The sequence below is a fragment of the Lycium barbarum genome, chromosome 5 (genome assembly GCF_019175385.1).
Source record: "Lycium barbarum isolate Lr01 chromosome 5, ASM1917538v2, whole genome shotgun sequence".
Taxonomy (NCBI): Eukaryota; Viridiplantae; Streptophyta; class Magnoliopsida; order Solanales; family Solanaceae; genus Lycium; species Lycium barbarum.
The window spans coordinates 135,032,047-135,176,225 of record NC_083341.1 but is presented as its reverse complement, the minus strand read 5'-3'; the positions used below and the strand labels follow the sequence as shown (position 1 = coordinate 135,176,225).

Genomic DNA, 144,179 nt, shown 5'->3' with positions numbered 1-144,179 from the left:
TGCTCCCAAACCCGTGTCGGATCCTCCAAAAAATCACTAGTTTTCGAGGATCGGACACGCACTCATCGTCATTTTTGGAAACTCCGAGCAATATAGGGTTACACATAAAAGTTATTGATTAGACAAGTACCTGTGCCTAGAATCAGTCCTAAATTTCTTTTTGCTGCTGCAAGAACACACAAATGATAGTTTAATTAGTCATAATAAGACTGATACGAAAGTACATTCATCCAAATTACCATAAGGTACCAAATAACAGACATTCAAATCATTCCAAGATTGAAATAAGGTCTAAACAGATAACAAACAAGTATCTTATATGCCAATACCTTTGGAGCAAAAGAAGTCATTTTTGCTGTCACTTTGGCATTGCCCTTCTCTATAGATACACTTGGAACAATCTTTAGACACTTCCCAATCTAATGTGAAATTAGAAGTTAACAGGTCGAACAAATCATTAGGAATCGGTTCTGACGATGAAAGATACTTCAAAGGCAATCGAATAATCAAGCAATTTGCAGGAAGATCAGCTGGAATATTATGTCTTCCATCTGTTCTTGGTTTATGATAGTATATGCTAAAGCCATCACAATTTGAGTAGTTCTCATAATGTCGAAAATAATCAGTTATCTCCTCACTAACATTCATGCACTTAAACAAGGTGATATTGTTGTAAACTCCAAATGAAACAGGAGTATTGGGAAAAGATAAGTTCCTTTCAAAGGATTTGCAACTTCTGTTAGCCAAATAACCTTCAAGAATAGAGTCCGAAAGATCGATACCATTAACCCATAGCCACTTTTTGTAAGCATTATAAGACAATCCCTCAAGCTCAACTTTTGGATGTTGAAGAGTGTTGTTACAATCAATCTTGGATAATCCACAATGAGGTTTCTTGAATTCTGAAAAAGGATAACTCATGTTACCAAGTCTTCCACAATTGAACTCTTTTGGACAAGATTTACTGTCAGCTTTAACTAAGTTGAAGATAAGCATATGAAACATAAAGAACATAACAGAAAAACAGGCTGCAGCCATTAGTCTAACTCTAAAAACTTCAACAAGTACACATACATAATTAGAAAAGTTATTATAGACAAAATATGAGTATTGCCCAAAATGTTCTCTTGCTCAGTCAGAATCTCTCTTATACTCTCGTTTGGACTTTCTTTGAGAAATGACAAAAATGGTCCCTTAAGGTTGAAGGTAGGTTCAAAAGTAGTCCATTAAAGATATCTTCTGAGCAGTTTTTGTCCTTTAAGTTTACCACTTTCCTAATATTCGACAAATTCTGCCTATTAGATGTAACGGGAACTGCAAAAAAAAAAGATTTAACGAGAAACAACAGGAAAATTCCGTCAAATCCCAAAAATTGTAAGACTCTAAACTGCATCAAGCACCAAAAATTGCATTTAAATAACTATACCAGACACCAAAGATACAAGAAAATAAACAACAAAATGGCACTCCCAATGTGAGTTCCCATTAAGTATTTGTTTTTTCCCACAATTCTTGTAAAACCTAACAGGCAGAATTTGTTAAACATTTGAAGGAGACCAAAAGTGCTTGCTTTTGACAAACTTAAAGGGCTAGAACTGCTTGGAAGAAATTCAAGGGACTACTTTGAACCTGCCCCCAAATGTAAGGGACCATTTTTGTCTTTTTCTTGACTTTTTTATGTTGTACCAATAATACAAGAATCAAGCATTAAAGATTATAAAACAATATAACAACTAATATAAAAGACAAACAAGTGGGGACCTTTAATGCTGCAAGTGCAAATATAAAAATGAAGAGTATTTTGCTTGCCAACTTCATTGACTGTAGATTAGCCGAGTTAAAAGACTCCAATAATGATTTGACTTTTAAAAATTAATCATATATTTAATCAATCTAGAAAGTATTTTGAATGAGTCTGTCTATGCTGGGTTTCTACTCCATTGTATTTTTTTGACAACAAGTGGTGACAGCTAATTTTATTTTAATGTATTTTCCTTGAGAATATTAAGTTGTACTGTACTTTGAGATCAAACTTCTTTGAATGTCATCTCCTTAGACTAAACCATTAATTAAAGAGGCAAAGATTTAAAAAAAAAAAAAAATCTCTGTTCAATAAAAATTTGAATACAGAGATGGAATATTCTTTTTGTTTTTTATATTCTTTTTGGCAGGTCAACGATTGGTTAGAGCCAGAAAATGGAATAAGTTACCTGTCAATTAGGAGAATATCTGACAAGAAGGGTTGTCAGATGATAAGCGTCCTCTACTTTTAACCCGAAGGTTGCGAGTTCGAGTTACCAAGGGAGCAAAGAAGGGAGCTCCTGGGGAGGGGGCAAAAAAAAATTTAGGAGAATATTTCATTTTGACCTTGATCCTTAATGAATCTCCAACTTGAAGGTAATTTTAAATCATAATAAAAAATCGAGGGGCAAATTTGTGATGCCGGTGCTGGTGCCTCTGCAGGTATCTTTTTTTTTTTTTTTTTTGAAATTAATTTGTTTATTATAAGAGATAAGAAATTTATTTAGTTGTGTTGTTTTTTGAGCTAATAGGGTGTGATGTTGAGTTAACAGGGGGTGTAAAAATGTTTGCTTTTGTATGTTTGGGTTGTTTTCCTATGGCCCAATTTATGGTACACTTGTTGTTTTTCGAGATTCGAGCTATGTACAGTTTGACCAACATTTTAAAATGTATGTTTTTTTATTAGATTTCCATGAGAAAAATTACAACTTTTGTGCTGTATGTATAGTTTTTAATTTTTAAATTTTGAGTTGATTAAATTCAATTTAGCTTCAATCAGTGGCGGAACTAGGATTTTTACTAAGGGGTGTCAAAATATAAAATAGTAAATATACGACGAAATTAAGGTGGTTCAACACATAGTATGTATACATAAAAAAGTTCTTTTTACGTATTTACACAGTGTACTTTTTCGGCTTGGATGCATGTGGCTCCGCCACTGGCTTCAATGATTAGTCAAATTGAATGCACATAAATTGGGATGGAAGGAGTAAGAGATTTATTTTGTTATGTTGCTTTTTTGATCTTTGAGTTTTTTGAGTTATGTGAATGTGATTTTGAGTTAATTGGGTGTTGTAAAAATGTTTGCTTTTGTATGTTTGGGTTGTTTTTTTTTAGGTGCTATTGCTGCTACATTTATGTGTCCATTGGATGTTATTAAGACAAGACTGCAAGTATATGGTCTGCCTCAGGTTTCTCAATCTGGTCGTCAAGGTTTGTGCTCATCGTCGTCTCCTTCATTAGAAATGATGAGAATTGATACCCTGCGCTGAAGTGCTTCCAAGTGAACAATGCAAAATCCATTACGACAAATCCATGATTGCTGCTGCAGGAGCGGGGGCCGCAACATCCATTACGACAAATCCATTGTGGGTTGTTAAGACCCGGCTCCAAGTAGGTTTCATGTTCTCATATAGTTACCGTTGATTTATTCTTGAAACAAGTTCGAATTTCCTTTCTATAGTTTGATGGTCCTTGTTCCAAGTATTGCTTCGGCCAGGATCCATAAGCGAAAAGAATGGAGTCTAGAACACTCTGTGCACACTTATTGTGCCTTAAAGTGTGTAAGTGCACAGAAATATTGTAAACTACCAGTTTGAATATTTGATTAAGTTGGATTCCCTTCAATTTGGGAAATCGGTGCTGTTTGTAGGGAGCCATGATCCATGCCCTTTCATTTTCATATATTTCTTTGTTATAATAATTTTTTTTTATATGTTCCTTTGTCCTGCTCTAGTTTCTGTAGTCTTCGTCACTGTACTAATATCATCCAAGTATGCTTTCCTTCATCAACTATCATCATAGAGAAGGATGGGAATAGGTGAAATGCAATTTTATTCCCTGTGGGGGCTCAAATGTGGAGTATCAATTTTTTATTTTTTTTTGTGATTTCCGGGTCAGCTTATGCGCACCTCGACTATTTCACCGGTTACTTGCTACCTCCACCTGCACAGGTACCGGGTAACTCTGCCAACCAAGACTTAGGTGGATGAAAAGAAATCATCTAGTGTTTTTTGCCTTCGCTAGGATTGGAGTATCAGAGTATTTTCAGTCTTTATGTAAGCCTGTTAATATAATTATTACTATGCTGCCCTATCCATATAAATGGGGGAGAGAATTCTTATAGCGAGTGAAAGAAAAATTCCTCTGGTTTCTCCCTCTTTCCGCATACTAAAAAGAAGTTTCTCATATGGACATGTAGCATGTGCACTTTTCTATCATGTGGGTGATACCTGAACAGATAACAAGCTTTAGTGGAAGATACTTTTAGACTTCAAAATTCTCAATAGAGAGCAGATTTCACATAATTTAGAAACCTGATAGATGCCTCAAGCTCCCTCCAACCGATGCATGGTAGTAGAAAGGTTGACGTGAGTAGAGCTGTAGAGCAAATTCTTTTTGTGTATATAATTTTTTTTTTTTTTTTTTGAATCCGCTTGAAATAAAAAACAATAATTTTTAGTGTAGAGGCAAAAATGGTTCAAAATACTGGATGTGACATTTTACGTTCTTTTGAATCTCTTTTTTAAATTCCTAATTGATGAAAATCTAGTTAAAAATAGAACATATGGAAGAAAATGTTAAATCACCAAATCTATCACGAAACGAAACAATAAGAAATTAGGGTTGAGGGTCGGTGAGAGAGAAGAGAAAGAGAGAGCCTTTCATTCATCTTGAAGAAGAAAAAGAAAAATGAATAATCTGTTTTTTTCTAAATAACTTGGGCTCACATGTAAGTAGTGACCAGTAGTGACCCGTAAATTAATTACAATTGGGCCGAGCCCGATACAAATTAAACAAATACAAATCAGTTGGATCAGCCCATCTCACGTATTCTAACATCCCCCCGCAAGTTGGAGGGTGATAAGACACCCAACTTGAGAAGGTGGGAATGGTGAGTAGACCCAGTCAAAATCTTGGTAAACATATCAGCCAACTGAGTGGCACTTGAAGTGTAAGATAGAGCGATCAACCCATCAGCCAGTTTGCTCCGGACAAAATGGCAGTCAAGCTCGATGTGCTTAGTCCTCTCATGGAACACCGGATTCCTGGCAATGTGAAGAGCTGATTGATTGTCACATAACAGAGGGACTGAGGAAGGAGCAGACAGTCCAAGATCAACAAGCAGCCGAGATAACCAGGTGAGCTCAGCAACTGCCTTGCTCATGGACCTGTATTCAGCTTCAGCCGAGGAAAGGGAGACCACTGGTTGTTTCTTGGACTTCCAACCAACCAGGCTGCCACCCAGCAATATGCAGAAACCAGAAACTGATCGCCTGCTATCAGGGCATGAGCCCCAATCACTGTCACAGAAAATACTAAGAGAAAAATCAGGTGTATTGTTGAAGAAAATACCCACATCAGAGGTCCTCTTAAGATATCGAAGGAGATGTAGGGCAGCTTTCATATGGGGGACACAAGGCCTCTGCATGAACTGACTCAAGTGTTGCACAACAAAACAAATGTCAGGCCTAGTGGTGGTTAAAAAACTCAACTTCCCTACCAAGCATCTGTATTCCTCTGGTTTGGGTAACACATCTCCAACACCAGCCCAGAGTTGTACATGCATTTCAAGAGGACATACTACCGGAGAGGAGTCAATGGCATGAAAATCAACAAGTAAATCATGGATAAATTTCTTTTGGTGTAAAAGAACCCCATCAGGAGAGTGCACCACTTCAATGCCCAAGAAGTAGTTCAGAGAACCCAAATCTTTAATTTTGAACTGCTCATGTAGAAAAGCTTTTAAGGAAGCAATTTCATGTAGATCAGTTCCAGTTATAATGATGTCATCCACATACACTATGAGCAACACCACAAAATCAGGAGTTATTTTGGTGAAGAGGGAGTAATCATTCAGGGAATGAGAGTAACTGTTACGTCCCGTATTTTTATACATTGGGACAACCCGAATTAACTATGATAATTTAAGGCCAAGATTTTTCCGGGATTTGAAGTCGAGACTTTTGACCATTTGATTTTATTTTGAGACATAAGTTATATATGAAATTGTTGGTATTGAACACTTAGGGAAAATTGGGACCACAATTCATAAAATTGGAATTAAAAATGTTGTACAAAACTCCCTTGTGGCCGTGTAAATGAGAAGGGTCCCACACATTGTGTGGCCAATTTTAATTGGTCCAACACATTGTGTGGGCCAAAGACTTTCTTAGATATTTGAGGGAATTAATAAGATGACCAAGTAGTCTTCTTTACTCATTCTACACACTTCAACACTTAGAAAAATATCAACTTGAGAGCTCCATTCTTTCCCCACTGTTTTCGGTTGAACCAAGGGAAAAATCAATCCCACTTCTAGCTTCTCAAAAATTAATTCCTTGGTATAAACCCACTATATTGAAGTCCCCAAGTAGCGTGGAAGTATCGTTTGGGTCATCCAACCATCCATTGTTTCAATTTGCAAACCCTAGCTATTGGTGGAAGTGAAGAACAAAGGTAAGGTTTGATCTTGTTTATGTATTGTGAATCTCGTATGCATATTGTAGTATGCTAAAATGGATAGAAATCATGAAATATAGAATGTTGAAGTTGGGTCTTGTGTTTGGTATGTGGGCCGTGTGGGGTGTATGTGTGTGTTGTGTGATTGAGTTGATAAATTGGTTCTTTGTAGCTTGTTAATTGTTGTAGAGTGGAGAAGAGAATACAAATCGTCAATATATGTATACATGGATGTAATGTAGCCGTGTGTAGCCCCAAATGTTTGGCAAAGAATGAATTTATATCGCTTAGCGTCGTAATGGTTATTGTGATGACTTGTAGGTTGGAAATGAGGATTTAATGTCCCAAATTGACATAGTAGGCGTTGCGGACTGATTTGGAGAACTTTGTGCATTTAGTGCAATCCTTATATATGAGAACCATTAATATATATGTATGTGTAGTGTGGACGAATGTGGGTCGTATAATATGTCGAAGATCGCATTAGTATCGCTTAACGTTTTAGTTGTCGTTGTTATGAATTTTAGTTGGAAATGAGCAATTAATAACTCAAGATTTATGTTGAGAATTTGTGGGCTGTTTTGAGGCTAGTTGTGCGTTTGACGTAAGTTGTATATTTTATGAAAATCATATCGTTCTATTGTGGATTGTGATACAAAACATGACTTGAAAATGAGGAAAGTGAATAAAAGGGGCTACTCGGCTAAGGGGACTGTTTTCGGCCATCATAGAGAAAAATTCTTGGCTTGTTGGAAAAATTATGTGAATTGTTTAGAATGTTCTTGAATGTTGTTAGTATGGATTTGGGTTGATAATCGAATGTATGAACGATATTGTGACTTGAATGTAAGCCATAGAATTGAATAATTGGAAAGTTGTCGAATGGCGTAAAAGAGAGCTACTATTATTATTTTGCCTTTCGAATTGATTATCGATGCTGCTAGGTTGGTTATTGTGGTTGTTGTTGTTGATTTTGAGCGAGTTGAATTCTCGGGATGGCCTATTTACAGGGGAAGTGCTGCCGAATTTTCTGTAGAATTTAATGATTAGTTGGAATGAATGGCTTAGGTGCCCTTAGCTAATGTTCGATATTCGTTGACGTATTTGTAGACCTTGGGGAGCCCGAGGCGTAGATTGGAAACTTACTTTAGATTGACCATCTTGGAGTGCGTACGAGGTATGTAAAGCACCCTTCTTTCGTTTGGCATGCTTTAGTTATAAATAGGCTAGACTACTAGCCTTAAGGAAATCCTAAATTCGAAATCCGAGTTCGCTATGATCTTTACATATATTCTTTGGCACTCCTATGTATGATATGATGAAATATGAACTATTATGCCTTTGAAGAAATTGATTTCCAAACTTTGCACAATGAGTTGATTTAAAGAATTCCGAAGTATAAACGCCATATCTTCCCCCGGAAGGTCCGGATTGCTTTAATATTTTTGTAAGGATTTATATGGCATATGATGAATATATTTTCTATAGGCGGGCCTGGCTAGGGTCAATACCCGTCCGTGGGTCCCGCGACTTTCCTTTATGTAATCCGGAAATGTTTTGAAAGAATTTGTTATGATTATTATTTCGAAATTCAAGTATGATCATTTTGCTTATGTTTGAATTTATGATAATGATTTTATGCATATGACTACTCACGACTCTACTCGTGCATTCTGTTATTCCTTCGCCGAGTCCCGGGCCGGTTCTGTTATCGTGTGCGCTTTGATATACTCCGGAGTTATGCTGTGTTATGGTTCTCCGAGCTACTCGCTAATGAGGGTCGGGTTCCACTTATGTTTGGTGATGTGTTGTATATGGCGTTATGTTGGGTTATGATATGTGACGGGGATTCGGAGAATTGAAACTTACATCTGGTGTTATGCTGTGTATTGGCGCCATTGACAGGCGGGCGACCATATCCTTCTGTACTGTTACGTCCCATATTTTTATACATTGGGACAACCCGGATTAACTATGATAATTTGAGGCCAAGACTATTCCGGGATTTGAAGTCGGGACTTTTGACCATTCGATTTTATTTTGAGACATAAGTTGAAAATGAAATTGATGGCATTGAACACTTAGGAAAAATTGGGACCACAATTCATAAAATTGGAATTAAAAATCTTGCCCAAAAATGGCCTTGTAGCCGTGTGGTCCACAAAAAGGTCCCACACATTGCGTGGCCAATTTTAATTGGTCCAACACATGTGTGGGCCATAAACTAGTAGAGATATTTTGTGGACTTAAAAAGATGACTTCAAGTCATCTTTCTATCATTTTACACTTAGACAAAAATAACAAAAGTTGAAGAGCTCCAACAAGGAGGCTCACGGCTAGAGCCATGGAAAATCAAGTCCCATTTTTGCCTCTCTAAAAATTATTTCTTTTGTATAAACCCACTATTTGGAGGTCCCTAAGTGGCGTGGAAGTATCGTTTGGGTCATCCAACCATCCTTTGTGTCAAATAGCAAACCCTAGCCATTTGTGGAATTGAAGAAGGAAAGGTAAGTTTTGCTCTTGTTTATGTGTTATGGACGTTTAATTCATGTTATGGTATGTTAATATGGATGAAAATCATGAAATATAGTATGTTGGAAGTGGGGTGTGTGATGGGTGTGTTAGCCGTGTGTATGGGTGTGGTTATGTAAATGGGTGTTGTGACAAAATTGATGAATTAAATTCCTTGTAGCATGTTTGATTGTCGTAGAGCGAAGAAATAAATTAGAACCATCTATATGTATATATGTGGGTGTGGCCGTGCATGGTCCCAAATGTTTGGCAAAAATCGCATTAATATCGCTTAGTGTTTTAGTTGTCGTCGTTATGAATTCTAGTTGGAATTGAGCATTTAATGACTCAAGAATGATGTTGAGATTTTGTGGGCTGATTTGGGTCCTATTATGCGTTTGATGTAAGTCGTATATTTGTGAAAATGACATCGATATATTGTGGATTGTGACACAAAACATGACTTGAAAATGAGGAAAGAAAATAGGGGACTGTTTTCGGCCACTTGGAGAAAAATTATTGGCTTGTTGGAAAAATTATGTGAATTGTATAGAGTGTTCTTGAATGTTGTTAGTATGGATTTGGGTTAATAATCGAATGTACGAACGATATTGTAGCTTGAAAGTAAGCCATTGAATTCAATAATTGGAAAGTTGTCGAATGATGAAAAAGAGAGCTATTAATGTTATTTTGCCTTCCGAATTTATTATTGATGTTGCTAGGTTGGTTATTGTGGTTGTTGTTGTTGTTGATTTTGAGCGAGTTAAATTCTCGGGATGGCCTATTTACAGGGGAAATGCTGCCGAATTTTCTGTAGAATTTAATGATTAGTCGGAACGAATGGCTTAAGTGCCCTTAGCTAATGTTTGGTATTCGTTGGCCTATTTGTAGACCTTGGGGAGCCCGAGGCGTAGATTGGAATTTACTTTAGATCGGCTAGCTTGGAGTGCGTACGAGGTATGTAAAGCTTAGCCCTTCTTTCGTTTGGCATGCTTTAGTTGTAAATAGGCTAGACTACTAGCCTTAAGGAAATCCTAAATTCGAAATCCGAGTTCGCTATGATCTTTACATATATTCTTTGGCATTCCTATGTATGATATGATGAAATATGAACTATTATGCCTTTGAAGAAATCGATTTCCAAACTTTGCACAATAAGTTGTGTTAAAGAATTCCGTGCTATAAACGCCATGTCTTCCTCCGAAAGGTTCGGATTACTTTAATATTTTGGTAAGAGTTTATATAGCATATGATGAATATATTTTCTATAGGCGGGCCCGACTCGGGTCAATACCCGTCTGTGGGTCCCGCGACTTTCCTTTATGTAATTCGGAAAATTTTTGAAAGAATTTGTTATGATTATTATTTCGAATTTCAAGTATGATCATTTTGCTTATGTTTGAATTTATGATTTTATGCATATGACTACTCACGACTCTACTCGTGCATTTTGTTATTCCTTCGCCGAGTCCCGGGTCGGTTCTGTTATCGTGCGCACTTTGATATACTCCGGAGTTATGCTGTGTTTATGGTTCACCGAGCTACTCGCAAAAGAGGGTCAGGTTCCACTTATATTTGGTGTTATGTTGGGTATGGCGTTATGCTGTGATGTGATATGTGACGGAGATACGGAGATTTGAGACTTTCCGGTGTTATGCTGTGTTATGGCGCCATCGACGGGCGGGCGACCATATTCTTCTGTACCCTATGCATGACTTGTATTTTTTCTAAACTAAACATTTGGATATGATTGGGTTTGTACTTATGTTCAGCACTTCTGTTTCGTCTATGCCTCAGGTTTGTTTTCTGTATATTCTGCTTTGCATACTCAGTACATATTTCGTACTGACCCCCCTTTCTTCGGGGGGCTGCGTTTCATGCCCGCAGGTACAGACGCACAGTTTGGTGATCTACCCATTTAGGACACCCTATTCTGCTGTTTGGAGTGCTCTTCTCATTTCAAAGCGCACATTTTGGTATATATATTTGTTCGCTATGTATATATGTATTTGTTCAGGGGTACGGCGGGGCCCTGTCCCGCCATATGATTCGGTTTGTCTGTTTAGAGGTCTGTAGACGTATTGTGGGTGTGTGTGTGCCTACTTCTGTACAAGTGTGTTTGTATGATCTCATTTGTTATGGCAGCCTCGTCGGCGTGCATTTTGTGTATGTTTATGGCAGCCTTGTCGGCGTGCATCCTGTATGTATTTTGGGCCATTGTGCCATTTGACAGCCTTGTCGGCTTTTGATACATTTGACAGCCTTGCCGGCTTTTTGATATATGTGCATATGTTCGGCGATGTATATTCCGCCGCCTCTTCTGATTCTGATATGATGTTTTGTACGCGCAAGATAATATTCGTTCTCAACTCTGTTTTAAAAATGATGAATATGAAATCCGTGTTAAGCTTTGCTATGATGATTTAGTTTGTATGTCCGTTTGGGTGCCCAAGTAGGGCACCAGTCGCGGCCCACGGGGCTGGGTCGTGACATGTACCCTATGCATGACTTACATATTTTTGAAAGTAAATAAATTTTGATATGTTGGATTTGCGCTTATGTTTGATACTCCCCTTTTGGTTATGTCTCATATTTTCTTTCGGTATATTCTGCTTTGCATCGGGGGGCTGCGTTTCATGCCCGCAGGTACCGACGCACAGTTTGGTGATCCACCGCTTTAGGACACCCCTTTTGTTGTTGGAGTGCTCTTCTCCTTTCAGAGCATATCTTTTGGTATATCTTTTGTTCGCTATGTTTGTATATATTCGTTCAGGGGTACGGCGGGGCCCTGTCCCGCCATATGATTCGTTTGGTCTGTATAGAGGTCTGTAGACGTATTTGTGGGTATGTGTGCCTACTTTTGTACAGTTGGGTTTGTATGATCTCATTTGTTATGGCAGCCTTGTCGGCGTGCATTTTGTATACGTGTTTTGGGCCATTGTGCCATTTGATAGCCTTGTCGGCTTTTTGACATCTTTGATAGCCTTGTTGGCTCTTGATACATTTGACAGCCTTGCCGGCTTTTTGATATATATATATATATATATATATATATATATATATATATATATATATATATATATATATATATATATATATGTGTGTGTGTGTGTGTGTGTGTCCGTACATGGTTGCGTTGAAATGCGTCTGATGCAGTTTGATATAGTTTGAGACGGCATATAGCATTTTAGCCGCATATACTAATTGGATGTGATTCGATATGTACAGGTATGTCAGGGTGCCCAAGTAGGGCACTAGTCACGGCCTACGGGGTTGGGTCGTGACAGTAACCTCTTGAACAAAGGGACTGAGATAATTTGCCATACCACTGCCTGGAAGCCTGTCTGAGGCCATAGAGAGACTTTTTCAACTTACAGACCAATTGAGTAGAAGAAGAGGGAACAGATAGGCCAGGAGGAACTTTCATAAACACTTTCTCATCTAAATCTCCATGGAGGAAGGCATTATTGACATCTAGTTGGTATAAAGGCCATTGTTTCTTGACAGCAACAACAATTAAAGTCTTAACAGTAGACATCTTAACAACAGGTGAAAAAGTCTCATGGAAGTCTATGCCCTCAACTTGTGTGTCACCTCTAACTACAAGCCTAGCTTTATACCTCTCTATGGAGCCATCAGCTTTGTATTTAACTTGTAGACCCACTTACATCCAATAGGTTTCTTGCCAGGTGGAAGTTCAACAATGTCCCATGTGTGATTCAATTCTAAAGCATCAAATTCCTTCTGCATAGCAGTTTGCCAGGCAGGGACTGAGACTGCCTGAGAGGAAGTGTGAGGCTCAAACACATGAAGTTGACTAGAAGTAGAAGGGACAGACCCAAAACTATGGGAATATGGAGCAAACTCAGAAAATTGTGAAGTGGACTGGCAAACATAGCTATCAAGGTAAGAAGGTCTGGTGCGAGGTCTGGAAGAAACTCGAGAAGGATGAGGTAAAGTGGGTGGGGGAGTAGGTGGAGCAGCAGGAGGAAAGGTGGGAGCAGGGGAAGGAGGAGGAGAAAGATCATGAGAATTAGTGGCACATGGTGGAGGAGGTTGTTGTTGGGCAGAAACAGAAGTAAGGGGAAAAGGATCATCAAAACAACTAAATAGGGAAGGGGACAGTGTGAATGAAGGTGGTTTGGAAGTAAGAGTGAAAGGAAAAATGTGTTCATGAAACACAACATCCCTGGTCACAAAGGTCAGTTTGGAAGTGAGACTATATACCTTATAGCCTTTCTTGGCAAAAGGGTAACCCAAAAATACACATGGCATGGCTTTGGGCTGAAATTTGTCCCTTTGAGGTTTGGGAATGGTGGAGTAGCATAGACAACCAAAGGATTTAAGATGAGAATAATTTGGCTGTTTATCATATAGAATTTCATAAGGACTTTTGCCATTTAACAAGCTGGAGGGGAACCTATTTATTAGATATGTGGCAGTAAGGACACAATCTCCCCAAAATCTGATGGGGAGGGCAGACTGGAAAAGAAGGGCCCTAGCAGTTTCTAACAGGTGCCTATGCTTCCTCTCTACCACCCCATTATGTTGTGGAGTGTGAGGGCAGGTGGTCTGATGGAGGATGCCTTTGTCAGAGAAGAAGGTGGAACCAGCAATGCTGGAGCCTAATTCCAGTGCATTGTCACTCCTAACAATCTTAACTTGCAATTGAAATTGATTTTCTGTCATGAAAATAAAATATTTTAGTAGATCAAAGGCATTGCTTTGAGCTCCCATTAGATAAGTCCAAGTATCCCTAGAGAAGTCATCTACAATGGTTAAGAAATACTTGGATCCATTTGTGGTTGGAGTGTGATATGGACCCCAAGTGTCAATGTGAATCAGTTGGAAGGGCTTAGTGGTTTGAATACTACTATCAGGGAAGGGCAGCCTGGTTTGTCTTGCCAAGGGACAAACGGGACAAGGGAAAGACTGCTTTTGTGACAGATTTCTAAGCCCAGGTCTCATTTTTGAAAAAGGAATGTGACCCAACCTGTAATGCCATATCATATCTAATTTGTTAAAATGTGATGCATTAGCATGAGTAACAACACTGCCATTAGGCACATGAACAGGTAAAACAGGACAGGTATTAGGAATGGGTGATGTTGTATTATTAGGAACAACAGTGGTATCAAAAGTTACATCATGAGCAGAATCAGTATGTATACCAGAAGAAAAATCAGAAGCATCGGGAAAGACATTCTTATCAGATAATGCAGAATTACTAACAATTGAAACAGTAGGAGTGGGAGAGATATATGTAACAGAGGTTGAAGAGCTGGGCAGAACCAACTTGTAGAGGCCTTTATCCACTTTACCAAGAACTAGAGGCTTCTTCAAGGAAGGGCCCTGTATAACACATAGATACTTGGTAAATAGAACAAAGCCATCAAGTTGTGACAGTAATTTGTGAATAGATATTAGATTGTATTGGAAACTAGGAACATAGAGGACATGGTCAAGTACTAGGTTGGGAAATAGGGTCATAGACCCAACATGATTCACCTTAACCTTATATCCATTAGGTAAAGCTACAAGATAAGGTATAGAAAGGGTCTGAATATTTGTAAGGAGGTGTTTATGTGATGTCATATGATCAGTGGCTCCCGAGTCTATGATCCAGATAAAGGAACCTACTTCAGACATCATACATGATTTGAGCACAACACTATGATCAAGCAGCTTACCAGCAAAATTTGCAGAAGCAGAGATGTGTGGATTGCCATATGGATCAAAAGTGAGCAATCCCTGCTGGACCAGTGTCATAAGTTGGTTTGATTGTTCCTTGGACAAACCAGGCATTGGATATGCATCAACACTAGGATTATCAGACACAGTACCAGTAGCATCAAAGCCAGAGGAATGAACATGAGCAGCTACTGACGAATTATTAGGAAGACCAGTTTTCCTGTTGGAATTGTTTGGTGTGTTAGCTTGCTTATTTTTTGTAAATTTGAAATTTGGGGGAAAACCATGAAGTCTGTGACACTTCTCCATGGTATGACCAGTTCTCTTGCAGAAAAGTCCTGATGTGGCATGATCAAAAGTAACCTTTGAGGGATAGGACTGCTTGGACACACCAACATGGAAGGATGCAGAATTGGTAGAAAGCTGTGATGAGGAGGAGACTTGTCTTTGTGTCTCATCAGATAAGAGCATACCATACACAACACTCATGGATGGAAAAGGTTTGAGCAGCAAGATATTGCTCCTGGTCTGAGTGTATGTATCATTCAAACCCATGAGGAATTGGTACACTCTTTGAACATCCTCATCTTTTGCATACTCAGACTTAGCACTACAAGTACAACTACGAGCCTTAGCAACAGACAAGGAAGCAATCTCGTCCCAGAGCTGCTTGATCTTGTTAAAGTAAGAGGCTATGTTAAGTGATCCCTGAGATATATGAGCTAGTTATTTCTTTAATTCGAACACTCTTGCAGCATCTGCCTGACCATACCTCTCTTCTAATTCAGCCCAAATGTCCTTAGCATACACTGAATATTCAACACTACGAGCTATTTCTTAGGTCATTGAGTTTGTCAACCAAGAGACTACTAGATCATTACACCTTTGCCACTGGCGAACTAGAGGGGAGTCCTCTGAGGGACTCTCAGAATTAGAATCTATCAGACCCAATTTGTTTCTAATAGAAAGAGCGACCAAAATATGCCTTCTCCAACTACCATAGCAAGTTCCATCAAATGGCACCTGAGCCAAAGATTTTCCTAGCACATCTGATGGATGCACGTATAGTGGATGGCATGGATGAGTGTAGTCATCCTCATGAAACACAGCACGAGACTGAGGTGAGCTACTAGTAGGGTGAGAACCAGTGGGAGTGGGACTATCGTCCGACATTTTACCAGTTTGAACAACGATAAAGTCACAATTGAAATCTAAGTTTAAACAACAACGAAATCACAATTCAAGTTAAAGACATGCAGTTTACACAACAAGGTTGATTGATAGAACGAAATTACCCGATTTCCATCCTCTTTCGGAAATTAGAGAGAAACGAAGACCAAATAGACAAATTTAGGTCAGATTGAACTCGAACCAGTAGCGACTGTTCACTCGAGCACAAACAAGCAATCAACAAACTCACACCAACAAGATTAGGGAAAAATCAACTGATACGAACACATATTAGGGCAAAATCGACTGATGCGAACACAGATTAGGGCAAAATTAGGTCGGAAACGACGATTCCTCACATGAGCAACCACAACAAGCAACAATCTCATGCGAATGAAACCAGAAACACGATTCGTGGTAACTAGAGATGATTTCTGACGAAGAACTTCGATATTTTCACAAAATATAAACTGAGTAGCGGAAGCACAAGAAATCGTGGTCAGATTTCACGAAGATAGCATCGATCTATAGGTGATGAGCAGATCGTATGGGATCTATGCTCTGATACCATGTTAAATCACCAAATCTATCACGAAACGAAACAATAAGAAATTAGGGTTGAGGGTCGGTGAGAGAGAAGAGAAAGAGAGAGCCTTTCATTCATCTTGAAGAAGAAAAAGAAAAATGAATAATCTGTTTTTTTCCAAATAACTTGGGCTCACATGTAAGTAATGACCAGTAGTGACCCGTAAATTAATTACAATTGGGCCGAGCCCGATACAAATTAAACAAATACAAATCAGTTGGATCAGCCCATCTCACGTATTCTAACAGAAAAAGATCTATATGCTACCAATTAGTTGAGATTAACTTAGCTTCTTTTAGTCTTGAGAGAGATTTATATAACAGTAAAAAATGTTGACAATTTCTACTGCTAGAGACTATTTTTTTTTAATATATAAAATTACGTACTTAAATGGAGCCACATGAAGCATAATTGTCATAGCAGCTACTTTAAGGATCTGCACAAGGTGCCGATACAGTTGTCATCCTAGTTCAATACAAACGTGCTAAGAGTTCCTATAACATAGGCTAAAGCACAAGTTTCTAATACCATTGAGTTTATTGTTAGGGTTTCCTTTAATTAGTATTGGAATAACAACCTGCATTAAATAACAACTTGCATTTGCTTCTGTATCTTGTTCCTGATATTTTCTTGTTCCTCATTCTTTAGACACAGGGAATGAGGGTGGGTGTAGTTCCATATAAAGGTATATTCTGTGCTTTAATACGAATAGCACATGAAGAAGGGATCCGCGGATGGTACAGGTTAGTTATATAATGAAGAATAGTCATATACAAACTATTTACTTATGTGTTTTCGACTTTTCGTCCTTGGTAGAGAGGCTTCAGTTCCATATCCTCTTTCAGCCAGCTACACTAAGCTGGAAAACATCTCCATACGATAATAAGCAATTACCTTTATCCAAAAAAAAAAAAAAAAAAAAAAAAACGCAGTAATCATTTTCATCACCTTGAGGTTGACAATGACAAAAATGGTCCCTTATATTTGAAGGTAGGTTCAAAATAGTCCCTTAAGTATTCACTTCACAGTTTTGGTTCCTTAAGTTTGTCAAAAGTTCAACACTTTTAGTCTCGTCAAATATTTACCGAACTCTATATGTTAGTTTTACGGTAACTATGAAATTTTTTTAAGCGAAAACTCACATTTAGAGGTACAGTTCTTGTAGTTTCTGTTTTTTTTTTTTTATTCTAGAGTCTGGTGCATGAAGTGTGATTTATGTTTTTTTTTTTTTTTTAAAGATCTTTTTAGTCATTGGGTATGTTGTTGTTTATATCTTTTTTGTGTCTAGTGTAGTTTTTTGTTGCATATTTTAAGATCTGCTTCTTTTCATAGTTCCCGTCAGATATAACAGACAGAGTTCGGTAAATATTTGACGGAGACTAAAAGTGTTTAACTTTTGGAAACTTGAAGGACCACAACTGTCAAGCGTATACTTAAGGGACTATTTTGAACCTACCTCCAAATATAAGGGACCATTTTCGTCATTTTCTCTAATGTTTCATATATCTGGCTTGTTATTTTGTGTTTGATATTTCTGTTTCCTTGGGGTTGCAGTGGCCTCTTGCCGTCTTTGGCTGGGATTAGTCATGTTGCTATCCAATTTCCAGCATATGAAAAGCTGAAATCGTACTTAGCAAAAAGGGGTGAGAAGCTGTTTTCTTTAATCAATTGCGGAAGTCTTTTACCCATTTGTCTCTTATCTGATTGATCACGTGATGACTTTGTTGAACCGCCAGCCAATAAGCATACTAATGAATTGAACCCTGGTGAAGTAGCGATTGCCTCTTCGACGGCGAAAGTAGTTGCCTCTGTAATGACTTATCCACATGAGGTAAGAAGAAAATGAACCCAAGATTTTTATTGGTTGGCTTGTGCATTGGTGGCCTCTTAAACTGGTCTGTAAATTTAATTTAGACACTTCATTTAGTCACTCGAACTGTTGTTTCTTCCAATTGAGCACCTGAACACGTAAATAAGTTAACCACTTAAAATATGTCACCTTATTTAATCATAAGCATTAGCCTCAGTAAGCCGTAAAACCTTAGGTCTGTTCCGTGTATAGTTAAAGGAGATGCGTATTTTATGTGGTTAACTTAACTATCTAATAGACGCATGAGAACATGTGCAAAAGTTTTTCCAAAATTTGAATCGAAGGTGTTATCATGGGTTCAAGTGCTGGATTAGAACAAGCCATAGTTAGAGTGTCTTAACTCAAATCTAATGACAAGTTTAAGGGGCCATCGATATATTCAGCTTTTGGTTTCTTTCATGGCACTGTATGCCCTACCCATTAATCTATTGTTCTTGACCAGGTTGTGCGTTCTAAATTACAAGAACAAGGGCAAGTAAGAAACTCCGAGAAAGCATATAATGGGGTTGTTGATTGTGTAAAAAAGATGTTCAAACAGGAACGTCTGACCGGATTCTACCGGGGTTGTGGAACCAATCTTCTACGGACGACTCCCTCTGCTGTTATTACATTTACAAGTTATGAAATGATCCACAGAATATTTGAGCGAGTTATACTTCCAGAGGAGCATTCAAAACCAAATCCTAGATGTGAATCCCATAAGGTAGCCGGAGAACATGGAGACAATGACGAAAATTTACAACAATCAGAAAGCACATCGAATAAGAGAACTCCTTTAATTCCATTGAGTAATTCTGATAATCTAACTGCTAGACATTGATTAGAGATTTTTTTTTTTTTTTTTTTGTGGCGGAGGCAATTTGCAACAAGTGTTTGCTGTTGCACAAATTTTCCTTTTGTAACTTACTATTTTGGATCTAATAAATAAGGGCACGAATAGTTTTCCGATAAGTCTGGATTCTTCAACATCTTTGATTATTTGTTCTACTGCATCTTTCTCTTTGTAGAAAAATAGTGGCGACTGGTGAAGGCTACAAAATTGTGGTCCTTTTTTTTTGGCCTTCTAAAGTCATTGGCTAAATCTTGATTATTGACCCATTCTTGGATGCAATTTCTAATAAAGGAGTTTGTCTGCAGACAATTTATTGCCGGTCAATTCTTGGTGGAGAAAGAATCAGTCATAATTTGAAATCCCATCTCATTAACTTTCTTAGGCAGCCATTTTTTCCAAATAATTAATGAGAAAACGAACACGAAAAGTCCTGACAAAACCTGTGACTTCCTACCAATACATGCATTAGGTAACTCTATTCACTAGGTATAGTATTATGTAACTATGTTAACCAAATCTTATCAGAAAGAAATCACTTGGTGGGTTTCGTGTCTGCAAGAATTTAAACGCGGGTCTTCCATGGTTTTTGCCACTCCATTGACTGCTGGGATACAAGCTTTGATGCTACTTGTACTATATGGATTCTTGCAATAAATTCATTAGGAATGGAGTCGATGCAGTAGCAGAAGTGGTACAGATTTACAAAGTTGGAGTTGACCTCAAAGAGGTAAAATGAGCAAAATTGCTTGTGGGTCTTTCACCAAAAGTAGCAAAGACATTTTCAAAGAAATCTTGATATAGTACAAGGCAAAACTTTTGTTTTTGTAGACAAACTCAAAGTCAGGGTCCAAAGAGAATTTTCCAAAATCTTCAAAGGGAAAAGTGTTACCTTTATTTGCACCAACCAATTCTAAGCTTCCCAGACTTGGTTATTTTGCTCAGACTCTTCAAAAATGCCGAGTCGTGCGTGTCAAATTCTTCAAAAGTAGTTTATATTTGGAGTATCCGACACCGGTACGACAACATTTTAGGAGAGTCCGAGAAAGATAGTCTAAAGGGGAATGTCTTACTTGGTTGATGACTAAGAAGCCATATACATATATGACTTAACTAACACTTAAGAAAGCTTCATTTACATATGCTCATGAACTATGCCTTAAGCATCAACCAATTAAACAGGCTGAAACAAGCTAAGAAAACTCTATAAAAATGATATCATGCTAATCTTGGTATGTATCTAACATGATGTACTGGTTGTAGTGGAGCTACTAGCCCATTTATCAATTACAGTATCAGGTGAAGGTGGAATATTTTTCTTCAATAACACAGCATCATCCGTTTCAGAAGGATGACGATGAACTTTTACAGTTCTTGGCTTGGTATTATAGCTATTGGTATCCTTTTTGTGATAGTTTTTCCATTCACCGTCTTTGATAGTCTTCAAAATCTCGAGTACTTCTTGCATTGAAGGTCTCATGTCCTTGACAACTTGTAAGCACTGAAAAGCTAGTTCTGCAACCGATGTTGTCATCCTCCTAACTTCTGCATCTGTCTCGAATCCAAGAGATGGATCGATCACCTCATCAAACGCGCACTTTAGTATCCTGTTCATCGCATAGTTAGCCAAATTTATCTCGTGCACATGTCTATTCATATCTACAGCTGGCTTTGATGATATGAGCTCGATAAGGACAACACCAAAGCTATAAACATCACTCTTATCAGTAAGCTGGTAACATTCGTGATACTGAGGATCAACATATCCCGGGGTCCCTTGAGGTGCAGTTGAGATATGAGTAACATCATTGGGGAAGAGTTTTGATAGCCCGAAATCCGCTACTTTGACGCAAAAGTCATTGTCAAGGAGAATGTTATTAGTCTTGACATCGCGGTGTATGATGTCAGAAGCATGAAGGTAAGTCAATGCACTAGCGGTTTCTATGGCGATTTTGAGCCTTATAGGCCATGTTAGTAACTTATCCTTTGCTCTATGCCCGTGCAGGTGATCGGCAATTGTTCCATTGGGAATGTACTCATAAATAAGGAAGAGTTCACGGCTACGTCGTGATGTGCATCCATAAAGAGTAACAAGATTCGGATGCCTAAGCCGAGTGAGAATTTCAATTTCATTTATGAAGTGCTGCCTTTGCCTGTGATTGTGCTCATAGAGGCTCTTAACTGCAAGTTCTTTTCCATCTCTAAGTTTTCCTGATTTTAAGACATACCGAAATAGCTGTTAGATCAAGATGCTTACTAGGTACCTTGCCCCTCGAAAAGCAAAACAAATAAAATAGACTTTTGTGGCACCCAAAGGTGTGGCCTAGTGGTCAATGAAGTGGGTTGAGAACCATGAGGTCTCAGGATCAAATCCAACGACAAAAAACTAGGTGATTTCTTCCTATCTGTCCTCGCCTTGGTGGACAGAGTTACCTGGTACCTGTTGCTAGTGGGAGGTGGCAGGTATCTCGTGGAATTAGTCTAGGCGCACAAGCTGGCCCAAACACCACAGTTAAAAAAAAAAGAAAAAAAAAAGACTTTTGTGGATTATCTTTAGATTATCTAGTTCTATGAGGAAAGCTTTCTTACCATAGTACACAGTTCCATAGTCTCCATCACCAAGTTGTCTAGAAGAGTTGAATTTATTGGTGGCTTCTTCAAGTTCTGCATAGGAGAATAGTGGGATCCCTAGGTATTTGCAACGTTCCTCGAGCTCGTGATGAATCATTGAAATACCAGATGTATTTCTTGAAAGAAATGGTGAGGAATCATTTTTACTCCTCTTGTAAAACCATAGAAAACAGGCAATTGTGCAGAGTCCAACAAGGGAACCAATAATTGCTGAAATTGAAGCACAGAAAAAACCGATCAACGCACATAAAGCGTAACTAAAGTTACATATTTTAGATTCTTTCTGTCTTTGCTATTGAGAAGGGGAGCCTTGACGCAACAATAAGAGTTTCCGCCATGTGACCAAGAGTCACAGGCTCAAGCGGTGAAAATAATCTCTTGCAGAAATGCAATGCAAGGCTGTGTTCAATAAGACCTAATGTAGTCCATCCCTTGCCCAGACTTCGCGCAAAGTGGAAGCTTAGTGCACCTAGCTACTTCTTTTTTTCTATCCTAATCATTGTAGAAATAAAAACATAAAGGATAAATCTTGTGGTTAACCGTCTTTTCAAGAATAAGGGAGTACAAAATAAGGGGTTTGCAAGACAAAAGAGAATCCATTGTAATTTGTAACTATGGACAAGGATATTTTACTCAATTCCCCTGAAATTTCACTCCTTGTCATCAGATAACAGAGTAGAGTTCACCCCAGAACCCTGGGCGGTGACAACACAATTGCAGATAAAATGATAAAGGTAAATACCTGCAACAATCACTTTCACCCCTTTTCTAAGTCCTGAAACTGTAGTAAACAATGAAAAATGTAAGTTGAACCTAGGAAAAACAGAACCAAAATCTTTATTATGAACCATGAAAAAAGTTATTTACCTTTGTTGGTATTAGAACAAAGAAATTTGTTATTTGTATTATTCGTTTGACACCTGCCTCCTGTATAATAACACTGATTACATGCATCAGACACAGTCCATCCTAGTATAACTTCATCAGTTAACAGATGAAATAAGCCACTATAATTTGAATTTGATGCCGAATTTGATCTGAAAGGCAACTGAATAAATGAACAGCTACTAGGAAGATCAGATACATCATAATAATTGATTGAGTGTTATAGTAGAATATGAAACTTTGGCAACCACTGTAATTTTGATATCTTGGGTAAGAGAAAAATTCTTCATGTGTACTATTCTGGCTACTGTTGCATTTGAACAAAGTGAGAAGGTGGTCAAATCTATATGTGATTGAAGGAGAAATAGAAGTAGAGAGATTTTTATCAAAAGTCTGGCAACTGTTATTCTTCAAAAGTTCTCCAAGAGTAGAGTCCTTAAGATTGATATAAACGTCATGTTTTGCAAAAGCTTGATACTTCACCCCTTCTAGTTCAATTGTGGCATTTGGACTACCTTCACAATCCACTTTGCACAATCCACAATCATCAATTTCAGTCGATTTGTAGAAAGGAAAGTTCAAATTTCCTAAGTTTCCACACTGAAATTCCTTAGTGCAGCTTGAGTAGGATGTGTTCTGTGCTTGAGCTGAATCAAAGACCCAAAAATGAAAGAAAATGAAGACAAAAAACCAAGAAAACAAATCCATGATGAACCTTTTTGGATAAAATAAGAAAAAAAAAAACATCCAACATTAACAAGAATAACCAAGAATGTTAAAATAAAAAACTGAACTTCGCAGAGTTTCTTTTTATTGTTTGTTTGGCCTTGCTTGGCTATAGAACTGCATTCATGTTTTTGTCTTTTGGACACGTTAAGTTGACTCAAACATGTGGAAGCAAGACTTTGAAGATAACAATTTGATGGAAGATTGGCCAAATGGAGTATGGGACCTTTGTGACTTTACAACATGGGGAATTTAAATTCCCCTCCCTTTCATTTATTAATGGTTCAAAGACATTTTTCTTCCGGCGGCTGAAACTCACCGACCTGACTATTCATGCTATGTAAGCCCGCTAAGGAAGGTAAACCGTTCCTTATTAAGAAGTTCTCTTTTCTCAAGGCTCGAGCTTCAGACATCCGGTTAAATATAGATGGTTCTCAACTATCCTACCACACTCTTTTACAAAATGGGGCCTTTTTCTATTCACCTTCCATTTATTAACGGTTCAAAGAGGAACCCGACGTCAAAAACTCACTGACCCCACTAATTCAGATTCACGTCACATAAGCCCGCTAAGGAAGGTAAACCGTACCTTATCAAGAGGTTCTCTTTTCTCGAGAGTCTAAACGTGAGACATCTGATTAAGAATATATGGTTCTCATCTATCCTAGTTTTAAAATATGGCTATTCTTATAAAGGGGACATGTCAAATCATTCCTTCCACATATAAGATGACCCCAGAAAGTAGTTAGGAAAAATGAGTACCTTCTTTTAAAAGTTGAAAAGGACACTGCATAATAAGTCTTTTTTCACTTTTGTCTTGTCTTGGTATATTTTTTAGGGGGAAAATGGGCCAACAATTATATTCTTTATTTTTTTTCCCCATTCTTTTTGGATGAAGCATGTCATATTGGACAAGATTTAAGAAAATCAAATAATCTACTCTCAAGATCCCGTAATATATATGACCACATATTGTAGCTTTTTCAGAAAATTGTTTTCTAACCAAAAGTTTCTATTTACTGTATTTCCTTTTTGAATTATTTTACTTCTTTCGACATCATTCTAAATTTTAACTTTGAGGTGCTCCAAATTCATCAGATGCAAAATTTTTGCTCATTATATATAAACACCTAATGTGGTTTACTGCTATTTTGATTATATTAGACTTGCATTTTTAGTTTAAAATTTCTTTCAGTTTTAAAAAACCAAACTCCATAATCTAGTCAAATTACTCCTAAACTGTAGAAATTGAGTCATTTAATGAGATGGACTTCTTAAGACCAACTTACACCATTCTAAATCTAGATTAGTGGAATGCTTGAACACCATAATATAGTTTCTCTATCTAATTTTCTTTCTTATTATTGCAGCTGGTCTTTGGTCAATGCAATTTTTCTAGTGAAGCCTATGAGGGAGAAAATGCAGCCTCCTCACTTTGCACTTTGCAGAGTGTGCAGAGGGTTCATCCGAATCCCCCTCGCCTTTGAAAATTACACCATGTCTATGAGGTCAATTTCTTTTTTTATGGATGTTATAGTAGATGTTAAAGCCCCGTGACTTCTTGATGTGTTTACTTTTTTATATTTTGAAAATTCTGGCTCCGCCAACTAATATGTTTAGTGCAAATTTACCCTCTAGGAACTTCATCCAATCACTCATCTTTTCTATTGCATTGATCAAATAATCCTTACCAAGTATACTCTAGAATTGCATTGGGTGTGTCTCATTTTCAAGAACTGCATCAGACCTATCTATTCATGCCATTCATAAAGAAATGGACTCTATGGATCTTTTTGAATGAGCTGTTCAGAATAGGAAATATTTTGACAGGCAATATGTGGAATGCTGTCACTAAACAGACCACACAAATAGAGGTGATATGTGCATAGTCATTCGAGGCAGGGGCGGAGCTACAGTTCGACTTACGGGTTCAGCAGAATCAAATAGCTTTGGCTCAAATACTGTATCTGTGTTAAAATTCACTTAATATGTATAAATAATTTATCTAGAACTGAGTAAGTTGATTAGAATTCATAACCCATAAACTGAAAATCCTGACTCCCACCTCTAAATTTCCGGGTCCCTTCTAAAATGGATGAGACACCAGATAGATGAAGGCTAGAAATTACTAAACCAATTGTTCCTCTAGAATGGTTGGTTATACCATTTAAGGACGGATAGACCGTTCATCCAGTGCCGCTACCAACTTATACTAAGGCTGGGCTTAATACGAGCAAGAGACTCAGAGGCAACAATCAGAACGAAGTCAGCATGAAACAAGTACCCAATAATAGTCAGTTAATGTTATGGCTTTGCTCAATTTTCTGTGTATTTCTGCTTATCTACATGAACTAGGAAACCAAAAGAAAAAAAAAAAAAGCATATGAATCTCATGTACCAGTGGTACTTATACTTGAGCCACTAATCCACGCTTGAGTTACAGAATTTGGTGAAGTTGGAAACTTGTTGAGTTTCTTCAATAATACATCTACTTCTGATTCAGGTGAAAGAGGGACTTGAAGGCTCTCTTTAGTGTTTCCATTACCCTCCATTTTCTTATCATCTTTAAACGCACCATTTTGAATCTCTTCCAATGTTTCTAGTACTTCAACCATAGTAGGCCTCATGTCCTTGTCAAATTGCAAGCATCGAAACGATAGCTCGGCTACTGAAGTAGTCATCCTCCTCACTTCTGCATCTGACTGAAAACCAAGAGTCGGGTCTATCAACTCTTTGAATGCACACCTTAAAATCCTGTTAATTGCATAGTTAGACAAATTAATCTCTTCGTTGTGTCTACTGAAATCCACTGCAGGCATGGACGATATTAACTCAACAAGAACTACCCCAAAGCTATAAACATCACTTTTATCGGTAAGCTGGTAACATTCACGGTACTTTGGATCGACGTATCCAGGGGTACCCTGAGGTGCAGTCGATATGTGTGAAATATCAGTCGGATGAGGTCTTGAAAGTCCAAAATCTCCCACTTTGACACAGAAGTTTTGGTCAAGTAGTATGTTGTTACTCTTCACATCGCGGTGGATTATATCAGAAGCATGCAGATAAGCCAGAGCACTAGCTGCTTCAATAGCAATTTTCATGCGGATAGGCCACGTGAGTAAGCAATCATTCACCTTATGACCGTGCAAATGATCAGCAATTGTTCCATTAGGGACATACTCGTAAACAAGTAGGAGTTGATCGCTAAGTTTAGACGTGCAACCATAAAGAGTGACAAGATTTTTGTGCCTTAGCCTTGTAAGAATTTCAATCTCAGTTACAAACTGCTCCTTTCTCCTAGCATTGTGGTCGTAGAGGCGTTTTACAGCAACTTCTCTTCCATCCTGAAGTTTCCCTAGTTTCGTAGCATACAAGAACTAAAATCAACAAAGACAAAAAAAAAAAAAAAAAAAAAAAAAAAAAAAAAAAAAAAAAAAAAGAAAGAGGACTGATGAATTTTCATAAATAACACTATTTAAGCCCCTAATAACAAATTATGGCGGTATTATTGAGTTTTCAAAATATGGCAACAATTTTTTTTTTCCAGATCATATCATATATACTCTAGCAATTATACATGCATGCATATACACATACACGCACTAGCCGTCGTACATACATATGGACACATGTATATATACATACATACAGTAAAAATCTGCTATAAAATGAAAAATCCATGTATTTTTTTTGTAATAATCTAAAGTATTGCTAAGGGGCAATAAGTGGGCTTAAGTCGCTATATCACGTAATTTTGCTCGATACCCGCATTATCAAATAGATGATTGCTTCATTTTTTTTTTAAAGAAAATGATTGCTTCTCCAAAGTTTCTTACCATAGTACACTCTTCCGTATCCTCCATCCCCTAGTTCTCTGGAGGAATCAAAATTCATGGTAGCTTGTTGAAGTTCAGCATAAGAGAAGACGGGAACGCCAAAGAACTCACTGTCTAACTCGTAGCTTTGTGTTGAGGGATCTGAAGGAGTGGTTTTCGGAAGAACATTCGAAAAACTTCTATTACCCTTCTTGCAACAGCAGATTATATTGATCACTATGCTGATTGCTATGATAAAAAATAACCCACCAAGCACTGCAGGGAATATGAGAGATTAAACAAGTTACATTTTGCCATTGTAGTATTGAATTGGATGTATAATTTCCCCTTTAACACATAAAAGCATTCTATGTTTGAGCAAAACAATAGGAATTTTTTTTGCAAGTCTAGTTACGGTCTCTTTTTAGTTTTTTTTGATGATTGTTTCTGTTTTACTTGAGCCGAGGGTCTATCGGAAATAACCTCTCTACGCCACAAAGATAGGTAAGGTCTGCGTACCTACCCTCCCCATACCCCCGGGGCAGACCCCACTTGTGGGATTACACTGGGTATGTTGTTGTTGTTGTTCTAATAATAACAGATAGGAGTTACTCGTCCCGTCCCAATTTATGTGGCGTTGTTTGATGGATCTATCGGAAATAGGCTCTCTACCCCACAAAGGTAGGGGTAAGGTCTGTGTACCTACCCTCCCCAGACCCCACTTGTGGGATTACACTGGGTATGTTGTTGTTGTTCTAGTTACAGATGGAAGTTACTCCCCCCATCCCGATTTATGTGGTGCTGTTTGACTGAGCAGGGAATTTAAGAAGAAAAACTTTTGAAACTTGTGGTCTAAAACCTATGTTGCATGGATTCTCCAAAAACGTTGCGCACCCATGTCCAATCCTCCATAAATGCACTACTTTTGGATGATCCTACACACATCCCTCGACATTTTTTTAAGAGTCCGAGTAACGTAGTTTTAAACAAGTCATATATAAATATTTGATTGGCTATTCATCTCATTAAATTGTTTCTAAATAAGGAAGCATGACAACCAAAGAGAAGCGTATGACACATAAATTGGGATGGCGGGAGCATTGATTATAGACAAGTACCTGTGCCTAGAATCAGTCCCAAATTTCTTTTTGCTGCTGCAAGAACACACAAATGATAGTTCAGTTAGTCACAATAAGACTAAAAGAAACACACATTCATTCACATTAACATATCAAACATCTTGAAAGGTACCAAATAACGACATTCAAATCCTTCCAAAATCAAAATAAGATCTAAACAGACAACTGACAAGTATCACATATGCAATACCTTTAGAGCAAAAGAAATCATTTTTACCGTCACTTTGGCATTGTCCTTCTCTATACATACACTTAGAACAATCTTTGGTGACTTCCCAATCCAATGTAAAATTAGAAGTTAACAGGTCAAACAAATCAGTAGGAACTGGCTCTGAAGGTGAAAGAAACTTCAAAGGCAATCGTATAATCGAGCAATTTGCAGAAAGATCAGCTGGAATACTATGTCTTCCATCTGTTCTTGGTTTATGATAGTATATGCTAAAGCCATCACAATTCGAGTAGTTCTCATAACGTCGAAAATAATCACCTATCTCTTCACTAACATTCATGCACTTAAACAAAGTGATATTGTTGTAAACTCCAAATGAAACAGAAGGAGTATTGGGAAAAGATAAGTTCCTTTCAAAGGATTTGCAACTTCTGTTAGCCAAATAACCTTCAAGAATCGAGTCCGAAAGATCGATACCATTAACCCACAGCCACTTTTTGTAAGCATTATAAGACACTCCCTCAAGCACAACTTTTGGATGTTGAAAAGTGTTGTTACAATCAATCTTGGATAATCCACAATGAGGTTTCTTGAATTCTGAAAAAGGATAACTCATGTTACCAAGTCTTCCACAATTGAACTCTTTTGGACAAGATTTACTGTCAGCTTTAACTAAGTTGAAGATAAGCATATGAAACATAAAGAACATAACAGAAAAACAGGCTGCAGCCATTAGTCTAACTCTAAAAACTTCAACAAGTTCACATACATAAATAGAAAAGTTATTATAGACAAAATATGAGTATTGCCCAAAATGTTCTCTTGCTCACTCAGAATCTCTCTTATACTCGAGTTTGGACTTTCTTTGAGAAATGACAAAAATGGTCCCTTAAGTTTGAAGGTAGGTTCAAAAGTAGTCCCTTAAAGATATCTTCTGAGCAGTTTTTGTCCTTTAAGTTCACCACTTTCCGATATTTAACAAATTCTGCCTATTAGATGTAATGGGAACTGCGAAAAAAGATTTAACGAGAAACATCAGGAAAATTCCGTCAAATCCCAAAAATTGTAAGACTATAAACTGCATCAAGCACCAAAAATTGCATTTAAATAACTACTCCAGACATCAAAGATACAAGAAAATAAACAACATAATGGCACTCCCAATGTGAGTTCCCATTAAGTCTTTGTTTTTTCCCACAATTCTTGTAAAACCTAACAGGCAGAGTTTGTTAAACATTTGAAGGAGACCAAAAATGTTTGCTTTTGACAAACTTAAAGGACTAGAGCTGCTTGGAAGATATTCAAGGGACTACCTTGAACCTGCCCCCAAATGTAAGGGACCATTTGTGTCTTTTTCTTGACTTTCTTATCTTGTACCAATAATACAAGAATCAAGCATTAAAGATTATAAAACAATATAACAACTAATATAAAAGACAAACAAGTGGGGACCTTTAATGCTGCAAGTGCAAATATAAAAATGAAGAGTATTTTGCTTACCAACTTCATTGACTGCAGATTAGCCGAATTAAAAGACTCCAATAATGATTTTACTTTTAAAAATTAACTATCTATTTAATCAATCTAGAAAGTATTTTGAATGAGTCTGTCTATGCAGGGTGTCTACTCCATTGTATTTTTCTGACAACAAGTGGTGACAGCTAATTTTATTTTAATGTATTTTCTTTGAGAATATTAAGTTGTACTGTACTTTGAGAGCAAACTTCTTTGAATGTCATCTCCTTAGACTAAACCATTAATTAAAGAGGCAAAGATTTAAAAAAAAAAAAAATCTCTGTTCAATAAAAAATTGAATATAGAGATGGAATATTCTTTTTGTTTTTATCTTCTTTTTGGCAGGTCAACGATTGGTTAGAGCCACAATATGGGATAAGTTACCAGTCAATTAGGAGAATACCAGACAAGAGGGTTGCTCAGATGGTAAGCGCCCTCCACTTTCAACCCGAATGTTGCAAGTTCGAGTTAGCAAGGGAGCTCCGGGGGGAGGGGTGAAAAAAAAATTAGGAGAATATCTCATTTTGACCTTGATCCTTAATGAATCTCCAATTTGAAGGTAATTTTAAATCATAATAAAAAATCGAGGGGCAAATTTGTGATGCCGGTGCTGGTGCCTCTGCAGGTATCTTTTTTTTTTTTTTTTTGAAATTAATTTGTTTATTATAAGAGATAAGAAATTTATTTGGTTGTGTTGTTTTTTGAGCTAATTGGATGTGATGTTGAGTTAATAGGGGGTGTAAAAATGTTTGCTTTTGTATGTTTGGGTTGTTTTCCTATGTCCCAATTTATGGTACACTTGTAGTTTTTCGAGATTCGAACTATGTAAAGTTTGACCAACATTTTAAAATGTATGTTTTTTTATTAGATTTCCATGAGAAAATTACAACTTTTGTGCTGTATGTATAGTTTTTAATTTTTAAATTTTGAGTTGATCAAATTCAATTTAGCTTCAATGATTAGTCAAATTGAAGCCACATAAATTGGGATGGAAGGAGTAAGAGATTTATTTTGTTATGTTGCTTTTTTGATCTTTGAGTTATTTGAGTTAAGTGAATGTGATTTTGAGTTAATTGGGTATTGTAAAAATGTTTGCTTTTGTATGTTTGGGTTGTTTTTTTAGGTGCTATTGCTGCTACATTTATGTGTCCATTGGATGTTATTAAGACAAGACTGCAAGTATATGGTCTGCCTCAGGTTTCTCAATCTGGTCGTCAAGGTTTGTGCTCATCGTCGTCTCTTTCATTAGAAATGATGAGAATTGATACCCTGCGCCGAAGTGCTTCTAAGTGAACAATGCAAAATGATATATTTAGGATTAATGTGATCTTCGAATTGAATTATTTCATAGCTCTAATAATGATCTGTAGATCTGTAGTTCCCTACACATCCACGATGTCTTATATATAGCAGGTAAGAAAACTTCTTATTCATAGCTTAACAACCATTTAGAATTATGTATCTCGGAACTCCTGTTTGCCCTTTTGTCTGAGCAAAAGATCACTCAGATCAACATATCTTAAAAGTGGATTGCCAATTATCAATGGTTGACTGATCCAGTGAACTGCAAAAGACCTGAGCTTTCCTCATTTGTAAAGATATACCGTTTCTGATCCTGCTCCTCATTCCTAGTTAACTTGGATTTAACACAAATTGTCAAAATTTAGAGACAACTTTTACCCTGATTTTAACACAGGACGATGGATTCAAAGTTCTTCTAGTCCTAGTCTATTGCAGATAAAAGGTGTTACAATGGAAACATATGTCCGCAGTCCACCATATGCACGGGTAGGATTTCTTTTGAGCTCCAAAATAGCCAAAAATAATTAACTTTCTTTTCTCTTGGATGCTTATGATTTCATTTTTTCACAATACTGCATTCTTAGTGCATGAAGAGCTATTTTGTCGTGTTTTTTATCTGTCTTCCTGTTTCTTCAGCTTTTCAGCTCATATAGGCTAACCCATTGGGCCGTTGTCTCGTCCCATTTCCAATTTTCTCCTACTGGGATGTCCAGTGTGTTGCTTTCGGTGTTTTTCCTTGGCTTTCTTTTTTCCACATTTGATGGAGTCATTTCCCAAATGGACTTTCACATATAGAATCTCTTGGGAAATTGCGTTTGACAGCGAATATAATTCGGTGAGTTTTAGAGGAGAAGTGCTGTCAACTTTTTCATGAAGGTTTCTGCGGCTAGGTTATGTGCAAGAATTCTGTTGTCTTCTTAATTTAGACAAGTGTTAATTTGAAGAGGTGATAATTGGTCTTTCATCTTTTCCTTTTGGGGTAAATAAATTGTTTTAAGAAAAATCCAATTCCATATTGCAGGCCCACTTATTTTTCCTTAAAATCTTTTGGCAACAAACAGGTAGTGTCATTGTCACAAGCTTACAGAATATATTAAGAACTGAAGGTTTCAGGGGACTTTATCGAGGCCTTTCACCAACATTAACAGCACTTCTTCCAAACTGGGCGGTAAGCATTGTCTTGTTCAATTCCTTTTTCTGTGGTTGCAATTAGTTGAAGTTCATTAAATGAAATGAATCATCAATGATTAGGCCTTCCTCCAATTTATCGAGCCCTTTCACCAACATTGACAGTTGTTCTTCCAAATTGAATGAAATATTCAAACTTTCTCTTTGGTCTCTTATGGAATAGAATTCCTTTGTTATTATGATATTGCAATGATTAGGCCTTCCTTCCACACCACCACATACCTGCTGTTATTGCTGATGAAGAATCAAAATGAATAAGGCTTTTTCTGGAGAGGGCTTGGGGCGAGGGGCAGGACTTGAGGGTGTCAAATGGGTGGATTGGGCTGGATTTTGGGCGGGTTAAAATGGGCTGAAATGAGTTGGGATAACATGTGCTAAAAAGCTGGTCACCCGCCCAATTCTTACTAAGTTGTAATTTCTTTGTTTGTTTTTATAAGTACTTAGTAATACTTTTATTTTTATTATGGCTATATATAACATATCAAATAAAAACAATGTCTTTTTGAAAATATTTTGACAAGGTTTCTCATGGGTCAATTTGGGCTACATATTAGCCCAATTTTCAGATGAGCTGAAACGGGTTGGTCTAAAATGAGCTGAGCTACCTATTCAAAAAATAAAAATAAATAAATGGGCTGAACTAATAATTGGGAGGGTCAGTGACCGGCCCAAACTTGAGCGCGTTAGGGCGGGTCATTTTTTTATGGGCTAATTTTGCCACCTTACCTCTGCAATCTTATTGGCTTTGTTTACAACTGACTTGATGTTGGCATATAGTTTCTATACATGCTGAATCCATTCACCTTTTTGCTGAAATTTCCACATAAGAAACCAGTTTGAGAGAAAACATTCATCTTCTGCAGGTATACTTTACAGTTTATGGGCATCTAAAGGATTTGTTGCATTCGCATGGTAAACTTTTACTCCATTGGTTATTTGTGCTATTAGCTTTCGTCACTTCTTTTTTATATGTTTGTTCGAATGGCATCATATTATTTAATCCTTTAGTATTTGGAAGTTTCTATGATCACAATAGGAAACTTAGCACTTATCTTCACCAAAAGAATTTTCTTGTGTGGTAGATGCTGTGGATAGCTGTGGGCAGCTTACTATTGGTGCAAACATGATTGCTGCTGCAGGAGCGGGGGCCGCAACATCCATTACGACAAATCCATTGTGGGTTGTTAAGACCCGGCTCCAAGTAGGTTTTGTGTTCTCATATAGTTACCGTTGATTTATTCTTGAAACAAGTTCGAATTTCCTTTCTATAGTTTGATGCTCCTTGTTCCAAGTATTGCTTCGGCCAGGATCCATAAGCGAAAATAGTGGAGTCTAGAACACTCTGTGCACACTTATTGTGCCTTAAAGTGCGTAAGTGCACAGAATATTGTAAACTACCAATTTGAATATTTGATTAAGTTGGATTCCCTTCAATTTGGGAAATTGGTGCTGTTTGTAGGGAGCCATGATCCATGCCCTTTCATTTTCATATATTTCTTTGTTATAATAAAAATAAATTCATATATTTCTTTGTCCTGCTCTAGTTACTGTAGTCTTCGTCACTGTACTAATATCATCCAAGTATGCTTTCCTTCATCAACTATCATCATAGAGAAGGATTGGAATAGGTGAAATGCAATTTTATTCCTTGTGGGGGCTCAAATGTGGAGTATCAATTTTTTTTTTTGGTGGTTTCCGGGTCAGCTTGTGAGCACCTTGACTATTTCGCCGGTTACCTGCTACCTCCCACCTGCACATGTACCGGATAACTCTGCCAACCAAGACTTAGATGGATGAAAAGAAATCACCTAGTGTTTTTTGCCTTCGCTAGGATTGGAGTATCAGAGTATTTTCAGTCTTTATCTAAGCCTGTTAATATAATTATTACTATGCTGCCCTATCCATATAAATGGGGGAGAGAATTCTTATAGTGAGTGAAAGAAAAATTCCTCTGGTTTCTTGCTCCTTCCGCATACTAAAAAGAAGTTTCTCATATGGACATGTAGCATGTCCACTTTTCTATCATGTGGATGATACCTGAACAGATAACAAGCTTTAGTGGAAGATACATTTAGACTTCAAAATTCTCATAGAGAACAGATTCCACATAATTTAGAAACCTGATAGATGCCTCAAGCCCTCTGCAACTGATGCATGGTAGTAGAAAGGTTGGCATGAGTAGAGACGTAGAGCAAATTCTTTTTGTGTATATAATTTTTTTTGAATCCACTTGAAATAAAAAAAGAACTTTTAGTGTAGAGGCAAAAATGGTTCAAAATACTAGATGTGACATTTTACATTTTTTTGAATCTCTTTGTTAAATTCCTAATTTCGCCACTGCATGAAAATCTAGTTAAAAATAGAACATATGGAAGAAAAAGATCTATATTCTACCAATTAGTTGAGATTAACTTAGCTTCTTTTAGTCTTGAGAGAGATTTATATGACAGTAAAATTTTTTGACAATTTCTACTGCCTGCTAGAGAAACTTTTTTTTTTTAATATATAAAATTACGTACTTAAATGGAGCCACATGAAGCATAATTGTAATAGCAGCTACTTTAAGGATCTGCACAAGGTGCCGATGCAGTTGTCATCCTAGTTCAATACAAATGTGCTAAGAGCTCCTATAACATAGGCTAAAGCACAAGTTTCTAATACCATTGAGTTTATTGTTAGGGTTTCCTTTAATTAGTATTGGAATAACAACCTGCATTAAATAACTACTTGCATTTGCTTCTGTATCTCGTTCCTGATATTTTCTTTTTCCTCATTCTTTAGACACAGGGAATGAGGGTGGGTGTAGTTCCATATAAAGGTGTATTCTCTGCTTTAATACGAATAGCACATGAAGAAGGGATCCGCGGATGGTACAGGTTAGTTATATAATGAAGAATAGTCATATACAAACTGTTTACTTATGTGTTTTCAACTTTTCGTCCTTGGTAGAGAGGCTTCAGTTCCATATCCTCTTTCAGCCAGCTATGCTAAGATGGAAAACATCTTCATAAGATAATAAGCAATTACCCTTATCCAACGACAACCACAAAAAAAAAAAAAAAAAAAAAAAAAAAGGCAATAACCATTTTCATCACCTTGAGGTTGGCAATGACAAAAATGGTCCCTTATATTTGAAGGTTCAAAAATGTCCCTTAAATATTCAGTTAACAGTTTTGGTCCTTTAAGTTTGTCAAAATTTCAACACTTTTAGCCTCGTCAAATATTTACCGAACTCTATCTTAGTTTTACGGGAACTTTGAAATTTTTTTTAGCGAAAACTCACATTTAGAGGTACAGTTTTTGTAGTTTCTGTTTTTTTTTTTTTTTTTTTAATATATTTCTAGAGTCTGGTGCAACTGTTTGAGGTGTAATTTATGCTTTTTTTAAAAATCTTTTTAGTCACTGGGTATGTTGTTGTTTATATCTTTTTCGTGTCTAGTGTAATATTTTGTTGCATATTTTAGGATTTGATGGGACCTTCTTGGTGTTTATAATTAAATCTTTTCTTTTCATAGTTTCCGTCAGATATAACGGACAGAGTTCAGTAACAATTTGGCGGAGACTAAAAGTGTTTAATTTTTGGAACTTAAAGGACAACAACTGTCAAGTGTATACTTAAGGGACTATTTTGAACCTATCTCCAAACATAAAGGTCCATTTCGTCATTTTCTCTAATGTTTCATATATCTGGCTTGTTATTTTGTGTTTGATATTTCTGTTTCCTTGGGGTTGCAGTGGCCTCTTGCCGTCTTTGGCTGGGATAAGTCATGTTGCTATCCAATTTCCACCATATGAAAAGCTGAAATCATACTTAGCAAAAAGGCGTGAGAAGCTGTTTTCTTTAATCAATTGTGGAAGTTTATCACCCATTTGTCTCTTATCTGATTGATCACGTGATGACTTTGTTGAACCGCCAGCCAATAAGCATACCAATGAATTGAATCCTGGTGAAGTTGCAATTGCCTCTTCGACTGCGAAAGTAATTGCCTCTATAATGACTTATCCCCATGAGATAAGAAGAAAATGAACCCAAGATTTTTATTGGTTGGCTTGTGCATGGGCAGCCTATTAAACTTGTCAGTAAATTTCATTTAGACACTTCATTTAGTCACTCGAACTATTATTTCTTTTAATTAAGCACCTGAACACATGATAAAGTGTTTCTATTAGACACTTCGGTTCAAATTCTAGAAAAACTTGTGTGTATTCTCAAGTGCTCATTACGTAGAGAAGTTAACCACTTAGAATACGTCACCTTATTTAATTATACGCATTAGCTTCTGTAAGCCGTAAAACCTTAGGTCTGTTCCGTGTATAGTTAAAGGAGATATGTGGTTAACTTAACTATCTAATAGACGCATGAGAACATGCGCGAAAGTTTCTCGAAAATTTGAATTGAAAGTGTTATCATGGGTTTAGGTGCTCAATTAGAACAAGCCATAATTAGAGTGCCTATATCAAATCTTCTGACATGTTTAAGGGGCCATCGATGTATTCAGCTTTTGGTTTCTTTCATGGCACTCTATGTCCTACCTATTAATCTATCGTTCTTGACCAGGTCGTGCGTTCTAAATTACAAGAACAAGGGCAAGTAAGAAACTCAGAGAAAGCATATAATGGGGTTGTTGATTGTGTAAAAAAGATGTTCAAACAGGAACATCTGACTGGATTCTACCGGGGTTGTGGAACCAATCTTCTACGGACGACTCCCTCTGCTGTTATTACATTTACAAGTTATGAAATGATCCACAGAATATTTGAGCAAGTTATACTTCCAGAGGAGCGTTCAAAACCAAATCCTAGATGTGAATCCCATAAGGTAGCCGGAGAACATGGAGACAATGACGAAAATTTACAACAACCAGAAAGCACATCGAATAAGAGAACTCCTTTAATTCCATCGAGTAATTCTGATAATCTAACTGCTAGACATTGATTAGAGATGTGTTTTTTTTTTTTTTTTTTCGGTCGCGGAGGCAATTTGCAACAAGTGTTTGCTGTTGCACAAATTTTCCTTTTGTAGCTTACTATTCTGGATCTAATAAAGAAGGACACGAATAGTTTTCCGATAAGTCTGGATTCTTCAACATCTTTGATTATTTGTTCTACTGCATCTTTCTCTTTGTAGAAAAATAGTGGTGACTGGTAAAGGCTACAAAACTGTGGCCCTTTTTTTTTTTTTTTGCCTTCTGAAGTCATTGGCTAAATCTTGATTATTGACCCATTCTTTGATGCAATTTCTAGTAAAGGAGTTTTGTCTGCAGACAATTTATTGCCGGTCAATTCTTGGTGGAGAAAGAATCAGTCATAGTTTGAAATCCCATCTCATTAACTTTCTTGACAGCCATTTTTTTCCAAATCATTAATGAGAAAACGAACACGAAAAGTCCTTACAATAGGGCATTACCTGATACTTCCTACCAATACATGTATTAGGTAATTCTATTCACTAGGTATAGTATTATGTAACTATGTTAACCAAACCTTATCAAAAAGAAATCAATTGGTGAGTTTTCGCGTCCGCTAGAATTTAGACGCTGGTCTTTCATGGTTTCTGCCACTCCATTGACCGCTAGGCTACACGTTAGCATGCTACTTCTACCATATGGATTCTTGTAATAAATTCATTAGGAATGGAGTCAATGCAGTTGCGGAAGTGGTAGAGATTTACAAAGTTGGAGTTGAAACCAAAGAGATAAAATGAGCAAAATTGCTTGAATGTCTTTCACCAAAAGCAGCAAAGACATTTTCAAAGAAAACTTGATATAATACAAAGCAAAACTTTTGCTTTTGTAGACAAACTCAAAGCAAGGACAACCCATATCGAAAATTTTCCAAAGTCTTCAGAGGGAAAAGGGTTAGATTATTTGCACCAACCAATTCTAAACTTTTGGACTAAAGGCTATTTTGGTCGGACTCTTCAAAAACGCCGAGTGGTGCGTGTTAGATCCTCCAAAAGTAGTGCATTTTTGGAGTAATCGAACAGGTACGACAACATTTTAGGAGAGTCCGAACAATGTAGTCTAAAGGGGAATGTTTTACTTGGTTGATGACTAAGGAGCCATATACATATATGACTTCATATACATATATGACTTTTAACTAACACTTTAAGAAAGCTTCATTTACTATGTTCATGAACTATGCCTTAAGCATCAACCAATTAAACAGGATAAAACAAGCTAAGAAAACTCTATAAAAATGATATCATGCTAATCGTGGTATGTATCTAACATCAAGTACTAGCTGTAGTGGAGCTACTAGCCCATTTATCAATCACAGTATCAGGTGAAGCTGGAATATTTTTCTTCAATAACACAGCATCATCCGTTTCAGAAGGATGACGATGAACTTTGACAGTTCTTGGCTTGGTATTATAGCTATTGGTGACCTTTTTGTGATAGTTTTTCCATTCACCGTCTTTGATAGTCTTCAACGTCTCGAGTACTTCTTGCATTGAAGGCCGCATGTCCTTGACAACTTGCAAGCACTGAAAAGCTAGTTCTGCAACTGATGTTGTCATCCTCATAACTTCAGCATCTGTCTCGAATCCAAGAGATGGATCAATCACCTCATCAAACGCGCACTTTAGTATCCTGTTCATCGCGTAGTTAGCCAAGTTAATCTCGTGCATATCTCTATTCATATCTACAGCTGGCTTTGATGATATGAGCTCGACAAGGACAACCCCAAAGCTATAAACATCGCTCTTATTAGTAAGCTGGTAACATTCGTGATACTGAGGATCAACATATCCCGGTGTCCCCTGAGGTGCAGTTGAAATATGAGTAACATCATTGGGGAAGAGTTTTGATAGCCCAAAATCTGCTACTTTGACACAAAAATCATTGTCCAGGAGAATGTTATTAGTCTTGACATCTCGGTGTATGATGTCAGAAGCATGAAGGTAAGCCAATGCACTAGCTGTTTCTATGGCGATTTTGAGCCTTATAGGCCATGTTAGTAACTTTTCCTTCGCTCTATGGCCATGCAGATGATCAGCAATTGTTCCATTGGGAATGTACTCATAAACAAGGAAGAGTTTACGGCTACATCTTGATGTGCATCCATAAAGGGTAACAAGATTCGGATGCCTACGGCCAGTAAGAATTTCAATTTCATTGATGAACTGCTGCATTTGCCTGTGATTATGCTCATAAAGGCTCTTAACTGCAAGTTCTTTTCCATCTTTAAGTTTTCCTGATTTTGAAACATACAGAAAAAGCTGTTAGATCAAGATGCTTACTACGTACATTGCCCCTCGAAAAGAAAAACAAACAACATAGACTTTTGTGGCACTCAAGGGTGTGGCCTAGTGGTCAATGAAGTGGGTCGAGAACCATGAGGTCTCAGGTTCAAAACCCTAGCAAGAGACAAAAAAACACTAGGTGATTTCTTCCTATCTATTCCTAGTGGGAGGTATCAGGTATCCTGTGGAATTAGTCTAGGTGCATGCAAGCTTTCTCGAACACCACAGTTTAAAAAAAGCAGACTTCTGTGGATTGTCTTTGGATTATCAAATTCTATGAAAAAAGCTTTCTTACCATAGTACACAGTTCCATAGCCTCCATCACCAAGTTGTCCGGAAGAGTTGAATTTATTGGTGGCTTCTTCAAGTTCTGCATAGGAGAATATTGGGATCCCTAGGTATTCACAACGTTCCTTGAGCTCGTGATGAATCATTGAAATACCAGATGTATTTCTTGAAAGAAATGGTGAAGAATAATTTTTCCTCCTCTTGTAATACCATAGAACACAGGCAATTGTGCAGAGTCCAATAAGGGAACCGATAAATGCTGACATTGAAGCACAGAAAAAATGATCAACGGACACAAAGCGTAGACTAAAGTTAAAGATTTAGATTCGTTCCATCTTTGTTATTGAGAATGGAAGCCTTGATCCGTCCCTTCCCAAGAACCCGCGCAAAGTGCAACTTAAGTGCACCTAACTACTTTTTTTTTCTCTATCATTGCCATTATAGAAATTTAAACATAAAGACTAAATCTTGTGATGGACAACAAAATTGCAGACAAAATGGTAAAGGTAAATACCTGCAACAATCACTTTCGTCACTTTTATCTGTCCTGCAACCACAGTAAACAATGAAAATGTAAGTTGAACCAAAGGAAAAGAGAACCAAAATCTTTAATGTGAACCATGAAAAAAGTTCTTTTACCTTTGTTGGTATTATAACAAAAAAAGTTGTTAGTACTATTATCAGTTTGACACCTGCCTCCTGTATAATAACATTGATTACATGCATCAGACACGGTCCATCCTAGTATAACTTCATCAGTTAACAAATCAAATAAGACACTATCATTTGATTTTGCTTCTGAATTTGATTCCAAAGGTAACTGAATAAGTGAACAGCTACTAGGAAACTGGAATCCTGGATAATGATAGAATGAGGTGTTATAGTATAATATGAAACTTTGGCAGCCACTGTAGTTTTGATAACTTGGGAAAGAGAAAAATTCTTCATGTATACTATTCTGGCTACTGTTACATTTGAACAAAGGAAGAAGGCGGTCCAATCTATATGTGATTGAAGGAGAAATAGGGAGAGAGAGATTTCTATCGAAAGTTGTGCAGCTTTTGTTCTTCAACAACTTTTCAAGAATAGGGTGCTTAAGTTTGATAAAAACATCTTGTTTCCAAAGAGCTTGATATTTCACTCCTTCTAGTTCAATTGTGGCATTTGGAATACCTTCACAATCCACTTTGCAGAATCCACAATCATCAATTTCAGTGGATTTGTAGAAAGGAAAGCTCAAATTATTTAAGTTTCCACACTGAAAATCCTTAGTGCAGCTTGAGTAGGATGTGTTCTGTCCTTGAGCTGAATCAAAGAACCAAAAATGAAAGAAATTGAAGACAAAAAACCAAGAAAACAATTCCATGATGAACCCTTTTGGATAAAATTAAAAAAAAACATCCAACAGTAACAAGAATAACCAAGAACATTGATTAAAAAAACTGAACTTTGCAGAGTTTCTTTTATTGTTTGTTTGGCTTTGCTTGGCCATAGAATTGCATTAATGTTGTTGTCTTTTGGACAAGTTAAGTTGACTCGAACATGTGGAAGCAAGGCTTTGAAGATAGACAGTCTGATGGAAGATTGGCCAAATGGGGTGTGGACCTTTGTGACTTTTACAACATGTGGAATTTTCTATTCACCTCCCTTTCATTTATTAATGGTTCAAAAACAATTTTCTTCCACCGTCCGAAACTCACCTATCTGACTAATTCAGATTCATGTAATCCGGCTAGCGAAGGTAAACCATTCTTTATCAAGAAGTTCTCTTTTCTCAAGACTCGAGCTTGAGACATCCGTTTAAGGATAGATGGTTCTCAACTATCCTACCAAACTCTTTTACAAAATGGGGAATTTTCTATTCACCTTCCATTTATTAATGGTTCAAAGAGGACTTGACGTCAAAAACTCCCTGAACCGACTAATTCAAATACATGTCAGATAAGCCAGGTAAGGAAGGTAAACCATACCTTATCAATAGGCTTTCTTTTCTCGAGAGTCGAACGTGAGATATCTGATTAAGGATATATGGTTCTTAACTATCCTAGTTTTAAAATATGACTATTTCTTATAAAGGGGACATGTCAAATCATTCCTTCCACATATAAGATGACCCCAGAAAGTAGTTAGGAAAAATGAGTACCTTCTTTTAAAAGTTGAAAAGGACACTGCATAATAAGTCTTTCTTTTGGCTTGTCTTGGTACATTTTTTATAGGGAAAATGGGCCAACAATTATATTCTTTATTTTATATTTCCCCATTCTTTTTTGATGAAGCATGCCATACTGGACAAAATTTAAGAAAATTCAAACAATCTACTCAGGATCCCCTAATATGACCACATATTGTAGCTTTTTCGGAAAATTGTTTTCTAACCAAAAGTTTATATTTACTGTATTTCCTTTTTGAATTATTTTACTTCTTTCGACATCATTCTAAATTTTAACTTTCAGGTACTCCAAATTCATCAGATGCAAAATGTTTGCTCATTATATATAAAATTCAACCTAATGTGGTTTACTGCTATTTTGATTATATTAGACTTGCATTTTTAGTTTAAAAATTTTTTCAGTTTTAAAAAACCAAACTCAATAAATCTAGTCAAATTACTCCTAAACTGTAGAAATTGAGTCATTTAATGGGATGGACTTCTTAAGACCAACTTAGACCATTCTAAATCTAGATTAGTGGAATTCTTGAACACCGTAATATAGTTTCCCTATCTAATTTTCTTTCTTATTATTGCAGCTGGTCTTTGGTCAATGCAATTTTTCTAGTGAAGCCTATGAGGGAGAAAATGCAGCCTCCTCACTTTGTACTTTGCAGAGCTGGGGGTGCAAAGGGTTCATCCGAACCCCCCTCGCCTTTGAAAATTACACCATGTCTACGAGGTCAATTTCTTTTTTTATGGATGTTATAGTAGATGTTAAAGCCCCGTGACATCTTCATGTATTTACTTTTTTATATTTTGAAAATCTTGACTCCGCCAACTAATATGTTTAGTGCAAATTTACCCTCTAGGAACTTCATCCAATCACTCATCTTTTCTATTGCATTGATCAAATAATCCTCACCAAGTATACTCTAGAATTGCATGGGGGTGTCTCATTTTCAAGAACTGCATCAGACCTATCTATTCATGCCATTCATAAAGAAATGGACTCTATGGTGCTTTTTGAATGAGCTGTTCAGAATAGGAAATATTTTGACAGGCAATATGTGGAATGTTGTCACTAAACAGACCACACAAATAGAGGTGATATGTGCATAGTCATTCGAGGCAGGGGCGGAGCTACAGTTCGACTTACGGGTTCGGCAGAACCAAATAGCTTTGGCTCAAATACTGTATATGTGTTAAAAATCCACTTAATATGTATAAATAATTTATCCAGAACTGAGTAATTTGATTAGAATTCATAACCCATAAACTGAAAATCCTGACTCCCACCTCTAAATTTCCGGGTCCCTTCTAAAATGGATGAGACACCAGATAGATGAAGGCTAGAAATTACTAAACCAATTGTTCCTCTAGAATGGTTGGTTATACCATTTAAGGATGGATAAACAGGTCATCCAGTGCCGCTACCAACTTATACTAAGGCTGGCCTTAATATGAGCAAGAGACTCAGAGGCAACAACCAGAACGAAGTGAGCATGAAACAGGTACCCAATAATATTCAGTTAATGTTATGGCTTAGCTCAATTTTCTGTGTAATTCTGCTTATCTACATGAACTAGGAAACTAAAAGAAAAAAAAAAGAAAAAGAAAAAAAAAAAAAAGCATATGAATCTCATGTACTAGTGGTACTTATACTAGAGCCACTAATCCACGCTTGAGTTACAGAATTTGGTGAAGTTGGAAACTTGTGAAGTTTCTTCAATAATACATCTACTTCTGATTCAGGTGAAACAGGGACTTGTACACTCTCTTTAGTGTTTCCATTACCCTCCCTTTTCTTATCATCTTTAAACTCACCATTTTGAATCTCTTCCAATGTTTCTAGTACTTCAACCATAGTAGGCCTCATGTCCTTGTCAAATTGCAAGCATCGAAACGATAGCTCGGCTACTGAAGTAGTCATCCTCCTAACTTCTGCATCTGACTGAAAACCAAGAGTCGGGTCTATCAACTCATTGAATGCACACCTTAAAATCCTGTTAATTGCATAGTTAGACAAATTAATCTCTTCATTATGTCTACTGAAATCCACTGCAGGCATGGACGATATCAGCTCAACGAGGACTACCCCAAAGCTATAAACATCACTTTTATCGGTAAGCTGGTAACATTCGTGGTACTTTGGATCGACGTATCCAGGGGTACCCTGAGGTGCAGTCGATATGTGTGAAATATCAGTCGGATGAGGTCTTGAAAGTCCAAAATCTCCCACTTTGACACAGAAGTTTTGGTCAAGTAGTATGTTGTTACTCTTCACATCGCGGTGGATTATATCAGAAGCATGCAGATAAGCCAGAGCACTAGCAGCTTCAATAGCAATTTTCATGCGGATTGGCCATGTGAGCGAGCAATCATTCGCCTTATGACCGTGCAAGTGATCAGCAACCGTTCCATTAGGGACATATTCGTAAACAAGTAGGAGTCGATCGCTGAGTTTAGACGTGCAACCATAAAGAGTGACAAGATTTTTGTGCCTGAGCCTTGTTAGGATTTCAATCTCAGTTACAAACTGCTCCTTTCTCCTAGCATTGTGGTCGTAGAGGCGTTTTACCGCAACTTCTCTCCCATCCTGAAGTTTCCCTAGTTTTGTAGCATACAAGAATTAGAATCAACAAAAAAAGAAGAAGAAAAGTGATGGCTAGGCACCTGCTTTATAGAATTTGGTGAGGATATAATTAAATTAAAGTGTGCTCTCTCTAAAAGCTTAAGCTTGTAGATGAGATTGTCACACACTTCAATAAATTGATGATTGCTTCTATAAAGTTTCTTACCATAGTACACTGTTCCATAGCCTCCATCCCCGAGGTCTCGGGAGGAATCAAAATTCGTAGTAGCTTGTTGAAGTTCAGCATAAGAGAAGACGGGAACCCCAAAGAACCCGCTGTCTAACTCGTAGCTTTGTGTTGAGGGTTCCGAAGGGGTGCTTCTTGGAAGAATGTTTGAAAAACTTCTATTATCCTTCTTGCAACACCATATTATAAGGATCACTATGCTGATTGCTATGATAAAAAATAAACCACCAAGCACTGCAGAGCAGAATGAGATATTAAACAGATTACATTTTACAATTGTGGCATTGAACATCATCAACATACCCAGTGAAATCCCACAAAGTGGGATCGGCATTGAAATGTATGTATAATACCTTTAACATATCAAAGAATTCTAAGTTTGGGGAACAATAAGACATTTCTGTGCAAGTCTAGTTACACATATATGTTGCTCATACTATCCAAAAATGCTCCCAAACCCGTATCGGATCCTCCAAAAAATCACTAGTTTTCGAGGATCGGACATGCACTCATCGTCATTTTTGAAAACTCCGAGCAACATAGGGTTACACATAATAGTTATTGATTATAGAAAAGTACCTGTGCCTAGAATCAGTCCTAAATTTCTTTTTGCTGCTGCAAGAACACACAAATGATAGTTTAATTAGTCATAATAAGACTGATGCCAATGTACATTCATCCACATTACCATAAAGTACCAAATAACATACATTCAAATCATTCCAAAATTGAAATAAGATCTAAACAGACAACAAACAAGTATCTTATATGCCAATACCTTTGGAGCAAAAGAAGTCATTTTTGCTGTCACTTTGGCATTGCCCTTCTCTATAGATACACTTGGAACAATCTTTAGACACTTCCCAATATAATGTGAAATTAGAAGTTAACAGGTCGAACAAATCATTAGGAATCAGTTCTGACGATGAAAGATACTTCAAAGGCAATCGAATAATCAAGCAATTTGCAGGAAGATCAGCTGGAATACTATGTCTTCCATCTGTTCTTGGTTTATGATAGTATATGCTAAAGCCATCACAATTTGAGTAGTTCTCATAACGTCGAAAATAATCACCTATCTCCTCACTAACATTCATGCACTTGAACAAAGTGATATTGTTGTAAACTCCAAATGAAGCAGAAGGAGTATTGGGAAAAGATAAGTTCCTTTCAAAGGATTTGCAACTTTTGTTAGCCAAATAACCTTCAAGAATCGAGTCCGAAAGATCGATACCATTAACCCACAACCACTTTTTGTAAGCATTATAAGACACTCCCTCAAGCACAAGTTTTGCATGTTGAAAAGTGTTGTTACAATCCATCTTGGATAATCCACAATGAGGTTTCTTGAATTCTGAAAAAGGATAACTCATGTTACCAAGTCTTCCACAATTGAACTCTTTTGGACAAGATTTACTGTCAGCTTTAACTAAGTTGAAGATAAGCATATGAAACATAAAGAACATAACAGAAAAACAGGCTGCAGCCATTAGTTTAACTCTAAAAACTTCAACAAGTACACATACATAAGTAGAAAAGTTATTATAGACAAAATATGAGTATTGCCCAAAATGTTCTCTTGTCACTCAGAATCTCTCTTATACTCGCGTTTGGACTTTCTTTGAGAAATGACAAAAATGGTCCCTTAAGTTTGAAGGTAGGTTCAAAAGTAGTCCATTAAAGATATCTTCTGAGCAGTTTTTGTCCTTTAAGTTTACCACTTTCCGAATATTTAACAAATTCTGCCTATTATATGTAACGGGAACCGCGAAAAAAAAGATCTAACGAGAAACAACAGGAAAGTTTCGTCAAATCCCAAAAATTGTAAGACTCTAAACTGCATCAAGCACCAAAAATTGCATTTAAATAACTACACTAGACACCAAAGATACAAGAAAATAAACAACAAAATGGCACTCCCAATGTGAGTTCCCATTAAGTCTTTGTTTTTTTCCCACAATTCTTGTAAAACCTAACAGGCAGAGTTTGTTAAACATTTGAAGGAGACCAAAAGTGCTTGCTTTTGACAAACTTAAAGGACTAGAACTGCTTGGAAGAAATTCAAGGGACTACTTTGAACCTGCCCCCAAATGTAAGGGACCATTGTTGTCTTTTTCTTGACTTTCTTATCTTGTACAAATAATACAAGAATCAAGCATTAAAGATTATAAAACAATATAACAACTAATATAAAAGACAAACAAGTGGGGACCTTTAATGCTGCAAGTGCAAATATAAAAATGAAGAGTATTTTGCTTACCAACTTCATTGACTGTAGATTAGCCGAATTAAAAGACTCCAATAATGATTTTACTTTTAAAAATTAACTATCTATTTAATCAATCTAGAAAGTATTTTGAATGAGTCTGTCTATGCAGGGTGTCTACTCCATTGTATTTTTCTGACAACAAGCGGTGACAGCTAATTTTATTTTAATGTATTTTCTTTGAGAATATTAAGTTGTACTGTACTTTGAGAGCAAACTTCTTTGAATGTCATCTCCTTAGACTAAACCATTAATTAAAGAGGCAAAGATTTAAAAAAAAAAAATCTCTGTTCAATAAAAATTTGAATATAGAGACGGAATATTCTTTTTGTTTTTATCTTCTTTTTGGCAGGTCAACGATTGGTTAGAGCCAGAATATGGGATAAGTTACCAGTCAATTAGGAGAATATCTGACAAGAGGGGTTGCTCGGATGGTAAGCGTCCTTCACTTTTAACCCGAATGTTGCAAGTTCGAGTTAGCAAGGGAGCTCCGGGGGGAGGGGTGAAAAAAAAATTAGGAGAATATCTCATTTTGACCTTGATCCTTAATGAATCTCCAATTTGAAGGTAATTTTAAATCATAATAAAAAATCGAGGGGCAAATTTGTGATGCCGGTGCTGGTGCCTCTGCAGGTATCTTTTTTTTTTTTTTTTGAAATTAATTTGTTTATTATAAGAGATAAGAAATTTATTTGGTTGTGTTGTTTTTTGAGCTAATTGGATGTGATGTTGAGTTAATAGGGGGTGTAAAAATGTTTGCTTTTGTATGTTTGGGTTGTTTTCCTATGTCCCAATTTATGGTACACTTGTGGTTTTTCGAGATTCGAACTATGTAAAGTTTGACCAACATTTTAAAATGTATATTTTTTTATTAGATTTCCATGAGAAAATTACAACTTTTGTGCTGTATGTATAGTTTTTAATTTTTAAATTTTGAGTTGATCAAATTCAATTTAGCTTCAATGATTAGTCAAATTGAAGCCACATAAATTGGGATGGAAGGAGTAAGAGATTTATTTTGTTATGTTGCTTTTTTGATCTTTGAGTTATTTGAGTTAAGTGAATGTGATTTTGAGTTAATTGGGTATTGTAAAAATGTTTGCTTTTGTATGTTTGGGTTGTTTTTTTAGGTGCTATTGCTGCTACATTTATGTGTCCATTGGATGTTATTAAGACAAGACTGCAAGTATATGGTCTGCCTCAGGTTTTCATAACTTAAGCATGAAAACAAGCACAACGTCATCTAAATTTAATCTTTATGAAACTAAAACAGGATCATAAACTTCCATACAAGCTCATTTTCTAACATATGAAGAAGGAGTAAACTAATCACTTAATTCAAAAAACATTTAAACTAAAACACTTACACTAACGACAGAACTAGAAAATGATAAAATAAATCAAGACCAAGAAGAACATAATTAAACTAAAGATTTAGTCTACTTGTATTCCTAAACTAGCATAAAATCATAATGGGCAGCAACAAGATTAGGAGAAGCTAAATGCTGAAATAACGAGAGAATTACTGACCTTTTTCGGGTGCAGCGAACTAGGGGTTTTAGGTCTCAGATCTACTCTACTTTGAATAAAATCGAAATGGGCAGAGATTGAGAGACAATAAAATGCTTAAGTTTTCTTTGAGAAGTGGTAGAAAAACAAAGATGTATTTATAGGAGAAAGTTAGGGTTTGTGCAGTGGTATTTTAGGCGGGATCTTGAAAAGAATAGCCGTTTGAATTAGGCTTGGGAACGGATACTTTGCTTCAGCAAATCAGATTTTTAGAAGTATTCTTGGCTTCTTGTGTTGACTCAATTAAAGAGGAGAGATGAGGGGATGTTATAGATGACAGTTCTTACCTGGAAATGGAAGGACAATGCTCTGCCATGGCTGGTGAACATTGGAGCTTTGCTTGAAAGAGGAAAAAGATGAGAAAAGGAAGGGTGCGACTGATTTGAGTAGAGATTAGGTTTGCAAATGTTTAGGGATATTTGGGATGGATGGGCTGAACTTTTGGGCCATACTGAAATGGACGGATTTGGGCTTTATTTTGGGTCATTAGTGGCCAAGTCAAAGATCAGATTTTTATATAAATTGAGTTAGTATGAGGTCTTTTATTTTGAATTTAAGATACTTTCTTCCTTATATTCATTTGGGCTCCTAAATTAAGATAAAGATACTCTTTAGTTAATTATATATTAACGCGTACTAAAGTATTACTTAATATAAAAATATGTTTATTAGTACTCAAATAAAATTATACGATATCGTAATAGCCGCGTGATAATATTTTTAAAGTTTAAAAGTAAGTAAATGATATCGCCTAAATATATAAAATAAATGTGATGCGTAAGATGTTAAAGGCGATTGTGATATTAAGTGAGGCCAGTATAATGAAAGTAATAATAACAATAACAACAATAATAATAATAACAATAAATATTATTATTAATAATAATAATAACAATAAATACAGTAATAGTAATAGCAATAATGATACTGATAATAGCTAATGACTATAATTGGATAATGAAAAACGACGATTTTAATAGAAAGCTAATGACTCTAATAAAATGTAAATATTGTACTTAAGTTGTCAAAATATTAGAAGCACAAATAAATATTTTGGAAGAAAGGCAGGACAAAATTGGTGTCAACAATGCATTCACCATCTCACTCTTCCATGGCCACCCAACCACGTGTAGTGTGGATTACCAAGAATAGGTTAGACGCAGAGAAGAAATGAGGGAAATAGAAGAAGGCAACAGGCCAAGGCATTAACAAGACAAGGCCATTTTCTAATTTTAATCGAAGGCATCAACACTATACTATCTTGCGCTTCTGTTTGATCATACTATACCATATTATACGAATAACTCTTCGTCTTTCATTCACTCTTCAAGTCATCCAACACCCGTCACATGTACAAAAGGAGTCAGACTTCCGTTGAGGGATTTAAATTTTCATGAACAACACGGGGTAAAAACAAGAAGAAGAAAGGAGGCAGGGGGTCATAAGTTTTGCAAGTACAAGTTTTGACATGAGACTACCACACACTTGATATATTTTGCTACATGAACTCTTGTATGAAATAATTCTTTTTTCTTTTTCTTCCATTGGAACGCTTAAATTCATTAACGAAATAAGAAAATGTTAAATTTATAGGAGAAAATGATGAGAGAGCGATTTGGTAAAAATTGAATATCTAAGGTTTTGCATAAAATTAGGAGGAGACTTTTAAAAACGGCCATAAAGTGGGGGAATAATCCATATATGTAACTGGATGATGAAAAAATTAAAACAAACAATGAGTAAAAGGAAAAAAAAAAAAGAAAAACGACACCGAGAAAGGAAATCAAAGATTCTACCTTAATAATTCATTTAGTTTGTTCTATAGGTAGAATCCGAAATGGGAGCTTTTAGTTACTTTATTTGTCCTTTAGTCAATTCTACTTTATTTATCTTCTTAAAAATAGGAAAATTTACCAACAAAAAAAAAATAAAAAACATTAATAGATCTATACAACATTAAATTGTACAAGAAAATATATTACTAAATATTAAGATACATCTATATACAAACACATTTTATAGAAAGTGAAATTACTTTTTGATTATTGAATAGGAATATATATGATAAAGTGAAAAAAGAGTATGCAAGTCCGAAAGTTAAAATTCAAAATTTCCTACGAAACAAGGAAATAATAACACTTAACTCCTTATGCTTGGTTAAAGTATCTATTCGTTGATGGAGGTTTGTATGTATCCTTCCTTTTTTTTTTTTTTTTTTTTTTGAAATTGAAATAGAAGGCAGACGAACGATTATTTAGCTTTCTACACTAGTCATCTTCAGATTAGTTTGGAGTCTTTTCTATATTTTCCCCCTTACACAACCACAAGCCGCTTTGAATACCTTAATTGAGTTTCTGATTATATTTAAGTTTTAAACAAACTATTAAACCTAAACGAAACTGACTAACTAATGAAATCTTGACTTAGTAATTATATTTAAAAGAGCCTACCTTTTTACTAAATATGCTACTCTATCTGCTTATTATCAATTTCAGCACTTCTATCTACCTTGATAGGAGTAGGTCTGCGTACATTCTACCCTCCCCAGACTTCACGTTGTGGGATTTCACTAGGTGGTTGTTGTTGTTGTTGTATCTAAACAAGTAATGATTTATTTTCAAAATCAGTTTTAGCACCTAAAAGTATTTTTGGTTATCGACTACTCTTAAAAAGCAAAAATTGTACCACTAACAAGGGATACACGTGCAACGCACATAATCAGAAACTAGTATTATACTAAAAGTGGGAAGCTTCTAATTTCAAAGTTATATTACAATTTTACCCTTGTTGTAAATCCAAATGTAATAAAATATCTAATATATTAAATATTAAATAGTAATATTATGCTTACATGAATCTTCAACCACACGTTGAGGTGCATTAATGATCAAATTACTCCTTATCAAAAAATGTAATTACTACCGATTACTCCCTCTGTTCACTTTTACTAGTCCAGTATTCTAAAAATAGATTTTCACTTTTACTTGTTAATTTTAGCATTTGTAGATAAGACAATTTCTTTTTTTCCTATTTTACCCATATCATTAATTACTAATTTCAAATCGTTTTTTCAAGTTGATTAAAATTATGCACCAATTAATATGGGTATGATGGTAAATTATGAACTTCATTTATTATTTCTCAAGGAGTGTACAAAGTCCACAGTGGACAAGTAAAAGTGAACAGAGGGAGTAAAAGTTAACATTTAAGTGATTTAACATTTGTTAGCTTTGAATTTCTTTTTGTTCTGTTATAAAATTCCAAAAGACAGATTCATTATTGAAAAGGAGGACATTTCCAAAGAATAACAGAGTCGAAAAAACCGAATAGTTGTAGTGGATGTGAATGTAAGCGAAAGTTGCATTAAATGTGGGGTAACATTACGAAATACTAGCATAAAAAATTAAATGACCATTTGCCCTTCACAAAAGAAAAAAACTTGTACAGATTTCATTTATTTACTCAGAATTTATAATTAATAACCTACCTATTCAGCTCCTAAAAGGTTTCTCACTGACGTGCATTCATTCATCACCGATTTCCACCTTTTGGTTTTAGTTACAGAATACGATTGGATTTTGAATTCAAGAATTGGTTTTAGTTACAGAATACGATTGGATTTTGAATTCAAGAATATATACTCATGACCTAAACAACTTTGAGGATGAGCAGGGGCGGATTTACATGGTGGTGAGAGTGTTCACCCGAACAACTTCGGCAAAAAATTACAGTGTATATATAGGGTAAATTTTTAGTAATTATGTACATATATTTTTGAACACCTTAAATAAATGTAAAAGGTTAGGTCAAGCGGTTCAGGGTGTTCAAAATTGTCTCTAATGTTCTAGGTTCGATACCCAAGGACAACATAGTTTTTTATATTTAGCTTTTGTTATTTTTCGAACCCTCTGAGTGAAAATTCTGGATCCGCACTGAGGATGAGGCTTCATCATGGGAACGTTGGGACAAAAACATATATTATGGTTCTTTGGGCAGTAATGATGGTATGATTCTTTACTTGAGCTGTACTAAAAATGCGCCGACAATTTCTGTATTAATGTTCTTATTTTTTTTGGGTTTATTTGATGATACTTCTTTTTGGTTGGGTTGTAATATTATTTGTGTTTTATACGCTTTTTATTACTACTTGCTACAGTTATCTTGCTGAAATTTTCCTTTTTTTGGGTATATTCGCCCTTTATTTTTTGGGTTAGTATTCTATAGTAATAAAGTTTGTTGGTTGCAATTCTATTTATCTTTTGATAGGCTTTTGGTGATAGTCTTTTGAATTATCTGCCCAAAGTTTCCCCTTTTGTAACTTTATACTTTATGAGAAGATATGGTAGATTGTGAAATGGAAATTCTTTGTATGTACGGTTGAACATGTGTTGGATGGAGGGCGAAGACGCCAACACAGGACGCTCTTTTTCTCACAAAAATTGGAACTGCTGATTCAAAAAGAATTTATTACGAAGTTATAAAGATGTAGGTTTCACTGCCTTTTTGGTTTATTTGGTACAGGTAATTAGTAAACTTACTCCCGATTCTTTTAATTCTTGAAAGTAATATGACTCATTTTTCCCCTCTAATTAAGTTTCTTTGTTAAATTCACTTATAAATAACATTGAAAGCAAGTTCTACAATGTTGAAAAATCTGTGAAGAAAGTTGTTGGTGAGACTCTTCTAAAGGATATGTGTGAAGCTCCTCATGTAAAAATATTATTTCATCTTATCTATACTATGAAGGCGCTAGCGATGATACCTTTTATTGTGTTTTTTAAAACAAGTGTAAAGGTAATATAAGGACAAAAATATTATTACTAGTAATGCGAATATAAGTCAATACATTATACTGGGATGCTTCTAAACTAATCACAAAAACATATATATTAAAAATAATAATATAAAGAAATTACTGTGAGATGGGAGTTTATTTCTGTAGCACTCAAGCTACTATTTTTGAAACTAAAGAAAAATTACAGAAAAATAATAAAGGAAAGAAATTGTTTCAATATTCATAAATGATTCTAAACTCACACAAACGAAAATATAAAGGACAATGCTAGCTACAGCTGGCCCTATGGTTGTACTATTCAGGACAGGTGGCAAAATGCCACTTAGGGAAAATATTAAAAGCTGAAAATAAGGCTTAATATATTGGGCCATCTGAAATAGGACTTAAGAAAAACTAGCACTAGTGGATACTTGGTCCAACTGCTGAATTGGCCCATTGTCACATTTAGAATCGTGAGTTCGTGACATCCCATTCCTCTTGTAGAAATCTCTTCTTCTTCTTCTTCTTCTTCTTCTTCTTCTTCTTCTTCTTCTTTTCTTCACTGATCAAACTCTGGAAATTGAGATTTTAAGAAAGAATAATCTTCCCACGTTGCTTCCTCTTTGGATAAATTTGCCCACTGCACCAAGACTTGGGTGATTGCATGATTACCTCGCTTGATCATCTTCCTCTCCAAAATCGCAATGGGTTCTGCCAATATTTGACCATCCTCGGAGCAAAATGGGGGGTCTTTAGACGGAATAACCTGTTCGCCCACCTTTTTCTTGAGTTGCGAGACATGAAAAACCGGGTGAATTTTGGAGGCAACCGGCAATTTGAGTTCATATGCGACAGGACCCAGTTTCCTTATCACCTCATATGGCCCGAAAAACTTAGCTGATAGTTTCAGATTTCTCCTCATTGCTAATGATAACTGTCTATATGGCTGCAATTTCAGGTAAACCATATCCCCAATTTCAAAAGTCCTCTCGCTCCTCTTTGAATCTGCATATTGTTTCATTCTGTTCTGTGCCTTTATAAGATTATCTTTGAGAATTTTGTTGGTGATTTGCCTCTCTTTTAGCAGCTGATCTATTGACTCTAGCTTTGATTGCGCTATGAGTCCAAAGGAGGGAAATGGGGGATCATAACCATAAAGAGCCTTAAATGGTGTCATCCCGATGGCTGGCTGGAAATTGGTATTGTACCAAAATTCTGCCATGGGAATCCATTTACTCCATTCCTTGGGTTGATGACCAGTCATACAACGGAGGTAAGCTTCGATACATTGGTTTAGCCTTTCCGACTGCCCATCCGACTGTGGGTGGTATGCTGATGTTAATCGTTGATCTACTTGCAGGCCCTTGAATAATTCTCTCCAAAAGAAGCTTGTGAAAATAGGATCTCTATCGGACAAGATGGAAGTGGGCACTCCATGTAGTTTGCAAATGTTATCAAGGAAAAGATGGGCTACTTGAGAAGCATTGTAAGGGTGAGACAAGGTAAATAAATGTGCATATTTTATATACCTGTCTATGATCACTAATATGGTGTTCTTTCCATGTGACTTAGGCAGTCCCTCTATAAAATCCATGGAAAGATGTTCCCAAGCTCGAGATGGAATTGGCAAAGGTTGTAGAAGACCAGGGTAAGGAACATGCTCAGCTTTATTCCTTTGGCAAACCTCACAACTTTTGACCCTGTCTTTAACTTCATTCAACAGGCCAGGCCAGAAAAATAAGGCTCTGAGCCTTTTTTGTGTACCAAGTATCCCTGAATGACCGCCCCATGGTGTTGAATGCATTTGTTCAATTAGTTGTTGCCTTAGGTTGCCATGACTGCCCACGTATAGCTTCCCGTCAATTCTAATTATCCCATTCTGCATTGTGGTGTTGGGAATTGCGTTTGCATCAACAAGTAATTGTGTCAATATGTTTTGTGCTGCTGGATCCTTTTGGTAGCTATTAATAATATCGGTCATCCATTTAGGTTGGATAGTGGTGAGTCCATTAAATTCCTCTGTTTCTTCAAATCTTCTTGACAAAGCGTCTGCTACTACATTTTTCGCTCCTTTCCTATATTGTATCTCATAACTTAGGCCCATAAGTTTAGAAATACCCTTGTGTTGAAGGGCTGTAGCGATCCTTTGGTCTCTCAAAAATTTGAGACTAAAATGATCTGTGCGAATGATGAAATGACTTGGTTGGAGATAATGCCTCCATTTCTCTACAGCCAACAGTAGTGCTATCAGTTCCTTTTCATAAGTTGAGAGGCCCAAGTGCTTAGGACTCAAGGCTTGGCTGAGAAAAGCAATAGCCTTGTGTTGCTGCATGAGGACTGCACCCACTCCTGTACCACTGGCATCTACTTCCACCACAAAAGGAATAGAAAAATTAGGCAAAGCTAGAACAGGTGCTCTGACCATTGCATTTTTTAAATCATCAAACGCAGTGGCTGCTTGGGAATTCTAGTTGAAACCACCCTTTTTTTAAGAGATCAGTCAGGGGTTTGCTAATGATGGCAAACTTGTTGATGAATCTCCTGTAATATCCGGTAAGCCCCAAGAAACCCCTCAATTCTTTGATAGTTTTAGGATAGGGCCAACTAACCATAGCCTCCACTTTCGATGGATCAGTGCTTACCCCCTGTCCTGAAATAATGTGACCGAGATACTCAACCTGTGCACCAGCGAAACTGCATTTGGATAACTTAGCAAACAGTTGGTTATTCTTCAGAACTTCAAAGACTGCTTCTAAGTGTTGTACATGTTCTTCTAAACAGACACTATAGATGAGAATGTCATCAAAAAAACAAGTACAAACTTCCTGATAAAAGGCCCAAAAACTTCTTGCATAAGGGCTTGGAAGGTGGCAGGTGCATTGGTGAGCCCGAAGGACATCACCTTGAATTCCCATAGTCCATGATGTGTTCTAAATGCTGTTTTAATTTCATCACTTGGCTTCATTCGTATTTGGTGATACCCCGACCTCAAGTCCAATTTAGAAAAGAACTTTGCTCCATGTAATTCATCCAGTAGTTCTTTCACAACTGGAATGGGATACTTGTTTTTAATAGTAATATCATTTAACCTTCTATAATCCACACAAAAACGCCAAGTTGAGTCTTTATTTTTTACCAAGATTACGGGCGAAACATAAGGGGAAGTACTGGGGGTAATTATTTGTGCTTCAACCATGTCTTTCACCATCTTTTCAATGGTATTCTTTCGTTCGTAAGAATACCTGTAAGGTCTCTGGTTAACAGGCTTGGATCCTGGCACTAGCTCAATAGCGTGGTCACAAGATCTGTTAGGAGGAAGTCCTTTGGGCTCTAGGAAAATTTCTGCAAAACTGTTTAAAAGCACATGAACTGGCATGGGTGGGCTGTCCCCTGTATTAGCGATATCCATTGTCGATAATTGGGCTGAGATGGAGCCTTGGCCCACTCTGAGTAAATCTTGTATTGCTTTAATGTCAGTAATGACATTCGGCCCAGTTACATTGCAACCCATTAATGTCACAAGCCTATCCCCTTTAAAAAATGAAATGCTATGAGGCCTCGTATTTAATACAATAGGAGCAACTGAGGATAATATCAGCTCCCCATGCTCGTAATACTCGTAAATTAAAATAAAAAATATCACCATTCATTTTCCATTTAAAAACTGGACATATTTGGTTGCAAACCATCATCTGGCCATTAGCTACTCGCACATGCATAGACCTGGTCAATTTTTCAGTCTTGAGGCGCAATTGTTGCACCAATAATGGGTCAACAAAACTGTGAGTTGACCCACTATCAATCAACACGCTGATATTTTGCCTTTGTACGAGCCCAATTATGCGTATTGTGGTAGGGGCATTATCCAGGCCTATCATTGCATTTAGGGACACTTCAGCTTGTTCCATTTCCTCTCCACCCTCAACTTCTTCAATTGGTTCCACTTGCTCCATTGGTCCATTGTCCTCTTGACCCTCGGCTTGGCCCTCCAATGTATTTAATGTTTTGGGCTTGCATCTATGCCCTGGGTGAAAGGGTTCGTGGCACCTATAACACAAATTCTTTTCTCTCAACGTCTCTATGGTAGGTTTTGGGCTTGAAAATTTAGATGGGACTGTTGGGCTTTTTTGGTTGTAAGAGCTCAAAGGGTTGGGTGTCTTATAAGTGGGTACAAATTGAGTGGGCCTGGGAAATTTGGGTGTGCTGCTCTTGGCATGAGCATTTAGTGATTGTTCGTACCACTTTGCCGTGTTGTAAGCTGCCATGAGGTTTTTAGGATTGGCGACCTTGACCATGGGTCCAATTTCATCTTTCAGTCCACCAACGAAGCAAGTAACAAAATAGAGCTCATCCAAATGGGGTCTCACCACTTGGACCCTACAACGGAGGTCCTCGAATTTCTTTTGATAACTCTCAACATCAGATGTTTGTTGTAAACGATTAAAAGTGATAATTATATCTAGTGGTCCTATTCCATCGTAACGTTCACAAATGTCATTACAAAATTGGCTCCAACAAATTTGACCCCTATGGTCAATAACATATGAATCGAACCAATTATCAAATTTATCTTTAACATTAACAGCCACGTATGTCATTTTAGCATTATCGGGTACCTGGTAGTAATCAAAGAAATATTCACATCACCTTATCCAACCTCAAATATTTTTATCATCAAATTCTGGAAATTCTAATTTGGCTTTTAGAAATCTCATGTTTTGAGAATTAACATCTTGGTTAGAAAATAGAGTGGGTATGGTATTATGGGATTGTGTCATATATTGGGCTTGGGCAATATTCTGGGGAATTTGAGTATTATAATGAAAGTTTTGGGCTGTAGGGACTGGTTGGGCCGATGGAATAGTGTAATGGGAGTTATAGTGAGAAAATGGGGCTGGGTTTTGTGTTGTATTGGCCATTTGGGCCGCTGGAACAGAGTATTGAGGATTGCTGTTGGAAAATGGGGCTGAGAATGGGTGATTTGGTCCATAGGCTAAGGAAGGGGTGTGTTTTTCAATGATAGTCATAGGGAGGAAGTGACCAAACGTTAAAGGGTTTCCTGATGTATTGACGCCTAGGGCTGAGTAAGGACCACCCGACATCGGAATACTTGGGAATGGTCTCGAAGCACTAAGAGAAACTGGTAAGGTGGAGTTTATGGCGGTCGACAGGGAGTGAGAAAAGTAAGGGTTCATGGGTGCAAACGAACGTGTTTCATTTTGGGGAGACAAGTTATTATGACGGACAGTGATAGTGTTAAGGTTGGTCAGGGATAAACTCCGGTTCACATTCGACGTCGCTGTCGCGACTGCTATGGGGGTTGAATAAACTTGGCTCAACGGAGTTGATGGCTGAGGACGATGAGCTCCATTAACCGATGACTGACCAGTTTCAGAATACAACCCTCCTTGCCATACACCCAGATACAAGCGACTCCCCGCATTAGAACCGTCCTTACTACGCATTTCCATCACCATGTTTTCCATCCATTGGTTGTTTTCCATGTTCTTACGTTGCATCTCCTCCATCTGTTCCATACGTTTTGTTGAAACCTCCATAAAGGTTTGCAATTGTAACCCTAGATTTGTAGAATCTGTTTCTTCAGCAGATGATAACGGTGGAGCTGGTGGGTTCACCATGGTCCCCAAGATCAGTGGCTCTAGATACCAAATGTAGCACTCAAGCTACGGTTTTTGAAGCTAAAGAAAAATTACAGAAAAATAATAAAGGAAAGAAATTGTTTCAATATTCATAGATGATTCTAAACTCACACAAATGGAAATATAAAGGACAATACTAGCTACAGCTGGCCCTATGGTTGTACTATTCAGGACAGGTGGCAAAATGCCACTTAGGGAAAATATTAAAAGCTGAAAATAAGGCCTAATATATTGGGCCATCTGAAATAGGACTTAAGAAAAACTAGCACTAGTGGATACTTGGCCCAACTGCTGAATTGGCCCATTGTCACATTTAGAATCGTGACAATTTCTTTATTGAGTTAGCTAAACAAGATCAACTTTCATCATTTTCAGAAACTCAAATTTTTCTCATTTAAATTTATTTTATGAGCCAAAATGCATTAAAAAAATATTACAGTACTACTAAATTATACTCCATTTATTTACTCGCACTACGTATGAACACATTAATCAATACAAGGTCTATCAAATTTACAAATATATTGTGAGATAAATAAGTATCAACATGAAAATAGGCTTGTACAAATTTTATATAGTAATAGGGGACAAAACGTTCCCAAAGACTATATATGTTAAATTACACAGATGGAGTAGAATTCCTTCACACTGCAAGTGTTTATAACTTGAATTGTACAATGGAACTAAAAATTGAATCACTTCCACTCATAGATGCATAAGAAACTTCTCACGGTAGTACATTCATAGTCTCTCAAAATTTACATCAATAACAAAGAAAGAGGGTATAGAACTTCAACTACTTTGTACTAGTTATATCAGAGCAAGTCATCCATTTATCAGTCACAGAATTTGGAGAAGGAGCTGCTACTATTTTAGTTTCACTAATATTGAGATTAGACTCAGCTCTCTTCTCATACTCAGCTCTCTTCTCATTGTCAAATTCACTAGCCTGAATCTCCTTTAGAGCATCCAAAACTTCAACCATAGTAGGTCTCATGTCCCTATCTGTCTGCAAGCACAAAAAAGCCAGCTCTGCAACTGAAGTAGTCATTTCCCAAATCTTCGTATCTGAATCGAACCCCAGGGATGGATCGATCAACTCGTGAAATGCACATTTTACGATCTTGTTTATTGCAAAGTTAGCCAAATTAATCTCTTGGCTATTCCTATCCATATCCACAGCTGGCATTGATGAAATGAGTTCAACAAGGACCACTCCAAAGCTATAAACATCGCTTTTACTAGTCAACTGGTAACATTCGTGATACTTTGGATCAATATAACCAGGGGTACCCCGGGGTGCAGTTGAAATATGAGAGAAATCATTTGGGAAGAGCCTTGAAATCCCAAAATCTGCAACTTTAACACTGAAATTCTGATCAAGGAGTATGTTATTAGTCTTGACATCACAGTGTATTATGTCAGAAGCATGCAGATAAGTCAATGCACCAGCAGTTTCTATGGCAATGTTCATGCGGATTGGCCACGCTAGTGATCTGTCCTTCACTTTGTCACCATGGAGGTGATCAGCAAGAGTTCCATTAGAAATAAATTCATAGACAAGGAGTAGTTCACGGCTTCGCCTTGAAGTGCAGCCATAGAGGGTGACAAAATTGTTGTGCCGTAGCATAGTAAGGATCTCAATTTCATTGACAAACTGCTGCATTCGCTTGCAGTTGTGCTCGTAGAGGCTCTTTACAGCGACCTCTCGTCCATCCTTAAGTTTTCCTGTTCATCGATCGACAAAAATTAGCCACAAAGTATAAAAAGTTGATGCATAGCTCAGTTGGATTAAGAAGTTTCTCACCATAGTAAACAGTTCCGAAACCTCCATCTCCTAGGACTCTAGAGGAATTGAAATCATTTGTGGCTTCTTCAAGTTCTGAATAAGAGAAGACTGGGACACCAAAGTATATACTGCCTCCCTCAACATCATGTTTAAAAATGTCCGAGAATTTCTTTGTTGAGAGGAAGCGGGATAGACTAAATTTCCTCTTCTTGTAACACCAGACAAAGTAGATAGCTAAACAAGTAATCATCACCAATACTCCACCAAAAACTGGAAAGAAATCAGCAATCAGAAGTTATCAGAAAAAGAAAATGAAAAAAGCAAAACATTGCAATCTCTGCACTCCACTTTCCATTCATTTATTTAAACTAATATGCTTTGTCACTTCTATCATCCTTTGTCATTATAGATATGTTTTGAGTTTTTACCACAATGAAGAAGAAAATTCAAATGATATGCATGGAAATTCTGAAATAGGAAAGAAAGATGAGGTTAAAGGATATTTAACTACCTGCTCCAAGAATCAGTCCCAGCTTGCTTCTAGTCGCTTTTGCATCTAAAAAGAAGAGGGAAAATTATCCATACATGATATGAAACAAGAAAGGACCCTCAGAAATATGCATTTGACCTTGAACATGTAGATTACTTGGAGATGTCTACCTTTGTAACAAAGAAAGTTGTTGTTTTTATCAATCTGGCATCGACCTCCACCATAGTGACATTTGTAACAGTCATCAGATAGTTTCCATTCTACTAGAAATTCAGGACTCAACGAGTTGAAAAAATTATCATCGTATCCTGTTGGGTAATATGGCAATCTAATAAGTGAACAGTTGGCAGTAAGATTGCCTGCTAGAATGTCTTCATCATCACCTTCATCAAGCTTGTAGTATATGGTGAAGCCATCACAGCCATCGTACGAACCATAACCATTAAAATGATCTTTCATCTTCTGAGTAATGTATGGGTTGTTACTACTAGTGCTGTTGCATTTGAAGAAGCTGACAATATTCACTGGAAGGAGTTTGAAAGAAATAGAAGGAGAGTCTGGAAGGGAGATATTTTTGTTAAAAGCCTGGCAATCGTGTTGGCTCAACGTTGTTTCAAGCTTAGGGTCCATGAGATGAACTGTATAACTATACTCTGTGTGTAAAGCATAGTACCAATCTCCTCCAGGAAGCAGTTGGATTCTTGGAAATGGTTTAGCCTCACAACCAGACATAGGCATTATTCCACAGTCAGGTTGTGTGGAAAGAGATAAAGGAAAGCTCAGGTCAGTAAGATTTCCACATGAAAAGAACTTTGGACAAGTTGAATCATTTTTGCCCTTTGCCTGAACTAAGATCAGAAGAAGAGATAGAAGAAAGAAAACAAAAGAAGAAGCCAAATCCATATTGTGAATCCTACCGCAAGAAGAGGAAAGGTAGCTGAAGTTTTGTGAATTGCCACTCTAGCTCACCAGCTTATATCTTATAAGATCAAGGGCCATAACTTATAAATACTTTCTCTATTCTTAGTCTTTAGCTTATTGGTAAGATTTGTCAAAAAGTGACACTATGTGGAACCAAACGTAATCGGACTTATTGGGGAAAGAAAGTCAAGGCTTAGAAAGAAAAAGTTAGCTTTCATATTAACCTTTGTAGACATTCGCAGCAGTGGAAAGACTTTGACTTCTTGACTCTGCAATATAACAGCAACTTCTCAGCAGTTTCAGGACCAAAGTCTCCAAAAATGGTTGACTTAACCTGTAGAATAGAAGCTATACATCCAAAGTTTAAAAACAAAATAAAAAAAGAATAGGAAAAGGAAAAGGTTCTAGTTGCACCCAAAACGCAACTAAAGATAGTCTGAAAATGTAAAAAGAACACTACATTTAGCAGTTAGCTTCATATCTCCTTATGGTTAAAAAATCCAGCCTTCCCTTTGCTCATTTCCTCACTAGAAACTACCCAGAAAGTTTTTCAATTTTGGCAGAGTATATACAGTGTAAGCTAGAAATATTTGCAATGTTCAAAGTCATCTTCTTCAAAAACTTGAAAAAGAATAAATCATTAATTGCCATCCCTAGCTCATGGAACACTGGTCCCAGAATCCAAGAACCAATGAGTATATGACTAAGATTGAAACAATAGTGCATATATTTGATGAAGAAAATTTGGAGGTAAGAAAAAACAATAGTGCATATCATTAGGACTAAACATACTAATTGACACTTGTACTTGCATAGATTTCTAATGAAGGCCCCTCAATTTCACAAGTTCTCAAATAGCACCTCATTTTTTATTTTTTTCCTGAGGAAGTAACAACTGTAGTATATACAAAAAACTGCACCAGAGTTAATGCAGTCAAGACTGACTTACAAAGAGGACTACAGAAAGATCTCATATTCCTTAGATTCATAAGGATCCTATAACATCTACAAAGACTCAAGATCTTCCATATATTCTTGTTCCCACCAAAAACAAAACAAAACTAGGCACTTCATTATCATTTTCCGGGTGGAGCTTCATCAAAGCATCTTTGGTTTCTCTATCTCCACACTGTCCATCAAATATAAGCTGGGACACTCCTCCATCTCTCAAATAGTATCTCCTATTGTAAAAGATACAAGTGTTTTAAGCACTTCTAACCCCGTAACACATTAACCTTTTACATTTTCCGACCTGCCAGTGTATATAACAGCTCTTGTATAATGAAATTAAAAATTAAATCACTTTCACTCAAAGATATGTAGCTCAAGAAACTTCTCACAGCAGTACATTCGTAGTCTCTCAATTCTACATCAGTAATAAAGGAACGACGCATAGAACTACTTTGTAGTAATTATACTAGAGCAAGTAATCCATTTATCAGTCACAAAATTTGGTGAAGGTAGTGATTTAACTTGCTTAAGCAACAACTTATCTTCTGTTTCAGGGAAAGGAGGTGCTGTAACTATTTTAGCTTCATTACCATTGAGATTAGACTCAGGTCTCTTCTCATAGTCAAATTCACTAATCTGAATCTCCTTTAGAGTATCTAAAACTTCAACCATAGTAGGTCTCATGTCCCTATTTGTCTGCAAGGATAGGAAAGCAAGCTTTGCAACTGAAGTAGTCATTCCCCAAATCTTGGTATCTGAATCAAACCCCAGGGATGGATCGATCAACTCGTGAAATGCACATTTTACGATCTTGTTTATAGCAAAGTTAGCCAAATTAATCTCTTGGCTATGCCTATTCATATCCACGGCTGATATTTTTGACACCCAATTTTGACCCTCCTTTCTTTCAATTTACTTTCTCAAGCTTCTAAATTAATAATTGTCTTGTTTTACTACTTTTTTTTTTTTTTTTTTTACAATTATCAATATTATCCCTTTATTATAATTGTTACCATTTTTAGGATTACTAACTTAAAGTTACATTTTTATTATCTTATACCTCTTCCTATTAATTGATTGTCATTATGTTATTTTCGTACTTATTAAATTAGCTATAAGTCGATTATATCATATGCTAAATAATTAAAGGTAAGTTTTGTAATATTAGTACTTTATTTTCCATATATTAATTACTTTTATTTTCTATATATTAATTACTAATGATCATCACATTACTACTTATATATAAGCTGCTAGCGAGAGGAGCTTAGGGTCAGCCACTAAATTTACCGATGTATCCTTTTGCTGATGTAAGGGGTTGTAGGGATATTTTGGGGAGTTGAGTTATCTGATTTAGTTTTACTTCCAGCGGCAAGCGAGAGGAGCTTTGGGTCGTCCTCTTCCAGCTTGTGCTCTCTCATTGGTTGCATAGTACTTATGATTTTTTCTCGCTGCTTTATTATTGTAAACTGTAACTTTTTAGCTGGGTTTATTGTGTTGTCCTTTTTTGTTTTCTGCAGCAACACATAACATTTTCTTGTACTCAATACTTCCATGTGTATAGCAACGACGCGTATAGTTCCCCCTTTTTATTATTATACAGTGAAGTTGGTATTATCTTTGATTGAAAAAAAAAATCTCTTGATTTAATTCCCATTAAATCCTACACATCTAGGATTAGCACGTGCAGTCCCTAGAAATTATGTCCTACTGTATTTACTTTTGTGCAAGTTTATAAGACAACTTTTCACAACGTTTTAAAGAGAAATAAGGACGGGCGGAAAAAAGGTAAAACTGAAAGAATATTTTCCGTTCATTCCTTGAATTGATTAATATATAAAAATATCCTACTCAAACTAGGAGAGTACCAAATATTACAAAATATTCTAACCTAAATAAGAAATTACAAAATATTTACATAATCTATCACACCCCGCAGTCGAAACGGGAGGTTTACGAACGCCGAGACTGTCACGAAAATCTTCAAAAAGGACCCGAGGAAGACCTTTAGTGAAAATATCTGCAATCTGATATCGGGACAGGACATGAAGGACTCGAACTTGTCCCCGCACAACCTTCTCACGCACAAAATGAATGTCCATCTCAATATGAATGGTGCGTTGATTTTGCACCGGATTACCAGACATATATATGGCACTTACATTGTCACAATATACCAACGTAGCTTTGCGAACCGGACAATGTAGTTCCAATAAAAGATTGTGAATCCAGCAAGACTCAGAGACAACATTAGCCACACCACGATACTCTGCTTCAGCGCTAGACCGAGAAAGAGTTGGTTGTCGCTTTGACGACCAAGAAATCAAGTTGTCACCCAAAAATACACAATACCCCGACATAGAACGACGACTGTCCGGACAGTCACCCCAATCTGCATCGGTGTAGGAGACAAGGTCGGTGATCGATGATGGGTAGAGATGCAACCCGTGATCAAGAGTGCCCTGAACATACTGCACAATCCGTTTAAGAGCATGCATATGATCGTCCCGCGGGTCATGCATATGTAAGCACACCTGTTGGACAGCATATGAAATATCTGGTCTCGTGAAAGTGAGATACTGAAGAGCACCTGCGAGATTACGATAATGAGTGGGATCTTCATAAGGAGCACCCGAAGTAGCACTGACCTTCGATTTTGTGTCAACCGGAGTGAGAGAGGGCTTGCAAGATGACATACCCGCGCGATCAATGATTTCCTCGGCATACTTACGTTGAGAGAGGAACATCCCCCCTTGTGACGGGTCACAACAATGCCAAGAAAATAATTCAAACGACCTAAATCATTCATAGCAAATTCGGAACCAAGCCTATCCATGATGGAACGACGGAGAGCGTCTGAGGATGCAGTGAGTATAATATCATCAACATAGAGTAATATGTATGCCATTTCAGTCCCCGCATGGTAGATGAACAATGAATTATCAGACCTGCTATTAGAGAAGCCAAGGGAAAACACAAAATCTGCAAAACGTCTATACCAAGCACGTGGAGCCTGCTTAAGCCCATAGAGAGACTTACGCAATAGGAAAACATAATCAGGATGTGTGCGATCCCGAAAACCCATAGGCTGATGCATATACACAGTTTCCTTGAGCTCACCGTAAAGAAAAGCATTCTTCACATCCAGTTGATGTATAGGCCAATACTTTGACAACAAAAGACTAAGAATAGTGCGGATAGTTGCCGGTTTCACCACCGGACTGAACGTCTTACCACAGTCAATGCCAACCTGCTGAGTTTTTCCATCACTGTCACGCCCCGAACCATGGCCTGGACGTAACACGGCACTCGGTGCCTGACTGCATGTGACTGAGCGAACCACATGGCTTGCTGAATCATCATGATGCATAACATAAGCGGAATATAACGTGAATGCATGATGAACCTTTATAAAACGTAGTAAATCATAAAAACTTAATAAAATACTTGTTTAAACATGAGTGCGGAAATAACATAAATGAGCCAAAATAGCTATACGACTCCAAATGTCTGACATGACATAACTGACTTGTCTAGTCTATGAAACCTCTATCATGAGTCTGACTGGAAACATACTTACCGGGACAAGGCCCCCAGCATTGTCACGACCCGACTAGGGCCGCGACGGGTACCCGGGACTAACCACCGAGCACCGCTCGTTTCCTCACTCGTCATAACCATTTTACATTTCTTTATCATTCATAATCTCATAATCATAAGACAACCATTTTTCATTTGACAACATAAATGATTTTATTATACATGTGCCCCTTAGGCCATCAAAATAACATATACAAATATAACATAGTAATCTTGTGAGACCATCTAACCCACACTGCGCATCTACGAGCCTCTACTGACATATTATACATATAGACGGAACAAGACTCCGTCGTGCGCGAAATACATAAAGGAGCCAAAAGAATAAACATAAGCACCTCCGAACAATGGAGTGCTCTCAATCAGCTGACAGCTACTAAGAATCTGGATCAAGCTCACCTCCCTGTCTACCTGTGGGCATGAACACAGCGTCCGAAGAAAACGGACGTCAGTACGAATATTGTACTGAGTATGAGAGGCATAAACAATAGCAATATATCAATGAAATATGAAGGCATCAATGAGATAAGGAGGCATCAAGAAAGGGCAATCTGTACTGGCTATCAAAAATAACTGAAATAATGCATGCTCACTTACTCATAATCATTACCATGTATGTATACACATATAAGCTGCCCGTCCATAGGTACGGTGTGATAATGTATAAGCTGCCCGTCCTGGTAGGAGCGGTGTGATAATCATAGCCTGCGTCCAGGCCTCCCGCGTCCGGGGTATAAGCTGCCCACTATAGTGGTGTGCACATCTACGTGCCTGCCCGGCCGACTATAGCGCGACGCGGTGTGAGAAAATACATACGTATATATATAAAGCATGCATAAGAGCCCAATCAAAAGCCATAACTATATCGGAGTGACGTAAAGTCGGTGGCTTCCGACGTCATTATGGAACATTCATTGACATCCTGCCTCACCTTGAAGGAATTAGCATATAAGGTGAGTGTAAGCAATAAATAACATCATTAACATCATAGGATCATCACAACATGAGTATTGGGATTTCTATACTTTACTCATTACCTTGTGTGTCTAATTATGGACATAGACTCGTATTTTTCGGAACTTAAGGAAACTCATGGATAAAAAGAGAGTCAAGCTATAAGATTCATGCCATAGAAAGAAAGGACTAGCCTCACATACCTTGAACTCTATCTAATGTCCAACGTCTACTTCTCGAGCTCGCAGGTCTAAAATTAAGATAACATAGGCCACGGTTAGATTATCCACATCACTTACTAACCAATCCAAGTACGAATGAAACTTAACAAAATTCGGGCAGCATTTCCCCTGTAAACTTAACAATCCTCGAAATTCCAACTTAGCCAAACATCAATAAAAATACCAACAACAACAATACCAACACTTAATCATGCAATTTTCTTCCTTCCAATTCCACTTAATACAATTTAATTTTTCCACTACAATATCATTAACTCTAATTTCATGACAAAAGAAGAAGTCTTACCTCAAATATAATTAGGACAGATCTTCCAATAACTTGCACAATTTGCCCATTTCATCTTCTTCAACTTTAACTTCTGATCTTGCTGCTCCCTCAAACACTTAGAACACCTCGGAGATTATTTATTTATTTATTTTATTTTATTTTGCTATCAAAATCTTGAGCCTTATTGTGGACTGCCATGGCCGTGAGCTTGGCAGCCATGGTTAATGCTAATTTTCTTAAGAAACAAAATCATTAGCTAAGAGAGAATGGTTTAATTTAGGGGTGCTGGTACGTTTCTTAAGAAGCAAAAATGGAAGCAATGTAAAAATGGGAATTCTCCAAGTAGAAAGTAATGTGCAGCAATTGTAAATGCAAAAAGGCATTCACTTCCTTTGCCTTAAACGTATCCCCATGCACTTTATGTGCTTTATGACTCACCCATACACTTCATGCCACTTTTGTCTAATTCACATGACACTCATTACTATTATTTAACGTAGCATTTGGTGAATTATGCAACTTCCTGTAATTGTATAAGAATGAAACACGTACTGCCCTTGGACCAAACATATGTCCTTGTCCAATATTATCTATAATGATTATCCCTTTGTGGGACTCGCATATAAATGTTGTCCTCTTAGCATCATCCAAATATTTTGACTAATCATTTTTGTTTCACGCTACCTTCGGCCACTTTTAATTTATCCACATAACTAGTCTCTTACTCTCAGTTCACTTAAATAGTAATCATTTTTTAGCACACCTTATATACACATTTTATGCTCCTATGATATGTCACTAGTTCATGGCCTCTTTTGCCACACATAAAATATTATTTCCAATCATCGATGTCACTTTTTACCGTCTTAAATCATTTCGGGACTTCATCCTCTTATACACCGAGTTCTTAATTTGCATACTTGAATATGATCAAATCCTCCGTGCTCGTGTAAATTTTGCTCATATTGGACGATTAAATTTTTCTAGTCCAAAAATACGGGATATTATAGCTTGGACCGTATTTCATCAAATAAATTTCGAACCTCGACAAAACTTATTTTCTTAGATTTGTTTAATTTCAAATATTTATAACACATCTGTATCATTACTACAACCACCCACAAACTTGGGAGGATAACCTCATTTTCGTTACTAATATCATTTAACTCGCACCCTTTCCAACACATGAAAATACGGGATGTAACATCCTTCCCCCCTTTAGAACATTCGTCCTCGAATGTTAAATTAGCCCTGCGCTCCCAATACTTCCTTAAATGTTCTTTTACTGGATTATGTTCTTCACATGCCTCTTTCGTTGGTCGACTCCCTTCAATTTATTATGATGCATTTCAGATCTCTAAGTAACCATTCTCGTAATATTTCGAAAATGCAATCTGCTACATACATATGTATGAATTTTTCCTATATAAAACTTATATAAAATGGTGAAGGGTCCAACGTTTACTTTCCAGTGGTGCCCATCCACTTAACCAACCCATTGATATTATTAGACTTTATTATCTCAATTGAATCAGCCACCAATTCTACCAAATAGTCTTAGTCATATATTGCTTGCTTGACATGCCCACACGTAGCATGTAAAATATCACACCTGTCCCCTTTATGCTAATTGTAACTGCTTCACTTTATCTCATGTAATTAATTACTTGTTCCCTTAGTTGACCTTGGGGCCCGTATAACTTTATACCACTTCAGAAAATTGTTTATCAAATGTCACCACTAATGAATTAATTGCTTAGTCACTAATACCTTAAAATGGTACCACCTGGAAGTGTTACATTTACACTTATCCATTACTAACAAATTAATTCATTCCTCCACCATATTCCTCATTTAGTCAATTATACACATATTGTTTTTTAACTTAAATATTTAATCACTTTTATGGAGACACGTAGTCATGTTGATTATGACACTTGTCACTTTATTCTTTAACTAGTAGACTTGTTTCCCACTACAATTATTAAATAATTTCCTGTCCACAATCTCTTAAATTATAATCACTTAAGGCTGCCATCAGTTATATAAACACAAACACACCTCAACCTTCTGCCACCTAGCCATGAGTCACACGGACATATGCCCATTCAAAAAAAATTATCCAGCCATTTCAATTGATTTATTTACTTCTATCATGATCCCCAATTTACTCAATGACACAGATAATGATATATCAATTGAGGAACATTTAAATTATTCACCATCATAGCCGTGGGGTCCACCACTGAAATGGCATCCAAAGATAAAACTTTGTGGGCATTTGTACGAATGTCTTGAGTCACTATTAATTTATTTACCATGCTTCCACGTATATAGAGTGTTGCCACATCAAAATTTATCCATAGTACAATACTTAAACTACTTTAATCCTCACCTAATAATATAACAAATAAATTCCTCTCCCTCCATTTTAGTTCAATGTCTTTAACCAGTTAATCATGTACTTATTTTCTTGATCATGATTTACTTAAATATGAACCACTTTTAACACATTTATAAACTTGAGGAATAACCTCGCACGTCCAACTCAAACTGTACCCGTTATTCCTTCCTATTTATTTTCTCTTTCATCCGCCAACTTTACATTTTAATCATGCTTCAGTATTCTTAGCTTATCCGACATGCATCTTTCGCACCGTTGCTTACATGTGTACTTTGTAGCTTCCAATATCATTAGTCATTTTCGTCTGACGATGCCGTTCTTCAGCTGAAATCAAGGGTTAGTATAAGGAATTTCATTTCCTATGGCTGGGCTCTATCGCACGATCTTAAAAATGAAAGAAAGGTAACATCCTAAATGTCCTGTAGTTTCCTGTTTATAGATGTGGTGCACAACACACCGATAAACAAGACTCTACTAGACACGGCTCGTAGACACTTCCTAGGACTGAACTGCTCTGATACCACTTCTGTCACGACCCGACTAGGGCCGCGACGGGTACACGGGACTAACCACCGAGCACCGTGTCACACCCCATTTTAACCCGGAGTCAAAATTAGGGATACGACGTATTGGTGATTCCTATTTTTGTTTTGATTTTAAGGAGTCGCCACCTAATTAATTTAACGGTGAATTAGGACACCTAGATGTTTGACTAAGGCAAAGTTAAACTAAACCTTTGTTAATAGTCTGCTTAACCAGGATGATTCTAGGTAAGGGCTCTATATTATCCTAAAGGGAAGGGGTTAGGCATCCTTTAGAATCCGTTAACTTACGGTTATCCGACCAAACTTCGGTTAATTAATTGAGAGTAAATATAATGTTTAAATTCACAAATGTCGTTAAAATTTTAAAAGGAAAATCATATTAGTGAAAATAAGATTTATAGAAAATATAATATAAAAGAAAACTTAAAATGCCATTTTTTTTAAAAATAGGACTTATAAACCGCTAAGACTTTAAATGAAAGTAATAATGATGTCATTTGAAATAATACTTGTAGAAAATATGATGTATTACCTAAAAGAAAATTTTAAAGGCTATTTAAAATAAAACTTGGACACGCTAAAGCCTTGAATGAAAAATGTAATAATATTCTTGAAAATAAGACTTGCAAAGATATAAACCTATAATCTTTTAGCAAAAATGTGAACTTTAGACAAAAACTTTGTATTATATTAATATGGTGATGTAAAAATACCTAAACTTATTTTCTTTAAAATGTGATGGATAGGGTATGAGTTTAATTTCTTTTATATTAACTATACATGGCTAAAAGAAGTGTATTATTGGATAAACTTTGAAAAATTATTCATAGAATGTATTTGAACTTATATTTGCATATTAGTGACGTGTTGAAATTTCTAGGATAGTGAGCATAAAATATGATTCTCTTAACTCGAAAATATATAGTCAAGCTATTTTGCAAATCAATTACTCTAAAAAATAAATACTAGATGTCGCAAACAGTTTTGACATAAAAGGGAAAGAAAATGAAGCTAATGGAATTAATTGATCTTTCTTAAGTTTAACTACCCTTTCACTAAAGCTAACCCACTAAATTCACTAAAGTTCACCTAAATTAAGAAAATAAAAAAAAGCAAAATAAAAGTTAGTCACATAATACAAGTTAAATGCAACAACATAAAATAGAGGTGTAAAATATAATGAGATGGGCTTGACCCATTTTGAGCTGCCGGGAACAGGCCGCTGTTGGGCTATGGCCCAGCTATTTTTTATAGACTGCTATGGCTGCTGCCTGTATTCCTGTCTATTGGGCTTTGGCCCAGAATTTTATTTCTTTCCTTTTGGGCATGTGCTGCGGACAGAGGGCTTGGACGGATTTCGTTGGGCTTTTAGCCCAAACACCGAATACGGAAGAAGAACGAGTCCCTCAGACTCGTATGCGATGTTCATGCATAAAACGGAAGAAAAAGATTAGTATATAATCGATGAATAAGGTCAACATGTAAAATATAAGCTCAAAAAAAACAGATCAGTAGATTATGTATAAAGTATGTATATTTAATATATATATATACCTCATATATATACATTCATAAGGATGTATTGAAGGCTAATATTCTTATATAGGTGTTTACTAAGATATACTAGTCCTATACATACTTATACATAGTCAACAGAGGGAAGGAAAAAAAAGAAAGTATTATGAAGCTTCCGATGCACACAGTCCAATCCTTAGAAAACAACAATTATTAGGCTCATAACCATAACTGTGAACAATACAGCCATGAACAACCAATAATACAGCCATGAGTAACAAAAATTGCAGCCAAAGAATATAACACTTTGAACCAGCCACTAATTATGGCAGAAAACAGATTTCGAACACAATAACAGATGGTACAATTCGACAGCCGCAATGCCTTGAACGAATGACAAGATTTGTCTTCACAACTAGTCAAAACATTACTTTCAAAATGTCACAACAATCAAACTAAGTAAAGCAGCCACACATACATCAAGGCAGAAACACAGAAGGACTGAGTTGGCCTATCCAGGAGGAAGCAAGAAGATGCAGAGGTGTTCGTTACAAGTTTTAGACCCATTTTATTAGTAAATGAAAGTATCCATAAGGTGCAGTCTTCAGAAAGGTTCCGACAAGGGAAAACATTTGAAACAAAGCATCGTTGGTTTAAGGGAATCAGCATAGACTCTCACATTTAACAACAAATCCGCGCTTAAACAGACATGTAACACAACAGGCCTTCTCTGGGTTAAGAGCTACCATGGTGATTATTTAGCAACTTATACGCAAAGGGAAGAAAAGGGTGAGGATAGCATATGGGCAGGTTGAGATATTAAGATCAGATAAATCGCTTTCAGGCATGCAAACAAGTATCGCTCTTTCTAGACAGTAATGCCATTATTTAAGATAGTCTAAGATGATAGTTTGAGGCAGCTTTAGGATAATACAAAACACCTACTGAGTTTAAGAGGGATATTATGGTATTCAGGTCCATTTTTAGTTCATAATCTACATTATTGACAAGGCAATGCACTAATATTTACAGCAAATATCATCACTGCCAGTGGCTTACAATACTAGAGCTATAGCAAAATATCATCTTTTAACTGGAGGGAAATATATGATTCAAACAGGACATTAGCTACAATAGAGTTATTGGACCTTGCGCATTTCAATTTTTATGCTTCAGCTCTGTGCATTTTCTGTACATTACACAGGCAGCATGATCTTATGTGTAAGTATTCCTGAAAAAACCTATTTCTAACTACATGAAAGTTCCAAATAGCAAATTAACAGAGAATCCATATTCGCAATGCAACATTCAATTACAGGGGAGTATTCAAAACAATTCAAGCCAAATGACTGCTAAATAAGTCCAGCTATTCATCCACCAATGAAGATTTTGTAAGAACTTAGGCTGACTCATTACAGATTTGTAAACAGGTGAATATTTAAGCTAAGTAATTTGGCCTTAATGAAAGTCTCGACATAAGTAGGAAAGACAAAGTAGACATAAATCCCCTATGATGAAATAACCAGAGACTTAAAACTCATTTTAGTTCCTCAAACCCAGCATTTACTAATTCAAGCTATGATACAAGCTTCTCATTTTAAACCAGATTTAAAGAAAAAGAAAGAAAACAGTGTTCTCCTAGGATCCTACAGAGTATTTAAAGCAACATGTGAGTTAACAAAAATAAGGAAGCATGAGTAAAGGTAGGGGGGAACTGGCAGCAAACAAATTGTATATTTAATGACCATAGGAAGTCTATTTCATCAATTTACATCACACATGTGCATAGTTATAGCTGTGGATTATCTAGCTTCCAAGATGCTTAAGGATTGTTGAAGCCCAAGATAAACACATAATCACCTTGACACACCTTAGTCAATTTCTAGTGCAGGCCAACAAAGTAACTCTGGAAACATACGGGTTGTACACAAACCTACACCAATGATAGCCTACTCATTTTTACTTGAACTATCATGGAACTATCTCCATTTTCTTTAGCAACATCAAATCCAATCTATGTGAATTATCAATCATGTGCATACCTAACATTAACCCTTAAATATGCAGCAACAGTCACTACTAATGGATTAAAACACACATGAAGTCTAACAGGGGAGATATTACTACTAACATCATATTCTCAACATAACAGGGCATTGAATCATTAAACAAAATGATAGAGAAATGCAGCTAACCGAGACTTTAAACTAATTAATATATGAGACATAAGTTAAACGGGCATAGTGCTGATCAAACTAATCATTTAGCATGCTTAAATCCCAAGAAACCTAAACTGATATTAGCATGTAAGTAGGAATTAAATACTCTTTAACATGACTAAAGTTAGCAATTAGGACAATATGACCAAACAAGACTAACACTTAACGTACATCTGCCCGATTCATACTAACACTTATCATAACTAATTAACTTAATGCGGATAAACAAAACAAATAAAATGCTAAAAATATACTAAAGGAAGGAAGTATGCTGACCTTCTTCGGGTGCAGCGAAGTGGGTACGGGCTTTCGATCTATGCTCGAAACACTATCAAAAATCCGAGCTTGAATCCTTTTTGACCCGAAACGATAGTAAAAGCCAAAATAAAAAGGACGATTTTTGGTACTTCGACTGAATCTTAAGAAATATTAAAAAATTGAACAGAGAGACTATTTTCTGGAGAAGTTGAGGCGATTCAAAAACTTTGATTTTTAGGGGATTTCTGTGGTTAATACAACTTGTTCTTGGGGAATTTCATGACTAAAAAAAAATTGATTCTTGGGGGTTTCCAATCCAAAAAAAAAATCCTTTACTTCTTGAGGTAACTTCGTGAACCCGAAAAATCCCCCCTTTCAACTGATTTGGAGATGGATATTTATAAAGCGATTTAGGGTTTCTTGTGACGAAAAGAGAGAGAGGAGCGGGGGGAGACAAGGGAAAGTGGGGAACAGAGAGAAGTGGGAGCGGGTGTGGGCGGCGGTGGTGGGGAACAGGAACGAGTGGGGGGGGAGCGGAGGAGAGGGAAGAAAGGGAAGGAGAGAGAGAGAGGCGAAGGAGGCGGCGATGCGGGTGAAGGGGAAAGAAAGAGAAGGAAAGGGTTTTAGGGTAAAAGAATAAGGAAATGGGGTTGGACCGGGTCGGGTAACGTGGGTAATGGGCTGGATCAATTTTTGGGCTGGGTATTAAATGAATGGGCTGGTCCGAAGTGTTGGTTAATTATTTGGGCTAGGATGAATTAAATTGGGCTGGTAAATTAAAATGTGGACTGATTTATGAATTGGTCCGAAAATAGTATGGATTGATTGGGCTACTGCGTTTAAATAAAGACCTACTTAAATAACTTGCGTTAAAATATTACGTAACATAAAATATGCAATTATTAGTGCTCAGATAAAAAATGGCGTTGTAATAGCCGTGCAATAATATTTCGAAAATCCACCGTAAATAAACACTATTATTTAATTATGCAAAGATAAATGCGATGCGTGTGCGTAAGCTGGTAAAATACCGAAATGATAAAAATTGTGAATTATAATGATATTGGTAACATAATAATAATAATAATAATAATAATAATAATGATAATAATAATAATAAATAATAATAATAATAATAATAATAATAATAATAATAATAATAATAATAATAAGAGTAACTGCAACAGAATAATAAAGTGCCGGTATTGATGAGAAGTTGATAATTTAGTAAAAAATGACTATATATATATTTTAATTTTTCTAAAAATATTAGAGGCGTAAATAGGTATTTTGGAAGAGAGGCGGGACAAAATTGGGTGTCAACAACTTGTCCCTCTTTGCCCGGTAATGATGAAAGAGTTGTCGGGCAAAGACGTTGACTCAGTAGCCTATTTTGTCCCGGCTAAAAGAAACTTGAGAGGATTATGACCGAACTCCGGCTTCTGAGTTGCCTACATATCTCGGGCTGTACGAGAATCAGGTCGAGTGTAGTTCTGGGACAATTACGACACCTGAACCCGATTAGCGCGAATCTTGCAAAATATTGTCCCAGTGTTGAATTATGATAACACTGGGTATTATGATAGAGACTTGAGAATTCAATTGCTGGAATGCAAAAGAATACTTGTGATTAGAGACGAGTGTTCGAGGTAGATCCTTGACCCGTGTCGGAAAGTCTTATTATCCTTCCCGACAAATTGCCCCAGTTCGCTGCCGAAGAAAAAGTTCCACGATTTGATGTGTGATGCCAACTTCGATATTTGTTCGAAGCCACCAGCTAAAAACAATTGTTAGCAAAAAGAAATAATATGTATAAATAAGACAGGGTTGGAGAAGTTACACTTGTAACCCTGTTTCGAAAGTTGAATCCACATTCCGGAGGTGGGTGCCTGAATTGAAATATAAAATATCCGCATTCGGAGGTGGATGCCTGAACTAAAATATAAGATTCCCGCATTCGTAGGTGGGTGCCTGAACTTGAATATAAAATACCCGCCTTCGGAGGTGGGTGCCTGAACTTGAATATAAAATACCCGCATTCGGAAGTGGGTGCCTGAAATAAAATATAAGATACCCGCATTCGGAGGTGGGCGCCTGAACTGAAATATAGAATACCCGCATTCGGAAGTGGGCGCCTGAACTGAAATATAAAATACCCGCATTCGGAGGTGGGTGCCTGAACTGATATATAAAATACCCGCATTCGGAGGTGGGTGCCTGAACTTGAAATATAAGATACCCGCATTCGGAGGTGGGTGCCTGAACTTGAAATATAAGATACCCGCATTCGGAGGTGGGTGCCTGAACTTGAAATATAAGATACCCGCATTCGGAGGTGGGCGCCTGAACTGAAATATAAGATACCCGCATTCGGAGGTGGGTGCCTGAACTTGAAATATAAGATACCCGCATTCGGAGGTGGGTGCCTGAACTTGAAATATAAGATACCCGCATTCGGAGGTGGGCGCCTGAACTGAAATATAAGATACCCGCATTCGGAGGTGGGCGCCTGAACTTAAGTATAAGATACCCGCATTCGGAGGTGGGCGCCTGAACTTAAATATAAGATACCCGCATTCGGAGGTGGGTGCCTGAGCTGAAATATAAAATACCCGCATTCGGAGGTGGGCGCCTGAACTGAAATATAAATCCACGTCCACTTCCACAGTTCAAAAATATAAATCCACGTCCGCATTTCACGGTACAAAAAATGTAAATCCACATCCACTTCCACAGTGCAGAAAAATAAATCCACGTCCACTTCCACGGTGCAAAAAATATAAATCCACGTCCGCATTTCACGGTACAAAATGTAAATCCACATCCACTTCCACAGTGCAGAAAAATAAATCCACGTCCGCATTTCACGGTACAAAAAATGCAAATCCACATCCACTTCCACAGTGCAGAAAAATAAATCCACGTCCACTTCCACAGTGCAAAAAATATAAATCCACGTCCGCATTTCACGGTACAAAAAATGTAAATCCACATCCACTTCCACGTGCAGAAAAATAGATCCACGTCCACTTCCACAGTGCAAAAATATAAATCCACGTCCGCATTTCACGGTACAAAAAAAAATGTAAATCCACATTCACTTCCACGTCCGTATTATACGGTACCAAAAATAAATTCACATCCACTTCCACGTCCGCATTATACGGTCCAACAAATAAATCCACATCCACCTCCACGTCCGTATTATACGGTACAAAAAATAAATCCACATCCGCTTTCACAATGCAAAAAGAAATACATCCACACCCACTTTCCTCGGTGCAAGAAAATAAATCCACCTCCACTTTCACAAACTTTACAAATAAATCCACTTGCACGTCCACAATGTTCATATGAATCCACATTCTTTCCCACGATATAAATCTACTTCTACTTCCACGTCCACATCCACAATGTAAATCCACGTCCACTAAAAAAAATAGTATTGTAGAAAAGTATCCACATCTTAATCCGTGTTCCGTTTGTGAGGGAAGTGAAATCCATAATTATCCCCACAATTTAATATACGACGCAAGATTTCAATCTTGTTATCTTATTAAAATACCACATTCTAAAAGAACTTGTTAGCGACTTGAAATAAATAAAAATGTACAAAGTGATGACAAAGTTGAGGAATTCAAACCAATAACAGGTGTCCAATGTCAGTATCCACTTTGAAGAAGGTTAAATCCACGATTATGTGCACTTGATCCATCGAGAAATGCCACAAGCTAAAACAACTGTTAGTGGTGAGAATATGTAAATAGCTGAGTTTGAAAGAATTACGCTCGCAGTCCCTGGTTGGGAAGATAAATTCATGTCCACTGTTGCGATCAAAATTTCATGAAGAGTGGAACAACGTCCATCGTTTAGCGCAGGCTGACTTTACATCCACATTGAAGAATTTTTGCCTTTTGAAGAAAGCTAACTCTTTGATCACGTGCATAATTAAAATTTTAAGAAGAGTCAAATATGCACCACATCCATATTAATGAACCTGTCTCATCAAAGAAAAATTGTGAGTTTAAAAGAAAATTGGTTGACTTGTGCAGGTCGGGGAACTTGGCCTTTGAATTGATCCTTGTTTCGGTCGCGTTCATGTTCTTCGATACCTCATTCCATATTTTGCCTTGCCTGGGGAGTTTCAGTCATAAAAGTGTATTTTGCAAAAATAAGAATAACGAGATTTGGACGATTTCGAAGGGAAATACTTAGTGGCTCTAATAGGTAAAATGATTAGGAAGACTCTATTTTTGAATTTATCCGCATTTTAGAAATATATGGATGGACTTTCATTTAAAATTGTTAAACATTTAAGACCACTTTTATGCTACTTCTAAAAAAAATTGTCCCAGTTTTCAGTCCTGAAGACACTTGGCTCTAAACGATTGAAAAGTGAGAACTTATAATGAAAGTTTTTGGAAGCGATTTGACCGATTTCAAAATTTTTGTCCCAGTTTCAAGTTACTAGGACATATGAATTTAAAAAGTAGGAAGGCCAAAATCTTATATAAAAATCCTTATGTATTTTATAGGAACCAAAATGGTTGGACAAAACGAAGATATAAAAAATTTCAAAATAGAAGGGCCGAACCCGCCTCGGGTTGCCTACGTATCCCAAAGGAATCAGGCCAGACGTAGTTCGTGATAAAAATAAAGACTTTTGAGTTTGTTTTTTTTTTTTTTTGATAAAAAGGGGGCCGAGCCCTATATGGGTTGCCTACGTATCCAAAAGGAAATCAGGCCACACGTAGTTCCACCCATACAACAAAACACTGAAATATTTTGAAAAAGTGGCCGAACCCGATGTGGGTTGCCTACGTATCCAACAGGAAGTCAGGCCAAACGTAGTTCCAACCATAAACAAAGATACTGAAATATTTTGAAAAAGTGGCCGAACCCGATGTGGGTTGCCTACGTATCCGACAGGAAGTCAGGCCAAACGTAGTTCCAACCATAAACAAAGATACTGGAAATGATTTTAAAAGAGTGGCCGAACCCGATGTGGGCTGCCTACGTATCCAACAGGAAGTCAGGCCAAACGTAGTTCGTTACAAACAAAATGACAGACTCTTAATTTAAAAAGGCCGTAACAAAACATAGAGGCAACATGACAAAAGGAACTAAATGTTCTAGTTGATGCCTCCGGCCTACTATAAAAGGAAATTTAAACTTAAAATACTGAAACTCCCGGCGAACCGAGGCTAAGATAGAAGTTCAATTTTGCAACTCAGGTCCTGGCTCAGCAGCCTATAAAGTCAATATTTCAGCAAAGTCTTTGATTATCGCAGCATGATCATCTTCATCTTCCACGAACAGGTTCTTGACTCCCTCCACGATATCATCATAGGCAACTTCAACAATCAGATCTGAAGGTTTTGAGAAAGTTTGATCAATGGTAGGAATAGGTTTTGGCAATGCAATCTCCTTCCTTTTATTCTTTCGTGCTTTCTTCACTTCTTCCTCAGTTGGCTCATATCCCAAACCGAATGTAAACTGTTGCGTAGGGAGAACGACTGGCTCAACTCGCCCATTTAGTGTTTTCCCTAGCCCAAATCCAGGTTGGTACCCATTTCTTAGCATTTCTTTTGCAACCATAATTGCGGCGCATGATCTTTTGAACTCTTGAGTTTGACACACTTCACTCTCTTTAGTGACATTCACAACCTCCCAAGCGTGGTAAGCTGCTCCGTCGAACCCTCCTTCTGCCTCGACGAATGGGGTGGATTGCTCTAGATAGAAAGACGTGTCTCCTTCTCCGTGTATACATATTTGTTGCTGATCCCACTCGAATTTGACAGTTTGGTGCAAAGTAGATGGTACGGCCCCAGCCAGGTGAATCCACGGCCTACCTAACAGCATATTGTATGATGTAGAAATATCAAGTACTTGAAAGTCCATAATGAATTCAACAGGGCCAATCAACACTTTCAACTCTATTTCCCCAATAGGGCGCCTTTGAGCCCCATCAAATGCTCGAATATTCATATCACTGGTCTTGAACTCACTAACATTATATCCGATCTTCTTCAGACTTGCTAATGGACAGATGTTGAGTCCAGAACCCCCATCAATCAATACTTTAGCCACAAACATGTTACGACATTTGACAGTTATATGGAGTGCTTTGTTATGCATGCATCCTTCTGGCGGCAGTTCTTCATTATCGAAACTGATTCGATGGCTATCAAGTACGCGCTCAATCATCCCAGCTAACGCCTCACTAGTTGTTTCACTTGGAACATATGCTTCATTCAAAATCTTCAAGAGCGCATTTCTGTGCACATCCGAACTCAAAAGCAAAGAGAGAATAGGAATTTGGGCATTGGTCTTTTTCAACTGATCCACAACTGAGTACTCACTGGCCTTAATCTTCCTCAAAAATTCTTCTGCTTCGAATTCTGTCACGACCCTTTTGGGAGGTACGTTGGTTTCCTTAAGTTGCCCCAATCTAACTAGTTCTTCTGGAGAATAGCACCTCCCAGACCTTGTCATTCCTGACGTCTTAACCTTGTCAGTGATCGTGTCCTTTCCTCGACACTCCATCACAGTTTGTTGATAATTCCATGGTACGGCTTTTGTATCGAGCACTGGCAACTGATTTGGTGCTCGAACTACTTCCACAGGTATTGGTGAAGCTCCTAATATCTCGACAGGCACACAACCCCTTATCACTACAGCCGGAGAAGCAACGGCTACAAAATCATGATCCTCCACACGATCCACAGGCACTATAAATTCGGCTGGGTCGTCAACATTTTCATCTATTCCAATCATATTTATCGTGGCCCCATCATGGGTCGGGAGTGGATTGTTAACCACATTTGGTGTTGGTGGTTTGACCGTGATCTGTTTTGCTTCAATAAGATCCTCAACCTTATGCTTCAATGCGTAACAACGATCAGTGGAATGGCCTTTTACCCCCGAATGATATGCACATGTTTTAGTGGGATCAAAGCTTCTGGGTAATGGATCTGGAATTCTACCTTCCACAGGATATACTAAGCCTGAAGCTTGCAGTCTTTCAAAAACAACGCTCAATGGCTCTCCCAATGGTGTAAAATTGCGAAACGGTTTATTTGGGCGAGGTGCGGATGCGTTGTTCGGATAATGAGATTGTGATGGTGGAGCTGGGTATGTTGGTGGTCGTGGAGCTCGATATGCTGGTTGTGTGTTGTAAACGGGGTAGGAAATTTGTGGTGATTGAGGTTGGTAAGATGATAAAGCTTGGTTGTATGGATATGGAGAATATTGGAAATATTGTGAGTGGTGAGCGTTAGAATGATATCGCGGGGGTTGTTGATGGTGGTGTGATGTGTTTCCCAAAGCCATTACCGATGCTGCTTCTTTCTCTTTTTTCTTTCCGTTTCCGAGAGTACCAGTTTGTATGGCCCTACTAGTAGACTGTAAAGCCGCAAGACTTGTTATTCTCCCTGTCTTAATGCCATCTTCAATCATGTCCCCGGCTTTGATCACCTCTGCAAAAGTCTTTCCACCCATTGTCACCAAACGTTCGTAGTATTCCGGCTCTAGCGCTTGAATGAAGAAAGTAACCATTTCTGTCTCCTCCATGGGTGGGTGTACTCTAGATGCTTCTTCCCTCCACCGTATAGCATATTCTCGAAATGATTCGGTGAACTTCTTCTTCAACTTTGTAATTGAGATTCTGTCAGGAGCGATCTCAACATGAAACTTGTAGTGATCCACAAAAGCATTTGCCAAATCATCCCAAGTACGCCATTTGGTTGTATCTTGCTTAGAATACCACTCCAAGGCTTTTCCACTCAAACTCTGATTGAATAGTTTGACTCTGATCCCTTCATTCTTCCCCACACCAATCAACTTTTCACAATAGACTTTCAAATGGAAGAAAGGGTTCCCCGACCCATCAAACTTCTCAAATTTTGGAATCTTGTAACCTGGTGGCAATTCTACCTCAGGAAATGCACATAATTCTTCATATCTCACGCTTTGGTTACTACCAAGTCCACGCAAACTTCTCATGGCATCCTCCAAACTTTTGAGCTTTCTATTTATCATTTCATCATTAATTGACCGTGCCTCATTTTCAACTTCGGCATAATGATCAACATCTGTGCGACATTGTCCTTGGATTTGTGTCATGGGTGGAGCTGTGGTGTAAGTATATATGGGTGGAACTTGATGCGTATTGGTAACATCATGTGTCGGCGGTATGAACTGAGCTTTTGAAGAGGTGGCTGTAAATAAAAGGGGAGCATTTTGAGTGAGGGGTTCGGAACGAACCGGCTGGGAGGTGGTAAAATAATTTGCTTGGTTAAATTCGTCCAAATTTGGGAATGGAGGTGGCATAGGCAAAGTCTGACGAACCCCATGAGATGGAGTCATATGTGGTGGCGTTTGAGAAAATGACCGGTTGTGAAGTACCATGTGACTTAATTCAGCAACTCGTCGCTCCAAACGAGCAATGATCTCCAAATGTGTTTCTGGTTGATTAGAAGATGTGGGATCACTCGTGATCGGCAAACTAAGAGATGGCTCAGATGAAGTGGTTGCATTGATCAAACTTTGATCCATTTTAGAACGAGTCTTTTTAGTTAACCAGATGATTAGTGATGAGTCAGAGTCTGATTTCTTGGCTTTAGACCGTGTGAAATATGGATGCTCCGCCAGTTCCCCTTTAGCACAAGTCAACCTTTTATTTTGAAAAATAAATTTTAAAAAGAAAAAAGATAAAACAAGAAAAAGAAAAAAGAAAATGAGTCAGTATACGGTAAGGACATATTATTGCATATAAACACATTATTGCACATAATACATCGCGTTTTATAATGCAAGGGACCTCTTTATGCCAGAGGTAGGCCTAACGAATATTTGAAGGACAAACATGTCTTTTATGTATCATTCCACAACTCCTCCTAAAAGTAATTTTCAAGAATAAGAAATTATTACATGCCAATAATACATCTCAAAATGAACCTAAGATATCTAATACTTCAACTTCACTAATTTCTTTGGTTGTCTTCGACCTCCGGCATTAATTGAATGCTCCACGCAACCTGCGACAAAAGGTCAGTTTCCTCGAAATATTTGTCTATAGAGTACTAGGTCCACATATTCTACATATTTGTCCTTCAAATAATGCACATAGATAGTGAGTAGTGTCACTTAGAGTCATAGACTCATTTGTACATTTGGTAAGGTTGACTAATGGACTTAATACACCAAGGGTATTAAGCCTCCTAGGTTTAAAATGATGCATGTCCTTACAAGGTTTTGGTTTTCGCTCTACCTAGGTAGACTAAGAATGGTTTTCCTATGACACAAGGCTCCCCCAAGCGGACAACTTGGAAGTGGAAAGTCCGTGGCCGTCGACTGCACCGCCGATCGACTAAATCCACAAGACCAATCCAACTAAAAGGGTAATTTAGTAGTGCACGGGCGCAAACTGCGAAGCCGCTTTAAGTGTGTGAATATGTGTGAATTTTTCCAGGAGTGGAAAAAAATATGAACGGAATGCCAATTTAAGGAAAGCAATAACATACATATTTACATAGAAAATTTACATAAGGAATAAAATAAAAACATTCAAAAGCATATAAGGGAAAAACAATAATAAAGGCAAATAGGAAAACAAACAAAATATTCAACAAATTAACTATTAACCTAAGTCTGTTATGGTTAGAGCCTAAAGTCCCCAGCGGAGTCGCCAAGCTGTCACACCCCATTTTAACCCGGAGTCAAAATTAGGGATACGACGTATTGGTGATTCCTATTTTTGTTTTGATTTTAAGGAGTCGCCACCTAATTAATTTAACGGTGAATTAGGACACCTAGATGTTTGACTAAGGCAAAGTTAAACTAAACCTTTGTTAATAGTCTGCTTAACCAGGATGATTCTAGGTAAGGGCTCTATATTATCCTAAAGGGAAGGGGTTAGGCATCCTTTAGAATCCGTTAACTTACGGTTATCCGACCAAACTTCGGTTAATTAATTGAGAGTAAATATAATGTTTAAATTCACAAATGTCGTTAAAATTTTAAAAGGAAAATCATATTAGTGAAAATAAGATTTATAGAAAATATAATATAAAAGAAAACTTAAAATGCCATTTTTTTTAAAAATAGGACTTATAAATCGCTAAGACTTTAAATGAAAGTAATAATGATGTCATTTGAAATAATACTTGTAGAAAATATGATGTATTACCTAAAAGAAAATTTTAAAGGCTATTTAAAATAAAACTTGGACACGCTAAAGCCTTGAATGAAAAATGTAATAATATTCTTGAAAATAAGACTTGCAAAGATATAAACCTATAATCTTTTAGCAAAAATGTGAACTTTAGACAAAAACTTTGTATTATATTAATATGGTGATGTAAAAATACCTAAACTTATTTTCTTTAAAATGTGATGGATAGGGTATGAGTTTAATTTCTTTTATATTAACTATACATGGCTAAAAGAAGTGTATTATTGGATAAACTTTGAAAAATTATTCATAGAATGTATTTGAACTTATATTTGCATATTAGTGACGTGTTGAAATTTCTAGGATAGTGAGCATAAAATATGATTCTCTTAACTCGAAAATATATAGTCAAGCTATTTTGCAAATCAATTACTCTAAAAAATAAATACTAGATGTCGCAAACAGTTTTGACATAAAAGGGAAAGAAAATGAAGCTAATGGAATTAATTGATCTTTCTTAAGCTTAACTACCCTTTCACTAAAGCTAACCCACTAAATTCACTAAAGTTCACCTAAATTAAGAAAATAAAAAAAAGCAAAATAAAAGTTAGTCACATAATACAAGTTAAATGCAACAACATAAAATAGAGGTGTAAAATATAATGAGATGGGCTTGACCCATTTTGAGCTGCCGGGAACAGGCCGCTGTTGGGCTATGGCCCAGCTATTTTTTATAGACTGCTATGGCTGCTGCCTGTATTCCTGTCTATTGGGCTTTGGCCCAGAATTTTATTTCTTTCCTTTTGGGCATGTGCTGCGGACAGAGGGCTTGGACGGATTTCGTTGGGCTTTTAGCCCAAACACCGAATATGGAAGAAGAACGAGTCCCTCAGACTCGTATGCGATGTTCATGCATAAAACGGAAGAAAAAGATTAGTATATAATCGATGAATAAGGTCAACATGTAAAATATAAGCTCAAAAAAAACAGATCAGTAGATTATGTATAAAGTATGTATATTTAATATATATATATACCTCATATATATACATTCATAAGGATGTATTGAAGGCTAATATTCTTATATAGGTGTTTACTAAGATATACTAGTCCTATACATACTTATACATAGTCAACAGAGGGAAGGAAAAAAAAGAAAGTATTATGAAGCTTCCGATGCACACAGTCCAATCCTTAGAAAACAGCAATTATTAGGCTCATAACCATAACTGTGAACAATACAGCCATGAACAACCAATAATACAGCCATGAGTAACAAAAATTGCAGCCAAAGAATATAACACTTTGAACCAGCCACTAATTATGGCAGAAAACAGATTTCGAACACAATAACAGATGGTACAATTCGACAGCCGCAATGCCTTGAACGAATGACAAGATTTGTCTTCACAACTAGTCAAAACATTACTTTCAAAATGTCACAACAATCAAACTAAGTAAAGCAGCCACACATACATCAAGGCAGAAACACAGAAGGACTGAGTTGGCCTATCCAGGAGGAAGCAAGAAGATGCAGAGGTGTTCGTTACAAGTTTTAGACCCATTTTATTAGTAAATGAAAGTATCCATAAGGTGCAGTCTTCAGAAAGGTTCCGACAAGGGAAAACATTTGAAACAAAGCATCGTTGGTTTAAGGGAATCAGCATAGACTCTCACATTTAACAACAAATCCGCGCTTAAACAGACATGTAACACAACAGGCCTTCTCTGGGTTAAGAGCTACCATGGTGATTATTTAGCAACTTATACGCAAAGGGAAGAAAAGGGTGAGGATAGCATATGGGCAGGTTGAGATATTAAGATCAGATAAATCGCTTTCAGGCATGCAAACAAGTATCGCTCTTTCTAGACAGTAATGCCATTATTTAAGATAGTCTAAGATGATAGTTTGAGGCAGCTTTAGGATAATACAAAACACCTACTGAGTTTAAGAGGGATATTATGGTATTCAGGTCCATTTTTAGTTCATAATCTACATTATTGACAAGGCAATGCACTAATATTTACAGCAAATATCATCACTGCCAGTGGCTTACAATACTAGAGCTATAGCAAAATATCATCTTTTAACTGGAGGGAAATATATGATTCAAACAGGACATTAGCTACAATAGAGTTATTGGACCTTGCGCATTTCAATTTTTATGCTTCAGCTCTGTGCATTTTCTGTACATTACACAGGCAGCATGATCTTATGTGTAAGTATTCCTGAAAAAACCTATTTCTAACTACATGAAAGTTCCAAATAGCAAATTAACAGAGAATCCATATTCGCAATGCAACATTCAATTACAGGGGAGTATTCAAAACAATTCAAGCCAAATGACTGCTAAATAAGTCCAGCTATTCATCCACCAATGAAGATTTTGTAAGAACTTAGGCTGACTCATTACAGATTTGTAAACAGGTGAATATTTAAGCTAAGTAATTTGGCCTTAATGAAAGTCTCGACATAAGTAGGAAAGACAAAGTAGACATAAATCCCCTATGATGAAATAACCAGAGACTTAAAACTCATTTTAGTTCCTCAAACCCAGCATTTACTAATTCAAGCTATGATACAAGCTTCTCATTTTAAACCAGATTTAAAGAAAAAGAAAGAAAACAGTGTTCTCCTAGGATCCTACAGAGTATTTAAAGCAACATGTGAGTTAACAAAAATAAGGAAGCATGAGTAAAGGTAGGGGGGAACTGGCAGCAAACAAATTGTATATTTAATGACCATAGGAAGTCTATTTCATCAATTTACATCACACATGTGCATAGTTATAGCTGTGGATTATCTAGCTTCCAAGATGCTTAAGGATTGTTGAAGCCCAAGATAAACACATAATCACCTTGACACACCTTAGTCAATTTCTAGTGCAGGCCAACAAAGTAACTCTGGAAACATACGGGTTGTACACAAACCTACACCAATGATAGCCTACTCATTTTTACTTGAACTATCATGGAACTATCTCCATTTTCTTTAGCAACATCAAATCCAATCTATGTGAATTATCAATCATGTGCATACCTAACATTAACCCTTAAATATGCAGCAACAGTCACTACTAATGGATTAAAACACACATGAAGTCTAACAGGGGAGATATTACTACTAACATCATATTCTCAACATAACAGGGCATTGAATCATTAAACAAAATGATAGAGAAATGCAGCTAACCGAGACTTTAAACTAATTAATATATGAGACATAAGTTAAACGGGCATAGTGCTGATCAAACTAATCATTTAGCATGCTTAAATCCCAAGAAACCTAAACTGATATTAGCATGTAAGTAGGAATTAAATACTCTTTAACATGACTAAAGTTAGCAATTAGGACAATATGACCAAACAAGACTAACACTTAACGTACATCTGCCCGATTCATACTAACACTTAAAGCTGTCACACCCCATTTTAACCCGGAGTCAAAATTAGGGATACGACGTATTGGTGATTCCTATTTTTGTTTTGATTTTAAGGAGTCGCCACCTAATTAATTTAACGGTGAATTAGGACACCTAGATGTTTGACTAAGGCAAAGTTAAACTAAACCTTTGTTAATAGTCTGCTTAACCAGGATGATTCTAGGTAAGGGCTCTATATTATCCTAAAGGGAAGGGGTTAGGCATCCTTTAGAATCCGTTAACTTACGGTTATCCGACCAAACTTCGGTTAATTAATTGAGAGTAAATATAATGTTTAAATTCACAAATGTCGTTAAAATTTTAAAAGGAAAATCATATTAGTGAAAATAAGATTTATAGAAAATATAATATAAAAGAAAACTTAAAATGCCATTTTTTTTAAAAATAGGACTTATAAATCGCTAAGACTTTAAATGAAAGTAATAATGATGTCATTTGAAATAATACTTGTAGAAAATATGATGTATTACCTAAAAGAAAATTTTAAAGGCTATTTAAAATAAAACTTGGACACGCTAAAGCCTTGAATGAAAAATGTAATAATATTCTTGAAAATAAGACTTGCAAAGATATAAACCTATAATCTTTTAGCAAAAATGTGAACTTTAGACAAAAACTTTGTATTATATTAATATGGTGATGTAAAAATACCTAAACTTATTTTCTTTAAAATGTGATGGATAGGGTATGAGTTTAATTTCTTTTATATTAACTATACATGGCTAAAAGAAGTGTATTATTGGATAAACTTTGAAAAATTATTCATAGAATGTATTTGAACTTATATTTGCATATTAGTGACGTGTTGAAATTTCTAGGATAGTGAGCATAAAATATGATTCTCTTAACTCGAAAATATATAGTCAAGCTATTTTGCAAATCAATTACTCTAAAAAATAAATACTAGATGTCGCAAACAGTTTTGACATAAAAGGGAAAGAAAATGAAGCTAATGGAATTAATTGATCTTTCTTAAGCTTAACTACCCTTTCACTAAAGCTAACCCACTAAATTCACTAAAGTTCACCTAAATTAAGAAAATAAAAAAAAGCAAAATAAAAGTTAGTCACATAATACAAGTTAAATGCAACAACATAAAATAGAGGTGTAAAATATAATGAGATGGGCTTGACCCATTTTGAGCTGCCGGGAACAGGCCGCTGTTGGGCTATGGCCCAGCTATTTTTTATAGACTGCTATGGCTGCTGCCTGTATTCCTGTCTATTGGGCTTTGGCCCAGAATTTTATTTCTTTCCTTTTGGGCATGTGCTGCGGACAGAGGGCTTGGACGGATTTCGTTGGGCTTTTAGCCCAAACACCGAATACGGAAGAAGAACGAGTCCCTCAGACTCGTATGCGATGTTCATGCATAAAACGGAAGAAAAAGATTAGTATATAATCGATGAATAAGGTCAACATGTAAAATATAAGCTCAAAAAAAACAGATCAGTAGATTATGTATAAAGTATGTATATTTAATATATATATATACCTCATATATATACATTCATAAGGATGTATTGAAGGCTAATATTCTTATATAGGTGTTTACTAAGATATACTAGTCCTATACATACTTATACATAGTCAACAGAGGGAAGGAAAAAAAAGAAAGTATTATGAAGCTTCCGATGCACACAGTCCAATCCTTAGAAAACAGCAATTATTAGGCTCATAACCATAACTGTGAACAATACAGCCATGAACAACCAATAATACAGCCATGAGTAACAAAAATTGCAGCCAAAGAATATAACACTTTGAACCAGCCACTAATTATGGCAGAAAACAGATTTCGAACACAATAACAGATGGTACAATTCGACAGCCGCAATGCCTTGAACGAATGACAAGATTTGTCTTCACAACTAGTCAAAACATTACTTTCAAAATGTCACAACAATCAAACTAAGTAAAGCAGCCACACATACATCAAGGCAGAAACACAGAAGGACTGAGTTGGCCTATCCAGGAGGAAGCAAGAAGATGCAGAGGTGTTCGTTACAAGTTTTAGACCCATTTTATTAGTAAATGAAAGTATCCATAAGGTGCAGTCTTCAGAAAGGTTCCGACAAGGGAAAACATTTGAAACAAAGCATCGTTGGTTTAAGGGAATCAGCATAGACTCTCACATTTAACAACAAATCCGCGCTTAAACAGACATGTAACACAACAGGCCTTCTCTGGGTTAAGAGCTACCATGGTGATTATTTAGCAACTTATACGCAAAGGGAAGAAAAGGGTGAGGATAGCATATGGGCAGGTTGAGATATTAAGATCAAATAAATCGCTTTCAGGCATGCAAACAAGTATCGCTCTTTCTAGACAGTAATGCCATTATTTAAGATAGTCTAAGATGATAGTTTGAGGCAGCTTTAGGATAATACAAAACACCTACTGAGTTTAAGAGGGATATTATGGTATTCAGGTCCATTTTTAGTTCATAATCTACATTATTGACAAGGCAATGCACTAATATTTACAGCAAATATCATCACTGCCAGTGGCTTACAATACTAGAGCTATAGCAAAATATCATCTTTTAACTGGAGGGAAATATATGATTCAAACAGGACATTAGCTACAATAGAGTTATTGGACCTTGCGCATTTCAATTTTTATGCTTCAGCTCTGTGCATTTTCTGTACATTACACAGGCAGCATGATCTTATGTGTAAGTATTCCTGAAAAAACCTATTTCTAACTACATGAAAGTTCCAAATAGCAAATTAACAGAGAATCCATATTCGCAATGCAACATTCAATTACAGGGGAGTATTCAAAACAATTCAAGCCAAATGACTGCTAAATAAGTCCAGCTATTCATCCACCAATGAAGATTTTGTAAGAACTTAGGCTGACTCATTACAGATTTGTAAACAGGTGAATATTTAAGCTAAGTAATTTGGCCTTAATGAAAGTCTCGACATAAGTAGGAAAGACAAAGTAGACATAAATCCCCTATGATGAAATAACCAGAGACTTAAAACTCATTTTAGTTCCTCAAACCCAGCATTTACTAATTCAAGCTATGATACAAGCTTCTCATTTTAAACCAGATTTAAAGAAAAAGAAAGAAAACAGTGTTCTCCTAGGATCCTACAGAGTATTTAAAGCAACATGTGAGTTAACAAAAATAAGGAAGCATGAGTAAAGGTAGGGGGGAACTGGCAGCAAACAAATTGTATATTTAATGACCATAGGAAGTCTATTTCATCAATTTACATCACACATGTGCATAGTTATAGCTGTGGATTATCTAGCTTCCAAGATGCTTAAGGATTGTTGAAGCCCAAGATAAACACATAATCACCTTGACACACCTTAGTCAATTTCTAGTGCAGGCCAACAAAGTAACTCTGGAAACATACGGGTTGTACACAAACCTACACCAATGATAGCCTACTCATTTTTACTTGAACTATCATGGAACTATCTCCATTTTCTTTAGCAACATCAAATCCAATCTATGTGAATTATCAATCATGTGCATACCTAACATTAACCCTTAAATATGCAGCAACAGTCACTACTAATGGATTAAAACACACATGAAGTCTAACAGGGGAGATATTACTACTAACATCATATTCTCAACATAACAGGGCATTGAATCATTAAACAAAATGATAGAGAAATGCAGCTAACCGAGACTTTAAACTAATTAATATATGAGACATAAGTTAAACGGGCATAGTGCTGATCAAACTAATCATTTAGCATGCTTAAATCCCAAGAAACCTAAACTGATATTAGCATGTAAGTAGGAATTAAATACTCTTTAACATGACTAAAGTTAGCAATTAGGACAATATGACCAAACAAGACTAACACTTAACGTACATCTGCCCGATTCATACTAACACTTATCATAACTAATTAACTTAATGCGGATAAACAAAACAAATAAAATGCTAAAAATATACTAAAGGAAGGAAGTATGCTGACCTTCTTCGGGTGCAGCGAAGTGGGTACGGGCTTTCGATCTATGCTCGAAACACTATCAAAAATCCGAGCTTGAATCCTTTTTGACCCGAAACGATAGTAAAAGCCAAAATAAAAAGGACGATTTTTGGTACTTCGACTGAATCTTAAGAAATATTAAAAAATTGAACAGAGAGACTATTTTCTGGAGAAGTTGAGGCGATTCAAAAACTTTGATTTTTAGGGGATTTCTGTGGTTAATACAACTTGTTCTTGGGGAATTTCATGACTAAAAAAAAATTGATTCTTGGGGGTTTCCAATCCAAAAAAAAAATCCTTTACTTCTTGAGGTAACTTCGTGAACCCGAAAAATCCCCCCTTTCAACTGATTTGGAGATGGATATTTATAAAGCGATTTAGGGTTTCTTGTGACGAAAAGAGAGAGAGGAGCGGGGGGAGACAAGGGAAAGTGGGGAACAGAGAGAAGTGGGAGCGGGTGTGGGCGGCGGTGGTGGGGAACAGGAACGAGTGGGGGGGGAGCGGAGGAGAGGGAAGAAAGGGAAGGAGAGAGAGAGAGGCGAAGGAGGCGGCGATGCGGGTGAAGGGGAAAGAAAGAGAAGGAAAGGGTTTTAGGGTAAAAGAATAAGGAAATGGGGTTGGACCGGGTCGGGTAACGTGGGTAATGGGCTGGATCAATTTTTGGGCTGGGTATTAAATGAATGGGCTGGTCCGAAGTGTTGGTTAATTATTTGGGCTAGGATGAATTAAATTGGGCTGGTAAATTAAAATGTGGACTGATTTATGAATTGGTCCGAAAATAGTATGGATTGATTGGGCTACTGCGTTTAAATAAAGACCTACTTAAATAACTTGCGTTAAAATATTACGTAACATAAAATATGCAATTATTAGTGCTCAGATAAAAAATGGCGTTGTAATAGCCGTGCAATAATATTTCGAAAATCCACCGTAAATAAACACTATTATTTAATTATGCAAAGATAAATGCGATGCGTGTGCGTAAGCTGGTAAAATACCGAAATGATAAAAATTGTGAATTATAATGATATTGGTAACATAATAATAATAATAATAATAATAATAATAATGATAATAATAATAATAAATAATAATAATAATAATAATAATAATAATAATAATAATAATAATAATAAGAGTAACTGCAACAGAATAATAAAGTGCCGGTATTGATGAGAAGTTGATAATTTAGTAAAAAATGACTATATATATATTTTAATTTTTCTAAAAATATTAGAGGCGTAAATAGGTATTTTGGAAGAGAGGCGGGACAAAATTGGGTGTCAACACACCGCTCGTTTCCTCACTCGTCATAACCATTTTACATTTCTTTATCATTCATAATCTCATAATCATAAGACAACCATTTTTCATTTGACAACACAAATGATTTTATTATACATGTGCCCCTTAGGCCATCAAAATAACATATACAAATATAACATAGTAATCTTGTGAGACCATCTAACCCACACTGCGCATCTACGAGCCTCTACTGACATATTATACATATAGACGGAACAAGAATCCGTCGTGCGCGAAATACATAAAGGAGCCAAAAGAATAAACATAAGCACCTCCGAACAATGGAGTGCTCTCAATCAGCTGACAGCTACTAAGAATCTGGATCAAGCTCACCTCCCTGTCTACCTGTGGGCATGAACACAGCGTCCGAAGAAAACAGACGTCAGTACGAATATTGTACTGAGTATGAGAGGCATAAACAATAGCAATATATCAATGAAATATGAAGGCATCAATGAGATAAGGAGGCATCAAGAAAGGGCAATCTGTACTGGCTATCAAAAATAACTGAAATAATGCATGCTCACTTACTCATAATCATTACCATGTATGTATTCACATATAAGCTGCCCGTCCATATAGGTACGGTGTGATAATGTATAAGCTGCCCGTCCAGGTAGGAGCGGTGTGATAATCATAGCCTGCGTCCAGGCCTCCCGCGTCCGGGGTATAAGCTGCCCACTATAGTGGTGTGCACATCTACGTGGCTGCCCGGCCGACTATAGCGCGGCGCGGTGTGAGAAAATACATACGTATATATATAAAGCATGCATAAGAGCCCAATCAAAAGCCATAACTATATCGGAGTGATGTAAAGTCGGTGGCTTCCGACGTCATTATGGAACATTCATTGACATCCTGCCTCACCTTGAAGGAATTAGCATATAAGGTGAGTGTAAGCAATAAATAACATCATTAACATCATAGGATCATCACAACATGAGTATTGGGATTTCTATACTTTACTCATTACCTTGTGTGTTTAATTATGGACATAGACTCGTATTTTTCGGAACTTAAGGAAACTCATGGATAAAAAGAGAGTCAAGCTATAAGATTCATGCCATAGAAAGAAAGGACTAGCCTCACATACCTTGAACTCTATCTAATGTCCAACGTCTACTTCTTGAGCTCGCAGGTCTAAAATTAAGATAACATAGGTCACGATTAGATTATCCACATCACTTACTAACCAATCCAAGTACGAATGAAACTTAACAAAATTCGGGCAGCATTTCCCCTGTAAACTTAACAATCCTCGAAATTCCAACTTAGCCAAACATCAATAAAAATACTAACAACAACAATACCAACACTTAATCATGCAATTTTCTTCCTTCCAATTCCACTTAATACAATTTAATTTTTCCACTACAACATCATTAACTCTAATTTCATGACAAAAGAAGAAGTCTTACCTCAAATATAATTAGGACAGATCTTCCAATAACTTGCACAATTTGCCCATTTCATCTTCTTCAACTTTAACTTCTGATCTTGCTGCTCCCTTAAACACTTAGAACACCTCGGAGATTATTTATTTATTTATTTTATTTTATTTTGCTATCAAAATCTTGAGCCTTATTGTGGACTGCCATGGCCGTGAGCTTGGCAGCCATGGTTAATGCTAATTTTCTTAAGAAACAAAATCATTAGCTAAGAGAGAATGGTTTAATTTAGGGGTGCTGGTACGTTTCTTAAGAAGCAAAAATGGAAGCAATGTAAAAATGGGAATTCTCCAAGTAGAAAGTAATGTGCAGCAATTGTAAATGCAAAAAGGCATTCACTTCCTTTGCCTTAAACGTATCCCCATGCACTTTATGTGCTTTATGACTCACCCATAACACTTCATGCCACTTTTGTCTAATTCACATGACAAGGACACATGACACTCATTACTATTATTTAATGTAGCATTTGGTGAATTATGCAACTTCCTGTAATTGTATAAGAATGAAACACGTACTGCCCTTGGACCAAACATATGTCCTTGTCCAATATTATCTATAATGATTATCCCTTTGTGGGACCCGCATATAAATGTTGTCCTCTTAGCATCATCCAAATATTTTTACTAATCATTTTTGTTTCACGCTACCTTTGGCCACTTTTAATTTATCCACATAACTAGTCTCTTGCTCTCAGTTCACTTAAATAGTAATCATTTTTTAGCACACCTTATATACACATTTTATGCTTCTATGATATGTCACTAGTTCATGGCCTCTTTTGCTACACATAAAATATTATTTCCAATCATCGATGTCACTTTTTACCGTCTTAAATCATTTCGGGACTTCATCCTCTTATACACCGAGTTCTTAATTTGCATACTTGAATATGATCAAATCCTCCATGCTCGTGTAAATTTTGCTCATATTGGACGATTAAATTTTTCTAGTCCAAAAATACGGGATATTATAGCTTGGACCGTATTTCATCAAATAAATTTCGAACCTCGACAAAACTTATTTTCTTAGATTTGTTTAACTTCAAATATTTATAACACATCTGTATCATTACTACAACCACCTACAAACTTGGGAGGATAACCTCATTTTCGTTACTAATATCATTTAACTCGCACCCTTTCCAACACATGAAAATACGGGATGTAACAAGCATACCTTTAGATGCAAAACTAAATAAAGAAATACAATGTCTAAACCTCGAATGAGATGGGGCTCACCAATAAGCCGGTACGTGCAAATCCTAATGAGCAGAGGCGTCGTCCTGTAAGTTCGTACCTGCATCGTGAAATGCAGGCCCCCGGGCAATAAAAGGGGACGTCGACACATTGAATGTACTGGTATGTAAAACAACTGAAAGAAAGAACATGGGACATGGAATAACATGATAAGAACTGAAACTGAAAACCTGAACATGAGTACATATATATATATATATATAACATGGTAAAAATATCATAGGTAGGGAGAGCAATAACTTATAACCGATCCATGGTCTGGTGCTTGCGTCCCGCCAGCAGAACACTCAGTCCCGCCAGCAGAACACTCAGTCCTTGCCAGGGAACATGAGATTTAATAAAATATGAAAGGATCCAGTCATTATGAGAGATCGTCCGGGACATGGGTGGAGCGATCCTCATCCTACGGTGGCTACGTAGTTTCAGGCTATCTGAAGCCCTCTTCGGTAATTAATGCAACTCCCAAAACATGAACATGTAAAATAGTGGCACTTGCTGCCCATGGTATATCATGAATCATAACTTGCTTGTACATAGTGTTCATGAATCATAACTTTCTTGTACATGGTTTTCATGAATCATAACTTGCTTGTATAGTTTCATAAGATAACTTGTCATAGTCTTGCAAAACATGTTTTTGGTTCATGAGTAATAACCATAATTCGAAATCATATATATATACTTGTCTTGAAAACATGCTTGTAACTTGCTGGATGAAATCATAAAGTTTCATATAAACATAATGAGAACACATGAGGAAGAATTCATGATTCATGGATTAAGCTAGGATTCCTAATATCCGTAATGGAAGATTAGGAATATAATAACGAACATAGATACAAAATTCATGTACATACATACATAATTACGGGCTACCAATATGTTGGGTTTAATGCCCTAGGATTTGAACTTCATAGATTTTACGAAACGGATCATGGGGAAGAACGTAGAGATTCTCACATGTGGATGGAAGTTCTACATACCTTAACTTCCCGATTTTGAGCGTATCGCAATGTCCTTCAATCCCTTCAACTTCAATCTATAGCAATACAGGTCATAGGGATTCTATATTAGCAACAATATCCATGCTTTGTTCATCTAAGCGTTTTATCAAACACTTGGTGGGCATGAAGCTCCATAACCTTCATTAATGGTGTTTTCTTCACCCAATCCCCATTCTATTACTTCTAGATAATTATACAATCTCAATTAGATGTAATTAACATCATTCTTCATCACCCACATGAATACAACTATCCCAAATCAACAATCCAAAAACTCTAGCATAGTTCATATAATTCTCTTTATCAAACCCATTTACTATTCTCCCACGAATTCATCAATTCACAACTATATATGATTAGGGAGTAGAAACATTACCTTTTATGAGTAGTCACCACGAAAACAACATCCCCAAGTTCGATTATTAGCTTAGAATGACGGCAACAATTTGTACTACACTTTATCCTTCACGAGCCTCGGGATTCGGGGCCTTCAACTTGATTGATTCTTTACTTTCTCTCTCTAACTCTCCTCTCTCTCTCTCTCTCTCTCTCTCTCTCTCTCTCTCTCTCTCTCTCTCTCTCTCTCTCTCTCTCTCTCTCTCTCTAAAATCTGAAAATATGAGGAAATGGGGCTGCTAGGGTGTTGACACCCAATTTTGTCCCTCCTTTATTCAATTTTATTTACTGGGGCTTCTAAATTTACTAACGAGCTAAATACTTTATTTTCACTATTTTTTAATTTTTATTGCTACTATTATTAATATCGCTACTTTTATTTTCAACATTACGAGCATTACTTTATCACAAATTTTAAATGGTTCGTCATCGTTTCATTTTCGGGTTTGGACTCGTTAAATTAATTACAAGACAACACTTTGTAAAATCCTTATTTTTCTACATATTAACTGTCTTTACATAGTATATGTTGTACTAGTTATTAAATTAGAAACCCAAAAAAATAATTGAAATAGAGAAAAGATCAACATTTTTTAGCCAAATTAATGACCCGAAATACAAATACAATATTATTTCCCTACCTAAATAAAAAACCCACATTTTAATACCCAACCCACATTTTCAACCCACATTTTCAGGCAAATTATTAGCCCATGCTCTAATTTATTCACCCCAATATTTCAGATCAGCCCATATGTTTAATTCACCCAGCACACCACAATACTCGGTCCAACCCACATCCTAAACTACCCGGTCCAGCCCAAACCTTATCACCCGACCCGGCCCACACTTTCCTATTTCCTAAACCAAACAAAACCTAATCTCTTCCTCTCCTTTCTCACCTCCGCCGCTCACCCCTCTCTCTCTCTCTTCCTTTCTCTTCCGCTCCCTGCCCCACTCCACGCTCCTCCGTTACCCCACTCTCCACTCATCGCCGCACCCCGCTCCTCCTCTACCCTACCTCTCTTTCTTTTTCTCCTTTTTATCATCACCGCCGCTACCCCACTCTCCACTCACCGCCACTCCCCTACGCTCCTCTTCCTCCGCTCCACTACGCTCCTCCATTTTTCCCATAAAAAGGGGAATCGAGAACAGAGTTAGCGCGGGGGGAGGGGGGGGGGGTGGGGAATCCAGTGTTTTTTTTAGAAAGAAAAGGGGGGAATCGTTCAGTAACTGTGGGGGGATTTTCTTGAGCAAAAAGCCGAATCAACTTTAGATAAACAGATCGGGGACGGAGGAAAAGATCTGGAGTCTACAAAATTCCCTTACAAAACACAAGTTCTAACCGCCTCAACTTTTTCCAAAAATCCTTAGATTTTGCGACTTTCATTCGTTCGATTATCGTTCTAACTTTAAGAACGTTAAACATTCGTTCTGTCTTGGTGGACTTTGGCCGCGACAGAGATTTTCGGATTCATTTGTGTCGAGTTCTAATCTGTTCCCAACGAGAGTACATTTGAGACCCCGACGCCTCAGTTCATTGCGCACAAAAAAGGTAAACCTCGACACATTTATCGCTTGTAGTCTTTAGTTTCTACTTTGGTTAAAAATTTAATTTATTCGACCATATTTAGTAGTTATATACTTTCTTTGTTGTCGTATTATTTGTTTGATGTTTGGGAGCTGTTAGGATAGGATGATAATCGTTAATTGAATTTGAAAGATGTCTATTGTAGTTCAGATGCTTTAAGACTGAATTTACAGGATTTAGAACCTATTTAAAGTCGAATATACATAGGATATACAATGGATTATCAAGATAAGAAGAAGATATACGTTCGATATACATCTGACATACACATCGTGGTGTGTATATCTTAGGTATACTGGGTGTATATGGTTAAAACATGTAGTAATACATAAGGCCTATATGTTAGACGAGTAAAGGAATGTGCTCAACTTTCTGCCCACTTATATGTTATCCGAATCTGCTTGATGCTGTACATGCTTAGTCTAAAAAATAGTATGGTTTGAATGCAAATTGGATAGTTTCGTCGATTTCTGTACGCTACTATAGGATATAATGTATTCTGTCTAAGCTGGGCATAAGTTTCGCCTTACAAGTGATTTTCATTTTCGGCCTATGCATAGACACTATGGTATACTTAGTATAAAGGATTGTATATCTCTAAAATGTGCTCATGAATCATGTCCATTTACGTCTTCTCTGTAGTTGCGAATGAAATGTTTATCATGAACCAAAATGTCGATCTGGCACTGTTTACAGCACTCTGCTCTCAGATCCAAAATTTGATTTTCTTAGATCACATCTTATCTTGCTTCACATTGTTTTAAGACATTTTTGCCCGTGACCAAACTAAAACTGTTCCATTTATGTTGGGTCTGCTTTATTCATTTCTTTTGTTACTTGTACATGTTATTGGGCTTACGCACATTCTAATACCTACCTAACTAAGTTAGAAACACACACACACACATGCGGCCTGGTTTCCCCTTGTATATTCCATTCTCTTTGCTGCTGTTTAATTTGGTTTAATTCTGTTATATTAGTGTGGTAGCCTTGTTCCTGCTAAATTAAAATTAACAAGACTATGTGACTAGTGTCGAAAGTTTTTGGTATAGTGTAGCTGTTGAGATGGTATAGTCTTAAGAGATGAACTGGTTGATTAAAACTCGTTATTAATTTAGTATGATCCAGTGCACTCATGCTGCTCACTCGTGTTTTGTGTTGAATCACTATATGCTAAGTCGGGATAGATGTTTAACTCTGAAAAATGTTAGATACGACTGTAAGGTGGTCCGGAAGCATGTCGTTATGTTTTACTTGAGATATTAAAATCTTTACCATTTGATACATGAGTGTTTCAGTCAAGTATCCCCTGTGAGAAAACTATGAATGAGCATTTATGTTTCAGTTTAGCTTGTGGTTCGTGTAGTAAAAACAAATGTTCTTTAAAGAGTTTCTTTCAAGATAGAGATCACGTTTTAGGTTCTATATTTATGTCCAAGCTCAGTTAGGTGCCAGATGTGTGTTCATTTTGTTGGAGTCAAGATTTAAGAGTTCTTTTATCTTATATTCTAGATATACATAATAATCTGGGAATACTGTTTTAAGAGTGAATTGACTTTTAAATTAATCTCATGCTCCAATAGGGGATGTAATAAACATTTTAAAGCAGTAATAGCTATTTGTTGAATTGAATAAGCATGGAACTATGATGGATAATGACGTTGCTTCATGAGGCCTTGTTCAAAATATATATGCTGCTTCTTAAAGTAAAATAGGAAATGTGTTTGTTAAAGATGGCAGTATTACTCTTTTCTTTTCTATGATAAATAAAGAAAGGGTGAAGTCATTCAATATTTGGTTAGTCATGTTTAAAATGCTGAGGAATTGTGATAAATTGCCCTTCTATCTAGTATCGCAAATACTTGTCTCATTATGTGATATGATCCCGAATTCGGACATTTGCTTCATTGTGTTATCTCGTCGTTCTAATTTGTTACTTTTCTTTATTTTGCATGTACACCGGAGCCGAAGAGTTTCATTTTGAAACTCAACGACACCACTTACGAAGCCCAGCCGCAAACAGATCACAGCAGTCCAAGTGGGCCAAGCCCATTTACATTATATCTGCCCCTCTATTTTTTATTTCTGTGTGCATTTAACTTGTATTGTATGACTAACATTTATGCTTGTTAATTAAGATAAACTTTAGTAACATTAAGGGTTTTAGTTTAGTAATGGGTAGTTAATTCCACAAATTACATTCACTTCTATTTTTAAAACTATTTATAGTATCTATAACATTTATTTGAGTAATTGATTTTTTAAAATAGCATGACTACATACTTTGAGAATCAAGATTCACTCTTACTATCTTAGCAGTTTAAAGCGTTACAAATTTTGCACTGACGTTAACTTATTTTGAGAAATAAGGAAAACTAACTATTTTCATGGATAACTGTTCTAATTTAAGCTACTTTCCCAACACTTGAAATACGTATTTGTTAAACAATCTTTTCACAGCTTATATTGAACTAATAAGTCTTCCTACAAAACCTTTAAAGTTTTATTACTATTAATCTTATAATAACTCTTTTAATTTGTATAACTTATTTTCTCCAATGTTTATAAAATGCTATACAATCCCGCACTTTCTCAGTTTACCCACAACTAAACCCTTTTATGCAAATCATTATTTTCTACCAGTCTTATTTTAAATAGTGTTCTTATACACCTATCCAAACTATAACAATTCTCATAAAGATGTTTTCTTAGCCTAATTAATTAAGTCCGGTCGGTTAACCATTGTTAATGGGTCTTAAAGGATGCCTAATACCTTCCCTTTAGACTAATTGAACCCTTACCTAGAATCTTAAGTTTCGCAGACCTTAAACAGAGCTAACTTTAGAAAATAACTTTAATAAACTTTAGGTGTCCTAATTCAGCATAAATAATTAGGTGGCGACTCCTTAAAACAAATAAACAAAAAATAGGAATCACCAATATGTCGTACTTCTAATTTAACCTGGTTAAAATGGGGTATGACATAGGGTTGAGCATTTCCCTTAAATACCAAGGGGAAATGGGTTTGACCCGAGTTGAAATCGGGTTGGGAACTCTCTGTCTTAAAACGTCCATATCTCCCTATCCCGATGTCACCTGTGGGCCCACAACCTATGGTTGCAAAGGTATTTCAATTATCTACAACTTTAATTCTTTGGGTTTTTCCAAATTCCCAATTTATGATAGGGTTATGGCCTCTCGAAGTCAGGTGACCCGAAACGTACTTACGGACCCTAATACGCCCCATGTTACGGTCCCGTAACACGAAGGACGGATCGTAACTTGGGACCGTACCTTAGTGAAAATTTCCAGTGAGGTGAACCGTTACGGTGCCGTAACACGTGTTACGGCCCGTAACGTCATCGTAACGCAGGCAGAATTTCCAGCGAACATGCTTCAGTAAAATGGGCATAACACTTTGCACAGATGTCTGTTTGACCCCCATAATATACCGTTGGAAAGATATTTAAATGGGCTACAACTTTAATCAAGGAAGGTTTCCCAAATTCCCAACCTATTTTCACGAAAGGTGACTGGAAGTCAGACGTATCGAAAACTTAGCCGATTCTATAGGATTTCAAGTGCCTTACTATTAGCCATATTGAGACGATCATATCTCCTTGCTCCGATCTCTTATTGGATTGGTACTTATATTGTTAGAAAGGTATTTCTACATACTACAACTTTCATTGAGGGTACTTTCCCAAATTCCAAACCGATCAAGGAGTTATCGCTGCCCGAAGTAGGCCTATCAACCATTTTCGCAAAACGTTCAAACCTTCAGTGTTTCCACTAGAACTCTAATGATATGAGCTTAAACTCAGTTCTAAGATGCGGGGTGTTACAATCACCTACAAGTCGGGCTTTATGCCTCTCAAAATCACCATTAGACTTTTTTTTATGAGTAAAAATCCACATAGAACGAATAACATTAACATTAGGTGGACGGGGGACCAAATCCCACGTCTTATTCCTAACAAGAGCATTAAATTCATCATTCATAGCCATTTTCCAATTCGGGTCACGAAGAGCGGCCAATGGGTTACGAGGTAGAGGAGATTTCGTAACCGTGGTATGTAAGTTAAATAGACGTTTAGGCTTGACAATACCCCGTTGGCTGCGGGTGACCATGGTGGGACAGGGAGTGGGGATAGGCGGCTGGACAGGAGCAAGCGGACGGGGGCTGGCAGTCGGGCTAGCTGGGGCTGGCAGTCGGTCCAGCTGGGGCTGGCAGTCGGTCCAGCTGGGGCTGCCTCACCGTGGGACTAGCAGGAGGAGCAGTGGGCTGCTGGGCAGCTGGCGGGGAGGCAGTGGAGGGGGCAGGTGCCGATTTTTGGAGGTGATGAAAAATATAAGGAGAGATCCCTTAATCCAAAAACTCGTATGTATGGGGTGGAGGAGTAGACAAGTTAGCAAAGGGAAACCAAGTCTCATCGAAAACAACATGACGACTAAGGATGATATTATGTGATGATAAGTCATAGCATTTGTAGCCTCTGTGGTTCGATGGGTACCCCAAAAATACACAAGGTATAGACCGGGCCTGCAACTTATGAATCGTAGTTGACGGGAAAATAGGGTAGCACAAACACCCAAAGACCTGAAGGTGCGAGTACGTCAGTTCCTTATGATATAGAGCATGGAGGGGAGGTTTATGGTTCAATAACTTGCTTGGTAAAATATTAAGTAGGTAAGTTGCCATTTGCAATGCATGATGCCAAAAGGAAGACGGGAGAGAAGCGTGGGCAAGAAGGGTGCGCACGACATTATTGATATACCGAATTTTCCTTTCGGCCTTCCCATTTTGTGAGGACGATGAGGACAAGAAAGACAGAAAGACATACCATTCGATTCACAAAGACGCCAAAAATCATTATTTTCATATTCTTTCCCATTATCACATTGGACATTTTTTATTTCTCATTCAAAATGCGTTCGAACATGGGCCCGAAATTCCAAAAACTTAGCAAAGACATTAGATTTCCTAGCTAAGGGAAAAGTCCACAAATATTTCGAGAAATCATCCAAGAAAAGAACATAATATCGATGACCCATGGAACTTAAGACAGGAGAAGTCCATAAATCACTCTGAATAATATCAAAAGGCATACAAGTCTTCGAATTAGATGGAACAAAAGGCAACTTCATATGTTTTCCAAGCATGCAAGAACTACAAATACTAGAGCCACTAGAATTATTACATTCAATGCTTTTATTTATCCTAAGAGAATTCAAAACTGACGCTCCCGGGTGACCCAAACGATCATGCCAAAGAGAAGAAGACAAAGCAGAAAAGGTTGATGGAGAATTGGCTGTGTTTGTGATGGTGGTGGTGATGGGATATAGATCGCCCCTGCTCTCACATCTCATTAGTGGCATCCCCGTCTGAAAATCCTTCACATAAAACCCATATGGATTAAAATTAAGAGACACAGAGTTATCAGTAGTGAACTTTCTAACAGAGATTAAGTTTTTAATAAGTTTTGGGGTGTGGAGGACATTTTTCAACGATAAAGGAGGGTTTGGGGGAGGCAAATGAGTATGACCACAACCGTGAATTGGAATTGAATGACCATTACCAACAAAAATACCATGATGATGATTGCTCAAATTAGAATAAAACGAGAGATTACCATTCGTGGATGTCATGTGAGATGTGACACCGGTGTCCATGTACCACTTCTGGTCCGGAGGATTCAAAGTCATCGTATGCATTGCCGATTCGATGTTCGTGGGAGCATAAGATGGGGCATACATCTGCTGAAACGGGGCAACAACATACGCCTGCTGTGGAGGCTGGGGAGCAGGGCCGAGAATGCCTGGTTGTTTGGCCGAGGGCCCTTGCGAAGACGTCGGCCAAGTGGACGGATGTGAGCAAGGTAGCACGGCCCATTGTGGCATCCATCCCTAACCATAATTGGGAAGCTGCCACGGCTGACGAGAGGGCTGACGCGGCCAGCTACCTGGCGTGTTAGTGATTTCCGCCGTTGTGACCACGGCTGCCGCCACAGCCAGCTTTGCCGCCAGCGTTGCCACGGCCAGCACCATTCCGACGGCCTGAATTGCGGCCTTTGTTGTTGTTATTTTTGCCCCTGTTATTCAAAGCATGACCAGACGAATGAGTATTATCAAAAAATTTAGTCGAACCCTCACCACCAGTGGCAGCCACCATCGCCGAAGGAGTAGAGTGGGCCGCTTGCATCGCCTGTTCTCGTTCCTCCAGAACAAGTGAGGAGCGTGCCTCGGTGAAAGGAGGCAATGGTTTGTTGTGACGAATCTGCATTCCCACACCCTTGAATGCGTCGGTGAGACCCGAAACAAGCTGAAGAACAAGGCGGGAATTGGAAACCGGAGCCCCCACATTTTTTAACTGATCGGAGATGCTCTTGAGCCGCTGACAATACGCAGACGCGTTTGGGAAGTCTTCCATCCTAGTTGTAGAAAACTCTTGTTCGAGCATAACGGCACGGGAGTTTTGATAGTCCTGGAAGATATCACGCAAGCGATCCCAGGCTTCCATGGCCGTTGCTCCAGGTTCAAGAATAGTAGTAAGGAGGTCATTCGAAATCGTGGAATAAATCCACTGGAGCACAGTCGCATCAAGGGTCGACCAAAGTTCTTTGTCGTCATCGGAGGGAGGGGCTGCCTGCTTCCCTTTCTTTGGTGCGATGATATAGTGTATGGCCCTATGGGATATGGCGTGGATCCTAAACAATTCTGCCCATGTGCCGTATTGTGCATTCTCCATTTCAAGAACTACAGGAATGTGATTACGGATGTTGGAGACGGCGAAAGCGGGGTGGAAGGATGATTTAGAGGTGGACGTGGTGGCGGAAAAAAAAAGAGGAGAGAGGTGGCAGCCGACGGAGCTAGGGCAGCGGAGAGGAGAGAGGAGAGGAAAAGAAGAAAACCCTAGACTTCTGATACCATGAAAGAATATTTTCCGTTCATTCCTTGAATTGGTTAATATACAAAAATATCCTACTCAAACTAGGAGAGTACCAAATATTACAAAATATTCTAACCTAAATAAGAGATTACAAAATATTTTAAAAAATATTTACATAATCTATCAAAAACCAAAGACCACCGCGGAAGGAATTCACAGACTAAATTATGGTAAATACTTTTAACTATCGAGTCTTTATACTTATTTAAACGATAAATCTTAAGAATCAACATCAAGATGAAAATATATATTACTTATCTTACATCCATTAGCTTGGTATGCATATTTGGCATGGGTAACTTTCTGCTATAAATTACTGGCGAAGTTACGAAAATACAAAAGATTCTCATTTTGTGACTATATGTTAGTATGTGTTTTGGAACTAGAGTAGACATTTCCATGTGCTTATCATGTTTCTACTTGGTAAATTGTTTGCAAGAAGAATTCGGCTTCACAAACAATTAGTAAACGAGAGAAACACAAATGCATCACGAACTTTTGTTCCATAGAATCATATTTCGCATACTTAGAAGTTTAAGTATGTGGTCGCATAAGTTGAATTGTCGGGGAAGTAGCTATATTTATTGGGTTCTGTGTAGCTCGAATCAAATTATCATCCACACGAATTCAAATTTATCTGATACGAAATTAATTAATGAGCTAAAAGATATATAAGTGAGTATTGACTATGAATTAGTACTTGTATAAGATGTCAATGATTATGATATGCATTAAATTGTTTGTTTTCCTCTATTAACGCTTCAACTGGAACTGCCATTATTCATCTTTTGTGTACAAAATACTCGACTATTTCAAATTGCGCTTGGGCCGTGCTTAGCACGGATACATTGCAATTAGTAATATATAGGGACAACTACGTATATATAAATCTTAAGGAGAAATATTTACGAAACGTGATTTTAGTTTTATATTTACTAAACATAACATTACAAACCCTATACAAAACATGCTTTTTTAAATTTTATTTTTAAAAAAAAATATTTTATTTTTTTAAAAAAATTAAAATTTTAATTATTTTTTAAAAATATTTTTTTCGCTCAAAAATTTATGTATGAAAGTTGTATGAAATGTGTATATCTCGCTCAAGACTTAAAAAGCTCGCTCAAAATTTAGTGTATGAAAACGGTATGAAATGTGTATATCTCGTTCAAGGCTTAAAAAATCCGCTCTAAATTGTGTGTATGAAAACAATATGAAATTTGTATCTCGCTCAAGTCTTAAAATTTCGCTCACATTTTCGTGTATAAAGTTCATGTTAGATTTCTGTAAAATTAATACAACTACAGCAACATTGTATACAACTTTGATACAACATTCAAGACTTAAAACAATCGCTTAAATTTTTGTATATGAAATGTGTATATCTTACTCAAGGCTTAAAAAGTTCACTCAAATTTAATGTATGAAGCACGTAGGAAATGTGTATATCTCGATCAAGGTTTAAACATTACGCTCAAAATTTTATGCATGAGAATGGTATGAAATATTTATATCTCGCTCAAGACTTAGAATTTCATTTACATTTTTCGTATATAAAGTTCATATTAGGTTTCTGAAAAATCAATACAACTCCAACAACATTGTAACAAATTTCATACAATATTCAAGGCTTAAAGTTTTCGCTCACAATTTTGTGTATGAAAATTATATTAAAAATTCATCTCACACATACACATTTCATACATATTTCATACACAAAAATTTGAGTTATTTTTTTAAGCCTTTGAGCCATTTTTTTTAAATATAATTGTTTTTAAAAAAATATATATATATTTTCTTGGAAAAAAAATAAAAACAAAAAATGTATGAAAATCCGTCATGTTTCGTAATATACTGTTATGTTTTGTAAATAAGGAAAACTATCTATATATTTTGTAATAAATAGTCTTAAGTAGGTATCCTATGCAATTTTCCATAATATATATTTTACAAGTTAATTACTTAGAAGCCCAAAGAGAAGGCTTGAGGAAGAAAGATGGGCAATTCGCACATTTTCCCTTCTCTTGGGGTGGTCTTTAAATTTTCCCCCTCATAGTTGTGGTCTTTAAGTTTTGCCCTTCGCTTGGATACCTGAGGTTCTGGGTTCGAACCCCTACTTAGGCATAAAATAAAAATATAATTTGCCAAGGCAGGGCTGGGGGTAGTGTATGCTGGATCCGGCATACAGTCCTTAAGGAAAAACTAAAGTTATGCCGGAGGGGGCATAACTATTCCTCAAGGCATAGTTTAGTTATGCCTTATGGAGCAGAACATTTCCTTAAGGAACTATGCCTTATGGGACAAACTTTTAATTAAGGCATAACCAAAAGTATGCCCCATAAGACAGAACTTTTCCTTAAGGCATAAACTTTGTCTTATAAGGCAAACTTTTAGTTATGCCTTAAGGAAAAGTTCCGCCTTATGGGGCATACTTTTAGTTAAGGTATAACTAAAAATATGCCCCATAAGGCGGAACTTTTACTTAAGGCATAACTAAAAGTTTGCCTTGAAAAGTAAATAAAATAAAATATATGCCTCCAAGCAAAGTTTGCCCCCTCCGGCATAACTTTAGTTTTCCCTCCAAGACTGTATGCCGGGTCCGGCATACACTCCCCCCAGCCCTGCCTTGCGATTTTTTTTAATGCTTGAGCGGGGGTTCGAACCTAAAACCTCAGGTATCCAAGCGAAGGGCAAAACTTAAAGATCATAAATATGAGGGGCAACATTTAAAGACCACCCCAAAAGAAGGGCAATCCACGCAAAAAAAATAAATGAAGAAAGATCATCAGATTTAGCCCAAATTCGCAGCCCATTAGCCAACAGAAGAGTTCTACCCATAATTTTTTAACTCATTTCTCCAAACCTAATTTCTATTCCAAATCAGCCGCACACGTCCCTCCTCATCCTTTTCCTCTTTCAGGCAAACCTCCAATGTTCATCAGCCATGGCAGAGCATGTCCTTCCATTTCTGGGTAAGAATCAACACCTATAACATCCCCTCATATCTCTTCTCTAATTTGGTCAACACAAAATGCCAAAACATTTTTGAAATTTATGAGAAAAAAATAATTTTTAGAGATTGAATTTTGACTTCAAACGGCTAATTCATATAGAAATCCCGCCCAAATCATTAACCCTAGCACACTTCTTCCACCTATAAATACTACCTTAAATCCTCATCCGAGAGAGACCTTCAACAACCTGGAAACTTTACCACACTCAACATTTTCATCTCGACTACTACTCTAAATATTAGAATCGTTTAAACTTTTCATTCTGTCTCGGCGGTCTTTAGCTACAACAGAGACTTTTAAACTCGTTTGTATCGAGGTTCGGATCTGTTCATAACGAGAAAGTAGGTTCGAGGCCCCGGCGTCCTAATTCACTGCACCCACAAGAGAGTTTCACTTTGAGACTCAACGACTCGACACTCTTATGGAGTCCGCATATCATTCACTGTCTACGCTCTTACTTTTCTCAAGCGGAGAATTGCTGAACATCATTACCCCTTTGTGAAAGCCGAAAATGGCTAAAATCATTTTATGTCACTTTTGTTTATTCGTTGGTGTGATTTAAATGTCCTGTGTGACTAACCTTCCGCTTATACTTTGTGTTATTGACTGTTATGACTTTAGTTACTCCCTATGTAGCTTATAGCTAAGATCAACAAATATTTTAAAGGGCTATCCATCCGTTTTCTAAATCTAGAAACATTTTTTTTATTCCAAATCAGATTTTAGTTCTTAGAGTTCCAGTTTGACAAATGATAAATTGTAATGTTTTTTTTTATGCTAAATAATCAATCTTCTTTAACATGAGTTAGATGCTTGTAATCTAGCCCCATTTAAGTCACAAAAAAGTTTGAATTCTTTCTACACTCTTCATGAGGGGTTTACAATTATTTTAACTAAGTTTAACTGTTTTTGCACCTATGTTTTAAAGAAGTTCAAAACACGAAACTTTCGTTTACCTTGAGATTCTTATATAACCAAGTATTTTGACTTACTATATTATACACACTATTTAAATCAACTGTTTAATTGATTAACTATTATCCTTAATCACTTGGTTGTCTTGCCACTTATTGAGGGATTACACTTAGCCTAATTAATTGTAAGTCCGGTTGGTTAACTATTTTTAATGGATCTTAAAGAATGCTTAACACCTTCTCTTTAGATTAATTGAACCCTTACCTATAATCTTGTGGTTTAGTAGACCTTAAAACAAAGTTAACTTTAGACAATCACTTTATTTAATTTAGGTGTCCTAATTCACTATAAATAATTAGGTGGCGACTCTTTTACTTTAATTAACCTCGGAATTACCGGAATGTTGTAAACCATTTTGACCCTGGTTAAAATGGGGTGTAATAGGCATTGATGAAATGAGTTCAACAAGGACCACCCCGAAGCTATAGACATCACTTTTACTAGTCAGCTGGTAATATTCGTGATACTTTGGATCAATATAGCGTCCCCCGGGGTGCAGTTGAAATATGAGACACATCATTTGGGAAGAGCCTTGAAATCCCAAAATCTGCAACGTTAACACTAAAGTTGTGATCAAGGAGTATGTTATTAGTCTTGACATCCCAGTGTATTACGTCAGAAGCATGCAAGTATGCCAATGCACCAGCAGTTTCAACGGCAATGTTCATGCGGACTGGCCACTTGAGTGATCCGTCCTTCGCTCTATCACCATGGAGGTGATCAGCAAGAGTTCCATTAGGAACATATTCATAGACAAGGAGTAGTTCACGGCTTTGCCTTGATGTGCAGCCATAGAGGGTGACAAGATTGTTGTGTCTTAGCCTAGTAAGGATCTCAATTTCATTTACAAATTGCTGCATTTGTTTGCAGTTGTGCTCGTAAAGGCTGGAAGAGAAGTAAGAAATCCATACATCTTGTGTAACCTAAATTATTTAAGTCTCTTCTTTATGTTTCTTTATTGCTGGAGAAAGGTTTGAGCTTATACAAAATGATGAAAATTTAAATGACATGCATGAATATTTTTTAATAAGAATAACATGGCAGAAATTAAATAAGTATATTTTACTACCTGTGCCCAGAATCCGCTCCACCATATTGCTTCCAGTTGTTTCTTTTCTTTCATCGCTACTACTTGTAGTTGTTTTCACATCTACAAAGGAGGGCAATGTTACCAAATATACTATCAGTATGTGGTATGAAACAGGAAAGGGACTTAAGAAGAATGAACTTGACCTTGAAAGTACAGATTTTTTTGGAGATGTCTACCTTTCTGACAATAAAATTTGTTGGTTTTATCCATCTGGCATTGACCTCCACCACAGTGACATTGGTAACAGTCATCAGACAGTTTCCATTCTACTAGAATTTCGAGACCTAACCAGTTGAACAAATCACCATGACTTGACTGAATTGGCAATCTGATAAGTGTACAGTTGGTAGGAAGATTGTCTGCTCCTATGTATTCATCACCATCTCGGGAAAGCTTGTAGTATATGCTAAAGCCTTCACAGCCATTCTACATATTATAACCAGCAAAACGATCATTCTTCTTCTGGGTAACGTTTAGGGGATTATTACTGGTAGTGTTGCATTTGAAGAAGTTGTTAAGATTAAGCATATTGAAAGAAATAGAAGGAGAGTTTGGAAGGGAATTTTTTTCATTAAAAGCCTGGTACCAATCTTCTTCAGGAAGCAGTTGGATTTTCAGAAATGGTTTAGCATCACAACAAGACATAGAAACAATTCCACAGTCAGATTGTGGGGAAGAGAGAAAGGAAAGCTCAGGTTAGTAAGATTTTCACACGAAAAGGACTTTGGACAAATAGAATCATCTCTTCCATTTTCCTGAACAAAAATCAGAAGAGATAGAAGGAAACAAATAAAAAAAGAAGCCAAAGCCATATTGAATCCTACTGCAATAAGGGGAATGGTGCCTGAAGTTTGGAGAATTGTAACTCTAGACCACCAGTTTATATCTTGTAAGAACAAGTGACATAACTTCGAAACACTTTCTCTATTACTAGTCTTTAGCTTATTGGTAAAGTTAGTCAGAAAAGAAACATGTGGAACAAAACATATAAGGGTCAAACTTATTAAGGAAAAGAAAAGTGAAGAAAAAAGGAAATGTTCACGTTAGCTTTTCTTAGCAATTGATACCAGTAGAAAGACTTGACTTCTTCACTCTGCAATATAACAGCAATTTCTCATCATTTTCAGGACCAAAGTCTCCAAAAATGGATGATTTAAACTGTAGAAATAGAAGCTATACATCCAAAGGTGAGAAACGAAAAAAAGCAAAAGGAAAAGGTTCTAATCACATCCCAAAACACACCTAAAGATAGCCTGAAAATGTAAAAAGAACACTGCTTTAGTCAGCCTCATATCTCCTTCTTCTTGTGGTTAAAAAATTCAACCTTCCATTTGCTCATTTTCTCACTAGAAAGTACTACGAAAGTTTTTTAAGTTTGGTGAGGTATATCGGTGTATGCTAGAATACTTGCTATGTCCCTAGCCATCTTCTTCAAGAATTTGAAAAAGAACTAATCATTAGTTTTCATCCCTAGCTTATGAAACAGTCACCCCAGAATCCAAGACACTATGAATCTATGACTGAGATTGAAACAAGAGTTCATAGTGATATAAATACCTCAACTTGTGAAAAATGAAAGTTTTAAACACTTCTAACCCAGTATGTTCTTCAATTGGATGATATGGATAACATTAACCTTTTCCCATTCCTTCCCTTTCTTTTTTCCTTTTTCAACTTCTCCCGTTTATTTACAGTTTACCCCGTTTCTGACCCCAAAACAAAGATGGGGGTCTTTGGATGGAGGATCCTGGTGATCTGCTTTACATTCTCTGACCTGCGAGGGTTCAACAACTTCTTCTGTATACTGGAAGTGCATAATATTCTTATGCCATTGGGTTAAGTTACCTACAATAACCAGTAATTGTTTGTAACACATATGTATGATAAGCTTGGAAATAAAGTAGAAAACTTGCCACAACAACTGGAGTAATTTTTTTTTTTTGATCAGTAAAAGTCAATTTTATAAAACAAGAGATTGCCGGCAGTACCAAGTTGATAGTTGTTATTGCAGCATAACATAAATAGAATAAAATTCTTTACACTGCCGGTGTATATAACTTAAACTCTTATATATTGAAACTAAAAATTGAAAGACTTTCACTCATAGATACATAGCTCAAGAAACTTCTCATAGGAGTACACACTTGTGATCTCTCAATCTTTACATCAATAACAAGCAAAGGGGGTATAGAACTACTTTGTACTAGACATACTAGAGCAACTCATCCATTTATCAGTCACAGAATTTGGTGAAGGAGCTGCTACTATTTTAGTTTCATTGCTACTGAGATTAGACTCAACTCTCTTCTCATCATCAAATCCACTAGTCTGAATCTCTTTTAGAGTATCCAAAACTTCAACCATAGTAGGTCTCATGTCCCTATCTGTCTGCAAGCAGAGAAAAGCTAGCTCTGCCACTGAAGTAGTCATTTCGCAAATCTTGCATCTGAATCGAACCCCTGGGATGGATTGATCAACTCGTGAAATGCAAATTTTATAATCTTGTGTATTGCAAAGTTAGCCAAATTAATCTCTTGGCTATGCCTATTCATATCCACGGCTGGCATTGATGAAATGAGATCGACAAGGCCCACCCCGAAGCTATAGACATCGCTTTTACTGGTCAGCTGGTAACAGTCGTGATACTTTGGATCAATATATCCAGGGGTCCCCCGGGGTGTAGTTGAAATATGAGACACATCATTTGGGAAAAGCCTTGAAATCCCAAAATTTGCAACTTTAACACTAAAATTGTGATCAAGGAGTATGTTATTAGTCTTGACATCGCAGTGTATTACGTTAGAAGCATGCAGGTATGCCAATGCACCAGCAGTTTCTACGGCAATGTTCATGCGGACTGGCCACGTGAGTGATCCATGCTTCGATCTATCACCGTGGAGGTGATCAGCAAGAGTTCCATTAGGAACATATTCATAGACAAGGAGTAGTTCACGGCTCCGCCTTGATGTGCAGCCATAGAGGGTGACAAGATTGTTGTGCCTTAGCCTAGTAAGGATCTCAATCTCATTTACAAACTGCTGCATGTGCTTGCAGTTGTGCTCGTGGAGGTGCTTTACAGCAGCCTCTCTTCCATCCTTGAGTTTTCCTGGTTATTGATGAACAAGAATTAGGCACATGAAGAAATAGTAGATGCATAGCTCAGTTGGATTAATAATTTCTCACCATAGTAAACAGTTCCATAACCTCCATCTCCAAGTTCCCTAGAGGAATTGAAATCATTTGTAGCTTCTTCAAGTTCTGAATAAGTGAAGACTGGGACACCAAAGTATAGACCACCTCCCTCAACATTGTGATTAAAAATATCTGACAATTTCCTTGTCGAGAGGAGGTGGGATGAACTAAATTTCCCCTTCTTGTAACGTCAGATAAAGTATACAACTAAACAAATTATCATCACCGATCCTACTCCACCAAAGACTGGAAGGGAAGTTAGTAAACCATGTATTTGGAAAAGAAAAAAGAAATATCTAGGTGAAGGAATTTTCCCTTAACTCCACATCCATACATCTTGTGTAACCTAAATATAATTAAGTCTCTTCCTTATGTTTCTTTATTGCTAGAGAAAGATTATGAGTTTATATCAAATGGAGAAAAGTACTACTATATATAAGAGGCAATGGCAATATTGGGTCATCCTCACAGGGGTAGTACCAGAATTTTAGCATTTTGATGTAAAGCTGCTACACGTGGCTGCTGCAGCATACTTTTACTTTTGCCCTCATGGAAAGACCTTTTGACTCTTTGGTGATATCCTACCCATGTGGTTGTTCCGGTTGGCATTTTGCCTATTGCCCTTATTCCCATTGCTTTTTTTTTACCTCATTATTTTTCTCAAGTCCATTGCACGTGGGCTTTGGTATATTGACATATGAACTACTCCCTCTATCCCAATTTATTTGACATTTTTCGTTTTTTGAGAGTCAAATTTTCTAGTTTGATTGTGTGTTTGAACATAGAATCCTCAAATTTATCAAAATAAAATATATTTAGAACTTAAGTAATAAGTACTATAAGTCACCATAATTAATAATTTAAATTATTTGAAAGACCTATAAAAAAAATTACGGTCAAAGAACAACACTTTTGACTCTTGAAAATCGAAAAGTGTCAAACAAATTAGGACAGAGGGAGTAGTAATTTTTGTGAATTTTTTCGTGTCCCTTAGTCCCTCTTGTAATTTTCAGCTTTTATATTTAATTTTAAAAATAATTAAGAAGATATTAATAGTTTTTAAAAATATATCCTTATTTAAATAAGTAATTGTTTACATAATCAAGAAATCATATTAAGCTGGTAATATTTAATTAAGGGTATTTTAGAGAAAACACTTCTTATTTTTTATGATTATATATGTAATTCTTTAAAGGGTGTGCCCAAGTTAAAAACATCATATAATATGAATCATATGGAGTATTAGATTACTCTTTATATTTATCATTATACATTTTAGTAAAATTTAGACAACCTTTGAGCTACATTTTCATTTTCAACTGGAGCATTTATTAGGTCTTACCAATCACTCTCACTTAGTTTTATGTGGCACTTTTTATTTTTCGAGAGACAATTTGACTAAATTTAGAATTTAAATTAAATTAGATCGACCTTATATTTTAAATTAAAATTTAGATATTAAAAATTAGACAAAAGTATTATAAATTACAATTTTAACTAAAAAATAATATTTAAAACATAAGCTATGTATGAAGACTAAATTGACTCTTGAGGTTCATTTAATGAATTTATATTTTTTCCTTGATTTCGTCTAAAGCTAAGCTTAAATCACCACATTAAACTAGAATAAACTCTTGCCGCATGAAATATCATGAGTAAAATTAAAGCTTAATATGTAATCAAGAAAATATATTTCTATTTGTGAATAAAGAAATTATATGCTCACAAATTTATAAAAATACCAATATTTTCCAGTTTATGATTAACAGTGAGTTTTTAACTATTTCACATAATTTAAATAATGTTACTTCAAGTCGCTTGTGTCCCTTTGATATTTGATAATTCTCTTGTCAAATTTTTTTCCTCATAAATAATTTTTAAAAAAAATTGTCTAATTAGGTGACTAAAACTTTTTAATAATTATGAAAACGTATTAACAATACATGTTTAACGCACCACTAGATTATATTAATTATGCGATAAAAACATTTATACAAAATATACTTCTTTAATTAAAATATTACTATTTTTATATTTAGGATTTGGTCATTTGCACGCTTTCCCTTTAAAGGCGGTGGTCTTTAATTTTTGCCCATCAAAATGTTGGTCTTTAATATTTGTCCTTCACTTAATACCCCGATGTCCTGGGTTCGAACCCAGCCTCAATAAATAAATAAAAAAACAATCGCAAGGCATAAGTTGGACCCCAACTTATGCCTTAAGGCAAACTTTTACCCAAAAATTAGTCCTCAAGGCAAACCTCTTCCTTAAGGCCTAACTTTTAGCAAAAATTAGGCCTTAAGGCAGAGTTTTGCAAAATTCCCAGCAAAGTAAAAAAAAATTTTAATTTTTTTTTTGGCTGCCCTAAGGCAAAGTTTGAAACCAACTTATGTCTTGCGATTTTTTTTTTTAAATTTTTTGACTGAGCGGGGGTTCGAATCCGGGACCGAGGGGCTTTTAGCGAAGGGTAAAAATTAAAGACCACCAATTTGAGGGGCAAAAATTAAATATCAGTGCCTTTGGAGGGCATTTCGCCCAAAAACATTTGGGTCGGGGCTTAGCACGGGTCTCATGTAACTAGTTTAAATGATATACATGAATATTTTGTATAAGAATAACATGGTAGAAATAAATATATTTTACTACCTGTGCCCAGGATCCGCTCCACCATATTGCTTCCAGTTGTTTCTTTTCTTTCATCGCTACTACCTCTAGTTGTTTTTTCATCTACAAAGGAGGGACATGTTACCAAATATACTATCAATATGTGGTATGAAACAGGAAACAGACTTAAGAAGCAAAATATAGATTTTTTTGGAGATGTCTACCTTTCTGACAATGAAATTTGTAGATTTTATGAGTGTGGCATTGACCTCCCTCATTGTGACATTGGTAACAGTCATCAGACAGTTTCCATTCTACTAGAATTTCGGGACCTAACCAGTTGAACAAATCACCATGACTTGACTGAATTGGCAATCTGATAAGGGTACAGTTGGTAGGAAGATTGTCTGCTCCTATGTATTCATCACCATCTTGGGAAAGCTTGTAGTATATGCTAAAGCCTTCACAGCCATTGTACATATTATAACCAGCAAAACGATCGTTCTTCTTCTGGGTTACGTTTAGGGGATTATTACTGGTAGTGTTGCATTTGAAGAAGTTGTTAAGATTAATCATATGGAAAGAAATAGAAGGAGAGTTTGGAAGGGAGAAATTTTTGTCAAAAGCCTGGCACTTGTGTTTCGTCAACGTTTTTTGAAGCTTCGTATCCCCAAGCCAAACTGATGAATCATGCTTCTGTAAAGCATAGTACCAATCTCCTTCAGGAAGCAGTTGGATTTTCGGAAATGGGTTAGCATCACAACTAGACATAGAAACAATTCCACAGTCAGATTGTGGGGAAAGAGAGAAAGGAAAGCTCAGGTTAGTAAGATTTCCACACGAAAAGGACTTTGGACAAATAGAATCATTTCTTCCATTTGCCTGAACAAAAATCAGAAGAGATAACAAATAAAAAAAGAAGCCAAAGCCATATTGAATCCCACTGCAATAAGGGAAAAGGTAACTGAAGTTTGGAGAATTGTAACTCTAGCTCACCAGTTTATATCTTGTAAGAACAAGTGACATAACTTCCAAACACTTTCTCTATTACTAGTCTTTAGCTTATTGGTAAAGTTAGTTAGAAAAGAAACATGTGGAACAAAACATATAAGAAGGATCAAACTTATTGAGGAAAAGAAAAGTGAAGAAAAAAGGAAATGTTCACATTAGCTTTTCTTAGTAATTGATACCAGTGGAAAAACTTGACTTCTTGACTCTGCTATACAACAGCAATTTCTCATCATTTTCAGGACCAACGTCTCCAAAAATGGATGACTTAAACTGTAGAAATAGAAGCTATACATCCAAACGTGAGAAATGAAAAAAAGGAAAAGGAAAAGGAAAAGGTTCTAATCACATCCAAAAACACATCTAAAGATAGTCTGAAAATGTAAAAAGAACACTGCATACTTAGCAGTCAGCCTCATATCTCCTTCTTATTGTGGTTGAAAAATTCTACCTTCCATTTGCTCATTTTCTCACTAGAAACTACTACGAAAGTTTTTCAAGTTTGGCGAGGTATGTCGGTGTATGCTAGAATATTTGCTATGTCCCTAGCCATCTTCTTCAAGAATTTGAAAAAGAACTAATCATTAGTTTTCATCCCTAGCTTATGAAACAGTCACCCCAGAATCCAAGACACTATGAATCTATGACTGAGATTGAAACAAGAGTTCATAGTGATATAAATACCTCAACTTGTGAAAAATGAAAGTTTTAAACACTTCTAACCCAGTATGTTCTTCAATTGGCTGATATGGATAACATTAACCTTTTCCCATTCCTTCCCTTTCTTTTTTCCTTTTTCAACTTCTCCAGTTTATTTACAGTTTACCCCGTTTCTGACCCCAAAACAAAGATGGGGGTCTTTGGATGGAGGAGCCTGGTGATCTGCTTTACATTCTCTGACCTGCGAGAGTTCAACAACTTCTTCTGTATACTGGAAGTGCATAATATTCTTATGCCATTGGGTTAAGTTACCTACAATAACCAGTAATTGTTTGTAACACATATGTATGATAAGCTTGAAAATAAAGTAGAAAACCTGCTACAACAACTGGAGTAAAATTCTTTTTTGATCAGTAAAAGTCAGTTTTATACAACAAGAGATTGCCGGCAGTACCAAGTTGATAGTTGTTATTGCAGCATAACATAAATAGAATAAAATTCTTTACACTGCCGGTGTATATAACTTAAACTCTTATATATTGAAACTAAAAATTGAACGATTTTCACTCATACATACATAGCTCAAGAAACTTCTCACAGGAATACACACTTGTAATCTCTCAATGTTTACATCAATAACAAACAAAGGGCGTATATAACTACTTTGTACTAGACATACTAGAGCAAGTCATCCATTTATCAGTCACAGAATTTGGTGAAGGAGCTGCTACTATTTTAGTTTCACTGCCACTGAGATTAGACTCAGCTCTCTTTTCATTGTCAAATCCACTAGTCTGAATCTCTTTTAGAGTATCCAAAACTTCAACCATAGTAGGTCTCATGTCCCTATCTGTCTGCAAGCAGAGAAAAGCTAGCTCTGCCACTGAAGTAGTCATTTCGCAAATCTTTGTCTCTGAATCGAACCCCAGGGATGGATCGATCAACTCGTGAAAAGCAGATTTTATAATCTTATGTATTGCAAAGTTAGCCAAGTTAATCTCTTGGCTATGCCTATTCATATCCACGGCTGGCATTGATGAAATGAGCTCAACAAGGACCACCCCGAAGCTATAGACATCGCTTTTACTGGTCAGCTGGTAACAGTCGTGATACTTTGGATCGATATAGCCAGGGGTCCCCCGGGGTGTAGTTGAAATATGAGACACATCATTTGGGAAAAGCCTTGAAATCCCAAAATCTGCAACTTTAACACTAAAATTGTGATCAAGGAGTATGTTATTAGTCTTGACATCGCAGTGTATTACGTCAGAAGCATGCAGGTATGCCAATGCACCAGCAGTTTCTACGGCAATGTTCATGCGGACTGGCCACGTGAGTGATCCATCCTTCGCTCTCTCACCATGGAGGTGATCAGCAAGAGTTCCATTAGGAACAAATTCATAGACAAGGAGTAGTTCGCGGCTCCGCCTTGATGTGCAGCCATAGAGGGTGACAAGATTGTTGTGCCTTAGCCTAGTAAGGATCTCAATCTCATTTACAAACTGCTGTATTTGCTTGCAGTTGTGCTCATGGAGGCGCTTTACAGCAACCTCTCTTCCATCATTGAGTTTTCCTGGTTATTGATGAACAAGAATTAGGCACATGAAGAAATAGTAGATGCATAGCTATAAGTTTCTCACCATAGTAAACAGTTCCATAACCTCCATCTCCAAGTTCTCTAGAGGAATTGAAATCATTTGTGGCTTCTTCAAGTTCTGAATAAGTGAAGACTGGGACACCAAAGTATAGACTGCCTCCCTCAACATCGTGATTAAAAATATCTGACAATTTCTTTGTCGAGTGCTTCTTGTAACGCCAGATAAAGTATACAACTAAACAAGTTATCATCACCGATCCTACTCCACCAAAGACTGGAAGAGAAAAGTTAGTAATCCATGTATTTGGAAAAGAAAAAAGAAATAGCAAGGAGAAGGAATTTTCCCTTAACTCCACATCCATACATCTTGTGTAACCGAAATATAATTAAGTCTCTTCTTTATGTTTCTTTATTGCTAGAGAAAGATTACGAGCTTATACAAAATGGTGAAAATTACTACTCCCTCCGGATTAAAAAAAAGAGTCCATTTAGCCTTTTTTTTCTTGGATAAAAAAAAGAGTCCACTTAGCAAATTAAAAAAGAATTAATCTTATTTTTTCATATTTTCCCCTATAAAGTGTTATATGATCAAATCCCAATGCCTATTTAATTAGGGATAGTTTAGTTAAATTACCTATTTTTATCTAGGCGTTACTATTTTCTTAAGGGGAAGGATGTTATACCCCGTACATTTATACGACAAATTATCCGCAAGCAAATCGACTCAAGTTAAAGGAGGAATTATTTTCGGACATGAAATAAGAGCTTTTAATTTTCAACTTTGATTATCACAAAAATTGATTAATTAAAGTTAGCCAAGTAAATTAGCGGGACATGTGTCAATGTTAAGGGCTACTTATATAAAGCATAAGATGACTTATATTCCTCCATTATTCACAAAACTCATCCATCAAAGTAGAGTTAGTGAGAGAAGCTCTCAAGCCTAAAGAGAGAGAAGGTCACGGAGGCTACTGTTCACGGCGGCTACTGTTCGCGCCGCCACTGTTCACGGGCGGCGGCACTGTTCATGGGCACTGTTCACGGCCAACCCATTTTTGCCCCCTTCTACACAATTAATTGGAGAGATTTGAAGATCAAGAGGAGGAAAAATATGGAGATCATGGTAGCCATGGCAACTCACGGCTATGGCTTTCTTGAAGACATTTCATGGTGAAAAATTAGAGCTTGTCTCTAAGGTAAGATTTAATTCTTTTCTACATGTTTTGGAGGTAGTTTAGACTTGTATAGCTTGGTAGATGTGTGTTGAATACAAACGGGTTATGTATGTTGATGTTGAATTATAAATTGAGCCGTGTAAGGGGGGTGTCTTGAGTAAGAATGATGAATTGATTTTAGTAGCATTATGAAGGAATTTAATGGTTAGAAACTTTATAGAGGTCGTGTGGGTGTGTGAAGAGGAGTGTGGCCGTAAGCCATAGTAATGAAAGAGAATGGTGAATTAAAAATTTATTTAGCTTGTTAGAGGTGTCGTTGTGACATTGATGACGTAGATAAAGGGTTAACGAGTTGAGTTGGTGTTGAAATTGGTTGTATGTTGTTATGAGAAATTATGTGATTTTTATATAATTTTTATGCAATTATGAAAGTAAGATGCTAAATGTGAACTATGGTTGTTATTAATGAATTTGGAAGAAAACAATGCGATTTGGTAGTTTCGTTGCAATTGTAGAAGTTTCGAATGGAATATGGAAATGGGCGGAATGGTTCGAATCCTTAGATATTGTTTAAAATGTTATTGAAATATGTTTGGGTAATCCCGAGTTAGTTAATGAATATGGAAAAATGTTGATATTAGTTGGATGGTGTGAAGTTAGAATGGAAGAGTTACATTATGTGGAAAGGAAGGGAAAAATTTTGGATTGTTGGAAATGTTGTATGAATTGCTTAGAATGTCTTTAAGTATTGTTGGTATGGATTCGGGTTAGTATTTAAATATATATAAGCATCGATGTTGGCTTGAAGGTAAGTCGTCGAGTTGAATTTATGAAAGTTGTTGAATGATGTAAAAGAGAGTTACTATTATTATTTTGCCTTTCGAATTGGTTATCAATGTTACTAGGTTGGTTATTGTGGTTGTTGTTGTTGATTTTGAGCGAGATAAATTCTCGGGATGGCCTATTTACAGGGGAAGTGCTGCCGAATTTTCTGTAGAATTTAATGATTAGTTTGGAATGAATGGCTTAAGTGCCCTTAGCTAATGATTGGTATTCGTTGGCGTAATTGTAGACCTTGGGGAGCCCGAGGCGTAGATTTGGATTAGCTTTAGATTGGCTATCTTGGAAGTGCGTTCGAGGTATGTAAAGCGCAACCCTTCTTTCTTTTGGCATGCCTTAGTTTTCAATAGGCTAGGTTATGAGCCTTGAGGAAAATTCTAAGATTTGAAATCCGAGTACTCTATGATCTTTATATCTATTTCTTGGCATTCTTATGTATGATGTGATGAAATATGAACCTTTATGTTTTCGAAAGAATTGATTTCCAAACTTTGTACAAAAAAAAGTTGTTTTAAAGAATTTCGTAACTACGAAACGCCGTATCTTTCACAGAAAGGCTCGGATTGCTTTGATATGTTCGTAGAAGTTTGTATGGCGTATGATGATTATGTTTTCCATAGGCGGGCCCGACTCGGGTCAATACCCGTCCGTGGGTCCCGCAACCTTCCCTTATGTAATTTGGAGAACTTTTGAAAGAATTTGTTATGACTATTACTTCGATTTGCAAGTATGGCTATATTAATTGCATTTGAGTCTATGATAATGATTTTATGCATATGGTTACTCATGACTCTGCTCGTGCGTTCTGTTGTATCTTTCGCCGGTTCCCGGGCCGGTTATGTTATCGTGCGTATTTTGATATACTCCGGAGTTATGCTGTGTTTATGGTTCACCGAGCTACTCGCAAAAGAGGGTCGGGTTCCACATATATTTGGTGTTATGTTGTGAGGTGATATGTGACGGGGATACGGAGATTTGAAACTTTCTGGTGTTATGCTGTGTTATGGCGCCATCGACGGACGGGCGACCATATTCTTCTGTACCCTACGCATGACTTATGTTTTAAAGTAAACATTTTGATATGTTGAATTTATACTTATGTTCTGTACTACTATTTCGTTTATGCCTCAGATTTGTTTCTGTATTTTCTGCTTTGCATACTCAGTACATATTTCGTACTGACCCCCTTTCTTCGGGGGGCTGCGTTTCATGCCCGCAGGTACAGACGCACAGTTTGGTGATCCACCAGTTTAGGACACCCTCTTCTGCTGTTTGGAGTGCTCCTTTTATTCCGGAGCCTACATTTTGGTATATATACTTGTTTGATGCATATGTATATATTTGTTCAGGGGTACGGCGGGGCCCTGTTCCGCCATATGATCTGTTTGGTCTGTTTAGAGGTCTGTAGACGTATTTGTGGGTGTGTGTGCCTACTTTTGTACGGGTGTGTTTGGTATGATCCCATTCGTTATGGCAGCCTTGTCGGCGTGCACTTTGTATATGTTTTGGGCCGTTGCGCCATCTGTTAGCCTTGTCGGCTTTTGATACATTTGATAGCCTTGTCGGCTTTTGATACATTTGATAGCCTTGCCGGCTTTTCGATATAAGTATATGTATATGTTTGCGCCGAAATGTGTCTGATACAGTTTGACATAGTTTGAGACGGCATATAGTGTTTATGGCCGTATATGCTATTTGGATGTGATCAGGTATGGATAGGTATGTCAGGGTGCCCAAGTAGGGCGCCAGTCACGGCCTACGAGGTTGGGTCGTGACATGTGCAAATGGCTAAGTGGACTCTTTTTTGATCCAGAGGGATTATTATATTATCCCTCTCTGTCCAATATATGTGATACACTCCTTTTTAATCTGTCCCAAAAAAAAAATACATTACTTTATTTGATAATAATTTAACTTTAAACTTTATCTTTTACGCTTAACGAGATGATTAATAACCACACAAATATCTTTGACTTATTTTAGACCACAAGATTCAAAAGTCTTCCTTTATTTCTTACATTCCGTGCCCAGTCAACGTATATCACATAAATTGAGATGGATGGAGTAAAGTATACGAGGCAATATGCAAGATTTGGTCGCCCTCACAGGAGTATTACCGAAATTTTTGGCATTTTGATGTAAAGCTGCGACAGGTGGTTGCTCCAGGAACTTTTGCCCTCACGGGAAGACCTTTGACTCTTTGGTGATATCTTGCCCATGTGGTTGTTCCTGTTGGCTTGTTGCCTATTGCCCTTATTCCCATTTATTTTTTGTTACCTCATTCTTTTTTTTTAAGTCCATTGCACGTGGGCTTTGGTATGTTGACATATGAAGTGCTCCTTCTATCTTAATTTGTTTGACATTTTTTATTTATCGAAAGTCATTTTTTTTTTTACTTTTCGAAAGTCAAACTTTTCAATTTTAATCATATTATGAACATAGATTTTTTAAATTTATCAAAATAAAATTTATATATTTCGAAACTACGTAATAAGTACTATAAGTCACCATAATTAATGGTTTAAAATATTTAAAAGACATATAAAAAAATTATGGTCAAAGAACAACACATTTGACTCTCGAAAATTGAAAAGTGTTAAGCAAATTGGGACGGAAGGAGTAGTAATTTTTGTGAATTTTTTCGTGCCCCTTAGCCCCTCTGGTATTTTCAGCTTTTATATTTAATTTAAAAAATTAATTTATAAATAATGAAGAAGATATAGTTAAGAAGATATTAATAGTTTTTTTTTAAAATATACCCTTATTTAAATAAGTAATTGTTTACCTAACCAAGAAATCATATTTAGCTGGTAATATTAAATTAAGGGTAATTTAGTGAAAACACTTCTTACTTTTTAAGAATATATATGTAATTCTTTAAAGGGTGTGCCCAAGTTAAAAACAACATATAATATGAATCGTATGGAGTATTAGATTATCTTTTTTACATTTTAGTAAAATTTAGAAAACCTTGGAGCTACATTTTCATTTTCAACTAGAGCATTTATTATATCTTACTAATTACTCTCATTTAGTTTCAATTTATGTGGCACTTTTTATTTTTCGAGAGTCAATTTGACTAAATTTAGAGTTTAAATTAGATTAGATCGGCTTTATATAAAAATTATACAAAAGTATTATAAATACAATTTTAACTGAAAAATAATATTAAAACATAAGCTATGTATGAAGAACTAAATTGATTCTTGAGGTTCCTTTAATGAATTTATATGTTTTCCTTGATTTCGTCTAAAATTAAGCTTAAATCACCACATTAAACTAGAATAAACTCTTGCCGCATGAAATATCAGGAGTAAAACTAAAGCTTAATATGTATCAAGAAAATTTGTTGCTATTTGTGAATAAAGAAATTATATGCTCACAAATTTATAAAAATGCCAATATTTTTCAGTTTATGATTAACAGTGAGTTGTAGTTATTTCACATAATTTAAATAGTGTTACTTCAAGTCGCTTGTGTCCCTTTGATATTTGATAATTCTCCTGTCAATTTTTTTCCTCATAAATAATTTTTTGTTTAAAAATTATCTAATTAGGTGACTAAGAAAATTTAATATTTATGAAAACTTATTAACAGTACATGTTTAACGCGCCATTGAATTATATTAATTATGCGATAAAAAAATTGATACAAAGTATACTTCTTTAATTAAAATATTATTATTTTTTTATTTAGGATTTGGGCCCGGGCTTAGCACGCGTCTCATGTAACTAGTTTAAATAAGATATGCATGAATATTTTATATAAGAATAGCATGGCAGAAATTAAATATATTTTACTACCTGTGCCCAGAATTCGCTCCACCATATTGCTTCCAGTTGTTTCTTCTCTTTCATCGCTACTACTTCTTGTTTTTTCATCTACAAAGGAGGGCAATGTTACCAAATATACTATCAATATGTGGTATGAAACTGGAAAGGGAAATAAGAAGCATGAACTTGACCTTGAAAGTATAGATTTTTATGGAGATGTCTACCTTTCTGACAATAAAATTTGTTGGTTTTATCAGTGTGGCATTGACCTCCACCATAGTGACAATGGTCACAGTGATCAGACAGTTTCCATTCTACTAGAGTTTCGGGACCTAACCAGTTGAACAAATCACCATGACTTGACTGAATTGGCAATCTGATAAGGGTACAGTTGGTAGGAAGATTGTCTGCTCCTATGTATTCATCACCATCTTGGGAAAGCTTGTAGTATATGCTAAAGCCTTCACAGCCATTGTACATATTATAACCAGCAAAACGATCGTTCTTCTTCTGGGTTACGTTTAGGGGATTATTACTGGTAGTGTTGCATTTGAAGAAGTTGTTAAGATTAATCATATGGAAAGAAATAGAAGGAGAGTTTGGAAGGGAGAAATTTTTGTCAAAAGCCTGGCACTTGTGTTTCGTCAACGTTTTTTGAAGCTTCGTATCCCCAAGCCAAACTGATGAATCATGCTTCTGTAAAGCATAGTACCAATCTCCTTCAGGAAGCAGTCGGATTTTCGGAAATGGTTTAGCATTACAACCAGACATAGAAATAATTCCACAATCAGGTTGTGTGGAAAGAGAGAAAGGAAAGCTCAGGTCAGTAAGATTTCCACATGAAAAGGACTTCGGACAAATAGAATCATTGCTGCTATTTGCCTGAACTAAAATCAGAAGAAGAGATAGAAGGAAACAAATAAAAGAAGAAGCCAAAGCCATATTGAACCTACTGTAATTAGAGGAAAGCTCACCAGTCTATATCTTATAAGACCAAGTGACGTAACTTTCAAACACTTTCTTTATTACTAGTCTTTAGCTGATTGATGAAGTTTGTCAAAAAGAAACATGTGGAACCAAACGTATAAGAAGCGTTGGACTTATTAGGGAAAAGAAAGGTGAAGAAAAAAGGAAATGTTCACATTAGCTTTTGTAGCATTTGATACCAGTAGAAAGACTTCTTGAATCTGCGAGGGTTTAACGACCTCTTCTGTGTACTGATAGTGTATAATATTCTAGCTATTGGGTTAAGTCACGATAAGAATCGGGTTGCCTGAATAAAACAAGATTATGATGCGGAAGTAAAAATACGAAGATTAAAGACAAGAATATAATTATAGGCAAAATTCAAAGATTAAGAAAGCTAAGAATCTAATTGATCTTAGTATTCAAAATTAACGAATTAAAGCTAATTATGACACTAATAGAATCAATTCAAGAATTCGATCAAAAAGTGATCTAGACCCCTATTTCGAAAAACTAAGACAATAATTAGATAAATCCATAGTCACCACACAGAAAGGTGTAAAAGAAAAGAAACCTCTCAACTTATAATAATAATAATAATAGACTAATGAAAATAACAAAATTCACCCCTATATGGAGAAAACTTATCCCAAATAGCACGGGATTAGAATCTACTTTTATGAAAATAATTAAATACCAAAACCTACTAGGAAATTTTTAAACCAGAAAAGAAAGTAAAATAATACCAAAAACTAGCTAGCAAAAATAAGGAAAAGTTGCCAAAATTGGCTCAAAAAGAAATCACATGCCTAACTCAGTTTGGGCTTGAATTAAGCCATTATGAGCGTCATTTTAGCTGCCCCTGTTTTTGGGCAGAATCTTCAGCCTACTTTGGCCAAATTTTAGCTCTTTTATTCGAGAAAATTATGTGATAGTTACTATACAAGAAATAAGAACATAAATAACAGAACTTTTCATACTCTTCAAAAATAACATTGTTTATTATATATATAACACATTAAAAGAAGTATGTGACGAATGGGAACATCCCTAAAATCAGGGGTTCAGTCATATCGTTTAGCCTTTATTTTCATTTATCCATCATTTAAGAGATAAACACATCATTGATCTCTCTGATTTAAGATAACCGTCTACTAACATGTCAATCTTCTTCAACCAATATATCCTTCATCTCCTATTACTCATCCCTCCATTCTTTCATTTTCGCTTCTTGGTTGATGAGTTACAGAGAAATTATACAAGGTATATTAAGTTTATTATACAAGGTATAATAAAAATATATGAGGTATATAAACTTATTATAACGGTATAATAAAATTATACGAGGTATATAAACTTATTATAAAGGTAAAATAAAATTATACGAGGTATATTCAATATATTATATAAGGTGTAAACAAAATTATACAAATGATATTGGGAAAAGGGTTCAAAATACACTTCAACTTTGTTCAAAATTGCTATAACACACTTCAACTTTGCGGGGGTCCTATGAACCCCCTGGACTATTAAAGAAGAATTATTACCTCCTTAAAAAGTCGAAATCAAATTTATGTCTAGGGGTGGAATACACGCGCCTAACATGTATTTACGATTATTATTATTTTTCTTCAGAATTTTCCCTACTTCTCCTTTATTTCTCTACTCTTTCTATACCTTCTTCCACCATTAATACCCAACCTCTCAATTTAGACCTTTACTACGTAGAGGATTTCATATTAAAATCCAACAAAAACATCTCAAAAATTTCCTTTTAGACTAAATTAGTAGAAACTCCGTTGAAAAATTCAAATCAATAGAAAACCCAAATCATCTGAAAAAAAAATTCACATTTCCGGCCGTCATCCCGATTGATCTGAAGATTTGGGACTTCGATTTTTTTTTTTGACTTTATCTTGTGGGTTTCGAGGGACAAAGAGAAGAGATGAAATCGAGAAAAAAAGGGGTCGCCGGAAGTTGAAGAGAGAGATTGCAGTGCTCGGCGGATTTTCGATTATCCAATGGCGATTAATCTGTTGAAAATTCATAGGTTGAGTTCCTTGAAAGCAAAGTTGTTGTAGAGCATCAATGCTTCATTTGTTAATGGTGGTTAAGAAACCCAACGAAGGGGATGAAGAGAAACATATGAAACGGAAAACGAAAAAAAGAAAAATATATATTTCTAAAAATTGCATATAAAATAAATTTTAAACATTTTCGTTTCTTTTCTCACTCTCTTTGAGAGAGTGACATACAATCTCTTTGCCATCTCAGCACCTAGGGAGCTAATAATTCCACTTTAAAGTAATTAAGGGGGATCATTGTGTAACACCCCGTAAACTTGAACTAGGTGTGAATTTGTGAAAATCTAGTGTTAAGATGATATTTTATCTATATGAAACCATTCTTGATAAATTCGGGTGGAAGATGGTCGTTTTGAAGCCAAACTAACTAGTGAAGTTCTTAAGACCTCTTAAATTCGCCTAAGTTTTGGTAGGTCTGTCTTCTGGGCGATTTTCATGAACATGTGTTTCGAATTTGGACAAACTTCCTTCATAAAAGTTGTAGATCTTTGAATAGCTTTCCAACGGTAGGTTGCCCAGCCCAAAAAAAGATGGGTACAAAAGGTTATGCCCGTTTTACTGAAGCCTGTCTTCGCTGGAAATTTTGCCTGTGTTACGGTGAGACGTTACGGACCGTAACACGTGTTACGGGCCGTAACATGTACCGTAACGTCTCAAAAATTTCCAGAAACTCTCTGGAAATTTCCACTAAGGGACGGTCCGTAACACGAAGGACGGTCCGTCCTTCAGAGGCGTCCTTTGGCCCGTTTTCATCAGAAAAATATAAATAAGACCTTTTTTTTTGTTTATTCCTCCATTTCCTAAACAACCCTAAGGACGAAAATCATTCCCCCAAGTCTTCAAATCAAAGGTAAGGGCATCCTTAACATTACTAATTCATTCTAACATCAAACTCATGATTTTTAACATGATTTTTGTGACCAAAACCTAGGGTTTGCAACATAATTCTTCCCAAAGTGATTCAAGCTAGGGTTTGGGTGTTCTTCATTAGAAAAGTGATTTGTTAAAACTTGTTTAACAAATTAAGGTATGTCTCCCTTTTAAAAACCTTATTTTGGATGTATGTCTATTTTGGAAACCCTTTTGACTATGAAGGTAATTTATATGTCTCTTTTTTTTAAACCTTATTACGGATATATGTCTTTTTCTCGAAAGTTCTTTATTGAATAAAAAGGGTGAACTTTTCATACAAAACTCTAATGATAAAAAGGGCAAACTCTCTTGAAAGATTGATTCTTTATAAAAGCATGTTTTGAATGATATGATGAATTAGTTTTACGCTCTTGAAATCTATTATAGGTTTGATTAATGGTTAATGTGTGTGAGGGGACAAATCCACATTAAACCTAGATTGTAACAAACCCTATATATGTATGTGATATTATGAATGTTTTCCTCTATAGGAGATGCTTAATAATGATGGTCAAGGGTTGGTAATGATATTCTCATTGATGAAATAGGACATGGAATCTTTCGTAAAGAAGTTATACGTCTTCAAAACATTCTTTGAAATGATTTATCTTTACGATATGGCATAATGAACCTTAATGGTAAATGGTGATATGACTACCTTGAGATGAATTGTAATTCGACTTTTATGCTATGAACTCTGTGGATGTGATTTTGCCTAGCCATTCGGGAGGATGAGTGGTCACCGCGGTTTTCATATTCCGGTGTGCTTACGCCTAGCCATTCGGGAGGATGAGTGGTCACCGGGGATTTCAGATTCCGGTGTGCTTACGCCTAGCCATTCGGGAGGATGAGTGGTCACCGGAGTTTTCATATTCCGGTGTGCTTACACCTAGCCATTCGGGAGGATGAGTGGTCACCGAGGACTTCATATTCCGGTGTATATATGCCTAGAAATTCGGGAAGAAGGATAGACACCGCGCACTACATAGTCCGGTGTGATTTATGCCTAGCTATTCGGGAGGAAGGATAGCCACCGTGTACTACATAGTCCGGTGTGATTTATGCCTAGCTATTCAGGAGGAAGGATAGCCACCGAGAATTATATGTTCCGGTGTGGTGCGCTATGCGCGATATGATTGATTCTTGGGCCTGTATTGGCATGTGTGATATTCTTATTCTCTCATGGAACTGTTGTTGACAATCATGATCAATTTGAAAGGCATAATTGAAAGTTATAAATTGACAAAAGGCTTTGTAATCGGTTTTGATAAATTTTATTGAGATACATATGCTGAATACCTGTTTTTATATCAATTAATGGCTTTGTAAACTATTTAACAAATGATATTAAGAATCACAAAATGGAATGACTGTTTTTTTATACTATCCTTTCAGAACTGATTTCTTTATGTATTATTATATTTTATTTTTATAATACTTGTTGTCCCCGAGGCACTCACTGAGTACGAAAGTACTCAGGCATACCATTGTTGTTTTTGATGGTATGTTAGGTAACGGAGAAGAGCAGGTTCGTGATACTCTCGACGCTTAGGAGAACTTGCTGCTGCTGTTGATTTGGTGATCCCACATGCTTGTTTGTGGGACACTTCCTGTTTCATTTACTATTCTAGATTTTTGGGCTGCGTCCCGAAGTTAGATGATTGTTGTGTCTCTTAGAAGCTCCATAGATAGTGGTCAGAATTGTGTGTAGATTGTCAAAGTCTCGTACGACGTACTGGGTGGTTACGTGTCACACCCTAATCTCACTAGGGTGTGATGGGCACCCGACCCTTACTTAGAGCCGAGCAAACCCTCTGACTCTTAATACACACATAGCCTCTTTGGACCTTTAAATCAAATAAACATGAAATACATAATAAGACTTTCAGAAATATCCTTTCTCGTAGCTTTCAAATCAAGCAAAATCTGTAATCATGTAGAACTTATATCATAACACCAGATGACACATCGGCTGATGGAGTCGCTTACAGAACTGACAACCAATACCCACGACTCTGTCTGCAAAGTCTCTAACTTCGAACAAAACATCATAGCATAATACTCTGACCCGGCAACACTCCAGAGGCGAATGGAGCTTGCCAACTTCGCTGGAACATCTTTTGTAATGACTTCTACTCATCTGGGTGTACCTGCGCGGCATGAAACGCATCCCCTGAAGAAAGGGGGTCGGTACGGAATATGTACTGAGTATGTAAGACATGGAATACAGAAAGCAGAACCATAATCAAAACGAACAGTTCAGAAAGTAGGTATATTATCCAAAGTGCCAAAATGCTCATTTTCCGAATATAAATCATGTATACCGGCGTCATATGTCAGAAATAGTACAGAAAGTAGGCAAATCATCTAGAATATCGGAATGCTTGTTTTCTAAACACAAATCATGTATGTCATCATCATATATCATATCTGCATATAACGTGCAACGGCCCTCAGTGAGGGACGCGGTGAGTCATGTATCATGTGTGCATATAACGTGCCCCGACCCTCTACGGAGGGACGCGGTAAATCATATATCATGTATGCATATAACGTGCCCCGGCCCTCAGTGAGGGACGCGGTGAAAGAAATCATATATGCCAATGTCATGCATCATATATGCATGTAACGTGCCCCGGCCCTCTTTTGCGGGACGCAGTGAATGAGATCATGTGCCATCCTGGCCACCACCCCGTCATCATATCATCATATCATATATAACATGCCCCGACCCGCAAGTGAGAGGGACGCGGTGAACAATGCAGAGAAGTACGCACGAGAACATACCCTGGCCCGGGACGCAGTGAAGGACATACTGAGACTTGCACGAACAGAGTAGTGCGAAACCATATGCACACAAATCAAGACTCGATAGATACGTACACTTACCGACATCTGACGGCTCAGAAACAAGTTTCGAGACAATCAGAGTTAGTATATGAAAGTTACGGACATTTTTACCACAGAACTTTTACGAACGTTTCAAAGCGAGTCCAAGGTCTTTTACAAAAATTAGGGACATTAAAATTTACAGAACTCTTTCAGAAACAAAACTCTTTATACTTATCTCATTATTCAATCATATAATAAGCTCGATCATATCAGACATACTTATAACAGAGGTGAATCAGAATCATGGACAACCTCGGAAACATATCAAACAGAGTTTCGGAATCGTGGATACATATCAAGGCCATATGAAGTAACTTATTCATTTATTAATCATACAATAGACTCAACCATACGAAACATGCTCATGACAAGAGAGAATAGGCATCATAACCAAGCTCAGAATCAAAGAGTAGAATTACCCCGAGGTGCGTGTCATGCCATACCTTATTTAGCTCTAGGACATGCCAAAAGAAAGAAGGGGTAAGCCTTACATACCTGTCCCACGACCAACTAGCTACGCTTATTTGTCCAAATTTGCTAGTCTACATACAAAAGAATTCACATAATCATTATATTCATTGACATATACTTGTCTTAGTTTTTCAAATGAATTCACTTATATTCTACCGAAATTTCGGCAGCATTTTTCCTGTAAATACAACATCCCCGAGAATCTAACTCGGCCCAAATCATCAACAACAAATCCGAGAATGTAACTCGGCCAATTTATCAACAATAATCCGAGAATTCCACTCGGCCACATTATCCATAATAATCCGAAGTCTTCCAAACTTAATAAGGATAATAACAACACATTGTTTTCTTCCAAATTCATGAACTACACCACAATCTACACTTTAACAACTTTGTCAATCAATTCCAAATACCTTCTAACGTTAGTAACTTCTTTTACATAATTCGACAATATTTTCTTATATTCAATTCAATCACAACAACCAACTTACAATCTTCCAAACACATGTCTCACTTCCAAATTCATAAATTATATTTACAACTTACACATTAGGACTATCATTCCTACAAGTATAAGAAACCATACTAATGTCATACTAACTTCTTCAATAATGCACAAACGATTTCAAATTCATTCCAAGCCACCAAACCTTCATTTTACATCATGAAATCCACAACACAACAATCAACTACTAAATAAAATCATTTCATCTTTTCTACACAACACCACCCTATTCGGCCATACCACATCCACATATATTTTATGAACTTCAACCTTTTCCACATACTACAACACTCAACAACATGCATAGACCATCCATAACATATGAAAGAGAGTTAAACCTTACCTTTTCCTCTTAGCTCTTCAACTTGGCTAGGGTTGTGAATTGTACCATTGAATGGTTTGCTTGCTCCAACAACCATCCCATGTTAATTAGGGCCTTCAAATTAGTTGGAATACTAGGAGGAAATAATTTTTCTTGATCAATTTTCCATGGCTAAAGTTTTGCACCATGGCCGAACCCTTCTCTTTCTCTCTTCTTTTTTTTTTCTTTCTCTCCAACTTCCTAAATTAAATTTATGAATAAAGTGGCCCTCTCTCATATATATATATATAACCCATACAAGGGTGGCCACATGTCCCCTTCTCTATTTTTCTTGAAGTTTCTTGAAATTAAACAAAGAAGACTAAGTGTCTTCTTATGTAAGCTTTAGTCCTCATTAAATAAAATGTGGACATATACCACACATACCACACGGCCAACATGGCCCCCTTCAAGAACCTTCATGAATATTTTGTGAAATTTCCATTTTGCCCCTAGCCTTCCACAATATATTACCATGAATCACTTTGTGAATTTCCCTTTTTACCCTTAGCCTTTCTCAATATTCCATACTAATAGTATTCATAAATGATATTCACAACCAACTTGTACATTAAAATAATTTTGGAAGATGGTCATTTCCTTAACTTACCACGACTACCTCGAAATATCCGAACGTACAAACTACGGGCTATAACATCCTCCCCCCTTTAGAACATTCATCCTCGAATGTTCAACTGAGCTCGTGGGGTGTCATAATACTTCGGGAGGGTTCCCTTTATAGTTGTCCTTTTCTTCATGCCCATTCCTTATCTTGCACTTTATTTCCTTTATAATCGAGCCCCTCGGTCTTTACATGAGTCCTCATTCCGTATCATGGGTTTCCTACCCACTGCGCCAACTCACTATCCTTGTCCTTCCCTCACATTTCTTGACACAAGTATACTTGTCTTTGATTTCTTTTTATTGATGCTCGTTTCGTTCATCGTTATTCCTTGTTGGCTCTCCGGTGTGAATTCCTTATAAATATGATCAAGCATCACTTCACATCGATGGTTCATATAATTTCATAGCGTATCTTCTCATGTTCCGTATAATTAATGGTTCATGAATTACTTTCTGGTATCCAATGAACTCTCTTATTTCCTTCACAGGCGATGCGTTCTTTCTTTCAAAAATTTCAGACTACCAATGGTTTATATATGTTCTTCCCCCCCCCCCCCCCCCCCCCCCTTTTTTTTAAGGGGCTCTTTATACGTCAGCCGTCCTTTTGTGAAGTCTTCGTTTATACCTTACTCCTCATCTTCCTTCCCAATTCTGTGCGCCTAACATATCGCAACTTCTTATCCTAAGTTTTTCTTTTACTTTCTGCCTATGTCATCATTTTGTCCACATTTCCCTACCCTTCCATCCACTATTCGTCCCTTTACTTGCTTAGCTCACTTGCTCGTAATTCTTCTTTAACTGCGCATCTGTGTTGTAGCTGTGCGTCCATATTTCTCAAGCGTTTCGCTATTTTTGTTCTTAGCACAGAATCCTTACAATTTTCACTCTCCCTATCCGTGTTCGTCGAACCTTTAACTATATTTATGGCATTATGACCAAGCGGTCTTCCATACACATTCTTTATATTTCACTCCATTTTTCTCTAAGATTAAATCCTTCAGACCTCACATGAATCCTCGCTCCACACCTTAAATTTTCAAATCAACAATGTCGACCCATTATCCTTATTTTTCCTTGGTGCGTAACTGGGTTCCTACCGCTACCTAGCTAAGGTATCCTTCTTATGCCTATGGTTAGAGGTTTCCAATTGCCCTGCGCCTAAACGCTTTCCTCTTCCTTTGACCGACCCATTTGTATATTTTTCCTACTTTCATCCTTAACCTTCCTTAGGTTCCTTCCTCCTCGGACACTTTTCTTTTCTTATTATTTGTCGTATGGGTTCTGAAGTTCGCGAAATTTTGCCTTAAACGTGCAAACCCATCTTATTCTCAAGTCATCCTTTTAGGAAAGCATTTCCACGTCCGAGGCAACCACATTAATATAGCTGCCCATTTTATCCCTTTATATTCCTTTCAAGGGCCTAAGTCTCTTAACATCGTCGCAAGACCTAAGCATTCTTCCTCTTACCTCACGTTCCTTGTCGTGGTCACTATTCCTTTAGCCCACTTATTTAAATCGGTTTTTGAACCTCACACATTTCTCTTTTGTTCCATATTACCACACTTTATCCTTTTCACGTACCTATGCTTGCAGTTTTATCCAAATGGTCCTGTACTTTGCCCGTCGTTTCTTTTGGAGGTTTTGCTCGATCATGTTTTTTTTTTTTTTTTTACTTTTCACTTCTTTCCGATATTTGATCTCTTTATTTCCCATCTACTCACTCTCTTTCTTTTCCAAATATCATTGTATTAAAATTTCCAATCTTAATCTGTAGTGAAAATAGTAGCATCTTATCTTATAACACTTGCACCATTTATTTTGCTGTCACTTGAACTTCGATACCCTTTCCCGATCAATGCCTTCTTTGCCGTAGCACCGTCTGCTGGGACATACACCACATGCCCGTCGGTACCATAACATATAAGATATTATGCGCATTCATATGTAGATATATAATTACTATCAACTAGCCCACAAAATACTTCCAAACGCTATTCAAGCCTATCCAAATTCCAGAGCCGTGACGCACTTTCTGTCTCTTCTCTAGTCTAGCATGTCGCGTGCTATGTGGCCTTTTATGGTCTCCAACCATCCCGTATACTCTAATTTCACTCAGGCTATTCTAGCTTTTCATTTATCTCTTATGTCTAAATCTTTAAGATTTCTTGCATACTTCCCAGGGGGTCACCCATCCTGAGATTTCTCCCACTTTAGCAGGCTTAACCTCGAAACTTTGATGAAATCCGGTGCATTAATGCTAATATAATCGCGCCCGCTTCCTCACATGACCTTTATCACACGATCCAGAGCAAATTGAAGTCTTACAGATTCTGAGACCTGTTCATAACACGTCCTTTCTTTTACAATTACTGTTTTACCCTTTTCAATTTCCAGTGTTCACTTTTGACTTATGTGTGTAACTATCCTTCTTCCCAGATTCCTAATTTCCCGATGGTAGTAAATATACCTTCATCGCCGTTACTTATAAGTACTCAGGTATCAATATGTTCAGATTTTGACTCACCATCCATACATAATAATCTACAGCAAAATTGTTTGTCAACTTTCTCTGAATCCTTCAACAGACCTGGTTCCTCTTACACCATTCTTGCCTTTCAAAATCTATACACAGCAAATATCAACAATGCCTCACAGAGCATACGGCTATTTATTACATTCTAGCCATCCGGAACTGCCAATTTTAGGTAACATATCAAATATATCAATACTTACCGCAGTGACTTTCCATATCATCACTTACCTCCTTCCGTCGTATGTAAGGCTTATATATGGAATTTCATTTTCCTATGACTTGGCTCTATCGCACGATCTATGACAGAAAGAAGGTCAACAATCCCTAGATGCCCCGTAGCCTCCTGTTTATAAATGTGGCGCGCTTCACACCATAAACAGGACTCTACCGGACACGACTTTGTAGACAACCCCTAGGACAACCTGCTCTGATACCACTTTGTCACACCCTAATCTCACTAGGGTGTGATGGGCACCCGACCCTTACTTAGAGCCGAGCGAACCCTCTGACTCTTAATACACACATAGCCTCTTTGGACCTTTAAATCAAATAAACATGAAATACATAATAAGACTTTCAGAAATATCCTTTCTCGTAGCTTTCAAATCAAGCAAAATCTGTAATCATGTAGAACTTATATCATAACACCAGATGACACATCGGCTGATGGAGCCGCTTACAGAACTGACAACCAATACCCACGACTCTGTCTGCAAAGTCTCTAACTTCGAACAAAACATCATAGCATAATAATCTGACCCGGCAACACTCCAGAGGCGAATAGAGCTTGCCAACTTCGCTAGAACATCTTCTGTAATGACTTCTACTCATCTGGGTGTACCTGCGCGGCATGAAACGCAGCCCCCGAAGAAAGGGGGTCAGTACGGAATATGTACTGAGTATGTAAGAAATGGAATACAGAAAGCAGAACCATAATCAAAACGAACAGTTCGGAAAGTAGGTATATTATCCAAAGTGCCAAAATGCTCATTTTCCGAATATAAATCATGTATACCGACGTCATATGTCAGAAATAGTACAGAAAGTAGGCAAATCATCAAGAATATCGGAATGCTTGTTTTCCAACACACAAATCATGTATATCATCATCATATATCATATCTGCCTATAATGTGCCCCGGCCCTCAGTGAGGGACGCGGTGAGTCATGTATCATGTGTGCATATAACGTGCCCCGGCCCTCTACGGAGGGACGCGGTAAATCATATATCATGTATGCATATAACGTGCCCCGGCCCTCAGTGAGGGACGCGGTGAAAGAAATCATATATGCCAATGTCATGCATCATATATGTATGTAACGTGCCCCGGCCCTCTTTTGCGGGACGCGGTGAATGAGATCATGTGCCATCCTGGACACCACCCCGTCATCATATCATAATGTCATTATATCATATATAACATGCCCCGGCCCGCAAGTGAGAGGGACGCGGTGAACAATGCAGAGAAGTACGCACGAGAACATACCCTGGCCCGGGACGCAGTGAAGGACATACTGAGACTTGCACGAACAGAGTAGTGCGAAACCATATGCACACAAATCAAGATTCGATAGATACGTACAGTTACCGACATTTGACGGCTCAGAAACAAGTTTCGAGACAATCATAGTTAGTATATGAAAGTTACGGACATTTTTACCACATAACTTTTACGAACGTTTCAAAGCGAGTCCAAGGTCTTTTACAAAAGTTAGGGACATTAAAATTTACAGAACTCTTTCAGAAACAAAACTCTTTATACTTATCTCATTATTCAATCATATAATAAGCTCGATCATATCAGACATACTTATAACAGAGGTGAATCAGAATCATGGACAACCTCGGAAACATATCAAACAGAGTTTCGGAATCGTGGATACATATCAAGGCCATATGAAGTAACTTATTCATTTATTAATCATACAATAGACTCAACCATACGAAACATGCTCATGACAAGAGAGAATAGGCATCATAACCAAGCTTAGAATCAAAGAGTAGAATTACCCCGAGGTGCGTGTCATGCCATACCTTATTTAGCTCTAGGATATGCCAAAAGAAATAAGGGGTAAGCCTTACATACCTGTCCCACGACCAACTACCTACGCTTATTTTTCCAAACTTGCTAGTCTACATACAAAAGAATTCACATAATCATTAGATTCATTGACATATACTTGTCTTAGTCTTTCAAATGAATTCACTTATATTCTACCGAAATTTCGGCAGCATTTTTCCTGTAAATACAACATCCCCGAGAATCTAACTCGGCCCAAATCATCAACAACAAATCCGAGAATGTAACTCGGCCAATTTATCAACAATAATCCGAGAATTCCACTCGGCCATATTATCCACAATAATCCGAAGTCTTCCAAACTTAATAAGGACAACAACAACACATTGTTTTCTTCCAAATTCATGAACTACACCACAATCTACACTTTAACAACTTTGTCAATCAATTCCAAATACCTTCTAACGTTAGTAACTTCTTTTACATAATTCGACAACATTTTCTTACATTCAATTCAATCACAACAACCAACTTACAATTTTCCAAACACATGTCTCACTTCCAAATTCATAAATTATATTTACAACTTACACATTAGGACTATCATTCCTACAAGTATAAGAAACCATACTAATGTCATACTAACTTCTTCAATAATGCACAAACGATTTCAAATTCATTCCAAGCCACCAAACCTTCATTTTACATCATGAAATCCACAACACAACAATCAACTACTAAATAAAATCATTTCATCTTTTCTACACAACACCACCCTATTCGGCCATACCACATCCACACATATTTTATGAACTTCAACCTTTTCCACATACTACAACACTCAACAACATGCATAGACCATCCATAACATATGAAAGAGAGTTAAACCTTACCTTTTCCTCTTAGCTCTTCAACTTGGCTAGGGTTGTGAATTGTACCATTGAATGGTTTGCTTGCTCCAACAACCATCCCATGTTAATTAGGGCCTTCAAATTAGTTGGAATAGTAGGAGGAAATAATTTTTCTTGATCAATTTTCCATGGCTAAAGTTTTGCACCATGGCCGAACCCTTCTCTTTCTCTCTTCTTCTCTTTTTTTTTTCTTTCTCTCCAACTTCCTAAATTAAATTTATGAATAAAGTGGCCCTCTCTCATATATATATATATAACCCATACAAGGGTGGCCACATGTCCCCTTCTCTATTTTTCTTGAAGTTTCTTGAAATTAAACAAAGAAGACTAAGTGTCTTCTTATGTAAGCTTTAGTCCTCATTAAATAAAATGTGGACATATACCACACATACCACACGGCCAACATGGCCCCCTTCAAGAACCTTCATGAATATTTTGTGAAATTTCCATTTTGCCCCTAGCCTTCCACAATATATTACCATGAATCACTTTGTGAATTTCCCTTTTTACCCTTAGCCTTTCTCAATATTCCATACTAATAGTATTCATAAATGATATTCACAACCAACTTGTACATTAAAATAATTTTGGAAGATGGTCATTTCCTTAACTTACCACGACTACCTCGAAATATCCGAACGTACAAACTACGGGCTATAACACCACGTTTATGACTATTACTTATATTAGACTTCCGCTGATCTTATTTCATAATTATGATCCTGATATATGCAGTTATTTATAACTTTGTTTAATTTAATAAGGAAAGATTATTAAAAAAAAACTTGATGTTACATTTATTTTATAAACTGCTGGAGGTGAATGTTGAACCTGGCGGGTTCAAGTGTTATTATTGCATTGTTTAGGTTCTTCCGATGTTGTTCATGACGTCGGATGCCGGTCACGTCTAGGGTGGGTTTTATGGCGTGACACATTGTCATGACCCATGTTTCTTAGGCCGCGGGCACTTACCTTCCCACCTCGTAAGCAAACCCTCATCCCAACAATGAACCAATACATAAATTGGAGAAAATTAAGTAGCAAAAATCAAAAAATACGTAAGTCCTACGATATATATATATATATATATATATATATATATATATATATATATATATATATATATAGAGAGAGAGAGAGAGAGAGAGAGAGAGAGAGAGAGAAAGAGTAGTAGTAGTAGTAAAAGTGCGGAAGACAATAAACACCCCCAGGGTCTATTCAGAATAATACAAGAGTATCTAAGGAGAATAATACAATATGGAATACTAATACATAATGTCTATGTCTCTGAAGTAAAAATAAGACATATGATAGGAAAGTATTCAAGGTCAGCAGACGCCATGCTCACCCTGGAAACTCGAGAGAAAGCTGAAGTGTCGATCACCCACGGGTCACAAAAGTAGATCCGACCTGGTACTCTGCATTCATAAAAGAATGCAGTAAGTGCAGGTCAGTACAAACAACAGTACTGGTAGGCATCATCGGCTGACTAAGCATAGTTAACACAATTTAGATAAATAAGCAGATAAGCAAATAAACGAACTAAGCATGAGACAATCAATATAATCGCAACCGAGTATCCGTCATCACCTATGTAAAGCATCTAAACCCGAATATACCAAGTCTGAGTATATCCGATCCAATCCAATCATCACAATATAATCATAAAACATCTCAATCAAGTCATAATGAAATGCAGTGCAATAATGTTATGAATGTGATGTTATGCCATGCAAATGAGGTGTACACATGTACTCCGGACGGAAATATTGACGTCTCGGTAGCACAACCCAGCATGACTCGCGAAGTCTAAGTGCCACCCATCCCGGATCTTTGCCTACCAGACAGACGGGACCCTGGCTAATTGCTCACAGGGAGAGTCTCACCAGTGTCACACCCCTACCAAGAGTATGACGGGCTCCGACCCGTAGGCTGGGAACAACCTGACTTATCCGTTACTTTGAACATTATAAACCATGACTCAAAGAACACCTGCACGCAGAAAAGGCCCAACACAGGAATATCCGATCATTCAACACATAGTTTCATATGCGGACCGACAAGGTCGCCACAACATAACGTACATCATAAAGCCGACAAGGCTAACAATAAAGTATCAAGAGCTCAAAATAAGGCCGACAAGGCCACCAATATATTATACAACAATATGCACCGGTGGAGCTATAAAAAATCTAACTGTACACACACGTCTACGAGCCTCTATATAGAATACAAATGATCATAAGGACAATACTAAATAGACTGCAACTCCGAAGTAAGTGGAGTGCTCCTGAGAATTCGCTAATAGAACACTACGGGTCTGATCCGTCTCCCTGCCTACCTGCGGGCATGAGCGTAGCGTCCACAAAAAGGGACGTCAGTACGAATAATGTACTGAGTATGTAAGGCATGAATAACAATGTAATATAGATATGAAAGGTAACATGGAATATGAGAGATAACCTGTACATCTGGATGCCTCATAAGGCAGTGTCATGCATGCTTAGCCTTTTACAAAAAAAATATTTTTATACATATATATAGTAGTAACATGCCCGACCATTAAGGATCGGTGTCATATATATAGTATCATGCCCGACCATTAAGGCTCGGTGTTATCATCATTAGCCCCCGTCCGAGGAAATATCATAACATGCCCACTGCGGTGGTGTAAACATCTACGTGCCATGCCCGACCGACTATAGCGCGACGTGGTGTGAGAAAATACATACATATATATAAAGCATGCGTGAGAGCCCAATCAAAAGCCACAACTATATCAGAGTGGCGTAAGGTCGGTAGCCTCCGATTATATTATGGATCAATCATCATCATTTATCCCACCTTGGAGGAACAATCATTGTAAGGTGAGACCAACAACAATGAATAAAATCGAGAAAATTATGAAATTAGCTCAATAATCTCATAATAGCATTAAAACCATAAGCTTTGAATTTTCTAGAATTAAGATCATCATCATCATGTTCATC

General features: G+C 36.8%; 7 protein-coding genes, 1 long non-coding RNA gene and 4 pseudogenes across 16 annotated transcripts in view; 3 read left to right on the top strand and 9 right to left on the bottom strand.

Annotated features, from left to right (window-relative positions):
- LOC132641719 (LEAF RUST 10 DISEASE-RESISTANCE LOCUS RECEPTOR-LIKE PROTEIN KINASE-like 1.1) overlaps window positions 1-1,630 on the bottom strand; it is a 3,384-nt gene extending 1,754 nt beyond the window's left edge. Inside the window, exons 1-2 of one of the 2 annotated variants that reach the window (XM_060358795.1) lie at window positions 330-1,630; window positions 131-163 (exon numbers count right to left, since the gene is read on the bottom strand). In XM_060358795.1, the coding sequence (XP_060214778.1) occupies window positions 131-163; window positions 330-1,038 (742 nt within the window). In that variant the 5' untranslated portion in view covers window positions 1,039-1,630. Of the gene's footprint in view, window positions 1-130; window positions 167-329 lie in introns of both variants that reach the window. The other variant, XM_060358794.1, reaches the window with a different exon arrangement.
- LOC132639867 (nicotinamide adenine dinucleotide transporter 1, chloroplastic-like) lies at window positions 1,120-19,301 on the top strand (annotated as a pseudogene).
- A 521-nt stretch (window positions 19,302-19,822) lies between these two features.
- LOC132641716 (LEAF RUST 10 DISEASE-RESISTANCE LOCUS RECEPTOR-LIKE PROTEIN KINASE-like 1.1) lies at window positions 19,823-24,020 on the bottom strand (annotated as a pseudogene).
- A 1,620-nt stretch (window positions 24,021-25,640) lies between these two features.
- On the bottom strand, window positions 25,641-29,685 carry LOC132641718 (LEAF RUST 10 DISEASE-RESISTANCE LOCUS RECEPTOR-LIKE PROTEIN KINASE-like 1.1). The gene is made up of 4 exons (XM_060358793.1): window positions 28,530-29,685; window positions 28,319-28,354; window positions 27,222-27,476; window positions 25,641-26,740 (listed from the first exon to the last, which is right to left on the bottom strand). Exons 1-4 carry the CDS (start codon window positions 29,239-29,241, stop codon window positions 25,773-25,775), a joined length of 1,971 nt encoding a protein of 656 aa, XP_060214776.1. The 5' UTR covers window positions 29,242-29,685; the 3' UTR covers window positions 25,641-25,772.
- A 412-nt stretch (window positions 29,686-30,097) lies between these two features.
- On the top strand, window positions 30,098-37,585 carry LOC132641720 (nicotinamide adenine dinucleotide transporter 2, mitochondrial-like). 5 transcript variants are annotated; one of them, XM_060358799.1, is made up of 10 exons: window positions 30,098-30,449; window positions 30,583-30,648; window positions 31,147-31,242; window positions 32,387-32,493; window positions 33,377-33,425; window positions 33,596-33,714; window positions 35,295-35,389; window positions 36,249-36,337; window positions 36,431-36,492; window positions 37,072-37,585. In XM_060358799.1, exons 3-10 carry the CDS (start codon window positions 31,167-31,169, stop codon window positions 37,447-37,449), a joined length of 975 nt encoding a protein of 324 aa, XP_060214782.1. In that variant the 5' UTR covers window positions 30,098-30,449; window positions 30,583-30,648; window positions 31,147-31,166; the 3' UTR covers window positions 37,450-37,585. The 5 variants fall into 5 exon arrangements, with proteins under 5 accessions (XP_060214782.1, XP_060214779.1, XP_060214783.1 ...); XM_060358796.1 differs by having other exon boundaries at window positions 32,347-32,493; XM_060358800.1 differs by lacking the exon at window positions 30,583-30,648.
- Window positions 37,586-38,214: 629 nt separating this feature from the next.
- On the bottom strand, window positions 38,215-42,002 carry LOC132641717 (LEAF RUST 10 DISEASE-RESISTANCE LOCUS RECEPTOR-LIKE PROTEIN KINASE-like 1.1). The gene is made up of 4 exons (XM_060358792.1): window positions 40,690-42,002; window positions 40,565-40,597; window positions 40,058-40,309; window positions 38,215-39,713 (listed from the first exon to the last, which is right to left on the bottom strand). The coding sequence occupies exons 1-4, from the start codon at window positions 41,414-41,416 to the stop codon at window positions 38,749-38,751; spliced, it is 1,977 nt and encodes a 658-aa protein (XP_060214775.1). The 5' UTR covers window positions 41,417-42,002; the 3' UTR covers window positions 38,215-38,748.
- Window positions 42,003-43,699: 1,697 nt separating this feature from the next.
- LOC132641713 (LEAF RUST 10 DISEASE-RESISTANCE LOCUS RECEPTOR-LIKE PROTEIN KINASE-like 1.1) lies at window positions 43,700-49,256 on the bottom strand. Of its 4 annotated transcripts, none has more exons than XM_060358788.1 (5): window positions 48,818-49,256; window positions 45,800-46,375; window positions 45,601-45,633; window positions 45,001-45,255; window positions 43,700-44,809 (listed from the first exon to the last, which is right to left on the bottom strand). In XM_060358788.1, exons 2-5 carry the CDS (start codon window positions 46,341-46,343, stop codon window positions 43,842-43,844), a joined length of 1,800 nt encoding a protein of 599 aa, XP_060214771.1. In that variant the 5' UTR covers window positions 46,344-46,375; window positions 48,818-49,256; the 3' UTR covers window positions 43,700-43,841. The 4 variants fall into 4 exon arrangements, with proteins under 4 accessions (XP_060214771.1, XP_060214770.1, XP_060214772.1 ...); XM_060358787.1 differs by having other exon boundaries at window positions 45,601-45,636; window positions 48,818-49,255; XM_060358789.1 differs by lacking the exon at window positions 45,601-45,633.
- Window positions 49,257-59,920: 10,664 nt separating this feature from the next.
- LOC132641715 (LEAF RUST 10 DISEASE-RESISTANCE LOCUS RECEPTOR-LIKE PROTEIN KINASE-like 1.1) lies at window positions 59,921-62,605 on the bottom strand. Its single transcript, XM_060358790.1, has 4 exons — window positions 61,740-62,605; window positions 61,591-61,635; window positions 61,098-61,349; window positions 59,921-61,018 (listed from the first exon to the last, which is right to left on the bottom strand). The coding sequence occupies exons 1-4, from the start codon at window positions 62,470-62,472 to the stop codon at window positions 60,087-60,089; spliced, it is 1,962 nt and encodes a 653-aa protein (XP_060214773.1). The 5' UTR covers window positions 62,473-62,605; the 3' UTR covers window positions 59,921-60,086.
- Window positions 62,606-63,836: 1,231 nt separating this feature from the next.
- On the bottom strand, window positions 63,837-112,869 carry LOC132639865 (LEAF RUST 10 DISEASE-RESISTANCE LOCUS RECEPTOR-LIKE PROTEIN KINASE-like 1.1; annotated as a pseudogene).
- A 1,236-nt stretch (window positions 112,870-114,105) lies between these two features.
- LOC132639864 (LEAF RUST 10 DISEASE-RESISTANCE LOCUS RECEPTOR-LIKE PROTEIN KINASE-like 1.1) lies at window positions 114,106-119,097 on the bottom strand (annotated as a pseudogene).
- A 942-nt stretch (window positions 119,098-120,039) lies between these two features.
- Window positions 120,040-127,848, bottom strand: LOC132642773 (LEAF RUST 10 DISEASE-RESISTANCE LOCUS RECEPTOR-LIKE PROTEIN KINASE-like 1.1). The gene is made up of 4 exons (XM_060359818.1): window positions 127,131-127,848; window positions 126,937-127,014; window positions 121,162-121,392; window positions 120,040-121,094 (listed from the first exon to the last, which is right to left on the bottom strand). The coding sequence occupies exons 1-4, from the start codon at window positions 127,846-127,848 to the stop codon at window positions 120,181-120,183; spliced, it is 1,941 nt and encodes a 646-aa protein (XP_060215801.1). The 3' UTR covers window positions 120,040-120,180.
- LOC132641712 (uncharacterized) lies at window positions 121,800-124,686 on the top strand. Its single transcript, XR_009582944.1, has 3 exons — window positions 121,800-122,314; window positions 123,366-123,432; window positions 124,353-124,686. It is a non-coding gene; the product is annotated as an uncharacterized LOC132641712 (long non-coding RNA).
- Window positions 127,849-144,179: the final 16,331 nt, after the last annotated feature.

Coding starts and splice junctions, on each gene's coding strand:
- LOC132641720 (XM_060358796.1), top strand. Junction 30,649..31,146: donor CGGTGCTGGTGCCTCTGCAG/GTATCTTTTTTT, acceptor TTGTTTTTTTAG/GTGCTATTGCTGCTACATTT. Junction 36,338..36,430: donor ATCATACTTAGCAAAAAGGC/GTGAGAAGCTGT, acceptor TTGAACCGCCAG/CCAATAAGCATACCAATGAA.
- LOC132642773 (XM_060359818.1), bottom strand. CDS start 127,848: ATGGCTTTGGCTTCTTCTTTTATTTGTTTCCTTCTATCTCTTCTTCTG. Junction 127,015..127,130: donor CAAATTTTATTGTCAGAAAG/GTAGACATCTCC, acceptor CCTCCTTTGTAG/ATGAAAAAACAAGAAGTAGT. Junction 121,393..126,936: donor GGAGCGAATTCTGGGCACAG/GTAGTAAAATAT, acceptor TTTCTCTTCCAG/TCTTTGGTGGAGTAGGATCG.
- LOC132641715 (XM_060358790.1), bottom strand. CDS start 62,472: ATGGATTTGGCTTCTTCTTTTGTTTTCTTTCTTCTATCTCTTCTTCTG. Junction 61,350..61,590: donor GGGACTGATTCTTGGAGCAG/GTAGTTAAATAT, acceptor ATTTCTTTCCAG/TTTTTGGTGGAGTATTGGTG. Junction 61,019..61,097: donor TTTCGGAACTGTTTACTATG/GTGAGAAACTTC, acceptor ATCGATGAACAG/GAAAACTTAAGGATGGACGA.
- LOC132641713 (XM_060358786.1), bottom strand. CDS start 46,511: ATGGCTGCAGCCTGTTTTTCTGTTATGTTCTTTATGTTTCATATGCTT. Junction 45,637..45,799: donor TGACTTCTTTTGCTCCAAAG/GTATTGGCATAT, acceptor GTGTTCTTGCAG/CAGCAAAAAGAAATTTAGGA. Junction 44,810..45,000: donor CTATGGAACAGTGTACTATG/GTAAGAAACTTT, acceptor CTACAAAACTAG/GGAAACTTCAGGATGGGAGA.
- LOC132641717 (XM_060358792.1), bottom strand. CDS start 41,416: ATGGAATTGTTTTCTTGGTTTTTTGTCTTCAATTTCTTTCATTTTTGG. Junction 40,310..40,564: donor GACGAAAGTGATTGTTGCAG/GTATTTACCTTT, acceptor CTTCAATGTCAG/CATTTATCGGTTCCCTTATT. Junction 39,714..40,057: donor CTATGGAACTGTGTACTATG/GTAAGAAAGCTT, acceptor TTTCAAAATCAG/GAAAACTTAAAGATGGAAAA.
- LOC132641718 (XM_060358793.1), bottom strand. CDS start 29,241: ATGGCTGCAGCCTGTTTTTCTGTTATGTTCTTTATGTTTCATATGCTT. Junction 28,355..28,529: donor TGATTTCTTTTGCTCTAAAG/GTATTGCATATG, acceptor GTGTTCTTGCAG/CAGCAAAAAGAAATTTGGGA. Junction 26,741..27,221: donor ATACGGAAGAGTGTACTATG/GTAAGAAACTTT, acceptor CTACGAAACTAG/GGAAACTTCAGGATGGAAGA.